The sequence below is a fragment of the Talpa occidentalis genome, unplaced genomic scaffold (assembly GCF_014898055.3).
Source record: "Talpa occidentalis isolate TD23 unplaced genomic scaffold, MPIMG_talOcc4v2.1 talOcc4.6, whole genome shotgun sequence".
Taxonomy (NCBI): Eukaryota; Metazoa; Chordata; class Mammalia; order Eulipotyphla; family Talpidae; genus Talpa; species Talpa occidentalis.
The window spans coordinates 123,787,812-123,920,679 of record NW_023604972.1 but is presented as its reverse complement, the minus strand read 5'-3'; the positions used below and the strand labels follow the sequence as shown (position 1 = coordinate 123,920,679).

The following is a 132,868-nucleotide window of genomic DNA, read 5'->3' as shown; positions in this document are numbered from 1 at the left end:
CATTGGTTAGTAAGAGTGTGTCTGCCGTCCAATGATCCCGCGGTCGCTAAGTGAAGCGCTCTGTGGCTCTGCGCGCGGTGCTCTCTGCGCTTTGGAATAAAAGGTGGGAGTTGTGTGGGGAGTGTAGCCAAGGTGAAGATGCATGCATTGTGCAAAAATGAAAAATGATGTAAAAATATATAAAATAAAATAAAATAAAATATTTTAAAAAATTATACATGCCACGCAAAAAAAAAAATTCAAATGTGTGATGCTTTCTCACATATGCAAATCTCTATCAGGTTTATTATTTTTAATACCAACAACAATGAGGGTTGGGCGGGGGAAACAAAGACAAACCAAAGCTTAACCGCTATCTGGGACTAGGTTTGAAGGTTTAATCATTAAAGACCTTGTCGATTTTATTTTTCCCAACTATGTTTTATTTCCTGTTTCTAATAGACTATCAAAAGCCCTTAATAGGTTTATTTTGTGCACTCTCCCAAGTCATCGATAAGCCCTTCATTTCCATGAAGATCGCAAAGAAGTTTCATTTAAATTCCACATTTGATGCCAAGCATTGTTAGCTGGAGATAAATGAGCCTAGACCCAGTTCTCAAGAAATTCAAGTCTAATGGGAAAAAATGATAATGAATATTTGCAGTTATTTCTTACAATATCAGCCCTCTCAGTGACTAATGCTCTTTCCTTCTTGGCTGTATGAGCTACCCCCTTCCCAAAACCACTACAAATAAACCTAAAAGCTAACTGAAAGTAATAGCCTCATTTTTTACTAGGTTACCATCATTAAGTATCCAGCTCAGGGCCTCCCTGGTGGCACCAGGTTTAAGTCTCAGCACTATCATTGCTGCAACCTGAATTCTATCCTGGGCCAGCGAGGTGACCCACAAGGCGCAGCAGACCTCTCCTGTCTCGCCTGCTGCCCCCCTCAGCAGTGTATTTCAGTAGATCCACTTGTTCTGCTCCCCACTCTGTCTTTGGTGAATCCTTTCATCCCCCGCACCTCTGGCCTACACCCCAGTTCTTGTATGCATAAATAAATAAAAGTGACTCTTTAAAAAAAAAGTTTAAGTTCAGTTCTGTCTTCTAATGCTGCCTTTCTAATGCTTGGGGAAGTGTAAGTAGGAAAAAGTATCATGTCACACAGAAGCTCACACAACTGAGCCGACCACATATTCCACAAAGGGGAGGAACACTTTCGTCTGGTGGACTGCCAGACTAGCGCTTTGCATTTCCTCCTCTTTGCAGTCACTCTACATAGCCTACATTTGTGCTATCCATCTTTAACAGATACCAGCACATCGTGGGAATTCAATAAATAATTGCACCTGAGTAAGTGAAAAAGTGCTAGATGAAAAGCAACCTGGGTAGCTACTGATGTGTGTGTGTGTGTAGGGAAGGATCAAAACTCCAACATCCAGGTTAGAGCCTCCACTTTTAAATTGCTTGGATACAAACTAGGACCTGATTTTTCAATAAATAAGTGACATTTAATGATTAAATAAATATTTATTAAAATAAAAAATAAATATAATTTTCAACTTTTAAGCTCTGTAAATGACCACTTGCCAAATTTCAATGTTAGCAAACATAGTTTGGATGTCAAGACTTCCTCTCCTCTTTCACTGGAAATAGGGAATTTCTTAGCCTCATTTGGCAACTATGGGTCTTTCAACCCTCCTCTGAAGATGGTGAGGAATATACCTGGATTACAAAGCATTAGGATTGTTCTTAATCTTATAGTGTCATACTATGAGGACCTGCAGGAGAACACAGCAACTGTGAACAAGGACTCTCTGGTGATTTGTTTTTCCCAAAACACACTACCTAAACTGGTCATGTGACGGAGGCTTGAGACGTCTACTCTATAATCTGTATTCTGTCTTCTTCAAAATACAAGTTAATGACCTCTGAGCCTGATTCATCAAATAAAGGTTTACCAATGACCCACTATTTCTCATCTCCCAGACTCCTCCATTAAGCCGGGTTGTTCTGGAATAAGGCTGGTCACCTTTGAAACAAACACGCATTAGTCACTACAATATCAAGTAAACCCTCAGTGAGGTCAGGAGCAATAGGAATTCTCATCCACTCAAAGGGAAGGGAGACAAATTGATGGGGCAAGAGGGAGAGCAATTTTGTAACAGCCATCAAAAGTTATCTCTGGAGGGGCCTCCCTGGTGGTGCAGCTGTTGAGCGCTGGGTTGAGAAGCTGACCGCAGCCTCTGCAGCGCCGGTTCGATTCCCGGCTGCTCCCCGGCCACTGGAGGAGGGTCCCACATGGCGCGCAGACCTCTCCTGCCGCCCGCTGCCCCCTCAGCAGTGTACTTCGATCCTTCTGCCTGCTCTGCTCCCTGCTCTGGCTCTGGTGAATTCTCTCACCCTCCCGCGCTTCTGACTGTACCCAGTGCTTGTATAAACAAACAAACAAATAAATAAATAATACATGCCTCTTAAAAAAAAAAATTATCTCTGGAATTTCACTTCATAAGTGTGAATTGTCATATGGCCAGGCTTACTCATGGCAACAGTTTCTATAACCGGAGGAAATTAGAAAAGTCTAAATGTTCATCAATAGGGATGGCTTGAGTAAATTATGGTGCAGACATTTATAAAATGTCTGTTGAAGGCTATAACATGTAGCAGTTTAAAGCAAATGTTCTGTAGTCAGACTATGTGTGACCATTAACTAAGAACTTCTCCTCTTGAACCTCAATTTTCTTACCTATAAAATTGAGGGGTATGAGGATTATAATAGCATCTACTTGGTAAGATTATTGTGAAGACTAATAAGTTAATAAATATATTTCCAGTGGACACATAGTGATTAAAGCGAGGCCCACAACAGTATGCTTAGAAGGCTACCATTTGTGTAAGGAGGATGGAAATAAAGTCTACATAGACCTAGTTCTCTATGTTTGCATAAAACGTTTTTGAATAAATACAAAAGGACCTTTGACATTAGTTGCTTTTAGAAGAGGGAACTGGGAGTTTAGAGGAAATACTAAAAGAAGAATTATTTATATATAGTTTATATATAGATGTAATATATATAATGTAGTTATTAAAATTGACACAAAAGTCATATAATATAAAATTGGTCATTATAAAGCAAACGACTAAAATAAATTGAATTTTCATTTTTTAATACTAATTTATTCCTTTAATTGTGAGCTTCTCCCCATCAGGTATCACCACCATACGGTTCCCACTACCATAAATTTGAATTTTAAAATAAGAACATTTAACAAAACCTTGCCATTTTCTGTTTTTCTTGGCCTAGGTCCCCCAATCCTCCCATCCATCACGACTTACCCCCAGTGCAGCTCCCGTCTTCCCTAGAGACGGTGGACCCCGTCTAGACCTCTTCTGGATCCCTAAATTGTCAGAGCAGTGTGCTGCCTTGGTCGCTGGACTTGAGCATGACTTGCAACCACTGGAAGAGGTCCTGACCTCTGTCTTCTTCCCCAGAACTATTGCCGGGAGCGTCTCAAAATCAGAGGCCTCCGCACCTCCTGTGCTTCTAGATATACCCTACATTACTGTCCTCAGAGCTTTGAAGAGATTATCAAGATGGGCAGAAAATCCTACAGGACTGAATGAAACATTGAACATTCCTGAAGCCTGCAAGCTCCTGGAACAAGGAAACTGCGCCCTCTACAGGACTGTTTAAGAAGTGGTGAGAAAGGCCTCCCCGGTGGCACAGCAGCTGAGCGCTGGGTTGCGAAGCTGCCCGCAGCCTCTGCAGTGCCGGTTCGATCCCCAGCCACCGGGCGAGGGTCCCACATGGCACGCAGACCTCTCCTGCCGCCCGCTGCTCCCCTCAGCAGTGTACTTCGGTCCTTCTGCCTGCTCTGCTCCCCGCTCTGGCTCTGGTGAATTCTCTCACCCTCCCGTGCTTCTGACTGTACCCAGTGCTTAGATAGATAGATAGATAGATAGATAGATAGATAGATAGATAGATAGATAGATAGATAGATAGATAGATAGATAGATAGATAGATAGATAGATAGATAGATAGATCTTTTAAAAAAAAAAGTGGTGAGAAAGATCTCAGCATGGGCTGGGAAGTTGTCCCACTCAGTAGGTTGTACAAACCACTCCCAAAGGGGGAAGAAAACTCTTGTTGAAGAGAGGGCAGGGAGGTTTGGGGGCGTAGGGAATCACAAAACCCAGAGAAATAAAACAACGGCCCAAGATCATAGCGCCCTGGGATTTACTTACCAAGACAATATGATTTCTGAACATGAGTTTGAAGCCACTGTGGTCTCATGCAGGCAACTTAAGCTAATTATTTCTCAGCTTTAGGTCTCTTGATCCTCTAAGCCAGCCACAATCCATTTCAGAACTCCCTTTTGTGCTTTGTCCCTACTCTTTGGGCCAAATTGGAAGACTCTAGGATCTTCAAAGCCCTCACCAGGTCTGCCCTGGACGGGACAAGCTGTCCGTCTCCCTGACCTGGCCCCCCTGCTTGTCTTGTGTGTTCCTTAGCAGGGAAGGTGCCTGGTTTGGAGGATGCCAACTTTGGCCTCTAGTCATTCTAATCTTCCCTGCGCAGTTGCCTGGCATGGTGATTCCTCACAGGTGCAGTTAAATGCTCATCCTTGGGGGAAGAGGTGAGGAGTCCATTCCCCAGGCCCCACAGGCACCTGCAAGCACCTTGGCTCCCTCTCCTAACTACTCTCTCCAGCTGCCATATGTAATGGCATCTGTAGTGATCCTGCCTGATGCGAAGGCGAGGCAACTGAGGAAGAACAGCTTATGATGAAAAAGCAGCCACTTCTATGACAACGTGCGAAACACAAGAACAGATGAAAACCTGGCTGTACTGAGAGACCCAGCCTAAATTAGGGTTAACAGGCGGTCCTGAGAATGCCGGCACTGAATTTAAGGCAACTTGAAATGCTTAAGGACTTCAGGTTCACAGTCCTAAAACCTCCAAGATTTGGCAAGAGCCGCAGGGGACTCTCGCTCTGAGATGTGGTGTTTCTCTCCCTGCAGATGGATGGATTCCAGGAACTCTCTGGAACTGGGTCCCACCTGTATTGCATGCCAGTGTCCCAAGCTTTGCCAAGAGGTTTGCTACCTTCCCCTTTTTGTGGCCAATAGAATTGTCTGCTTATGTATTGCAATGTGAATTCCCCCAATAAATTTGTATTGTGGTTATATGGATTTAGCTCGAGTTGTAAGTGAAACTTTCCTGCTTCATGGAAGTTAGCATGCTAAGAGATCCAGGACCTGATGAAACAAGATCTCGTTTAGGAAATATGGAAAACTGTGAATCATGTCCAGCCCTCTTGTGAGCACAGAAGAATCAAGGGGCTATGGCAAGCGTGGAGGAGAGTTGGGGTGATTCTCTCTACCCCTCTTTGTTCTTCTAAGCTGGTAAATGATCAAATTAACATCAAACATTATATGAGAAAAAGACATGCAAAAAGGTTTAATAATAATGTGTGCCAAGGGGACCCCAAACTCTGAAAGGAATTTAGTCATCTGGGCACACGACAGCAAAGGAAACAGACTCTTGGTGTGAAAGATTTTTTAATAAGATTAGTGTGCAAAGAGAGGGAAAGCAAAAAGAAAGTATTTCAAATAATAGTTTCCTAATAACCCCCACCCCCCAAAGCACGAATTCTCTCATGGGCAAATGCTAACCCAAACGGCGTCAGGCAGAAAGGATTCCATAAGTCTATGGCACGTTCTGGCAGAGAACTACAAGCAAGGAGGTAGGGAGGTCCCAATAGCTGGACAGAGGAGAAAGAAAATGCAAAATATGTCCCATTAAGGTAATGGCTGCCAGTGTCTCTGCCAAGGGCCAAAAGCCTCCCCACATGTCTCTCCCAAGTTTCTCTTTCAAGTCCCTGTGTGTACCTCCTCCATGTGTCTCCTCCAAGGCCCTCTTAACAGTACTAGGGTGCGAGTCAAAGCAGGAAAAGCAGGCAAGTGGACTTACCTGCTTTCCACATGGCCACCCAGACCCACCCTAGTTCCCAGTAGCTCCCCCACTCGGGAAATCTGGTTCATGACATACTGGGACTCATAATGAGACAGCTGAGCGGGTGTTGGAGTGGGGGAAATAGCACCTCTTCTGTTACCCTTTCAGGAGGAGTATCTATAATAAAATCTATCTCCTGCGTTGGTGGAGAGGCCCAGGAAAACTGAGTAACTCAACAAAAATGGTTAAAGTCACCTCCTTAAATAACTTCAGGTAAAAACAAAGGCTGTCATGGGGAGGGGAAGGCCACTTATGGAAGCTATGACTACCATGCAAATTTAAATTGCAGCCCTCTCCATTGGTAAGAATTAAAAAGAGATTTAGTCTTACCAGTAACAGAGAGATTGAGCCTTCCAGGTATTTGGAAGAAGAAATTTTACCAATCTTGGGGCCTCCCTGATGGCACAGGGGTTAAAGGTAGTGCTATCAAGCTATCAGCAGCCACTGCAGCATGAGTTCAATCCCTGGCCAGGGAGCAGCCCACATGGCACAGCAGACCTCTCCTGTCTCGCCTGCTGCTCCCCTCAGCAGTGTATTTCAGTAGATCCACCTGTTCTTCTCCCCACTCTGTCTCTGGTGAATCCTCTCACCCCCCCCACCTCTGGCCTACACCCCAGTTCTTATATGCATAAATAAATAAAAATAAATCTTTAAAACGAAATTTTACCCATCTTACAAATAAAAATTTCCCGTTTACACGTGTAAGTGTATCTGACAAAAGGACAACTTCCACTTATGAAAACTCCCTTATGCCAGACACATGTTTTGGGGTGCTGATGTTGTTCCCTGTATAAGCTCTCCAGGACTTGGAAAGGTCATGTGACCTTTTGATAGCGGGCAAAATCACAGGGAACCAAAACTGACTGGGTGAAATGGAGGGGTTCCCAGGGACCCCAAATTATTATGAGGAAAAGCCCATGTTGCCCATTCTGAGGGTCTTTGCCACCTGCACACCCAAAGGAAAGTCATCAGACTAGTGAACTCAAAGATATTTAATAGAGAGAGAAAAGAAGTAGGGGAGAAAAAGAATTTCACTGTACAGAGTCCCAAGCAAACTCCAAAATCACCCATCCCCAAGGCCAAGCCAAACTGGCATAGCCCAGAGATGGGGGGCAGATCCAGAGTGTTCTGTGGCACTACCTACCTGGCAACGACCCCAACCTGCTTGTTCTAACAATTTCAACTACTCTATGCCTGGCCAGAGGGGAAGGGAGAGCATCAGCAGGGCTGTCACCCTCCAAAAGTCCCAATGTCCATTTGTCAGGGGAAAATGTGCCAGTCAGGTCCCCTCCTTTCTCAGATCCTTTAAATGGTTGAATAACTAAACTATAGGGCAGGGATAATGCAGAGACATGACTGCTTCTCAGTTTTCCTCTCCCCCCAGCTCATGGTCCTGGTGTGGTGTGGGGGTTTGGGGGTGTGTGGGTGAGATTTGGAGGAAGGAAGCAGCAGGCAGAAAAACCTGCTATTTTGGTTGACTCGCCATTCCAAATTTCTTTTTTTTTTTTAATAATTTTTTTTTAAAAGAGGCATGTATTATTTATTTATTTGTTTGTTTGTTTGTACATGCACTGGGTACAGTCAGAAGCGTGGGAGGGTGAGAGAGAATTCACCAGAGCCAGAGCGGGGAGCAGAGCAGGCAGAAGGACCGAAGTACACTGCTGAGGGGAGCAGCGGGCGGCTGGAGAGGTCTGCGCGCCATGTGGGACCCTCCTCCGGTGGCCGCTGGGGAGCAGCCAGGGATCGAACAGGCGCCGCGGAGGCCGCGGGCAGCTTCGCAATCCAGCGCTCAACCACTGTGCCACCGGAGAGGCCCCCCAAATTTCTCTTGACTCACTCCCGGATAATAGAAGTTAAGATCTGGCATCCGATTCAGGAGTCATCTCCAAGGAGAGAGAAATGAAAAGGCTTGTTGATGTTTCAAGAGGATACAACTTAAGGCTTCCTATGTCAACAAGCTCGTGAAGACTGTGTATCACAAAACAAAAATAATGCATTATTCCTTCTTGAATTTTAACTGAGATCAAAGCATCAAGTTTAAAGACTATAGTTTCTGGTTAGGGAGAGAGCGACTGGCACCCAAGCTGTTTAGTCTCTGATTGGAAGAAGCTGGCACTGAATGTTCTCCTCCTTTCAAGTTTTGCTCGGGGCTGCATCTGGGTTGAAAACCCGGCAGAGTGGTGGGAGAACCTCTTTTTCATGGAGGAGGGCCACTGGCATCCCAGCCTAAGGATCTTCCAGGGGAAGAAGGAAGCGGTTGCTGTCCTCAGGGCCAGGGAAACTTCTCAAACAAAAACAGGCCAAGTATGCCTCCGCTGGGGTATTTGATCTTTGCTCGAAGTTCAGTCAGGCCTGTTTTGAGCTTGGCAAACCCGTTCCCATTCACTGAAAACCTGAAAGCCTTATTGTTCAGGTGGCTGTAAAAGAACTGGAGGCTGTGAAAGGCCCACTGTTTTTAGTCTGAAGTAGTTGTCTGCCCCAGGATAAAATGTAATCAAATTGCGTATTAAAAATTCTTTTTTCTTCTCCAAAAGTAAAAAGGGTACATATGGAATAGACATGGCTCAGCTGCAAAGAAACTTGGAACAGTTTTTACAGAGTAGCTTTTCTGCTTGAACACAGTTAACCATCAGCCAGTTCCCTATCTTCCCATTGCCCTGCAGCACACTGGAGTCTATTCACCATTCATGCACCTGGCCTCTGGAGTGATTCTGAGGGCTGCCAAGTAAAGCACCAAGCAAGGCAATCTCAGACTTTGCAAATATCTTACACATAGGCTTAAGAAGTCTGAAAAGAAGTTTTATGGCTCAGCTGAAACGGGGCCCAAGAATGGGGAGGGCTTCATTTTCTCGTATGAGACCCCATCAGCTGAAGAGAAGCTCTTCAGGGAACTTAATCTGGAACCATGTAAGGTCACAGAAGTAATTGGTTCCTTTACAGAAAGAAGTCTTTCTGCTCTACTTTTTTCTTTTTTTTTTTTTTTAAAGATTTATTTATTTATGCATACAAGAACTGAGGTACAGGCCAGAGGTGCGGGGAGGGTAAGAGGATTCACCAGAGACAGAGTGGGGAACAGAACACGCAGACTGAAATACACTGCTGAAGGGAGCAGCGGGCAAGACAGGAGAGGTCTGCTGCGCCATGTGGTTTGCGCCACCGGGGAAGCCCTTGGTAATCAATTTTCCCTCCCTCGTCATGTAATGAAGTGATTTTGAGTGAAATCATGTCACCTGAGTACCTATTTGTAGCTTTCTGATGGTCTAACCCACTTCAACCAAATGACCTTTTATTACAGCAACTTAACCTCAAAACCCTAGTTTGCTGATGTAGAATGACTACCCACTAACATGTTGGAAGGTAGTGTAAGTTGTTTAGCACTGTGACATGGAGTTTGTCTGAAGGTCTTTTTGAGTAGCAGTGATATGATCAAACAGATAGCTTTAGGAGAAACTGGGGGTTGTAGGTTGAATAATATAGACACTAAAAGGACAAAGGACAGACAGACTGGATTTGGCTGAGGGCAGATTTGGGATCTTAACAAAGGGAGTATATAAACTTGGAAGATGGATGAGATCAACAGCATTACATAAAGAGAAGCTGCTGATATCAGACGCATGGAAAGTGCTAGTTGAAGCCCAGAAACAGAGAAGAGAAACAGCCCAGAAACAGAGAAGCCCAGAATGTTCAGAGGTAAGAGTAAAAAAAAAAAAAACCCAGGAATTTCAGTGCCATGGAAAACAAAGCAAAGCTTAAGGTGGAGCAAAACTAGCACTAATTTTCCCAAAATTTATGGTCATATTTTGGCTGCTACAAAACTTTGGGACAACTGACCATTTAAACTCTATTTAATTGATGTTTATTAGGTACGTAGATGGATAAAATATTATCTTAAACTTGGAAAAGATCATTTTATACTTTCATAAGCCAGGAGCTAAAAAAAAGTATCAAATAGGTGGTTTTAATTTTTTTTTTTATAGAGGCATGTTTTCTTTCTTTCTTTGTTTGTTTGTTTATACATGCACTGGGTACAGTCAGAAGCGCGGGAGGGTGAGAGAATTCACCAGAGCCAGAGCGGGAAGCAGAGCAGGCAGAAGGACCAAAGTACACTGCTGAGGGGAGCAGCGGGCGGCAGGAGAGGTCTGCGCGCCATGCGGGACCCTCCTCCAGTGGCCGGGAAGCAGCCGGGGATCGAACCGGCGCCGCAGAGGCCGCGGGCAGCTTCGCAACCCAGCGCTCAACCGCTGCGCCACCGGAGAGGCCCGGTTTTAATTTTAAACACAGCAGCAACATTTTTTTGTAAGTGAACCCCATTCATTTTATTGTTGCAGTTGTTTTAGGCTATTTCTTCAACTTCCCCCCCATAGCTACCCATATTAGAAGATATTTTAAATCTTCTCTCTCACCCACATCATCTCCTGTCCCTCCTATGCTGCGGTTCCAGCTATGCAGCATAGTTTCAAACAATTTGCTATCTTGGCCACTGTCTTTTGAGTAGCACTTTAAAACTAATGTCTAGAACTAAACACCATATTCCAGGTTTGGCGTGACCAATGCCAACTGTAGGGCTTTCTTTCATTTTGGATATAATTTAGATAAAGGTAGCAAAGAAACTCCTCTGCTAAAAGGATTCCAATGCTATTTCACTAAAATTAGGTATGACTGGTAATTTAGGTTTTAACTTCTCTTTAGTCCCCCATTGTGCACTAGCAAAAAACATTGCTTGTTTTTGTCTACAGTATAATGCAGACGAACTGCACTGAAATAGTCCTTCCAAAACTCATGTTATTTCTCCAGCACCATGTCTTGTGCCTATAATAGGATAAATTAAATGTGACAGCCTTGTATTTAACATGAAACCAGTTTAAATATTGTTCAAAATATTACTCAGCCTTTAATAAATTGCATAGTTAAGCAATTATTTCCTGTTTTCAATATAATATTACACTTAGCAAGATAAAGCAGGGTTAAAATTACTTAACTACATTAATCAATAAAATTGCTCAGGGAATGGGCATATTGTGAAATGCTGAACATCCCATTTATTGCTATTTATACACACACACACAAACACAGAGAGAGGGTAAGGGTGAGGGAGGGAGGAGAGGCTCATAATACCTTTAATACTAAAAATGTGATTTTAATCTTAAGACTCTAGAGTGTTATGGTCACTGCCATAAAAGCATGTCTGTTAAATAAAGCAAGATCCATGGACTACTTCCATCAGAACCACCAATGAAAGAAAAAATCTAACTTGGGGTGATCCTACAGTGCTTGTTAAAAATGCAGTTTCCTTATGTGTATTGATAAGGAATGCTCTATCTCCAAGACACATTACATGAAAAAAACCCAGGTGCAGAACAATGTGCAGAGCATTGTTTTGCAGAGTATTATCTGTGAAGAACAACGGGGAGCACACATTCATGCTGACCTGTGCACAGACCATGTGTGGAAGGATAGATAGAAAAGTGTGTCTGGAGAGGGGAACTTTGGAAAACAAAGAGGGGTGGAAGACTTACTCTAAGTCATACATTCTTTTTCATGATTTGTCTTTCATGTGTATGAACCAGGTGTTCAAATAAACACCATAGAGAAAGCCATCTTAGAACAGGATATCCGCAGGCTTAGTTTAGTCCTCCTCAGAATCCTTGAAATTAGGGTTTAGAAACCTTAATTTTTAATAACCCAGAAGATATGCATGAACATTTGAGATTTCTTTATGAACATTACTCTGACACTATAAAATTTTCCTTTTATAGGAAAATTAAAAATAAGCTGTCAAATTTAGTATAAAAATGGAGGATTCATTAAAGGAATGGTTTATAACTAAATTTATAACAGACAATAGCATTACCATGTAAAAGAATCATGCTTTTTAATCAATAAACAAGAAAAACTATTTAAAAGAAACCAAAGATCCTCTGCCATACTGTTCATACTGCCATGCTGTTCATACTGTTCATTGATAGTATAACACTATCAATTCTAGGTTACTCAAAGAAATAGAAGAAAAAATAGTAGTGAAGACAAAGAAAAATCTAATTTGGAATGTTATGTATTGGTGGGTGAGGGGAATCAGTATTTTCTTTGGGTTATCATGATATTTTTGTAACATAAATATGCACTAATAAGAAGGAAATCCAGCCTAAGAGGCAGAGAACAGTAACTAAAAGTAAATTAGCTGCCAAATCAACTTCTCCAAGCATTAGCAGGGTGATAACCAATGCTTCTTTGGACTAGAGTTTATAGTCTTTAAAAATTGTCAAAGTTGGGGCTTCCCTGGTGGCGCAAGGGGTTAAGACGCAGCACTAAGAAGCTATCTGCAGCCACTGCAACCCAAGTTCAAAACCCGCCCAGGTAGGTGACCCCACATGGCACATCAGACCTCTCCTGACTCACCTTCTGCTCCCCCCTTCTGTTCCCCACTCTGTCTCTGGTGAATCCTCTCACCCCCACACCTCTGGCCTGTACCCCAGGTTCTTGCATGCATAAATAAATCTTTAAAAAAAAAACTGTCAAAGTAAAAGATACTAATGAATATTCAAGTTGTTTCACCCAAGATGTTTAATGTGGGCTAAGCCACGCAAAAAAATACTGAAGTAGGGCCTCCCTGGTGGCGCAGCGGTTGAGCGCTGGGTTGCGAAGCTGCCCGCAGCCTCTGCAGCACCGGTTCGATCCCTGGCTGCTCCCTGGCCATCGGAGGAGGGTCCCACATGGTGCGCAGACCTCTCCTGCCGCCCGCTGCTCCCCTCAGCAGTGTACTTCGGTCCTTCTGCCTGCTCTGCTCCCCGCTCTGGCTCTGGTGAATTCTCTCACCCTCCCACACTTCTACTGTACCCAATGCTTGTATAAATAAATAAAAATAAATTAAAAAAAAAACTTAAAAAAAATACTGAAGTAATTCTTCTAGCAAAAATTTCAAATGGTACCAACTGTATACCTGGATGAAGACTCCCAATGGAATGTGAAATTTTGTAACATGGGCTGGAAACATTTAAGAATATAATGAATTGCAAGACAAAGGGAGCAGTCTGGCAAAGTGCTCAGCATGAAGTTATAAATCCAACTCTGGGGGCCTCCCTGGTGGCACAAGGGGTTAAGCAATCCTCCGATTGCTTATGAAGCGATCCTCCGATCCACCGCTGGCCAGGAAGTTACCCACATGGCGCAGCAGACCTCTCCTGACACCCCTGCTGCTCCCCGCAGCGGTGTATTTCAGATCTACCTGTTCTGCTCCCACTGTCTCTGGTGAATCCTCTCACCCCCCGCACCTCTAGCCTGTACCCCAGTTCTTATATGCATAAATGAATCTTAAAAAAAAATCCAACTCTGAAGTCTTGTTGCTTAAATTTATGTGTGATCTTAATTAGCCACTCTGAGCTTCAATTTTCTAATTTGAAAAATAAAAACTATAGCTCCTTCATTTCTTTTTATTGTTATGATTCCCATTTTAAATGGGAAAATGTGTGAAAATATCTGCTGTGGTTCTGTGATTAATGTGTGATAGTAATGTCCAGTTCTTTACCTCTCTTAAGAGAACTATGAGAAACAAGATTCTATTTTACTGGAAAACTACATATTCAAAAAGGTAAAATGAGAATCAGAAAGTTAAAATTATGCGCACAGGCAACAAACAATTGTCAGGTTTAACAAGATATAAGTACCAAATAAACTTGGATATGGTTTTCCTGAAGCATACGTCATTCAAAGCAAAATTAGTTTATGCTATTAATTCTAACATATAATACATTTAAGTCATTATATGAATTTAAGTTTTTATTTTTGTATTTCACTGTAGTGCTGTGACAACAAAATGACATCTGTGTACCAGAGCATATATACATCAACAGTAAGATGTAACTTCTCATTACACCACTGCTAAAATATTTAGCTTTTTGTAGGACACATAAGCATGTAAGATGGCCACACCAAATAATTTTCTGTTTTTTCCTTAGATAATCTTAATTTTTTTAATCAGTAATACTTTATCAACCTCACTGTTAATATAACTGTAAATTATCTGGGTGATGAGGTGTGGGGGTCAGGGAGGAATCATTCAACTGTGTTATACTGTAATAAGCTGCTAGAATAATCTCACACACCAGTAAGGGAACTGTCATCATAATTAAGGGCTGGTTACTGTTGTTAGTTGCACAATGATAAAGTTCTTTTGAAAATATTGGTTAGCCCACTAATATATGAAAAATGCCCTTTCCATTTACGCAGAAGAAAAAAATATTCAGAAAGTTATTTTTGGCCTTGCTATGTCAAAAAGTCAACTGTACAAAGATCTACGTGTCAAACCTAAAATTATAATTTTAAAAGTCTATTAAAAACAAAAATGTCATGCATTTTTATTATCAATTATGCAGAGGCTTTAAAACTGTTGCAAGACCATATAGTATATATTAGCTTTTATACTGCTAATGCACAACTAACAGCAAACTTGATTAGATTAACAGAAATCTGTCTTAATTACACCTTTATATATCACACTAGAGAGACAAATGCCACAAGATCTGCAGAAACATTCAGTTCTGAGCACTTAAATGGCAGGATAACTTTGTGTTGTAATCCATCACATATAGAATAACAAAACGAAAGTAAAATATTCTGCAGTCTCACGTTACAAAAAAACGTACTGCTGTAAAATATAAAGAAGGGGTAAAGGATATCATTTATAACATAAAGTAACAACTAGTCAAAGAGCAAACAAAATGTCTAAATAAAAATATCAAAATACACATAGCAACTGAAGCACAAATACTGCATTAAATACAGTAAAGGTTTAATAAGACTAGTTAATAAAAGACAAAAATAGGGGGCTAGGGCAGCCAGTAAATAAAACCAAAATAATGGAGAAAATTTTGAACCATTGTTTTTCCCCTAGTTGAAGCACAATTTTTTGGGGGGGATGTCTTTCCATTCATATAATACCTAACACTGTACATTAAGATTTTGATATCATAGAAAAACTTGGTTCTTCCATGAAATTCTTTAAATTCTTGATAAATTTTCCAAGTAGACATTATTATGAATGAAAAACAGGCAACAAATGGGCACCTGTTGTTAACACTGCAGATTTACAGAAACTTTTTAAAAGTTATCATAATCTTTTTTATCTTTTTTCCCCTCAGCTTCAAATCCATCAACTCCATCGCTATCCCTTCTTCGTTTCCTATTATTGTGGATGTTAAAACGTTGGCTCATTTGGGGTAGTGGATCCATGCCCAGAACTTTGTGTATCTGGCGGAATGCAAGGAGTCTCAGTGCAAACTGCAATAAAGAGAGTCAGAATTTTAGAGTTAATTAAAAACAAACAAAATCAAAAATATTAATTCTTTACATCCCCATAACAACATAAAAAAGCACGTTGAATGCAAGAAACACCTTAAACAATCTTAATTTCACAACTGAAATAAGCTCCACGTGTTTCAAAGGTTTTTACTTTTAGGAATTTTTTGTATACATGCTATTTTGTTTTTTAAAAAGACAAATTAAAAAATAAATCTTCAAGTAAAACTTAGTGACATGTTAAAAAACATCCTGAAACAATATATACAGCAAAAGAAAGTGTCTCACTCGTTGAGTAAATCCCTCTTTGGTTCATATTCATGTATTTTCCTATTCTTTCCGTGGATGCCTCTCTTTCTCTCTCACTGTCTCTATCCCCTCCCCCCCTCCCCATCCCCCTACAAATCCCCCCTCCCTCTCAGGAACATCTATCAATTTGCTACTATGTGAGCTAAAAGGTTTTCACTACATGGCCATATATATATATACAGGAATATACCAGGTATGACTATAAAAAGATTTCATAAAATCTTGACATTAAAAGGATTTTTGAGATATAATTTAAACTACTACTCAATTTTTCTAGGGATATATAGCCCTTCAAACATGAATATTTGTGTACTGAGTTTTTCAGTAGACATTATATGGCAAGTTTCCTTAGGTATTCAGTAGGAGTCAAGTATTAGTCACATGGTAACAGAGTTTAAGTTACTGAGAAATTGCCAAAGTTTTTTAAAGTATTTGCTGTTGAGACTTTTAAAATTCCTGCTTATTTCTTCAGCAGAGGATTAGTACTTGGTTGTAATCATCTGTGTGACCATTTACTGTTTTGGAGTATTTTTCTTTCCAGATTACAAGATTCCTATGCCTTACAACTGTCTCCTTTGTGGACTTTTCAAAATCTGTAAGTCCCCAAACTGTGTGCATTTAAGACTTGATACAATCCTCTATTTAGCCTGCAATTTTTGATTTGTCAGTGTTGGGTGCTTCACTATCTCATTTAAGTTATAAGGGTATTCACTTTCTGAAGTGAGAACTAGGAGTATTTATTAAGAGTACTAATTCTTAGTGAATTGTAAAAGGTCCTTCTCAAAAAGAATGTTTTCTTCTTTATTACAAAAAATACCCAGAGATATATGTGGTATGATAATGAATATTACTGTGCTTTTACCATAGGGATGTTGCTATTAGTCACTGGCTGATTCTAATACTAGGGTTTCTAAATGGAGAAATACTGCAAAATAAGTAAAAGTAGGATAGCATCTGAAACGGGAGTAAACGCCATAATCTCTTGTTCTATATTGGGTTGTATGTAATTCTTTTTTTTTTTTTTTTAACATTTATTTATATATGCATACAAGAGCTGGGCTGTAGGCCAGAGGTGCAGGGAGTAAGAGGGTTCACCAGAGACAGAGCGGGGAACAAAACAGGCAGACTGAAATACACTGCTGAGGGGAGCAGTGGGTGAGTCAGGAGGGGTCTGCTGCACCATGTGTAGCTCCCTGGCTGGCCGGGAATTGAACTCATGCTGCAGAGGCTGTGGACAACTTCAAAGCACTGTGTTTAAATCCTGCGCCACCAGGGAGGCCTTGTATGTATTTCTAATATCTGATAAGAGAGAATTCTATCATACAATTGGCAATTTATCAGCAAATGAAATTTAAGGATAGTGAAGTTATTCCCAGACAAAGACATCTTTAAACATCCAGGATGGCTTATATAAAGGCTGTATCATGCAGAAGCAACTTTAATAGGACAGCTAGAGAATAAAGACATACAGACATGGAAAAATAAACGTTTTGGAAGGAAAAGAGGAATAGTTTTAGACAAATCCAAAGGAAGAGAATTATAAACATGGATACTATATACTACCAAAAAATGCACTGAAATCAGCATGGGTACAATCCACACAAGCTTATTCAGATTTCACCAGTTAGTCACACTTCTTTATGTGTATGTGTGTATAGTTTTATGCAATTTTAATCACATGGAGCCTTGTATAGCTGCCTTCACAATCACATACTAAACGGTACCATTACCATGAGACTCCCGTTATATCCAAACCAATCCACTTCCCATCCCTAAACTCGTAGGAACTACTATACTGTTTTCCATGTCCACAATTATGCTATTTCATATAATCTGTTATATACTACGAGTGGAATTATGCAGTATGAAACTCCTTCTATTTTAACAAGGGCACTTCTAACATCTCCAAAAACTAGATCACTTTCTTCAGTCACATTTTAAAAAACTGCCTTTCTATTGTAAACTTTATCAGTTTTCATAGGCCTAACCCTGAATTTTCTTTCCCTTAAATATATAAAAAAATTCCTTAAGTAGGGGCTCCTTGGTGGCACAAGGGATTAAGTCTCAACACTATTAAGCTATTGGCAGCCACTAGAGCATGAGTTTGATTCCTGGCTGGGGAGCTAACCCACATGGCGCTGCAGACTTCTCCTATCTTCCCGCTGCTCCCCTCAGCAGTTAATCTCAGTAGATCCACCTGTTCTGCTCCCCACTCTGTCTCTGGTGAATCCTCTCACCCCTTGCACCTCTGACCTACACCCCCATTCCTATATGCATGCATTAAAAAAAAAAATCTTATAAAGAAATTCCTTGAGTATTGAAAAAGAAAGGAGTAACATAAGTTAAGTATCTTCTTCCTCAAAACTTCAAACGTAGGGCCTCCCTGGTGGCACAAGGGATTAAGGAGCAACCTATGAAGATATTCGCAGCCATTGCAGCATGAGTTCGATCGCAGGCCATGGAGCTATCCACAAGACACAGCAGACCTCTCCTGACTCGCCAGGTGCTCCCCTCAGCAGTGTACTTCAGTCGATCTGCCTGTTCTGTTCCCTACTCTGTCTCTGGTGAATCCTCTCATCCCCTACACCTCCGGCCTGTATTCCAGTTCTTGAACGCATAAATAAATAAATCTTTAAGAAAAAATTCAAACCTAAAGATATAAAAACAAAACTTATTTCATACACATGAATCAATAATCTTGAGAGTCTATAAGATATCCATAGTGGCCTATTGCTACCAACTCCCCCCTCAATATAAATTTGGCATAATAATTTAATCTTATTCCAAATTATTCTTGCTAGAACACACAACAATCAAGATAAATTCAACAATTTCATCTGCCACAGAATATTGTTCATAGCTAAGTAAACTTTACTCCCCCCTAGCAAATTTCTACAATCTAAGAGGTAAAGCTATAGTAGTTTTTCATTCATTCTGTAGGTTCAAATGTGTTTTTCTTTTCAACAATTTGTCTTCACAATAGGATTAACAACGGATATTGATAATGGCTAATAATTATTAAGATCCTTCTATATACAGGCACAATTATAACTGCACATATTATCGAATTGAATCCTCCCAATGATCCTGTTTAAGACAGATACTGCTTTTATTTTCATTTTATAGGTAAGATGGCAGTTGGTATTAGACAGCAATTCCAGTAGCTAGGATAGAATAAAATATTATAATAAGTACTACAAACTACATAGCACATTATTACTGCACAAGTAGAGAACACAGTTTTTCTACTGATCTTGATTTATAACTGATATCCAGATTTAATAAGACTGAAAATATGGTTGCATGTTTATATTATATACTTTAGTTAGACACACACAGTTAAAATAATAAATTTATAAGTGAAATCTAGCTTGAATTTATTCCCTAAGGACTTAGACGAGCAGCAGAATGAGTTATTATGTAGTAATTTCTTCTAAAAGAAAATTATAAAAAACAAACCCTTAAGGGCAGTACCCAGCAAAGCCATAGGATTAGGAACACACTGGTACCTGTGCACTGGATGTGATGTCTTCACGCTGCTGGTCTGTCATTGTTGCCAAAGTGTCGAAGGGATCCTTCTCACAAGGATCCAGAAGTCCAGGACTACCTACAGCAATTAGTATAGAGAGAAAACACTTATCAGCATTATCCATTTTTAAAAGAAGAGTTCTTACTCAACTATCAAACACAAAAATTAAAAAATGAATCACCTTTAAGAATAATCCCTGAAGAAATGCACTCAAAAACTCTTCTCAGAGCATCTCCAGGACTCTGAGGACTAGAAGCACTACTGATTGCTTTTTCTACTAATAACTCCATAGCCTAAAAATGAAAACATAAAAAAGCTTTAAACAGAAAACAATGAAAATAAGGCCATATAAAATTTACATTAAAAAGACTGTATACTTAAAGAAAATTGTTAAGTGAGATTGGGTTTTGTCGTTTTTAATTACCGCATTCTTTTTCTATTAAAATATGACAGTACTTACAAATCCTTGCATATTAAGTGCTCTCATATATTTGTTTTTCAACACCTACAGACTGATGATTAACGAGTTACAGCAGGATAATATTCTACTAGACTTGCTTTTTTTCTCTACAAACAACAGTAGCTATCTAAAATGTCATTTAACATACCCCTGAACTATTATTCCTAAGGAAAATACAAACTATGTTTTACTGTAAATTATATTTGAGGGACTCAACATCAAAATAAATAAAGATAAAAATGAAAGTACAGATTTAGAAAGCCACTAAAGAGAGTGTTTTTGAAAGGGGCTCTTATTAGAAAAAATTGCTTTTTCTAAAAATTTATTTAAAAATCGAATTGTTTGTAATTCACATAAGACTAATAACACTCTTTTTAAAGTATACAATTCAGTGGTTTTTTAGTATACTTACAAAGTTGTTGCACCATAACCACTATTTAATTGCAGAATATTTTTATTACCCCGAAAGGAAACCCCACATAAAGGAACAGACATTCCCCATTTTCCCTTTCCTCTAACCAATGGCAACCACTTTCAGTTGCTATACATTTGCTTATTCTGGACTATTCATACAAATGGAAACACATGTAACGTGGCTTTTTGTCTGTCTTTTTTCACTTAGCATAAAGTTTAAGGTCCACCCCACTATAGCTCTTACTTAAACTTTGAATAAGGCCACCAGTAGCAATTCAAAACATGAAGACTGGACTATAATGAAACCCTTAACATGGTACTGAAGCTAAAAATACCTTAGTTACAATTCATTTTTTGGTACAAAAAAGGCTCATAGGTTTAATGTTCACCTATACAATTCAAAGCCTTTACTCAGATCTTTTAAGTAAGAATCACTTTAAATAGCTTAGGCACATGGAGACTGTAGCTGCAATCAATTTATTTAGGAATAAATTGAAAGAGAAATGGAAATTTTGTACATTAATAGTGGTAAAATATAGTGGCTGGCAGCATGTCCATAATGATAAATGCAAATTATAATGAAAAAAAATTAAGTTTGGTTCAGTTTATTAGTTGAAGAATGCAAGAAACTACTCAAGATACATTTAAAGTATTTTCATTTTGAAAATCAGTATTTTGGGGAATTAGCTTCAATAATCTAGACAATTCTATGTATGTATAGTATCTCTCCTTTTCTACACAATCAAGTATTATTTCAAAATGTCCAAAATATTGTAAAATCCTTGAGGATATGCTCAATGTCATTTATTTTTAACCCCATTGTAAGCATTAGTAGCCAGCATAAAGAAAATATAAAAATGAAGAAAACTGATTTATGGAATACAGAAAGTCAATATATTTAAACACACAAGGAAACTAAGTCAATCATATGCCTTCTGAGATCATTTGCTATAAAGCTGCACTTAAAATACTAATTTTCTATAGAACTTGGTTGTTCTAGATGTCAGTTAGGAAAACAACAAAAGTAGAACACATGTGGTTTATAAATTATAAAATGAATTCATTCAAGAGTAAAAGGACAACATCAAAGGTAACAGTTTAGGGAAATATTTTGGCTACAATACTTAGGATCTAGGATGCTGAAGTTATTTTAAAACATCCTATATTAAATGATTTGATATCTAGGATTCTATGTCCAAGGTCATAAAACCAGATTCGGATTTGACCCCAGGAAATGTCTGCACACACCTCCCCCCTCTTTTTTAAACTACAACTATACAAATATCTTTTAATTAAGGGTGATGATCCAGACAGATATTAAGTAGTTTCCTTGGATATAGTTTCTACCGTTGATAGAGGTTAGAAACATCTATGGGATTCTGATAGCACAGGCACTTTCATTTGGAATATAAATAGGTGAAAAACTTTTTCAGTATAAAATCAACGAGTTCGAAGGCACATCTTAAGGAACCCAGGATTGTCAGTACTAAAGATTTATAATGGAGCTATACATCACGAAAGCACAAAAAATACTCAGTGTAGTTATTTACCAGGAATGTACTGTAAACATTTAAGTAGCTCAAGACTAGGAAGTCTTAAACAATAGTAATAGTTATGATCATCATTATAATTTACTGAGTGCTTATTATGTACTAAGCACTGTTCTAAGCCTTTACTATATTATCCAATTTTAATTATTACAACTACCTATGGAGATAGATATGACTAATAATCCCATTTACAAACAGAGATGTTTGTTATTAAAATAGGATTTTATGAATACCATTATAACAATTGTATATACAAGTCATTTCTATATTCTAGTGAAACAGGTTAACATTGATACATGCATCACAGAAATCCATTCATAAACTCACTTTCTGGGTGTTAATAAATTTATGCACAGCACTCTTACTTCATACTCAACAATTTTTTTTTTCATACTCAACAATTCTTAACAAAACCCGTCACATCTTCTGAAAAGAAAAATAAGTTTTCTCACATCTTTTGGTGATGTGGAGTGTGCACACACTTTAAATATTAAAATGGTTTTTGCTAGGGGAGAGACGAAAGCGAAAGAGGTGATACAGTCCAATTAGAACTCAGTGATTCTTTTGCCAACTAGCAGATTGTTAGTTTTTTGCCTTGAGATATCACTATCCTATCATTTAAAAGCTTCATTGGCTCTATGGGCCTCCCTGGTGGTGCAAGGGATTAAGTCTCAGCAGAATGAAGCTATCCGCAGCCACTGCAGCATGAGTTCGACCTCCCACCAGAGAGATGACCCACATGGGCAGCAGACCTCTCCTGTCTCGCCTGCTGCTCCCCTCAGAAAAAGTGAGCGCTTCGAAGCTGCCTGCAGCCTCTGCAGCCGTTCGATCGGTTGCTCCCCACATGGCGCGCAGACCTCTCTGCTGTCAGCAGTGTACTTCGGTCCTTCTCCTGCTCTGCCGCTCTGGCTCTGGTGAATTCTCTCACCCCCCGCGCTTCTGACTGTACCCAGTGCATGTATAAACAAACAAACCTAAATAAATAAAAAAAAAAAAAAAAAAAAAAAAAAAGAAAGTGTACTTCGGTCCTTCTGCCCGTTCTGCTCCCCACTCTGTCTCTGGTGAGTCCTCTCACCCCTTGCACCTCTGGCCTACAAGATATGGACTACTCTACTCTATATTAAAAGTCACCACCACAAAAATATTACAAATATGCTTGGAAAATCAATAAAATATGTGGAAATAAACACTGAATCATATATTTCGACTGTTAATTTGAACATAAAGTATAATTTTTTTAAAAGGCGGACTGACTGAAATACACTACTGAGGGGATCAGTGGGCAAGACAGGAGAGGTCTGCTGCGCCATGTGGGTCATATCTCCAGCCAGGGATCGAACTTGCGCTGCGGTAGTTGTGGATTGCCTCATAGTGCTGATGCTCAACCCTTTGTACCAACAGGGAGGACCCTGAACGGAAAGTGTAATTATGGAAGTTCTCTTGGTCTTTTCTTGGTAAGCTGTTCCTTTACATGATAGTCATTCTTCAAAAAAAAAGTAAAAATAAAATACAACATAAGATTAACTAAAGTGAGTATTTCAGTGGCATTTAGTACTTTTATTAAGTTGTGTATCTACTACCACTAGTTCAAAACATTTCCATTACTCCAATGTAAAATCCCCACATTAAGCAGTTTCTTTCTAGTCCCTTCTCCCTCTAAGTCTCTGGCAACCACCAATCTACATTTGGGATATTTCAAACAAATGCAATCATATAATGTGATCTTTTGTGGCTGGCTCTCTTCACTTAGCATAGTATCTTGGAGGTTCATCTATGTTGTGACAGCTTATTCTTTTTTAAAAATACTCCTCTAACACTCTGACATAAACTATGTAGAAATAAAATACATTATTGAACATTAACTGTATGTCTTATGTAAATTATAACTGGTTTATCATTCTAACTGAGGTTTAGAATCTATAGGAAATCCTGATGTCAGATCATCCTTATTAGAGTAGAATTCTACCTATTTTCTTTACTTCATCACAATGGATTCAGACAAAAGAATGACTGGAAGGTAAGTATTGTTTTCAGTACTCAATGGAGTAGTACTAAAGCCTAAAACAGGTATTATTACTTAAAAGTATTATTCACAGTGTAATCCATCTGAATGCTAAACAAAATTGAAGACAATAAAGTTCATAAAAAATTCAAATTTCTTTTAAAAATTAAGAAGTTAGGCCTCCCTGGTGGTGCAAGGGTCTAAGATACAACCTATGATGCTATCTGCAGCCACTGCAGCACGAGTTCAATCCCGGACCAGGGAGCTACCCACATGGCACAGCAGACCTCTCCTGTCTCACCCGCTGCTTCTGTCAGCAGTGTATTTCAGTCTGTCTGCTTGTTCTGTTCCCCACTCTGTCTCTGGCGAATCCTCTCACCCCCGGCACCTCTGGCCTGTACCTCAGTTCTTGTATGCATAAATAAATAAATCTTTTAAAAAAAAAATTGAGAAGTTACCTCTGCTTAAGGAGATAGTACAAAGACAACTTTCAACATGTTTTGCACCAAAAAATATAATTAGGATTAAGAAATGTTATAATGCAAATTACCACTGCCCAAGCAAAAATATATTATCTTCAAACCGAACAGAAAAAAGGCCAGTGAAAGAGATTGGCAAGAAACTCTGTGGCTGGGACAACCATTCATGTCGTTCCTAATTTGGTGCTTTAGAGAAGATGGGGGTGGGATTGGCAGTTGAATGAAAAAAGTCCAAAAATCTCACCAATAACCACCCAACTCAAGAAGAGTAAGAACAAATCATGTAGGCAGTCCCAAGAGAAGAAATTTTCCTAAATACAAAGATACCTTCTGACATCTTTCAATTTCACCACAGAAAGGATAAGCAATAGAATTTACCATCTTGAAGACTCTTCATGAAAATGAGGAATTACATCTAATAAAACACATCTGGCAGATAAAAGAAATAAGGAACTATCTTCCAAAGACATATGACATGGGGGCCTCTCCGGTGGTGTAATGTGTTAAGTCTCAGCACTATGAAGTTATCAGCAGCCATTGCAGCAGGAGTTCAATCCATGGCCAGGGAGCTAACCCACATGGCACAGCAGACCTCTCCTGTCTTGCCCATTGCTCCCCTCAGCAGTGTATTTCAGTCAATCTGCCTATACTGCTCCCCACTCTGTCTCTGGTGAATCCTCTCACTGAACCCCCTGGGCCTACACCCCAGCTCTTGTTATGTATAAATAATTAAATCTTTAAAAAACAAAACAAAGACGTAAGAGGTGGGGAAAATACCAAAGATGGCTGTGAACTCTCAACAGATAGGTCCCAAAGTAGAGTCACATACTCAAAACTCTTTCTTGGTTCAAGGAAAGAGAAGTACCTGAAAAGAAATGGTGCCTTGGCTCAGGAAACAAATGGAACAGATTCTCAAGGAAAAGTCTCTAAAGCCATCCTGGATTTGAAACCTGAAATCTGAAGTGTACCAATGGAAGGCACATCATAAAGTACAGCATATTTAGGAGAAATCATTTTAATAAAGTGCCATTGTTTTACATCACTGTTAGTATTTTGACAATATAGAACTTCTCATTTCAGGAGTGGTCACTGTAACTCTCACCACCAAAGTACACATAGTCTCTTCCACCACAGTCCACTGTGTTCTTGCTTCCCCCTCCCTGCCTGGACACCTCCGATGGATGGTAAGCTTTCAAGGGGTGGTTTTAAAGTTTGTCTTTGTCTGACCCTTTGTTTGGTTTCTCTGCAGTCCAGATATAAGTGACACTATCCAGTATTTATCTTTCTCTTTCTGGCTTATTTCACTTATCATAATCCCTTCCAGCTCTATCCATGTTGCTGCAAAGATATGAATTTATCCTTTTTTGATTGCTGAGTAATATTCCACTGCACATATATCCACATCTTCTTGATTCACTCATCTGTTTTTGGGTTTTTAAGTTGTTTCCGAACCTTGGCTATTATAAATACTGCTGCAATAAACACAAGCATGCAGGTTTCCTTTAGAATTAGTTTTTGTGTACTTTGGATAGATACATAAGAACAGAATTGCTGGCTTGTATGGCAGCTTAATTTTTAGTCTCCTGAGGAACCTCCACACTGTGGTTGCACCAGCCTACATTCCCACCAATAAGTGGGAATTATTGGTGGGAACCCACCAATAAGTGGATTCCTTTTTCTTCACACCCTTGCCAGCAACTGTTATTTTTGGTCTTTTTTATATGGGCCATTCCTGGTAGTATGTGGTGGTGTCTCATTGTGGTTTTGATTTGCATTTCCCCACTGATCAATGATGAACCAATTTTCATGTGACTGTGGGCCATCTGTGTATGTCTTCCTTGGCGAAATGTCTATTCAGCTATTCTCACCATTTTTTTATTGGGTTGTTTTCTTTTTAGTTATATGAGCTCTTTCACATCTTCAGTATCAGTCTCTTTCAGATGTATGGTGAGCAAATATTTTCTCCCTTTTGGTAGTGTATCTCTTCCATTTTTGTTAGTCTCTTGTGATAAAGAAGCTTTTTAGTGATGTAGTATAATTTGTTTACTCGTTTTCTTTGCTGCTGGGAACAAATCTGCAAAGATATTTCTGAAGCTTAAGTCATAGAATGTTTTGCCTGTATTTTCTTCTATGTATTTTATGGTTTTAGGTCTTACAGTCAAGTCTTTCAACCATTTTGAGTCGATTTTCATGTGTGGGGTGAGACAGTGTCTAATTTCATTCTTTTGCACGTGGTAGCTCAATTTTCCCAACAGCATTTATTGAACGAGTTGATCCTTTGGGGGGATGAATAAAATGGACAAACCACTATGTTCTATAGTACTAGGACTGAATTTTTCAATGTCAAAATACTGACATTTTGTGTGTTTTAAAGTACCCAAATATTGGTGTAGTTTTTGTTATGTATAAGTAATTAAAAATAAAATCAGTCTGTAAAGCTTTGTTTACACCCCTTACCCACTCTCCCATCATTTACTAGCCATAACCTTACCGCCCCCTCGATTACTTAACTACTTTAGACCTCTGCAATCTCTCCTTTCACTCAGTATTTACTGGTCTGCACAACGAAAGGTGAGAGCAACTTTGAAGTTGAGGGCTCTTAGTCATAAAGAGGAAAAATAAGGTGGAGGGACAGGACAGAACCATTTATAATACTGGATCTCCAGACCCAAGACTAACCCAGAAAAAAGTCTGAGAATCTATTCTCATAAGTACTGAAAGCTTAGACATTCTGACAGAAAAAGCCTAAAGGACACTTAAGGTAAAAGGATGGAAGTTAGAATGCAAGAAATAGAAGAAAAGAAACAGAATGATGATGATAAAAAGAAACAGAATGATGATGTATAATGCTTATACATTTTTATATTTAAAATATATTAAGAATTTAATGAATTCCAGCCTCTCTGGTAGAACAAAGGGTTAAGTCTCAGCACTATGAAGCTATGGGCAGTCACTGCAGCACAAGTTCAATCCCCGTCCAGGGAGCTAACACACAGGCACAGCAGACCTCTCCTGTCTCGTCCACCGCTCCCTTCAGCAGTATATTTCACTAGACCCAAAAGTTCTGCTCCCCATTCTGTCTGTGATGAATCCTCTCAACCCCCTCCCTCCACACCTCTAGCCCACACCCCAGCTCTTGTATCCATAAATAAATAAATCTTTTTAAAAAAAGAATTTAGTGAATTCCAATCATATACTTAAACACTCATTATCATTTTGTTTCTATATGGCATTTGCTGTTACTAGCTAGTCTAGTCAAACAAGAAAGAATAAAAAGCAAAAAAAAAAAAAATATGCTATAGGTATTTAAAAAACAAGCAAGCAAGACTAGATTATAAAAACTCTGGCCATTTCTAGGAAATATAAATTGCCAAAATTAACTCCAGGAAAAAGAAAAATTACTACTACTTTACAATAGAAGAAATTGAGAAAGTGCTACCCCTTTAAAAAGGAGTAGAACATGAATTTTATAAAATGCCAAGGAACATTTTTGATGCTACAAACTGTTTTTTAGTTTTAGACAAAGAACAAAAAAGCGCCTACGTTATTTAATAAATAGTGAAAGTCAAAGTTAACAACATTGGTCATTAAGGTTATTCTCTGGGCCTCCCTGGTAGCTCAGGTATTAAGTCTCAGTGCTGAGTTCAACCCACAGCAAGGGAGTTAACCCACATGGCGCAGCAGACCTCTCCTTAGCAGTGTGTATTTCAGTGAATCAGCCTGTTCTGCTCCCCATTATGTCTCTGGTGAATCCTCTCAACCCCGGTACCTCTGGCCTATACCCAACTCTTCTATGCAAAATAAATAAAAGTCTTATAAAAAGGATTACTCTCATATGTGTGGAATGCAAATAGCTCCCTATGATTAAACCTGTGTCTGTAATACATATTAACAGCTTGGGAAAAAAACTATACATGCACGCAATAAACTGAAAAATTATCTTAAAGTTCAATACCATTCTTTTTTTATACAATAGCTGGGGTACAGGCCAGAGGCACGGGAGGGTTAAGAGGATTCACCAGACACAGAGTGGGGAGCAGAACAGGCAGACAGACCGAAAGCACTGCTGAGGGGAGCAGTGGGCTAGGCAGTAGAGGTCTGCCGCACCATGTGGGTTTCTCCTTGGCCAGCCAGGAATCTAACATGAGCTGTAGAGGCTGCATCACAGCACTGCGCTCAACCCACTGCACCACCAGGGAGGCTCTCAATACCATTCTTGATTCAAAAATTTAGTAAAGTAGGAAAAGAGCAATACTTCTAGAACATGACAAATGTCTCGAAGGGGTGATGTATCATCACACTGAATATAGCTTACACACTAAAGGCATTTGTAATAGATTAGGAATATAACACATTGATGAAGTATTATTTTTGTTATTCTACACTTGTTCCAGAATTAGCAACTAAATTAGAAAAAGGAAAGCAGGGGCCTCCGTGATGGTGCAAGGGGTTAAGCACAGCACTATGAAGCTATCTGCAGCCTCTGCAGTATCACATGACTTTGCTCACTGGCTGGGCAGGGAGCTACCCACATGGCACAGCAGACCTCTCCTGTCTTGCCCGCTGCTCCCTTCAGCAGTGTATTTCAGTCAGTCTGCCTGTTCTGTTCCCCACTCTGTCTCTATGAATCCTCTCACCCCCTCGCACCTCTGGCCTGTACCCCAATTCTTGTATGCATAAATTAATAAATCTTTAAAAAAAGGAAAGCAAAATATCATTTGTACAGATAATATAAGAAAAAAACTATCTAAATAAAAAAAATGCAGTGACTCATTACAAAATTTATATTCAAAGTCAATTGATATTCTATACAAAAACAATAACCAGATAAAACAACATAAGGAAAACTCTAAAAGTACTAACAACCAAAACAACTTATAGGCATAGAACCTACTAAAATCTAAATGGATGCATAAATTTAATTCTATAGGTAACACATCTTACGTTCCTGGCTAAGAAGAATTAGTTTATTATAAAAGTGACAATTAGTCTGGTTAATTCAATGCAGTACTACTTAAAGAACAACAAAAAACCTTCAGCAAAACTGAACAAAAGGGTAGTAAACTGAATGTGAAAGAAACCAAACAAACAGGAAAAAAGCAAAAGCATCTTTAGTGCTAGACAGTGTTTATAACTGGGGGTAGAGAATGGAGAGGGTGAACTGTGATTAAGAAAAGACAATCAAAATTTTAAAACAATTTAGTACTAAAGAAGAAAACCAATGAAAGAAAGACAGGTGATGACAGAAATAAGACCACACACAAAAAAGGAACTTTTGTTTATGACAGGACTTTTCAACCTCAGTGCTACTGACACTTTGGCATCAGTAAGACTTTGTGGTAGGGCCTCCCTGGTGGCGCAAAGGGTTAAGTCACAGCACTATGAAGCTATCAGCAGCCACTGCAGCAACATGAGCTCAATTCCTGGCCAGCCAGGGAGCTGACTCACATGGCGTAGCAGACCTCTCCTGTCTCGCCTGCTGCTCCCCTCAGCAAAGTATTGCAGTCAGTCCATTTCTTCTGCTCCCCAATCTATCTCTGGTGAATTCTCTCAACCCATCCCCCCTCCGGCCTTGTATGCATAAATAAATAAATACATCTTAAAAAAAAAAAAAAAAAAGACAGGCCTGCCTGGTGGCGCAGTGGTTGAGTGCTGGGTTGCAAAGCTGCCCGCAGCCTCTGCAGCGCTGGTTCGATCCCCGGCTGCTCCCCTGCCACCGGAGGAGGGTCCCACATGGCGTGCAGACCTCTCTTGCCGCCCGCTGCTCCCCTCAGCAGTGTACTTTGGTCCTTCTGCCTGCTCTGCTCCCTGCTCTGGTGAATTCTTTCACCCTCCCGCGCTTCTGACTGTACCTGGTGCTTATATAAATAAATAAATAAATAAATAAATAAATAAATAAATAAATAAATAAATCTTAAAAAAAAAAAAAGGACAACTTTGTTGCCGGGAGTGATTTCCTATATGTTGTAGGTATTTAGCAGCATGCTGGCTTCTGATAGATGCCCAGTTTTGACAACCAAAAAGGCCTCAAGATACTGCCAAATGCCTGCTGGAACACAAAACCACCCATAGTTGAGAACCACTGGTTTATGATGATGATGAGAAATTCAAACTGGGAGACTGAAAGAACAGATACCCTTAAATATCTTGTGTAATAGTACTGGAATAACTGATGGCAACTGGCCTGAAAAAAAACAGACATTGGATCCATTTTTGGTCCACTTATGATTCCTTAATCAATTTGTAATTATGCAAGTAATATGTGGAGGTTATCCTTATAAAATAAATACTATAGATCTCTACACCATCCTTTTATCCCATTCCTGATAACTGTTATTTTAAGGCAGAGTATCCTTTCAGTTTTTTTTTTTTTAAAGATTTATTCATTGGGCCTCCCCTGGTGGCGCAGCAGTTGTGCGCTGGGCTGCGAGGCTGCCCGCAGCCTCTGCAGCGACGGTTTGTTCCCCGGCTGGTGAGGGTCCCACCAAAAATAAAAAGAAAAAAAATTTATTTTTTTATGCATACAAGAGCTGGGGTACAGCCCAGAGGTGTGGAGGGGGGGGTGAGAGGATTTACCAGAGACAGAGTGGGGAACAGAACAGGCAGATTGAACTAAGTACACAGCTGAGGGGAGCTGCGGGTGAGTCAGGAGAGGTCTGCTGCTCCATGAGGGTTGCTCCCTGGCCAGCCGGGGATCGAACTCGTGACGCAGAGGCTGTGGACAGCTACAAAAGTTGTGTCTTAACCCTTTGTGCCACCTGGGAGGCCCCTTTCAGGAGTTTTTGCTATGTGTTTATAAGATATAAGAAAAAGCTATAAAAAGAAAACATGTATGAACTACTTCTTAACAAATTATGAGAACATTTTATAAGTAGAATACAAAGCTTAAGGTCATGAAAGATTAATGGATTAGAATGTGTGAAAACCAAAATTTTTATCTAGCAAAAATTATTATGAAACACCATTATTTACCTGTCATATTGTTAAGAAGCATGGTGATATCCCAGAGTTAGTGAGTGTTGTGAGTGATCAGTGTAACAGTTTTACACTATCTAGCTTTTTGATTATTTTAATTATCAATTTAGCATGTTTTTGACCTTGAATTCCAGCTCTAGCAATTAATCACACATATATAATACAAAAGCTTGACAATCTTATATATGATGGAAACTGCATATCTAAAGAACATAAATAACCCAAATGTCCATTAAATGGACACCAGTTAATAAATTATGACATGTCCATGCAAAGGGAGTACTATGTAGTCAACACAAAGAATAAGTTAGATTTGATTGTGCTCTTCCTTCTCAAAGAGCTCCAGGATATATTTTGTTAAGATGCAAACAATATAAATAGCAGAACTCCTGTGAGGGGGTAGAGAATAAAGAATCCAGCACTCCGGCTATTCAAGTCTCAACTAATACAATGATGGAATCAATGTTTAACTATATTTTTGAGTGAGTCCCTCTCTATCTGAATTGTTGCTATTCAGAAACTAAAAAGGTCCAAACATCAATGGGATATTTTACAAACACACAAAAATTGCATGAGATATATATGCACACATGCATTTTTTTTTTTTGGGTGGGGGAAGAAATCACAACAAACTGTTAAGATGAGATGACTCTCACTATTCTGTACCTTTATCTTTGTGCATTGTTTTTGAATAATGTATTATTTTTGAATTTGAAGTGATATATGTTATTAAAACATCAACAGAGAATATACTGTATGAAAAGATTAATGGTTCATTTTCATCTATTACCATGGCATATAAAAAATTAATGACTATTATTTGAGAAGTTAATAAACACTAAGAAAAACAGAAAAAGAAAAAATACAAAAGGAAATATCAAGTACAATTCTTTAAATAGGAAATTATCTGAAAATTAAGCCCTCTAAGATCCCTAAGATTTCTCAATAGAAAAGGAAAGAAATTATATTTAGGGAATGGAAAAGTTTTAAATTAAATGTAAACTTAGACTATTAAAAACTGCAAAATGTTTCCTAAATGTTTGTCTTACATGTCTTACAGCTACAAGCTACTCACCCAGCTTGGAAAATCAGACCAAGTCGGCACTCGTTGACAGAGGTCTCGGAGAATACGTATGATAATCACACAGGATTGCAGACCATTAGCTCTAGCCTTGAGAGCAACACAGAAACCAACTGAATTAACCTTAGAAATATTGAAAATATCCCTTGATGAAAAAAAGTTAAAATACCACTGTTCAATGGAAGCTCAGATAAAAATAAAACAAAAATAACCACACTTAAAATTGGATTCAATGAGCTGCCATTTACAGCAATATTTTATGCCAGGGTTAGTATTTTAAAGCTCGTATTTTAGGTCAAAGTAAACAGATTATACAAGAATAATTTTTCTTGATCCCCTGTGAACCTTGACCTGTGTTCATTTAAAACAGTAAACTTAAAAAAAAAAAAATCTGCCTACATTAGAAATAAAAGAAAAAGTAAAGAGCTAAAAAGTTTGTCTAGGGACTGAAAGGTTAAGGAAATCTGTTTGGTTTCCCTTCTGTGCCTTTGCATGACTGCAAAGTCACTAAACCAAACAGCTTCTTCCTCACCTTTCACTCCCTACACTTATTAACTTAGAGAAAGAGGGGGAAAAAAATCTTAAAACTATACACAAAGCTTTAAACACATATTCCATTATTTAAAGCAAAGTTAATCTGCAGCCTTATGGAATATAATATAAACATGTGATGTTTCTAAACAAGTCAACTTTAAATATAGCCACTGGAAAAAAGAAAAAGAAAAACAAAAAATACCCAAACTACAAAACACCCCCCAGACCTAAGTTTATTGTCAAATTAAGAGTAACTGCAATATGCAGATCTTCATATCCAGCTTTCTATGTTAACATATTTTCTGAGATTTAATTTAAAATAGTATTGCTTGGACAAGCTTTTGAAATGTTTAAACACAGTTAAACATGTACTGAACTACTCTCTCATAAGGCTACAAGAAAAAAGTAAAATGATGTTCCGAACCTGGAACCACTTAGCGTGGCGTAGAGCAGCCAGAGCGTCAAGGCATTTTTGCCTGTCCAAGACGTCCGGTGGGTCTTTCACCATACCCGAGGTTACATCTAAAATGGATTGAATTGGCAAAATGCAGTGAGGAATGGGTGTTTGACCAGGTGAGCAAGACACTTCCTTAATGTAGCATCAGTGTCACATGAGCCATTTGAGAGTTTATTAGCACTTTAATGTGCCCGGGAAGTTATTTTCAACAAATTTACATAATCCAATATGAAGATCAAAAGGATTTTATAATAATTAAAAATTTAACTTAGTGATATAATAATTTCTGCTAATATAAATCCTACCCACCAAAATAAAATTAAAAGGAAGGATTACTGGACACAGTGCACTAGCACAAAGACGACAAGACAAAAGGGAACACAAAAATCCACCTTAATAAATGAGAATGTACAATACACTATTGCAATTGTTCAGTATTCTAAATGGTCATAAGTTATTCTGGAGCTAATTTAGCAAAGCATTAATGATAAATATGGAATGACCAATACAGTAATAACGACAGAAAAAAAAAATAGGTATTCTAAGAGTTCAACTGATTTAGTTAAGGGAATATGAAATATGCTTTAAAATTAAAAGTTCCCTTAAAGTATTCCAAATAATTACAGAAACAATGAGTAAAGAAGAAAAGGGCAATAGGAACTAGAATGGTTAAATATAGTAAGTACAGAAATAGAAGAAATGTAGTAAGCAGAATGTTTTAATGAAAAATTATGTAGGGTCTATTAAGGTATAAAATCAGCTATATGAATTGATTTTGATCAGATTATTGTATTAAAACATAAATGAGCTAGGTAAACTTGAGCAGAGAATCTGAAACTACCAGGATAATAAATTAGCTTTACATTCATACAGGTAGTTGATAAGCCAGCTTTATATTCACCGGAACATATTTGTAAATGTGTATGCAAATAACAGCAAATTTGCTAATAAAACTACTCATGAGTAAATATAAATTAAATCAATATAATTCACAACTTTTGCTGATTTTAATAGTGTTTTACGTATTTTGTAAACAGCAGGAAATTATTAGGCAAGTAAGCTTTGAATTTGTCTTCTGATTAAAAAGCACCAAAATTATTATTTAGGGTATTATGTAGTAAATAACAATACCAAATGAATATGACAGACAAAAGAATTATATGATAAAAGAAAAAGTTAAAAATGGTTTTAAGAGTACTACCACAACTCCAGGCAACTTACTAGGAATGTCTATTTTACAAGAGTACTCAGAAATTATAAAGCCTTTGAGTAGATGACATATTAAAAAACATTTTTTAAAAAGTGATAGTCAAAGAAAAAAAAGTGATAGTGTATCGTGTCTGGATTTCAATTCTTTGTTTGTATTCCTAAAATAATTACATGTCTAGATTTTTCAGAGTACATGGTAGAAGCAACTTAGATTATCAAAGATAAATATGGTAATTATTTCAAAGTAATAATCTCAAAATTGGTAAGAACTAAATACTGAATCAGAAATAGACTGAACATTAAGAAATGGGCTATTCTGAAGTAAGGAAAAGGAACAAAGGAAAGCACAGCTAACTAAAGTAGTGAAAAAGGGAAGAAAAAAAAAAGAGAACAACAAAAACACCACTCCCCAAAAGCAGGTTACAGAACATGTGGAAGTAACCTCTTTCCATGTCCTTTACTTACATTATTTGCTAAAACTAGAATGCAAATAGGTGACAATGTGCAATCTCCTTCTAAAAATGTTTCTGAATCTCTAACATAAATTCACTTATAATTTCCTCCAATATTTAAAGTAATTTTTTTTTGCACATGAGCATTCTTAACTTTGGAAATTTTAATTGACACAATTTCAAAGATGCCAAGACACCTATTGCAATTTTAAAACAAATTAGAACAGTAAGTAGGAAATTTCTGGTAAATTTAGAGTGTGGATTTTTGCACCCATTTTATATATCAAGTGGATTAACCCCTTAGATAATACTGTAACTAAAATCACAGCTGTTGCCTAGTACCCAGTTAACAAAAATGTTACTTTATTTAAAACAAAAAACAAACAAACAAAAAAACAAATGCAAATTCTTATCCTACATGAATGTATTTTACAAGTTTTAAGGGGTTAATCACTAGTTAGAAGACATGCTGTGTCCACACTATTTTATGATTAAAAGTTAATGGGAATATATTAATTTAAATTAACATGGTTATGTAAAATATAATCCACCCAACCATTTAAAAATTAGTGTGAACACTGCTCAATTCTAGAAGAGACAAAGACAAAACAAACAAAACAGCTACACAAAAGACAATAAATGCTAGACTCTGCATCCAAAATCCCTCCTTAATCATATGGCAGGTGTGACACTGAGCTTTTGAAAACCTTGGTCAAAAATCCTTCCGATGTCTTGGCAGCAACCCCTGACAGGAATCAATCCCCTCTGCTAGAAGGCTTTGGACCGGGTCTGATAAGCTACAGGTGGAAAAAAAACACACACAATACTTGACTTGCTGCAGAAAAGACTCTGTAGCAAGGGTTAGAGCATTTTGAACACTTCAAGCTTCAGTCAATTAGATGTTTACTGAATGTTTAACTGTCAAACACAGTGCCATAAAATAGATCCATCATGCGTTTAACAGTTATTTAGGTGACTTAATCATTTCCATCAATTTTTTGTATTAAAGAGGCTATTACGCATTAAAGAAGCTACTGTACTATGCGCAAAAGTCTTGTGATTTACAATTGCTCTTCCGGCAAAGCCTTCCTTACCCCTGTACTAACTCCCCAAAGCAAGCTAAAGGCTTAAATGATTTTAAGACACAGAGCATTGGGAGCTGCAGTGAGAGAGAATACATACCGTTATTCTGCAGCAAGAAAGAAGCAATCTTCATAATGAAGCTAAAGACATGGTTTACTGCAGTTAATCTGCAGCAAGGAACATTCTATAATGTTTCTACATTTTTTTGCACATCCAACTTTCCAGCTCAGTGTCTTGAAGTAAAAGCTCTTAATTTTGGATTGATCATTTTATCTCACCATATTTATGAAATTCAGAACAATAATTCTAAACTCAAGTCTGGGTCAGACAAAAATATAGTTTTGTTTCCTTTAGAAGGGATAGGTTACCAAAGACTATCACATATAATACTATTAACTTTAGACTTTTGCAACATAACAAATGGCATATTAGGCCTAAATATAATTTAACAAAATAAGCTCAAAAATAGTTAAATTATAATTTTATACAAAATACAGCAACTTTCATTTATAATACATTATACTATTTTTCAAATCCTAAGAGTCATATGCTATACATAAACTGACCAATTGATTCAGGAACTGCTTATCCCAGCAATGTTCACGGTCAAACCTTGAGTGGAAACATGGTCATATAAAAGATTCTTTACACAAAACCCATTTATTCTTAAGATGCAAAGCTTATACAAATACAGTTCTGATATGGTGCATGTACAAAGTATGTAAGATTAGACATGTCTCTCAGTGACCACATTTTTAGTAAATTCTTTTTCTGGGTTGTGGAATTCCAATTCCTTAAAAAAAAAAAATTGCTTTGCTGTAAGAAAACAAATTTAAAGGGGAAATAATTGAGAGCCTATTGATGTTATTTTAGACAAGTTATTTTTAATATTGAATATGATACTTTTCTCTGTTTGACAAATAAGTGTAAACTATAATTTCATACCTAAGAAGTACAAAACAACATGAAAGGAAACAAAGTAAATTTTATCTGACCCATAAAACAACAGAACCAACATATGCAGACACTGACCATGCTTTTGGCTTAAAAGCTTGTGAAGCTTTGAAAATGTTACAGAACAGTCCCTAAAGCAACATTGCTGGCACCAGCAGGATTTCATATTCTACAGTTGTAAAGTTTAAAAACCCTAAATTGTACCATAACTCACTAACTACACCTACACCATTTACTTTTCAGTATCTCTATTATAATATTGGGGTCAAATGCCCCATCTACATGCATTTGGATCTTCCGCATTTGTAAAAGTGCTCCAAACCAAAGAGCAACCTCAGAAAACTAGAAATATTTACCTCAGGACAAGCCAAATCCATGATTACATATATAACAAAGCTTCTTAAAATATATGTGTTAGGAGTTTTTAACCAATTTTATTCCTGGAACCTCTCTTGTCTTTTTTGCAAAGAGAAGGCAAGAGAAAAAACATCTTAATAGAAGTTAAATTTGTAGCTCCTTACCAGAAACATTAAAAAAAATTTTTTTCAACTATACCGATAAAAATAATTTTGAACTTTTTTTTTCCAGAAATCTGAGGTTAGCAAGAAAAGAAAAAAAAATGAAGAAAATTAATAATACCATTAATGTTTTATATGAAAGTACACTATTAAAAAGAGCAATATTTTCTGGGAAAAATTGGTTGCCATATAAGTCAAAACCTGTTAAATTCATATGAAATGCCAGCATGTTGCCTTCTAGGGCTTAATGCCATCTTAAGAGTAGGTAAATGAAAAAAAAAAAAGTTAATAGAAAAGTAGAATGTTTAAGGGCTTTCCAACCTCCTTCCCTCATGTTCTCTTCTCGAATAATTGGAGATGTCAGGGTGATAGTGACTTGCATTTTGGGTTCCACACACGAATTCAAAATTATTGCCGCTTCAGACACAGCACATTTTATATCATACTTCTCAGGACTTATAACCTATGTAATGGAGAGTATAAGAAAATAGTAAACATACAAAGCAGTTTTCACCTTCTCACTATTTTAAGCATTTTATAAGTATTAGATCATGTACTATTCCAAGAAATCTTGCAATATATGCAAATATCATTAATCTTTTATTCCTCTTTCCTTTCACACCTTTTTTTTAAAGATTTATTTATTTATGCATATAGGAGCTGGGGTACAGTCCAGAGATGCAGGGGGTTGAGGGGGGTGTAGACGATTCACCAGAGACAGAGAGCGGGGAACAGAACAGGCAAACTGAAATACACTGCTGAGGGGAGCAGCAGGGGAGACAGTAGAGGTCTGCCTCGCCATGTGGGTTTCTCTCTGGCCAGGCGGAGATTGAACTTGTGCTGCAGAGGCTGTGGACTGCTTCACAGTGCGCTGCTTAACCCCCTGCACCACCAAGGAGGCCCCTCCTTTCACAACTTTGACTGAAATAATATTTACCATTATTTGTATCATGAATTATATGTGTATGTCCCTCTCAGATAATAAACTTTTAGACAAAGAAACACTGACATTATTACTGTACTTTCCAAAATAGTATCTGGGTAGTTAAATACTCCTGTAATTGCAGAACTTAAATGAGATTAAAAGATACCTGAAGCTAACAGGCATCACAATTCAACTATTCCTACTGTACACTGTGAAATCAACAGATCTAAATTTCATCAGGGTACAGAAATCCTAGTCAACATGAAAAACCAGGCTTCACTGTGACTTGGTAGACATGTAATAAAGCTCCAGTTTATATAAACCAATGAAGACTCTAGAAATTACATAGTGTTGGTACCAGTACAGTATCTACTGAAATCCTAGCTCTCCTACTTTACTAATGATACAAAGATGAGCTAATTAATTAACTTTTCTTATGCTTGTTTCTCTAAAGCAAAGATAATAATTGTACTTAACCTACAGTAATGTTGGAAGAGTGGCTTAATTAAATATATAAAGTACTTAACACAGTGCAAATACATAGAAAGGACTGTATAATGGATGGTGGTGAACGCCATTCATGTTGTTTATCTACTTGGACTATGAGAACAAACTGATTTGGAAAGCGTATTCTGCTTTAAGCTTAATTGTGTAGCTACTAATAATTTTGTTAGGATTAGTATTTCCTGCCTTGTAGTTTACTAAGCATCGTAACTAGCATCAAGATGTTTCCTGTAGATTACATAATTCTTTAAAGATCTCCAAACCTTTTCTTCTAGTCCTTCATTGCCTCAGCAGCCTCAAGAAGGGTAAATAGACACAATGCCAGTTACTGGCCCCAATAAATAAAAAGATTCATCCACAATAAAACTTGACTCTAGAACAATGGTAAAGCAAACAAAAGTAGTGCCACAGTTGTCAGTGCTTGAGTTCAACAGTGAGATTCACTAGGCCTTTTATTATCTGCTATCGTCAAGCACTATTTATTCTGACTTATACTGCACAACATATGTCATCAGTAAAATGTCAATTCTGGGATTTAGAATGCCTAGTTAAATTGAAAGGTTTTGATATAAGTTTCATACATTAAATTTGTCAAGGGATTTTCATTTTAAAACCCAGTCTGAGATTCTGACAAGCTAATGTATAAAATATTTAAAAATTCAAATTAAAAAAAAAATTTCTGTAGAACCAAAAGGCAATAGTCTATTAACTGTACATTGCCATGATTTGCTGGATAGAGATAGAATATATCCTAACATCACAAGATGTAGAAAACTAAAATTACAGTAAGTTCGGAGAAATTCATATCAGAAAGACTCATTTAATTACATTTCGTTAAAAACATGCATTAAACTAAATAGGCAAGAGGCTGATGAATTAAAATTTAAGCTTGCTATACACCAGCTGTGTTAAAAATACAAGAACCAACAAAACACTCTGTCCTGAACAACTACCTTCTTTCTTAGGATTCAAATTTCAGAATAAAGAACAGGAAAAGGACATGTGCTGTAATTTTATACTTTTAAATAAATTGGCAAGATGGCTTCATGCCAAAGTATATGCACTTCTAAAACCTAACAAGACACAGTAGAAAGTAGTTCTACCAATTTGCACAAACAAAAATACTCAACATGGAAAGTCAAGCCAAAATGTTAAAGGCTGACTTAAGGTTTAAGCTGAAGCACAGTTAGTCCTGCCAAAAACCTTCCAATCTGACAAGTGGTAAAAATGAACATTTCCATAATACTTACAGCAAGCTGTTTGGGTAGGTTTTCTGCAATTCGGCTTAATAATGTCTTTGAAGGTTTCTCTGAGCACAGCAGAACAAGGTTGACATTTCTATCTCCTCGGAGAAGTAATCCTTTTGCCAATACTCCCACTCGCAGTACTCCTTTTAAAGCTCTGCAGTGAAATCAAATTACAACATTCTCAACCAAAACCATGATAACCTCTAACTACAAAATGGTAAGTAACTTTTGTACCACTAAAATTTTCATCAACTTGTATCAATATTTTTAGAACTATCCTTTTCATTTAGATAAGAAATATGGACAACTTTTAAAAATATTTATTTATGAATGAATAGGTTCCTGTTCTCAAAGTAAACAATCCAGTCAAAAAATGGTCAGAAGAGCTAAAGACACTTCTCCAAAGAGGAAATGCAAACGGCCAACAGGTATGTGAAAAAATGTTCAATGTCCCTTATAATCAGGGAAATGCAAATCAAAACCACAATGTGATACCACCTTACACCAGTGAGAATGAAACATTAAAAAAGCAGGCAACAACAAATGTTGACTGCGCTGCTGGTGGGAGGGCAAACTGGTTCAACCACTATGGAGAGCTGTGTGGAGGTTCCTCAAACTACCACATGACCCTGCAATTCCACTCCTAGGAATCTACCCAAAGGACACAAAAATATTAATTCAAAAAGATACCCACATCCCGATGTTTTCTGCAGCATTATTCACAATAGGTAAGACATGGAAACAACCCAAATGCCCAAAAACAGATGACTGGATCAAGAAGACGTAGTATATATAGACAATGAAATATTACTCAGCAATCAAAAAAGATAAACTCATGCCTTTAGCAGCAACATGGATGGAGCTTGAAGGGATCATGCTCAGTGAAATAAACCAGAAGGAAAAAGAAAAAATACTGATTGGTTTCACTTACAGGAGGAATATAGGGGAGCCAAATGAGGGGGTAAGGAAAACAACAGCAATAATATAACTAGCAGGCAACCATAAATAAGAGACAATCTGTGAGGGAGGGGGAGGAAAAGGGGTCAAAACTGGAGAGAAGAGCACAAGGGACTATGGTGATAGTTTACAGGTGAACTGGTGGTGGGAATTTTATTGGGAATACACAATGATTTAAAAGATATAAGTAAAAAATTATTTAAAAATAAAAAACAGAAATTGAAAAAAAAAGTCCTTGTTCTCACAGTGACAACCACAAAGCAAAGAACATTAATGCTTCTGTGTCTCATTTTACAAATTAAAATAGTAAGAATCATGTTTAATACAAAAATATTTCCAATGGTAAGGGAAAATGAAAAGTTCCAGATCATAATGCAAAACCTGATATGAAAAATGTTGCTAAAGACTGATTTATTCATGTCATATGGTGAGTGCATTAAGAGAAAAGAGTGAATGTAGGACAGATGAAACAAATGAAAACTGAATAGCTGCGGAATGAAATTGGAAAACTACAAAGGCTGCCTTTAAATCAGACTCAGAATAGTTTTATATAAATGTAAATAAAATGGGTGAAATTTTAAAGTTGGAGCGTATTATGTGTTGGTAAACTGTGCATTTCTCGTTTTGGCAAAAACCTGTTGAATACATTAAAAATCTAACACAACCATAAGAAGTCATGTAGACTCAAACTAGAGTTTTGAAGCTTTGTAACTTCTATTCAAGTGTAAGAAGGCAACATAAGGAAAACCAAGCATGCACAAAGTAAAAACTTTGAAAACACACCTGTCTTTACCTCCCTCTTTCTTATCATCTCCCTCTTTGTTCTTACTCTTCTCATGCTCAGACAAACTGTCTGAAACAAGTTTTAAAGCACGTTCAGTGATAGAAACAATTTTCTGAACTGCCTGTAGCTCTTCTTCAGTTGGGTAAATGGTAGCATGTTTTGTCATTACATAACGGTCGTCAGATGAGTCAGGGCGACGTAAAGGCTAGAAAGAAAAAAGTTATTTAAGAAAAAATGCTGCTTGAACAAAAGCTATCATTTTTTAACTGTGTATTTCTATCATATCTTTCCAATGAGAAAGTAAAATGTGCATAGCATTCATTTAAAATATTCTCCTTTACTCCATTACAGTAAAAACAAAAATAAAAACCACGAAAAAGTTTAAATAGGCAGAAACGACTAATTTTGAAGGCAACTGACGTTCCTGTAGAATTATTCTTTGCATTACCAGTAATTTAACATTTTTTCCTACTTCAAATTTTGACCTTCTAAAGCCTGTGCTTCTAAAATGAGTGCACAATAAAGAATATGGGTGTATGGGTCAAGCATATGTAACATACACATGCTTAGCCTCAAAACAAGTAAATCTGTAATACACATCATCAAAGGTTATAAAAACACTTTTTACTTTAAAGACCAGTGATTCTAGGGCCTCCCCAATGGCGCAGCGGTTGAGCACTAGGTTGCGAAGCTGCCCGCAGCCTCTGCAGTGCCAGTTCAATCCCCGGCTGCTCCCTGGCCACCGGAGGAGGGTCCCACATGGCGCGCAGACCTCTCCTGCCGCCCGCTGCTCCCCTCAGCAGTGTACTTCGGTCCTTCTGCCTGCTCTGCTCCCTGCTCTGACTCTGGTGAATTCTCTTACCCTCCCGCGCTTCTGACTGTACCCAGTGCTTGTATAAACAAAAAATTAAATAAATAAATCTTAAAAAACCAAAAAACAAAACAAACAAACAAAAAAAACAGTGATTCTAAGTATTTTTTGTTTTGGGGGCCTCCCTGGTGGTGCAAGGGGTTAATAAGCACAGCACTGAGAAGCTATCGGCAGCCTCTGCAGCACGAGTTGGATTCCCTGGCCTGCCTTGGAGGTGACCCACATGGTGCAGCAGACCTCTTCTGTCTCGCCCGCAGCTCCCCTCAGCAGTGTATTTCAGTGGATCCGCCTGTTCTGCTCTCCACTCTGTCTCTGGTGAATCCTCTCACTGCCCCCCAGCACCTTTGGCCTAACACCCCAGCTCTTGCATAAATAAATACATCTTTAAAAAAAAAAAAAGTGTAAAGTTAGCACTTCAAGCAGTTATCTTCTATTTCTTAACCGGTGGTATACTTTTACCCCTATATAAACAAAACAGATACTCACTGCAGGCCCCTGTGGCTGAGGAGGCATGCCTGGTCGGACTCCCAGAAGCCCTAATGGGCCTGGGGGACCATGAGGATAACCTCCATCAGGCATTCGGCGGCGATCATCCCAATGATGCTGTTCTTCCTCCATTCTTCTCCAGTACATGTCCTCTTCATATCGTCTGAAACATAGAGACTATTATAAACCTATGAGGAAGGGCCTCCCGAGTGGCGCCAGCAGGTTGAGCGCAGCGCTGTGAAGCTGTCCGCAGCCTCTGCAGTGCGGGTTTGATCCCAGCCAGCTGCAGATACACCCACATGGCACAGCAGACCTCTCCTGTCTTGCCTGCTGCTCCCCTCAGCAGTGTATTTCAGTCAGCTGCCTGTTCTGCTCCCCGCTCTGTCTCTGGTGAATCCTCTCACCCTCCCACATATCTGGCCTGTATCCCGTTCTTGTATAAATAAACACATCTTTAAAAAAAAAAAATCTATGAGAAAATACAACCAAGAGCTGTGTATCAATGACATAAAAGCAATTAAATCAGGGCCTCCCCCGGTGGCACAGTGGTTCAGTGCTGGACTGCTAAGCTGCCCACAGCCTCTGCAGCGCAGGTTCGATCCCCAGCTGCCGGCAAGGGTCCCACATGGCACGAGAGACCTCTTCTGCTGCGCCCGCTGCTCCCCTCAGCAGTGTATTTCATCGGTCTGCCTATTCTGTTCCCCGCTCTGGCTCTGGCGAATTCTATCACCCTCCAGCGCTTCTGACTGTACCCAGTGCTTATATAAATAAATAAATAAATCTTTAAAAAAACAAAGGCAATTAAATCAAAACACCTCAAATCAATCTAGCTAACACCTTTTTATCCACTACTAGGTCTGATTTTATTTGCTTTCATTTAAGTGACTCTAACTGAAAAGACAAAGTGAGAAAACAAAGAAAAGCAGAGCTAAACTTGATAGCCTAAGGACAAAGTAAAAAATGCTACCATCAGAAATCTCAGGGTTGGGGCCTCCCTAGTGGTAGAAGGGGTTAAGCACAGCACTGTGATGCTGTCCCAGGCCTCTGCAGCACAAGTTGGATCCCCAGTCGAGCCGGGAGCTGACCCACATGGCACAGCAGACCTCTCCTGCTGCTCCCCTCAGCAGTGTATTTCAGTCAATTCATCTGTTCTGTTCTCCATTCTGTCTCTGGTGAATCCTCTCACCCCCCACACCTCTGGCCTAGACCCCAGCTCTTATATGTATAAATAAATAAATCTTTAAAAAGAAACTCAGGATTTCTTCCAAACATTTTTTTTTTAAAAAAAGATTTTTTATTTATGCATACAAGAACTGGGGTACAGGCCAGAGGTGGGTGTGTGTGTGTGAGAGGATTCACCAGAGACAGAGTGAGGAGCAGAACAGGTGGATCCACTGAAATACACTGCTGAGGGGAGCAGCAGGCGAGACAGGAGAGGTCTGGTGCACTATGTGGGTAGCTCCCTGGCCGGGATCAAACTTGTGCTGCAGTGGCTGCGGATAGCTTCAGAATGCTGCGACTTAACCCCTTGTACCACCAGTGAGGCCCCCAAACTCTCCCTCTTTCAAGAGAAATTGTAAACTGAAATGCATAGTAACAGTGGCCAGACCAATGATCTAAGGGGAAGATCCAAAACATACAATTAGGAATTTTCCACACAACTTCAATAAAATGTGTTCTCTAGCACGTTCATCAGTACAACCTTTTAAGACTGCTTTTATTTCCCCATTTATGATAGGAAGAGGCAAAGACATTTCTCTACTAAAAGGAAAAACAACAGCGCAAGGCAATGATTGTCAACTCCCATTCAGTTCAGTCTCAAACTGATGAGTGCTATGTTGAAGCAGAAAGTACAAGTTCTAGAGACAACAGCACCGTGTCAGTTCTTGTTAATTACTACAAGGGAATACAGAATGTGTTGCTGAGGTCATCAGAATGTTTGTGAAACCTCATGGTCTTTGAATGTTGGTTCCGATTTTATATTTTTTTAAATAAATTTTATTTTTATTTTTAAAATGCCATTTACACTAAAAATGTTAACACCTGCAGCTGACCTTGGACCATGGGGACTATGGAGAGCCAGTACGTAGCCTCAGCTTTAAAGGTCAACATTTTGTTCAATATTTTTCACTATCTCATTCTTTCAGTTCTATCCTGAATTACAGTTTCAAACTAGAATACCATTAACTCCCAAGAGAAATCACGTCTCTAAAGTAAATTTTAGCGGCAAAAGGGTTTATAAGATACATTTGTTTATTACAAAACCTAAGAAAAAAGCACGTTTCTCAAGTAGCACTGCAGAAATTATCTATTTCCTCAGGCTGGGAATGAGAAAATTTTTACTAGGTTGTCCAAATAAGAACACACTTCTTTCCTGTTATTAAGGCCTTAGGAGATAAATAAAAACAGTCTGAATCTATGTTTATGACAGTTTCTAATAGCTAACTCTTACTACTAAACTTAAATTGTTAAGTGAAGGCAGAGACCTTTATTCATTGCTTACCAATTCATACTTAGTGCCTAATACAATCCCTGACACACAGAAGTGCTTTGAATAAATCAAGTATCAGTGAAAGAGGAAATAATTATATAATCTAGATATAGACAAGCATTTTCTATATATTACAGAGGTAGAAACTTCAAAAATGAGACCGATAAGATTTAAATAATTATCAAAAAACACTGATACTTAAAAACAGCAAAAACTACCTAAAATTATTATGTTAATGGGTTAATTGCTAAAATAAGGAGTGTCTAAGAATCAATAAGAGGTAAATAAAAAAAAATGAATAGGCCATTTATTATAGAAATTTAAGTGGTCAAACACGAAATAAAAATTCAATCTGCCATCAAATCAAAGAATTCAAACTGAAACAAAAATGGCTCTTGGGCCATCTTGATGGCATAGAGGTTAAAATTTCAGTGCTATCAAACTACAACCAGCAACTGTAGCCTGAATTTGATCCCCAGCCAGGGAGCTAAGCCACATGGCACAGCAGACCTCTCCTGTCTTGCCTGCTGCTCCCCTCAGCAGTGTATTTCAGAAGATCTGCCTGTTCTGTTCCCCGCTCTGTCTCTGGTGAATTCTCTCACCCCTCACACCTCTGGCTTGGACCCCAGTTGTTGTACGCATAAATAAATAAATAAACAAACAAACAAATAAAATAAATATATATTTTTAAAGGCTCTCACATTTCACTCTCATTGACAGAGATTTTAGTAATTTACAACAGCAGTTCTCTCTTTAAGTGTGATCTATGAGCCCCAGAGATGCCTTCAAGGGATTCATGATGTGTAAATTATTTTCATAGTCATACTAAGACATTATTATTTTCTCTCCTACTAATTCTTTTATTAGTGTACAGTGGAGTGCAGTGGCAATGTGTGCTTTCACAACATACTAAACAAAGAAGCAGATAATGAGTACGCTACCTTCTCCTTAGCCAGGCATTAATATTTGCTAATACAGAATGTCATTCTTTCTCCTTTTTAGAGGAGAAAAAAATTATTTAGTGAATAATTCTGTATCTCAATAAAACATTAATAAGTTATACTAACTGTAACAAAAATAATCAACATTATACTTAAACATTAATAACTTAAAAAATTCATAAATACTTAAACACCTCAGTCTTAATTTCTATAGTAAATCTTGAAAACTATAATCCACACAAGCAAAAGTTCTTTGGAGGGGCCTCCCTGGTGGCGCAAGGGGTCAAAACGCAATCTATAAGCTATCTGCAGCCTCTGCAGCACAAGTTCGATACCTGGCAGGCCAGGGAAACCCACATGGCTCACCAGATCTCTCCTGACTCGCCCGCCGCTCCCCTCAGCAGTGTACTTTGGTCAATCTGCCTGTTCTGTTCCTCACTCTGTCTCTGGTGAATCCTCTAAGCCCCCACACCTCTGGCCTGTACACCAGCTCTTGTATGCATAAATCAATCTTTGAAAAAAAAAAAGTTCTTTGGAAACTTCAATACTTATTTCCATTGCTGGGGTTTTACTATTAGCAACTAATCATGATTTATGCAATAACATTATCTTGAAGATAATCAATGTATTTGTTACAACAGGAAAAGGCTGGAAGCAACTTAAGTATCTAAGAATGAGATTGGATAGAAAGAAAATTTTTTTATCTGCAATAAGAGAATATTACACTATCATGGAAAAAAAATAACCCCTACTCTATTAAAACATTGATATGTAAATATAAAAAGTGGGGTATAAAGTATGTGTACATTATGCTTCTGTTCGTATTTTTGAAATTATAATTCAAAAACTTGTACACAAACACAGAAGTATTCATGATAACCTAAGTAGAAGCAATACAAATGTCTGTTAGTTGATGAATGGATAAACAAAAGGCGTTACATGCATATAATGGACTATTACTAAGTCACAAAAAGGAACAAAGAATTTTTTAAAAAAGATTTCATGTATTTATCCTTGCTCAGAAGAACTGGGATGCAGGCCAGAGGTGCCGGGTGGAGGAGGGGTGTGTAGGCAGGAGAACGGGGGTGCAGACCAGGGGGACCTACTGAAATACACTGCGAAGAGGAACAGCAAGGGAAACAGGAGAGGGGTTCTTGTGCCGTACGGTCTAGCTCCATGGCTGGGGGATCAAACTCAGGCCATGGAGGTAGGCCTTTCAGGTGGTAGCACTGAGACTTAACCCCTAGGCTACCAGGGAGGTCCAAAAGGAACAAAGAATTTACACATGCTACAACATTCATGAGTCTTGAAAACATTATGCCAGGTGAATAACCAGATACAAAAGACCACATACTGTATGAAATCTCCAGAAGAAGCAAATCTCTAGAGATAAAAAGTATGTTACAGGTTGCCTAGGGATAGAGGAGGGAGGAGGAAGAAAATAAGAGTTAATGCTAACGGATTCTTTCAGGGTGGTGAAAATGTTCCAGAATTGTGGTGATGGTTGTATTATGCTGTGAATATATTAAAATCCACTGCAGTGCACCATTTAAAGATTAGTCAGTGTTACAATAAAACTAAACATTAATATAGCTCTGGAAGATATGTTATTTCTTCTTCCCTAGTCTTGTTTCTATAGATGTTCTTTAAAATAAAAAAATAGTATTAGTGTTTTAATCTTATATTTGGGGACTTTTATTATGAAATATAGTATTTTATTTTGCTTGTTTTAAATGGAGCCATTTGTGGTATTTACCTGTTTCTTTGCATATTAAACATATATAAGACACCATCTACCACAAAATACACAAATACTGTTGTTAACAGCCAATAATTTGAATGCATCTTAGGCAATTTAATGCATTCAGGAAGACCTAGCATCTTCCCTAAAAAATGACAAAAAGTATATCAACTAAATTTGGGTTGCTGTGAAAGGGAGTCACATACTCACAATAACCAAGTTTTTGTACAAAGGCTGAACTTTTCATTATCATGCTAAGAATGAAAAGTATTACCTCATTTCCATTCTCCAGCGTTCCTCTTCTTCCCGTCTTCGCCAATACTCCTCTTTCTGCATTTGCTTCCTCATTTTCTCTTCTTGAATTTTTCTTGCTCGAATACTGGGCTTTACCTCTACTTGCAAATCTGGGTTCACCTTTTTCTGTTAATATGGACCAAACATTACAAAAACTAGCAGACCCTCCAACAATCTACATGTTTTTTTAAATTTTTTGGCCCATAATCAAAACAGTGAAAAACTGACAACGAGGAAGGAAATTTCTGTTGCATACCTTACAAAATTAAACACAATCACATTATCTTGACAGCTTAACTAGAATTAGTGAACTGATAAGGCTTTCTGTGATAGAACACTAACTCAGGAAGTTGCCTGAAGCATCAATGTAGCTCTGTTATAAATGAACATTCTGTAAGTCTGGCCTTTCCTCCTGTCAGGTGGAACAACACTGATGAATAATCTACACAAAGAATCACTATCTAAGTATGGCTGAAAATAGTGGCAATCTTCTAGTACCCTATTCATTTTACACTCAGAAAACCAAGAGTCTGGACTTTGAACTAGCCATCTCTTTTTGTGTTTTTTTTTTTTTCTTTTCTTCTAGCAAGTCTCTAGCCAAAGGCAAGTTCAATTCTTTTGCAAGCCCAGCACATACAGAACTCTAAGGACATATACACTTGCATATTTTATTTAAAGTTTTTAGACTGATTAATGTATATACTTTAAACATTTATTTTAAAATCAACCCCACATTATTATTTCATTGTGAGGTTTATAGTTGCAAATTTTCTGTTAGAGCAAAGTCAGCAAATAAGGTGAATCTGAGGAAGGATTTGGAATATTAAACTAAAAATTCTTCCCCTTCCCAAAATTCTTATTAGTCCAACTTTAAAATTATACATTTAGTATGTAAAAAGTGGATAAGTGTTGTGCAACAGAAGAAATCCTTAGGGAAACTGAGGGATATTTAATTTTCCTTTATCTGATTATAAAAAATTGGTACTAAATGTCTGCAGGAAGTTTCTTTTCATACAAAAATATTATTTTTTAACAAATTCAAACTTTTTATTACTAGACCTCCCTGGGGGTTCAGGTGTTAAAGTCAGCGCTATCAAGCGATCACTAGCCACTGCAGTTCGATCCCTGGTCAGGGAGCTAACCCACATGGTGCAGGAGATGTCTCCTGTATCGCCCGCTGCTCCCCTCAGCAGTATATTTCAGTTAATCTGCCTGTTCTGCTCCCTGCTGTCTTTGGTGAATCCTCTCACCCCCCCCAAAACTTCTGCCTAGACCCTAATTCCTGCAAGCATAACTGAATCTTCTTTAAAAATAAATTTTTATAACTTTTGTGTTCAGAAAGCATGAATCTAGTGCATTAGTCCAATCTAATTAAAAATTTTTAATAACAATACTTAGATTTAACTTGACACTTGAAATATTTGCAAAGAATTCCTCATCTCAAAACTCATTTATCTACAAAGGTAGAGACATGACACTTCTTTCAAATACTTTGTGAACAAATTATCTTTACATAATTACTTGAGCCAAGCAATTTTAATTTTATTTTGCCCAAGTCACTAAAAATGATGAAATACTGGTTTATTGTTCCTAGAAAACCTAACTAGGGCTTCCCTGGTGGTGCAAGGGATTAAGCACTGCACTATGAAGCGATCCAAAGCCTCTGCATCATAAGTTCGCTGCCCAGTGCGCCAGGGAGGAACCCACATGGCGAAGTAGAAGCAGACCTCTCGTCTCACCCGCTGCTCCCCTCAGCAGTGTATTTTGGTTAGTCTGCCTGTTCTGTTCTCCACTCTCTCTGGTGAATCCTCTCAGCCCCCGTACCTCTGGGCTGTGCCCTAGCTCTTGTATGCATAAATAAATAAATCTTTAAAAAAAAAAAAAAACCCTGATTCAATAAAAAACATCTGAATCTAAGACATGACAAACTAATCTTAGAATGGGAGTTAATTTTAAATGCTTTGTGTTGTATTCTGAATGATTCCAGTTGTAATTTAAAATGGGGATATGTGTGTGTAAATTTTTACTCACTTTATATTGAAGTCTGTGTCTTCGCCCTTTTAAATGCATCTCCTTAGCATTGGGATCATTAAAGCTGCACTCACATAATTTACAATGGAACCGAATTACTTTTCCTTCATCGTTTCGTACCTTATAACGGGGGAAAAAACAAGAATTGTAAATGCAAATATTATAGTTGAAGATTTCATTCATCATCTCTCACCATTTCTCTAATAAAGCAAATTATGAACAACTAGAATTTGCTTTCCCACCCAGGCTGTGAGTACTCTGATACCCATATACATTCTTTCTTGCCCAGGACACTCAGGCAGAATCTTGGAAAAGCTGCCTTCCTCGGTCTGTCTTCTAGAAGGGACAAGGTCCCAAAGATAGCTGGCCCTAAAGCTTAGGAAGTAATCAAGCTTAGTAATCAAGAAAAAAATAAAAACTAAACACTAACAAGGATATAAGCCAGTGATACCTCAATTTAAAAAAAGTAATCTAAAGAATCACTGAAAGAGGCCACCCCTCTTGGCACAGGCGGTTGGAGCACAGAGCTGTGAAGCTGTCTGCAGCCTCTGCAGTGTGTGTTCGATCCCGGCCACCTGGCGAGAATCCCACATGGTGTGGCAGACCTCTCCTGTCTCATTCGCTGCTCCCCTCAGCAGTGTATTTCAGTCAGTCTGCCTGTTGTGTTCCCCACTCTGTCTCTGGTGAATCCTCTCACCCTCCCCCGCATCTGGCCTGTACCCCGGTTCTTGTATGCATGAATAAATCTTTTTTTTAATTTTTATTTTTTTAAACAGTATTTGCTTCCCCCCACCCCCTCAGGTTGAGTCCCCATATAATTTCTTTCCCCAAGGCACCCGTGCACCATCACCACAGTCTCCTGTTCTCCTCTTTCCCTCCTCTTGATCCCTCTCCCTCCTCCTCCCTGCAGTATGTCTCTGATTTAAAATTGTCTGTTTTTGCTTTGTTGTGTTTCATGCTGTTTTTTTTTTTTTTAAAAAAAAACATGCTTTGTATTGTTAAAAAAAAAGAATGACTGAAAGGCATTATATTTTGGTATACAAATTTTACAAAGTTCAAAGTTTTTTTACATGTAACTTTATGGAAAATCAGTATCAATTTTTTCTAACTGCACAACCTTTAGTAAGTAAGACAAGCAGAGTAGAACGCTGCTTGTCTATAACAGATATTAAATTAAAACTGGGGCCTCCCTGGTGGTGCAATCCTCAGTTACTACAGCACAAGTTAGATTCCCAGCCAGGGAGGTGACCCCCCTAAATCGCCTGCTGCTGCCCTCAGCAGTGTATTTCCATCAGTCTGCCCTGTTCTGCTCCCCACTCTATCTCTGGAGAATCCTCTCACCCCCACCAACCTCTAGCCTATACCCCAGTTCTTGTATGCATAAATAAATAAATCTAAAAAAACAAACAAAAAGCCATCCGTGTTAACTTTAAATACTGGCACTGAACACAATTCTCTGAAATTTAAGATTAACCAGTATCACTAGAGATTAAGAGGCTCTGGTTGTACCATCTTTTTAGATAACCAAATCTTACCAAGAATTGTAATTTTAAAATTAAAATTATTTGTGAACTACTCATACACCTCACAGCCCAGTTATCCACGTTGTAAATAAAGAACATAATATGTAATTTTTCTTGATGGAGTAAAAAGGAAAAAAATATATACCAAAAACCTACTATATGCTAGGCACTACTCTATGTAGCATTTACTTCATCTAATCTTTACAACTTTGTTGGGGAATATCTCAATTTTAGTGGACACTGAAGTTCAGAGAATTTAGATATACTAATCCTACTTATCACTAGTTTCACTTTTCAGTTACACATGGTCAAAAAGGGTCTGAGAGGGCCTCCCTGGTGGTGCAAGGGGTTAAGACACAACCTATGAAGCTATCCGCAGCCACTGCAGCAGGAGCTGGATCCCCAGCCAGGGAGCTAATCACATGGCACAGCAGACTCCTCCTGACTCCCCGGCTGCTCCTTCTCAGCAGTGTATTTCAGTCAGTCTGCCTGTTGTGTTACCCCCTCTGTCGAATCCTCTCACCCTTCAACACCTTTGGCTTGTACCCCAGATCTTGCATGCATAAAAAAAGACCCTTAAAAAAGGGGGTCTAAAAAAAGGGGGGGTCTGAAAATATTATATACAGTAAGCTATTTTGCTACATTTGTGTAACTTTTACAATAGTACATTGTTATAATTGTTGTATACATTAATGTTACTGTGCTAATTTATAAATTAATCTTCACCATAGGTACTTATGTACAGTAAAAAAAGATACTATATATAGAGTTTGGCACTGTCTTCAGTTTTAGGTATCCACTGAGGGTCTTGGGAAGTATCCCCCCACAGATAAGGGGGAAGTACTATAAATACTACAATACACTGAAAGTAAAGAATAGTGCTCTTCCACTGTATGGCAGTCTTTCTGTCAAAGGCAAATACTTATCAACTTCCTTGATGTTCCCTCACTCCTCCCTTTAGAGAGTGTACTTTACCTGTAAAATAGGAATAGTTTTCTAATCAGCTTGAGAAACCAAAGAAACAGGATCTGTTAATTCAGCAACCTTAATTTCATATAACTAAATGGTTGTTCAGAAAAAATACTGGGGCCTCCCTGGTGGTGCAAGGGGTTAAGATGCACCCTATGAAGCTATCCGTAGCCACTGCAGCCATGAGTTCGATGCCCGGCCAGGCAGCTACCCACATGGCGCAGCAGACCTCTGCCTGCTGCTCCCCTCAGCAGTGTATTTCAGTCAATCGACCTGTTCTGCTCCCCACTCTGTCTCTGGTGAGTTTTCTCATCCCCCACACCTCTGGCCTGTACCCCAGTTCTTGTATGTATAAATAAATCTTAAAAAAAAAAAGAAAGAAAAAATACTGGCTCTATGTTAACATTTTTGCTGTTCACAATATTTTACATTCAGAAGAGTTGAAGGATACATTAACATGAATGTCTGCCAAATAAATGGAAAATTACTTTATACCACAGTGATGGTATTACCATGGAAAGAGGTTAAGTTCACAAAAAATCTTTGGTTTTACTGAGGCAACTTTATACGGCATTCTTCACACACAAAAAAACTTTCATCCTAAATGTAAAGCATAATAGATAAAAGAAAATTGAATATAATTTTAATTTTACATGTAAAGTATGCCTGCAATAAAATGACACACTTTCCCCCTTAATCCAATCTCAGAGCAAAGGTACTCTTGAACCAATACCTCCTCCACATAATCATGGCCCACTGGTTGCACATCACTCTGTAAAGCAGCAAGAGATGCAGGTGTGACTGGCTCTGACACTGTGTCTGGTTTTACTTCCGTAATCTGTACAGAAGTAACAGGAGTGTTTTTAACACATTCGGTTCCTTTTAAGTCTTCTGTTTTATTCCCTGTTGATTGCAGCTTATTACCACCTAGAAGTGAATAAAAAGATTATTAATCATTTTAATGTTTTTTTTTGTGTAAATGTATACCATGAAAAATCTAAATCAAGTTTCTATCTTTCTTATCAATAGTAAAACAACTGCTTTGACATACAACAGAATTTTGAAGAGGCACATAAATTGCTTGGTTTATTTTTAATCTGATTCATGAAATACATCTGACTTTTTTCCATTTAAACCTGCTAATATCCTATGATCCTCTCCCTTCCCACTACAGGCTCTCATAACACCAAGTACCTAAAAAGGTAGGATGGTGTAAGCCTATATCATGTTTACGTCCTAAGTTCTAGCAATCTAATAAGATCGTGTGGTTGCCGTTGAAGTGCTAACAATTTAAGTGAAGATACAAATAAATAAGTGTATTACAATGCAATGAAGTGGTGCAACAAGGGTGGACAGATTATTGTGGGAAAGAAAAGGAAAAGGAATCACTAACTTTAATCTGATTCAGTAAGAATGGTTTCCCCAAGTATGTGACATTTGAAGGAATAATGAACTAGTGAGGCAAAAAGAATGTCTCAATAGAAAGAGAAACACAACACCACTGGAGTTAAAAGGCTGCTAAATTTTAGGAAGACTCAGTAATTCAATATAAAATCACTACCCAAGTAGAGGTGACAGACATGAGGCAGGCATCAGGTTGTGTAAGGCCTTACATGATATTAAGATGACAATTCAGTTGCAAGGAATGTCAACTGCAAAGTTTTAAGCAGAAAACCAACCAGATTTGATACTAGATGCAATAAAAGACAGTTAATGAGGAAGAGACTCTGAAGGTCTAAAAATAAGGCAGTGGCTATGATGAAAAGACCTTTTGGTAGATTCACTGCAGCAACGTAAGCAAAAGGATTAGGTAAATTACTGGAAGGGGCAATAAATAAGCCATAATGTCACTGAACTTTTCCATGTAAAAAGTCAGCTATTTTTTAAAATTTCTTTTAATTTTAACATTTATCATTTTAAAAACTTTTTTAAACAATATTTGCTTCCCCCCACCCAAAAGTCAGCTATTTTATGAGACTTTCATGATACCATGGGTTAAGGGGACGGTTTAGATGGTAGGCATCTCTACAGTGATATAAGTGACAACCAGGGAATACATAAAATATGGCACTAGACTTGAGGGAGACATTTTGAGTTTGCCTCTTGAAATGAGTGAATAGAGACAAGTGTGAGAATGTGAATCTTAGGAAACATCATTTAATGAACATGAAAAGGGGAGATTAATTAAGACCCCTGGAAATGGGGTGGCTGGATATACAATAAAGATCCACCTAAACTTTTAGGTGTAGTAGTCAACTGTGTCAGAAGTCAACAGGATGAAACTGAAAACTGGTCCTGGATTTGGCAATGAAGTGTTTGGTAATTCTTGAAAGTAGTTTCAGAAAAGGGTAGAGTAGAAACGCTATACACTATAGCGAACTGAGGACTAGAGAGGAAATACAGAAGTAGAAAAAGAATTATGTGGGAAAATGTCTGTTTTGTTTCCCCCCAAAGTCAATATGGAAAACACAGGTATGCTTTTATGAATAAAAGGGAGAAGAAAGAAATCATTAAAGAAATAAGCTTTCAAGAAAAAAAGACGTATGATTGAACAAAGTCCTGAAGAGAGATGGGTACAACAGCAGAAACAGAAAGATTAGTCCTGAAGTGGAAGAGAAACAAGAGTTAGGAGGAACACAATATCTTCAGTACTTGCCAACAAAGTTTATTTTGGGTGTGGATGTTTTCTTGGCAGCCATATTTGTAGGCACTGTTGATACTTTAGTGTTGGATGTGCTATTAAGAGACGAGCTTCCTGTAGTTGTAAGACCTTTCACTGAAGAAGTTGCAATTGATGAAGTATTCACAGTACAATTGCTTGCTGCAATGCTTGAAGGAGAGGCAGTGGGTTTTGAAGCAGACACAGCTGTTGAAGAAGTGGCTTGGCTAACAACATTTGGTTCTGTTGAAGGAATGGGTTTACCAAGTTTTGTGTGTAATTTAACCACCTACAAAATAAAAACAAATTATTTGTCAGGAAACTCAAGAGCACAGATTTTTGAAAGTCTGCCCTAACGACATTATAACATGAAAATCTTAACTGTATTTTTCTTTGTTATATTTTTCTGTTATATGATTTTATATAGAGTATTCATTACTTTTTAAATAATCTCTACGAAGCAGGTAAGACTAAATATTTCCTCTGCCATCAGGTGAGAAGACTAAGGTAGAGAAAATGACTTCGCCACATGCATACCAATGTAGACTTAAGGGTGACAAAAATAATCCTACACCAAATTAGCACATAAGCAAGCACTCAAATTCAAATTTTGAAGTCACCCATCCTTAGACCCCCATTGAAAAAATAAGAGAGTAAGACAGAAGGGTGTGTGGGAAAAAAACACCTACCTTCTGATGCTTAGCACCACGAATGTGGGCAGCATATGCATCTGCTCCTGTACAAGACACATCACAGAGCTCACAACGTAGCTGATTTTGAGTTCCACGAGTAGAACTGTTGCTGCTGCTGGTATTCTGTGAAGCTTTCAATGCAGCTTCTTTTTTTTTATGTTTCTGCCCTTCTAAATGTTCTTTGTAAGTCTGTTTCAAACAAAAAGGACATATTTGCTTCACTAATTTTCTATCTACATCATTTGAAATTATGTAATTCTCAAATCTTACACCCATTTTAAAATGAGCACTAACCAATTTTAAGTGGCTGAATAAGAGCATATAGAATTCCCTACACTCATGTGATATATCTGTGGTTCTCTGTACCATGTTTATCAAGAATACATTTATCAATAATTTTATTTATAAAGCATTTTCAAACCATAGTATCAATATAAGATAACTGCGGTCCAGTTTCAAGAATGTGCATCTTTTATTGCTTACATATAACTGAATTGAGAACAGAGAGTGATCATTTCACAAAGTATTTGGTTACAGGATTAAGCAAGGAAATAATGTACCTTAAAAAAAAAGTTGCTGTGTGCTAGTAAGTTTGTACAACAAGTACTTTTACTTATAAAACTGACTTTAACTCAACGCATTCTTCCACATACATTCTGAACAAAAGTATTTAAAATATGAGTCAAAATTATCTGCATAGGTAAATATTACAATATTAGCTAATGAAACTGTAATATTAAAGACTGTCTTGAATGCAGATGACTGAAGAAAGCAATCTGTTAAAATGAGAAGAGCTTAATAAGGATGGGTGGGTGATGGGGAGTAAAAGGGGACTCTGGACTATACTGTAGGATTATGAGTAATCTGGTAATGGGTATGGTGTGGTAATAAACATCTGAAAAAATGTGGAACTATACCTCTCATACAGTTTTGTAAACCAGTATCACACCTCAACAAAAACACAATATGAATAAATAATAAATAAATAAGGATAACTGGGGGGATTAGGTTTTTTTTTTTGGAGTGGTATCAAATTGGTCTTCCTTTGGGCCTCCCCGGTGGCGCAGCAGTTGAGTGCTGGGTTGGGAAGCTGCCCGCAGCCTCTGCAGCGCCGGTTTGATCCCCGGCTGCTCCCCGGCCACCAGAGGAGGGTCCCACATGGCGCGCAGACCTCTCCTGCCGCCTGCTGCTCCCCTCAGCAGTGTACTTCTGTCCTTCTGCCTGTTCTGCTCCCCGCTCTGGTGAATTCTCTCACCCTCCCACGCTTCTGACTGTACCCAGTGCTTGCATAAATAAATAAAAATCTTTAAAAAAAAAAAATTTTTTTTTTTAAAAATTGGTCTTCTTTCATATTTTAAAAATTATTTTAAAGACTGTTTAAGATATGATTAGCATAAAATCACATCATCAATCTTATACACAAATAAGGAAAGCTACTTTGTTTTTTTAAAGAAAGGGGAGATCTGAGACCTAGCCATTTGATTCTTCTCGCATTATCTGCAATGAGCTGAAGTGGTTCTACAATGCAGTTTGCGCCTCAATTATTTAGGACAAGTCCTTATTATAGAAGTGAGGAAACATAAGCTCAAGAAGTTAATGTCTCCAACTTGCTCAAGGCTGCACAGTAAATGGTCGAATCAGAACTGGTTCGTGAACCCTTTAAATCTGAACTGATTCACTTTCTTATGCACACACCTAGACTCAAACTCACCATCTCTTATTTTTATTTTAAAGGATTCTACTGTCCCTAAGACAATGTCTCCTCTCATATCCTCCATTTAGGAAGGAGTTAATAGTTGCACACATTTTTTCCTCTTCCCCTTACCCCCCCCATCATTCTTTTTACCCCCTTGTCCTTTCCCCTTCTCCCACCCTCATAACCTCAAATCCCTCATGGTATTTACAGATGTCGACTGGTCCATCTCACAATCTCAGTGGTATTTTTCCTTCAGGTTCACTAACCCCATAAGGCACTGCCTCGATTTGTTGATGTACCCTCAGCCTGTTTGTAACATCTACACTCTTCCATCAATGACTGGCCTCACATACACTTATTCTAAATGTAGCTGGTAACCTATCATCCTAGTGCCATGTTCAATTCTTTTACATGACTATCACATGATCAATAAATCTTAGTTCCACATTTGCCACCCATGACACCAACCCTCTAAAGAATCATTGAGGGCGGGGAAAGGAGGGATTGGGGCCAAAATAAGGGGGTGCAATTGTATGGGAAATATAAAAAAAAATAGTACCCTCAAAAAAAAAGAATCATCAGGGCCTCCCCGGTGGCTCAGCGGTTGAGCAGTGGGTTGCGAAGCTGCCCGCAGCCTCTGCAGCACTGGTTCAATCCCTGGCTGCTCCCCAGACACCAGAGGAGGGTCCCACATGGTGCACAGACCTCTCCTGCCGCCCGCTGCTCCCCTCAGAAGTGTACTTCGGTCCGTCTGCCTGCTCTGCTCCCCGCTCTGGCTCTGGTGAATTCTCTCACCCTCCCGCGCTTCTGACTGTACCCAGTGTTTGTATGAATGAATAAATAAATAAATCTTAAAAAAAAAATCATCATATTGAGTAGTATACACCCCTCAAGTATTAACAGTCTGTTCCCCTTCTGTTTAATCTGGGGTTGTTACAAACATTACCCAATTTGTCCTCTTCTTAACAAGCCATGTATCACAATGAAACCATTTCCTATTCTAAACAGGGAGAAAGATTTTATGTAACTAGTCACATATATTATGATGGTCTCAATAGTAACTCAGGGAAAGCTGGTAATTGAAAAATTTAGCATAAAAAAGCTAGAACTAATCTAGCAAATGAAAAAGAAATGTACACAAGTAGGGCAGGATATAACTGGAAGAAAGTACTAGAAAGTTTTAAAAAACTATCCTCAGATGGTTTCACTTACAAGATGTGGAATATACAGAAACCAAACAAAGGGTTGGGAAAAAGACAAAACTTGCAAGCTGACCATAGACTTGAGGTATACAGGGGTCAAAAGGGGGTCCTAAAACGAGGATATGAGAGGGGAACTGAGAAGAGGGGTCAAAACAGGGGAGGCAAGAGCACAAGGGAGGGCCTCCCCAGTGGCGCAGCGGTTGAGCGCTGGGTTGCGAAGCTGCCTGGAGCCTCTGCAGCGCTGGTTCGATCCCCAGGTTGCTCCCCGGCCACCAGAGGAGGGTCCCACAGGGCGTGCAGACCTCTCCTGCCGCCCACTGCTCCCTTCCTCAGTGTACTTTGGTCCTTCTGCCCGTTCTGCTGCCTGCTCCCAGTGCTTGTATAAATAAATAAATCTTTAAAAAAAAAACTTTAAAAAAAAAAAAAAAAAAAAAAGAGCACAAGGGAGTGTGGTGAGAATCATGGACGCTGTGGTAGTGGAAGAACTACAGGGACTTCACCTGAGGGGAGAAAATCAAATATTGTCCAAAAGTAACAATGATGTAAGAAAATAACTGAAAAACCAATTTTATCTTTTCAAATAATAAGCCATTTATCTGCCAAACTTAAATTTTTATATAAAAACTAGACACTCTCCAAGAATGTATTAACAAAGTTGGTGAGTTGAACGTATGTAAAATTTTGTAAACAGATTCTATGCCTAAATCACCTATTTCAAGGTATTCCAGCAGGGATAAAAACAAAACTTTAAAAAGGGGGTGGAAGGATAGGTTTTGCATGCTTCTTTAGTTGTTATTTTTGAAAAAGACACTTGCCTACAGCTTTCTTAGTCTCAAAGTCCCTATTTCTTCATGGAGATTACAGAAATAATTAACATTCTGTAAATTATACAAAAGTTGGACTCATCAGAAATATAATCTAAAAATTATCAAAAGAACTTATTTTAAGGATTTTTATCATTCCAGAAAGAAAATTTCCTTCTCTTTACATGAGCTAAAAAGCAGTTCATCTGAAAAATTCCCCTGATCTTTAACAAAAGTTTATAAAAATGAATGATCTCCATAGTTATCATTTTTTTGGATGTAAAATTTTATTTATTCATGCTTAATTAATATATTCAAAATGGACCGCTAAAAAGAGCTAAGGAAATCTTAAGTTGAATTTTGTATAAAAGCCCTACAAAGCAAGTTATGGTATTAAAAAGAAATAAATTTAATCTTACTTTCAAATTCCAATTTGAATTTTGAACTTTTAAAATTCATTTTAAAGGGCAAGGTATTCCTACTGGGAAAAAATCCTCAATTTGCCAAATTTTCATTTATATTCATAATCACTTGCACAGCTTTTATCTTAATGAAATTGTCATGTCACAAAACAAATACCTTTTAAAAGACCAGTTAGCAAAAAGGCATTAGCTAAAAGCAACTAGGAGAGAAAATGTAAAACCTTCTTTATAGACATAAGAGTTAGGTTATCAATTATAGACTTAATTATCAAGAGTAACCACTGAAGACTCATGGTAAAACATACAACAAGTACCTGTGGTCCAGCACAGCTGATCTTACAAACATCACAATAGTGAATCTGGGGTGGCTTGGGAGGCTGTTTTGGTTTCAGTTGTTTATTTTGGAATGGTGCTTTTTTAGTAAAGGTGGTCCCTGTCCAGGCAGCTGTTGCGGCGGCGGCGGCAGCTGCTGCAGCAGCCTGCTTCTGTTGCTGCTGCTGCTGTTGGTAGTAGGAAGATGCAGCTGAATATACTGCTGCTTCATAACCTGAATAAGATGTACCTTACAGATAGAATCAAACAAAGATTATGTTATATAATTACAAAGAGCTAAGTTAAATAGTATTAATTAAATTCTATAGTAAACGTAGGTTTACATGTACATATTTACAAATAGTATGCATCTCAAAAAATCTAGGTTAAAAGTCTTACTTACCTTCCTTTTATATAAGTCAGTCAAGTTTACTCACACATGCCAGATGTTACAGAGGTATAAATAATGTTTAAGAATTGATCCTTGCCTTCAAAAACTTGTAGTTATTTCAGCTGGGAGGATGTAATAGTGTTTGATAAACTCAGATGGTTATAGGACCTATTAAGCATTTCCCTAAACAGAACTCCTCTGAAATACAATTTGGGAAGTACTGAATTTGAGGGAAAAATGAACTAGGATACTAGACAGGAAAAAAAGAAATTTGTGAATTTGTAAGAATTGTAAGATCTGACACGCTTGAAAACTACAAGAATAAAAGATATGAAAGAGGAAAACACACAAAGAATTCCAAGACTTTGAATTCCAATGATCCTAACTGAAGGGCTGCATAACAGATAAAAGCAAGGAGTTGATAGAAGTCTGTTTGGAGAGGCAAGGTGAATAAAGCTTAGTAGAAATTCATGATTTGCAATTGGAATTCAAATGAAAATATAGGTCAAAAAATAAAAGATTTTGGAATTAAGGATCAAATACATTGGTTTATATCTTTTAATCTGAAAGAGGACTGATTTCTGGTAAAACATACTCAGTTCTATTGTTGAAAGTCTATAATGAATGAGTACATTTAAGCTAGTATTGACATAATATATACACAAGATATTTATGTTCAGTGATTTACAGATCCAAAAATTTGGAAGTTTTAAATTTTACAAAATACTTTATTTTATTATAAGCGTACCTCAAAACTAGAAAAATTTGCCCCTTCTAAACTAAGATCTCAAGAAATTTGGTAGAGTCCCTATTTATCACATTCTAGTAAGACTTCTTTTTTCCACTGAAGTAGAAATGGGTGAACGAAGAACCATGTAAACTTCAGGAGATTCCTAGTTGTCAGGATGGTAGAGAAGAACTACTTAAAACTTAATTTTCTCTCTCAAATGTAGACTGCTATAAAGAAAAGTAAGGACTTTAATATATAGATATGCATTTATCTATGCATAAAGGAAGAAAACATGTATTGGAAAGGTGAGTTAAGATGCATGGAAAATCAGAACCATAGGAATCTGAAACTGGACACATCCAGAAGAGAAAGTACACTAGTCCATGAAAAGCCTTCCTTGACTTTTATATCAGGTTATTAAATTATATAAATGTGTATAAAGATACAAGGTGTGGTAAGAGAAGCATATAAAAGTGAAAGTAGGAAGAGGTGGGCAAACATATCAATAAACATACCAGATTTTAAAAATAACAATTGATAAAGTTGTTGAAAGAAAAACTCTACAGATGAATCAACAACTGTTCAGTCCTACCAATGTCCTACATTACTAAAAGGACATAATTAAACTCAGTCATCAAATGCTTTTCAAATTTACATGTAAACACATAAACATTTTAAATTTCATTGCTAAAATAACACCATAAAATTATCCAATTAAAAAATAGCAAGACTATTTTTAAATTTTACCTGGCTAGGACCATGACAATTATATGAAATCTTTATAACAGACAATTCCAAATGACTGATTGTATACAGAAACTATAAAAACATATCTTAAATATAACTTCATGAATTATATATCAAGAAAATAAAAAGTAGAGTAAGGGCAACAGCATTCTAAAATGCTGGATGACCAAGACCTGAGTTTTTCTGAACTGAGAATCCACAATATGGGAGTGTTCAAGACACAGTGAAATGTCAGAACAGATTTATAAGGCTAGCATTACTATCCTTACTTTATAGAAAACCGAAGCCACAAGATAAGTTCTTTTAAACACGGAGTTATTTTAATCACAAAATTCACCATCTAAACTTAATATTTACAAAATAATCTCATTCATTTTACATACAGCTCTAAAATTAATACAGCTAATTATGGCTTACTACTTAGCTAAAAAAATTAAAATGAACACACACACTAATAGGAGGGCTGAAGATTCTGGTACTCAGTTAAAGAATGCCTTTAAATCTCTGACTACTAGCAAACAAATTAAGGGCAAAAATTAAGTAAAAGTACAATTTCTGAACATTAAAACAGTTTCACTTAAAAAGCACTTTTATAAAAATGTGTATTTAAATACTTGAAATAAAAATTTTAAATACAGAATATCAAAAATAAAAACAAAGCAGCATTGTAGGAATAAATCCATCAGTTACCATTTAGTAAGTATAATACTTAGAATTCATTTTAATGAGATAAAAATAGCTGAGTATGCTGTAGCTAAGAGAAAACTGCAAATATAAAAACTCAGATAATACTCTTTCTGGATAGCAATTTCAAACTGTACTTTCACATATTCTTTAATAAGTACATACTCTTTAATATAACAGTTCCAAATCTAGCTACTTATCTTAGGGAAACAATGGACAAAAACAAACACAAATATACCAAACACATATAAGCCATAAAAGACATTTATGGACAACGGGAGAAATTTATTAGATATCCTTTACATACAAGGATTATTTTAGTCACTATTTCTTATTTTCTCCTAATATGAAAGATGTTCCAAATAGAAACTTTAAAACAGTACGTTGTATAATGAAATACTATGTAGCCCTTTTAAAACAATGATTCTCTAAGTGTCAATCTTGCTTTAAATACCACTGTTATGTAAGAAAACATGGCTCCTCCATGAAATGGTAAGGTATGGGGAGGTAGAAAAGTTTATCTAGGCAATGTTGAACGACATCCAGGAATAATAATGTCTCCTAATTTCAATTCATTTCTACCAGTTAACTTACAAATCTCCCAATGTTCCCTTTCTTAAGATCTCTTTTTGGGCACACTTTCTGCCAAGATAACAAGACACGATAGTAGAGCTTACAATACAAGGCTTTCCACATTTCCAACACATTTCATCTTCTAATAACTATTAAGCTTACATTTCAGACTCAACAAACTATTGTTCCCAAATGCTCTACATCTGCCAAATTCATCATTATAGTTCTAGCACACAACATGGCATCAGGTAAGATCAAAAAGTCTCAGAGGAATAAAAAAGGTTTAAAAAAAAATTCAGTAGCTATGTTTCTAACATCCATGCTACAACCAAATATCACTAAGTAAGAACTGAAATTGTCAATGTCACACCTTAAGTCCTCCATGGAACAAGATAAAGGTATTAGGAATAAATAAAAGCAAAACAATACACCATACAGGACAGTATCAACACAGTACAATACAGTAAAAGACTAACTGTCTACAAAAAAGTAATGTGTGATTTTAATCACCCACAATACAGCAAAGAACCTCAGTTGGAAATTATTAAGAATGGTGGACTAATAAGGTTTTGGTGATTCTACTACTCCAGGGAAACTGTGATTATTTATTTAGGACTACAAATCTACTCCATCACTTCTAGGCCTTTTGGCTAAGATCAAGTGTAGTACAAATCTACTCCATTCTGCCAGGAGATTTGTGTTACACAACCATTATCTTCTGGATGTTTACAAAGGCTACCCAATTATTTTTAAGATTTCTTATCCTTGATATTAAATACTAAAGAATAGCTCTTTAGGGCCTCCCCTGGTGGTGCAGCAGTTGAGCGCTAGTTCGTTCCCTGGCCGCCAGCGAGGGTCCCACAAAAAAACAAAACAAAACAAAAAAAGAATAGCTCCTTAATAGCTGAAATGAGTTATTTTCCAATGAGAGATAAACTAATTTATTCCCTGCATTTTAACCTTGAGTTTTCAACTTCATTTGGAAAAGCTGGAAAGGAAAAGACTCTGTATAATACTAGGTGTTACTGTCTCTAATTGCAATGGTATGTCCAAGACTCATAAGAAGCTTTCAATCTCAAAAGTATTCTATAGTCTGTTAAAATCTCCAGGCTAAAAAACAAAACAAAACACTGTAACTTAAGAGTATGGTCCATTAGTTCTATTACGCACATGTTTGTATTAATGTCTATCAATTAAATTCTTGCTATTGTACTGAGATCATTCCACAGAAAAATCAACAGAGTTCCAGCATATCTCTTTCTAATTTACTCATCTAAACACAATTTATCACTCTTACCAGAATAAGTAACTGCTGTGGTACTATATGTAGCACTCTGCGTATAGGATGGCACCACAGTAGCTGCAGCTGCTACTGGCTGTACGGTGGAGGATACAGGATAAATGGAGAAAGTAGTAGTAGCTGGACTTGGTGTGGCTGGTTTTATGGCTGTAACTTGTCGAGTTTGCTGGGCTTGTGTATACTGAGTTGCACCTTGGCTATAACCTGCTTTGGGAGCTAAATTGGAAAGAGACATCAGAAAATTAGAAGGGTGAACCACTACAATTACTATACAAATATCCTTAAAAGCCAGAAAAAACTGGTATAGACATTATGAACTATACAGTTTATGAACTATACATTTATACATAAACTATACATTTATGAACTATACATCTTATTACCAATTGAACAAAATATAACATCTATATAATTTACTATCATTTTACAGATTTTACATATTTCCAAAATGACCTTTTAGCAAATTTTACAACTGAAATACCAGTATTATTAAAATAAGTATAAACAAACAAAACATTTTCCAAAAAGTATGTGTTTAGGATAGGTCAACCTATTTTAGTGTTGTGCTTACCACTGGGAACAGAATAGAGAGAACCTCAAATTATGTATTTCAATTCACAGTAGAAATGTTTATGTCTAAGTACATAAAACTTGCTCATATTCTAGTCATCACATTTTACCGATTTACCAGTGAATTTCAATCTAACTCACAAGGTTCTACTGACTTAATTTTTCAAAAGTTTGAGCACAGTTCTTAAACAGCTACCATTAACATCTCTGCTAAACTTTTTGCTGCCTTTGATTATATTTAAAACAAATGTACACTATAACAATCTTATTAACCTTATCTATCACTAAATTAATAATTAATAACTTATTAATGATCACTAAAGGATACAAAGGTAATTTCTGAGAAAGGACCAAATATTAGAAGACAAAATTTTGTTCTCAGTTAAGTTATGGTACCTTGAATAAACAGCACATCAGAGTTTTCAAAAACATACATACAGATACAAAAAATTTGAACCACAGAGATGAGAATAACATTTACAAAAGGAAACTGATGTGAAAGAGCTAAATGACTTACAAAGGTCACATAGTCAATGTCAGAACTTTGACTAAATTAGTCTCTCTGATTTTTTGCTAAGTCAGTACTCTTAAGCACAATCTAATCCTGCTTGATAATTAACCAGGAAGTGCACTGTAAATCACTATACCTACATAACCCACATATCATTAGAAGAATGGTTGTAAGTGTGGATCATTTTAATTTAAAGCATTTTAAAACATTTTCAAAGGGACTCATAAAATCTTAGAATGAAAGGTATTCTAAAGAGACCTGGGCAAACTACCTCATTTACAAGTAAGAGAACAGAGCTGAAAAGAGACTGGTCCTTTAAAAATAATAAAGGAGTTTTCCTACTTTTCAGAACTCAAAAAGCTATTTTTATTTTCAATTAAATTTCTACAAAAAAATCCATCTTTTAAAAACTATGTAAGGGCCTCCCCGGTGGCACAGTGGTTGAGCGCTGGGTTGCGAAGCTGCCCGCAGCCTCAGCAGCGCTGGTTCGATCCCCGGCTGCTCCCCGGCCACAGGAGGAGGGTCCCGCATGGCGCGCAGACCTCTCCTGCGGACCGCTGCTTCCCTTAGCAGTGTACTTCGGTCCCTCTGCCTGCTCTGCTCCCCGCTCTGACTCTGGTGAATTCTCTCACCCTCCCGCGCTTCTGACTGTACCCAGTGCTTGTATAAATAAAATAAATAAATCTTTAAAAAAAAAAAAAGAAAGAAAAAGATTTAAAAAAAATAAATAAAAATTAAAAAAAAAAAAAAAAAACTACGTAAGCTTCTTGAACACAAAACGGTTCCTATATTTAAACCAGCATATATACTGTCCTATCAGTGGCTGGTAACAAAATCAACTGTCACTACAAATCAGAGAAAGACGAATTAAAAATATGGGCCCATATGGCTCTCCGCTTGTTAAAAAGGCAGTCAGCAGTCTGTCCCAGGCATTTCCGGCAAAGACAAGGTATCCAGAAGTTATCACCAGAACTTCTTTTGTACACCTTGTTTTAGCAGGAAGAAAACTGTAAGGTGATGACCAGAAATGAAATAAATTTCCAGAAGGGAAGGGTATGATTATTGTTTTCACAGCCTTCTCGGTCTTTGGAATTCAAAGGCATGCTGACAAAGGAAGAGAGGAAGAACCTGCCTCTCAAGGTGACCTATTAACAACAAGTTTAGAAGGAATCAAAAGCAATTTTCATTAAAAACACTGTGAATCATATTTCAATAACTTACAATGAAATCATGTATATAAATAAACCTACCTGTCTGATAGTAGGTTTCAGCAACAGAAGGCTGAGGCTGGGCAGCGGCAGCTACAGCAGCAGCAGTAGCTGTTGGCTGTTGATAGTACTGCTTACTATCATAAGCTACTGCGGGAGCTGTGGATCGCACATATGAGTACGAATCCTAAAGAAAGGAAATTAAAAAAATCTTGTGAGTTAAGTGGCAGGAGGAAAGAAAAAAAACCTCATCTTGGGGGCCTCCCTGGTGGCCCAAGGGGTTAAACTGCAGCAAGTTATTGTCAGCTACTGCAACGTGAGTTTGATCTCCTACCAGGGAGCTAACCTACATGGCTATCTATCTCCTATCTCACCTGCTGCTCCCCTCAGCAGTGAATTTCAGTAGATCTGCCTGTTTTGCTCCCCACTCGGTCTCTGGTGAGTCCCCTTGACCCCTGCACCTCTGGCCTACACTCCAGTTCTTGTATGCATAAATAAAAATTAAGTCTTTAAAAAAAACAAACAAAACCTCATCTTATTATATAAAGTGAAATAAAGGAAAATAAGAAACTGAGTAGGTACCCAGACTTAAAAGTAAGAGTTCAGTACAAAAAGGGATTCATTTTGGACTTCAAGATCAGAATCCGATTTTAAGATTATAATCAGAAAAATTGCTGGTAACATTTAAAAATAAGTATGAATTAAAAATTAATGTTATTTTAAAAATCATGGCAGTTTTGCTTTTAATTACGAATCCCATAGTAAAGAACACCTTTGTTTTCTACCTCTGTGATTACTCCAGTTTTCATTTCATAATGATAGGAATTTCTATAAAGAAGAAACACTGTATGTCATACAGAGCATTGAAAATCAAGGTGAGGTGGGTGAATTTTAGCACTGTATAAAAACAAAGAGAGATGGGGGGTATGTAGGTGGAAAGGCTGAAGAACGAGGCAGGGGCCAAAAAAAAGAGAGACCTCACACTCTATTAAAAACAATGGAATTGGGCCTTCCTGGTGGCACAAGGGGTTAAGTCTCAGCACTATGAAGCTATTGGCAGCCACCGCAGCACAAGTTCAATCCCCAGCCAGGAGCTGACCCACATGGCACAGTAAACCTCTCCTGTTTCACCCACTGCTCCCCTCAGCAGTGTAATTCAGTCAGTCCACTCTGGCGAATCCTCTCACCACACCTGTACCTCTGGCCTACACCCCAGCTCTTGTATGCATAAATAAATCAATCTTTAAAAACAATGGAATTTATTATATTCTGTGTTTAGTCTTAACAAAACAATCACATAAGTCAAAAGGAATTCCAAGTTTAATAACTTGCCAAATACTAATAGCAGTTACGAACACAGTTGGTTCATGTCGATTTAACAAAATTCCTAGAAAATAGAAAAACTAGGCAAAGTCTAGAGGAACAAAAACCTAAAATTCAGATCCCCAAAACAAACAAAAAATGGGTTAATGGAATTCAGTCCAAGTATGATTCACTAAACAAATATTAATTTAGTACCATATATAATATCCTTGTGCAACTAGATGAGTAAGACCACAATTTCTGTTACATACTAACACCACCAGGACAAAAGGCTACAGAATTTCTATTCTTGATAAATTTCAAGACACTATAATGTTTGTCCTCTATAGTTAGGGTCATGATTTTCAAGGTAGGAGACATAACTGTGTTTCAGGTGGGTAAATAATGCCACAGTATGAACAATGCACATTTCTCCCCTTTTTTTCTTAATTTTCCTCTAAAATATGGGGTAAAATTAAAATATGTAACCAATAATCAATATAAATTTCTAAAATTAAAGCCAACATATAAAATGGAGAAAGGATTGGTGGGGGTATTAGTATAAAACTGCAAGGAAAATGAGCATTAGAACTATGCTCCTAAATTACCTAGGAATGAATACACATTTACTTTTGGAAGGTTTGTTTTAGAAGAAGTGTTGTTTTGGAAGACCTAAGTTTGAGAAGCACTAGTTTGGACATTTTATCATATACTAAAGCAACTAAAACCTGTATGCTAAGGATACTGAAGTCAGCAGTATTCTTACCTGGTAGTTTTGTGTAGTAGCTGGCGGCGGCGGTGGTGGTGCTTCTTGCTGCCTCTGGGTATAACCATAGTCAGTTGCTGTATGTGCGGTGGGGTAGCCTCCATAAGCAGCAGCTGTTGCAGCAGCTGCAACAGCTACTGGAGCAGGCCTGGCAACTGCAACTGTGGCGGCTGCTGGTGCATAAGCAGCAGTAACTGTGTGAGCAGCTACTGGAGCCTGATGGACTGTGTAGCTAGCAACTGTGGTTGGATGAGAATAGGCTACACCCGAAGCTGGCTGCTGGCTATATTGAGGAGTAGAGAATAAACATAATACAATTTAATTTTAAAAGCTAGGAGTTAACCAGCTTAATAAAGAGCACATTTTTAAGCAATTTAATCATGAATTACATAAGACCAAGTATTTAAATTTAATAAACATCCTGATCAATTCCACATTTGTTATTGTTTAATTTCCATTTCTTAATTTCAATATATTAGATAGTCACACATATTATGCTTCAGATCACAGATCGTATCACAAGGCAGGGATGACAAAATGAGATAAGAAGCAGTATTAGGAAGAAAAACAGATCAAACTAGAAATCTTAAAAAGTAATTGCTTATGTAAAGTTTTATCCTATAGTTATAGAAAACCTCTACAAAAAAAATGAAGAATATTACATTCTAACCACAATATAAGGTAAAACTAATACTCAGCTGACTTAAAGAATACTTCTGATATGCTAGGGTAGTAGTTCTCAAATGGAGGAGATTCTATTGCCCAGGGGACATCTGATCATGAATGGAAATATTTTTGATGGTCAAACTGCAGAGGAGGTAGTGGTAATGTGTGCTACTGGCATCTAATAAGTAGAGGCTAGTAATGGTGTTACAGATCCTACAATGCCCAGGATAGCTACCCACAACAACAAATTATTGAAAGAATGTTAACAGTGCTAAGATTGAGAAATTCTGCTCTAGGGTACAAAACATACAATAGAATATCTATATATTACTTTTAGAGAAACTTTCCAGGTTATAGGCAGCATTCATTATAAACTTTTTTCTTAAAAATGTAATATGTTACAGAAGGAGACTTAAGTCAAATGCTTTGCAATCATAGCCATTTAAACCTCAAAGAGGTAAAAATGTTTTCCAAAACCATGTATCAAATGAATTTGCAGCTGAAGTTCTCAGAGTAATGTTCATTTTAATTTTTAAAATGAGAGGATCTGTCACATAAAACCAAAGGCCTAGAGATGTTAGCATCTGAAAAGTGTATTTGTTGTTCTAGCTTCTCTGAGTAATACACTCACAATTCCATTTGCTATCCTACATCAAGGCAGAAATGCCTTCTAAAAAAAGGAGCGTCCCAAGAGTTATTTAACTGACAGGTTTTAATTGACCATAAGTTTTAATATGAACCAACAGTTAAGAATAGCTGAAGGAGAGGGGAAAAAACCTGACATATGTTGAAAGCTGTACTAATAAACTAGAATGCATGACTCAGATTACAGGGCATTCTTCAGTGGTGCACAATACCACAGAAATACCACACAGAATTAAAATTTGGGGCCATCCTATCTTAGCTACAGTAAGCCCTTGTTTTAACATATTTGATACGTTCTTGGAAACTGACTTTAAGCAAAATGATGTATAAGGAAGCCAGGTTCTTGAATAATGTTGCTGTGTTCAATGCTGGTCAGGTTTTTTTCCTCAACAATATAATAAAATGATGCTAAAAACATTATTCAAGGATCTGCTACATTATAGAAAACACAAATGATTAGGTGTGCCCAAGGGAATCAATGGAGCTTCTAAGTATGGGTATTTCATGTAAAAGTAGAGGACCTGGGGCAAAATCTAGAGAAGTGACTGGGGAAGATATGATAGCTGCCTTCTAATAGAAGAGACTTACTCCATGCTGCTCCAGAGAACAGAACTAGAACCAATGGATGGAAGGGTGGCAGATTTCAGCCCAATATGAAAAAGAAAAAAAAACAAAAACTTAGAACAGAGTCCAAAGAAACTCTTATAATTCCTATTTGGACGAGGGTTTCCATATTTTGAAATTAAAATCAGCTAAATTTTCTACATATATGCCAATTACAACATAAGAAAAGGAGAATTTAAATTGCAATGGTGGAAGACTGGTTTAGGATTGACATTTTCTATGGATAATTCCACATCCCTAAGAAAAAATACTACTACTAATAACATCATTCTTGAAAGTTCCTAGAAATGAGAAAAAGAGTTATATTTAAAATATACCAGTTCTGTGTACTTTTATTTAACATTTACTAACACAGTAAGATTTTACACATTCAATACTACACTGCATAGAAGGGGTTTTGCTTAAATAAAAGTTCAGACAGTCTTGGATTCCTATGCAGTTGCCACTGCTCTTCATTAAATAGCTGTTCACATATTTTTGTTCTAAAACTTATATTGGAAAAAAGGTCGGAACAGAATAGGAATGCCAAGTAACTAGGGAGGTAATTTGATTTGCACTGCCTCTGAACTTAATCTTAAAAGGTCATGTGATGCAGGAAGGGGTGACCATATGCTCTGGTTTATGCCCACTGTCCCAGCACTCTTTCACTTTCCTATGTGTCACAGTTTAAGCAGTAAATTATAACAACCCTTCACAGAAACCATGTAAAAAAGATGCCAATGCATTTTGAAGTTATAGCCCTAGAGATGCCTAACTTACCTCTGTTCTGTATGGCCAGCTACCCAATCTAGACTGGAAGAATATTCACTACCAATTGCTAGAACCATACTCAGGTAGCTTAAGAAGACTGATGATCCAATTCCAACTCCTAGTGGGTAAAGGACTAGCGCAGCGGACTGCTCTTCAGAACGAAGATTCTCTAGTTATCTTAAACCCAGCTGGGAAATTCATATTCAATTTTAAATATCCTCTAAAAAAAACTGCATTTTACATAACATATTTAACCAGACAGCAGGAGTTCGATCCCTGGCCAGGGAGCTAACCCACACGGTGCAGCAGACCTCTCCTGTCTTGCCCGCTGCTCTCCTTAGCAGTGTATTTCAGTAGATTCACCTGTTCTGCTCCCCACTCCGTCTCTGGTGAATCCTCTCATACACACCCACACCCCCGCAGCTTTGGCCTACACCTCAGCTCTTGTAGGCATAAATAACATAAATCTTTAAAAAAAATCAAAATAAGTCAAAATAGTTAATATCAAGGTTTTTGAGTCACTGTACTTAAATTATTAAATAAAATGGGACATAAAATACAAAATAATTAGTGAAAGAGGAGAAGATTCTCACTAAACATTCAGTGTAACAGAAGTTTCTATTTAATGTCCTTTGTTAATAAATTAAATCTAGGGGCCTCCCCGGTGGCACAGCGGGTTGAGCGCAGCGCAGAACTGTGAAGCTGTCCGCAGCCTCTGCAGCGTGGGTTCGATCCCCACGCCAGGGAGGGAGCCAGGGAGAGACCCACATGGCACGGCAGACCTCTCCTGTCTCGCCCACTGCTCCCCTCAGCAGTGCTTTCGGTCTGCCTGCCTGTTCTGTTCCCCGCTCTGTCTCTGGTAAATCCTCTCACCCACCCACGCCTCTGGCCTGTACCCCAGCTATTGTATAAATAAAAAATAAATCGTTTTAAAAAAATTAAATCTAATCAGCTTCAGTAAGTTTTTTTTTAATAATTTTTTTAAAAGATTTATTTATTTATACAAGAACTGGGATACAGGCCAGAGGCGCAGGAGGGTGAGAGAATTCACCAGAGACAGAGCAGGGGACAGAACAGACAGACTGACCGAAAGCACTGCTGAGGGGAGCAGCAGGCGGGACAGGAGAGGTCTGCCGCCCCCTGTGGGTCTCTCCCTGGCCGCCGAGAAATCGAACTTGCATGCAGAGGCTGCAGATAGCTTCAGAGTGCAGCGCTCAAGCCCCTGCGTCATGGGGGAGGCCCAGCTTCAGTAAGTTTTAAACTGGGAAAACTAGTATCAATAAATCATGAAATAAAGATAAAGATAACATGGGTAAGAAATACTTGAAAAGTCAGACATAATAAAGTGGAAAAGTATTTCTCCTGAGGGGAAGAAAAGAGAAGTAAAAGAGTAAAAACAATCTTCATACTCTTGTACTTAACCTGGAGGTTAACAGCTCCCTACCTGCTTACCAAAAAGTAAAGAGAGCCAGGGGTCTTACCAAAATAGAGAGCCAACTAAAATCACCAGATATTTAAAGAAAGTCAATCATAAATGCAAAACAAGTAAGAATGACCCTGTGGGAAACAGGTATCTCAAAGGCATCAGATAAGAATTTTAAAAAACTGTAATTTGTATCCATAAAACAAGAACTTTACACCACTTAGAAAATAAGTTGAGGAGTAAATATAAAATAAAGATGACACTGAATGTATGAGGTCCAATATCCATCCAGAAGGACTTTTAGAGGGAAAAGAAAAAGATGAAAGAAATTAAGAAATAAAATAGCCCACCCTTGAAGTGAGGTGTAACTTTTCAAAATCAAAGGGCCTACAGAGTGTAAAACAGAATGAAAGAACCAGGGCCTCCCTGGTGGCGCAAGGGTTAAGATGTAACCTATGAGGCTATCAGCAGCCACTGCAGCACCGAGTTCGATCCCCGCCCAGTGAGCTACCCATATGGCACAGCAGACCTCTCCTGACTCACCCTCTGCTCCCCTCAGCAGTGTATTTCAGTACATCTGCCCACTCTTGTCTCTGGTGAATCATCTCACTCTCCACACATCTGGCCTGTACCCCAGTTCTTGTATGCATAAATAAATAAATAAATCTTGGGGCTTCCCTGGTGGCGCAGGGGTTAAATCGCAGCACCATGAAGCTATCGCCAGCCACTGCAGCACAAGTTCGATCCCGGCCAGGGAGCGGACCCACATGGCCCACCAGACCTCTCCTGTCTCCCTGCTGCTCCCCTCAACAGTCTATTTCAGTAGATCCACCAGTTCTGCTCCCCACTCTGTCTCTGGTGCATCCTCTCACCCCCCCACACCTGTGGTCTGCACCCCATTTCTTACATGCATAAACAAACAAAAATAAATCTTTAGGACCTCCCCTGGTGGTGCAGGCAGTTGAGCGCAGCAGTGTGAAGCTGTCCGCAGCCTCTGCAGCGCCAGTTTGATCCTGGCTGGTGAGGGTCCCACATGGCACAGCAGTCTGTCTCGCCCGCTGCTCCCCTCAGCAGCGTATTTCGTCAGTCTGCCTGTTCTGTTCCCCACTCTGTCTCTGGTGAATCCTCTTACCCTCCCACGCATCTGGCCTGTACCCCAGTTCTTGTATAAATAATCTTTATAAATAAATCTTTAAAAATAATCTTTAAAAAAAGAACCATGCCTAGAGATATATAGCATTTTTGCAACACATCAAGACCAAAAAATAAGAAATACAAAAATTCAAGTCTCCAGAGAGAAGAAAAATAAAGTCAGCTAACATACAACCAAAAGAAAAGCAGACTTCATATTGATAACATTAATGACTAGAAGACAATAGGGCACTATCTTCAAAATTCCAGGGAAGCAGAGAATTGGACAATAGGCAGAAGACCAGAAGCTTGAAACTTATCAAGAAATATATGATCCAGGGCCTCTCAGGTGGCGCAGCAGGTTGAGCGCCGTTTTGTGAAGCTGTCCGCAGCCTCTGCAGCGTGGGTTCGATCCCAGCAGGCCGGCAAGAATCCCACATGGCGCAGCAGACCTCTCCTGACTCGCCCACTGCTCCCCTCTGCAGTGTATTTCAGTCAGTCAGCCTGTTCTGTTCCCCACTGTGTCTCTCTGGTGAAATCCTTTCACCCCCCTACCCCCGCATCGCTGGCCTGTACCCCAGTTCTTGTATGCATAAATATTTAAAAAAATAGGAAATATGAATAAAGCATTAAAAAAAAAAAGAAATACGTGATCCAGGTAAAAGACATCAAACACAGTTGAGCAATTACAGAATGTAAAAAAGGAATTATAATCATAGAATAGTACTTACTGTACAATAAACACTACTTATACAACCAGAATGAAACAGATTTTCCTTTGAAGCTTTAGAATCAAATTATAGAAGCAAAACTCAATTTTAGAATCAAAATTATAGAAGATAAACTATGACTTAAGAACCTAAAAGAAATGTTACCACAAATGAAATTGTATTTTAAATTGTGGGATGAGGTAGGGAAAGAAGAAAGTAAAGCACAAGAGTTTCAAGATTCTTTTCCTAGCTTACGCAGCTACTGCGTACCTGTGATGGAACCAGAAATGGAATGAACTGTTTGAAGTAACAGAAATAGTCATCTGACTGAATATAGGAAGAGAAATAAGAAGCATCGAAGGGCAAGTTCTAACTATGACTGTAGGAAATCAAACTATAACAGAGTTGATAAATTAAGACAGAAAACAGCACAGTAGTTAGTTAGTGATATGGAGGTTAGAAATAAAACCAGAATGCATTAAAGGGGAAATGGAACTGGGAGTTAAAAAAAGGAAAGGAAATGCTATTTTCATTATTAGCCCCTCTACACCATTTTTTATTAGATAAGTTATTAGAGATAACTGGATAGAATTCTCTAACTGGCAACAGGAATGGCTAACAAACCAACTTAAATGTATCCTTTGCAGTTATTCTATCTCCAGTGTAATTTCTACATTTCTGGCCTCAACCTGAACCTACATGTGCTTTCAAATCCTACTAACATGACTTCGCTTTACATTATACTAAAATTAAAGTCATTACTTAAATTGAAATAACTTACATGTGCAAATCATTGGTCCACAAGTGGCCTAAAGCATTTCCCTACTTCCTTTAATTGCTATGGAACAGTGGTTCTCAAAATGTGAACCAAGGACTGCTATTCAAAGGGCCTTAGAGATTCTCCCCTTGTCAATCAGGAATTGCCCATTCCCCACTTAAGGAAACTTCCCTCTTCCAGCCTTGACTGTGGAAAAATGGGAGGAAAAGTCTTCCCTGACCAATCGTAACTACAAGCCAGCCTTCCCCAAGGTTTGGGCTCTGGAATTCACATTATGTGACCTGAAAAACTCCAAGCCAAGAATTTAGTTTAATGTATCTCTGGGCTGACAGAGATATGGTACAAAAATACATCTTTATGCTCTCTAGTATTCTAAGAAATGGGATCCGAATCAAAAAATCATAAAATTCGTAAGGAAACAAGTTACTACAAGCAAAAATTTGCAGTATAAAAATATCTGAAAGAGACTACAAGTACTAAGAATTATTGAAAATAATGTAAAAAGATGTATACTTAAAAAATGAAATATAGGGCCTCCCTGGTGGCGCTCCCTGGTTGAGCGCCACGCTGCGAAGCTGTCCGCAGCCTCTGCAGTGCCGGTTCGATTCCCCACCACCCAGGGAGAACCCCACATGGCGCAGCAGACCTCTCCTGCCTGTCCCGCTGCTCCCCTCAGCAGTGTACTTCGTCAGTCTGCCTGTTCTGCTCCCCACTCTGGCTCTGGTGAATTCTCTCACCCTCCCATGCTTCTGACCTGTACCCCAGTTCTTGTGTAAAAATAAGTAAATCTTTTTAAAAAAATGAAATATAGGATTTAAAAATTCTAATCAGAAACTCAGAAAAACATTACCTGATTAAACATGGCTAGTAAAAAATTAGTAAACTAGAAAATATCTATAAAAATCATAAAGGACAAAGAGATGAAAAATATTACAGAGCAAAAATCTGGAGAACATAATACAAAGGGTAACTTGTATCTAACTGAATTGCAAACAAAGAAAAAGAAAAGGAGAGAAAGAAAAGTATGAGATTTCCCAGCATTAATGCAAGACAACAATTCTCAGATTTAGGAGACCCAACAAACCCCTAAATCAGATTAAAGGAAAAGGAATTCTCGCCACAATCAACTAAGTGAAAATACCAAAGACAAGGAGTAACACAAGCAGTCTAAGAAAAAAAATTGCTTAGAGACGAAGTGACATGAGGAAGGTAAATTAAAAATATTTTGAAGGGAGAAAAAAAAATCCAAACTGACTTATTTTTTTAAAGATTTATTTATTTATTTACTTTATTTATACAATAGCTGGGGTACAGGTCAGAGGCGCGGGAGGGTGAAAGAATTCACCAGAGACAGAGCAGGGAGCAGAACAGGCAGACAGATCGAAAGCACCGCTGAGGGGAACAGCAGGCAAGACAGGAGAGGTCTGCCTCGGCATGTGGGAATCTCCCTGACCGGCTGGGAATCTAACCCGAGCTGCAGAGGTTGTGGACAGCCTCACAGCTCTGCGCTCAACTCACCACAGGAGAGGCCCAGACTGACTTATTTAAAGGACATTCTTAAGGACTTACCTTAGGAGGAATAATTTCAGGAAGAATGAATGTTAACTCAAAATAAGTGGTAAAGATGAGATAAATGTGAACCATCACTGAATATATAAAACTGTGGTCAACAGTGACTGGTTGTGAGGTTAAAAATATATAAAATATGATACAGCGAAAGTACAAAAATTGGGGGAACTGTGGTTTGTTCATCAAGGTGAAGGCATTTTAAAATCCCTATACTGTTTAATAGGAAAAATAATGATTAACATTACAGAAGGTGAAACAGTCATGATAAATTTCTAGGTAAACTACTAGAACAGAAGCAGACCCTTTAATTTTTGACCTTGTAAAAGGAAAAAGGTGTAAGGCTCAAGCAAGAAAATGTGGACAACTTACATTACTTACATTATTAAATGAGCTTTTTCTACCCTGGAAAATACACTGTGTGTGTGTTTCAATTTTGAATAAAACGGCAAACGAATTTATAGATAAATTTTTTTTTTCTTTTTTCATGGTGCACAAAACACAGTATGACCTTATGCTCAACACTGTTGGGTTTTTTCAGGTCAAATTTAATGCTCAATATTATTGACCTTTTTCAGGCCAGGCTTTACAAAAATACTGACTGATTTCACCTCTTTAAATTAGATTTCATATTTTGTAGTGTTGAAGTATATCAAAGTTAAACTTCGCAGAATCAGCCAAAAGACAAACTATCTGTAATTATTACTTACATTTGCTATTTATGGTAGTCATTGCTTTCAATTCCTTCACATTGCTGTTCAAACAGTAACTTTATCATCACAGAAATTTAATTTCAGGCTCCATTTCTTCATAAAAACTAGAATAACCAATTCTACAATTTCTAACAACTCATTAGAAAGAGAGACTACAGGGGAAGTGGCATTTAAAAGTCATGAGAAGGGCCTCCCTGGTGGTGCAAGGAGTTAAGATGCAACCTATGAAGCTGTCCGCAGCCACTGCATCATGAGTTCGCTCCCACACAGGCCAGGGAGCAACCCACATGGCACAGCAGACCTCCCCTGATTCGCCCGCTGCTCCCCTCAGCAGCGTATTTCAGTCAATCTGACTATTCTGTTCCCCACTCTGTCTCCGGTGAATACTCTCACCTCCCACACCTCTGACCTGTACCCCAGTTCTTGTAAGCATAAGTAAATAAATCTTAAAAAAAAAAAAAAAAATTGGGGCCTCCCCGGTGGTGCAGCGGTTGAGCGCTGGGTTGCGAAGCTGCCCGCGGCCTCTGCAGCACAGGTTCGATCCCCGGCTGCTCCCCGGCCACGAGAGGAGGGTCCCACATGGCGCGCAGACCTCTCCTGCCGCCCGCTGCTCCCCTCAGCAGTGTACTTCGGTCCTTATGCCTGCTCTGCTCCCCGCTCTGGCTCTGGTGAATTCTCTCACCCTCCCACGCTTCTGACTGTACCCAATGCATGTATAAACAAACAAACAAACAAACAAACAAATAAAACATGCCTCTATTAAAAAAAAAAAAAAACACGAAAGACATAAGAATTCTGCCTCTATAAACTTTTAGCAAAATGGGCTATTCTGAATCTTCCTACTAATTAGATGAGAATACTATATTCACTTCTTTTATACAGAGGGCTCATTCACTGATTCCTGAGTTTGAAAAAAAATTCATCCATGACATTGTATCTGAAGACTCAGTCTGAGATTTTGGTTATGCAATCAATTTCACCAGCATCATTAGAGTAGTGCTGTTTACTTCTTTCATCTTATTTATCTAATACTTGTTAAGTATCTTCCTCTATTTCTTTTCTTCCCTTTGCCAATATGGACAGAGAATGAACAATTCTGAATCCTAAACTGTGCTGAAGGAAATCAAAAGCCAACTATAAAAGTAGTGTCTCTACTTTCTTAAAAGGTGATGTAATACTCGGGCAATGCAATATATCCTCTAGTTATCTCCTGTCACATTACTCTTTTTGGGCGATTCCAACTTTCTGTTTTCCTATTGCGTTAGTCTTTTTTAGCACAGCTGGGAATAAGTGATGAGCAAAGAGGAAATTCTCACTAGGATAGTAAAATAGTAAAATGTGCTGATATATTAAAATACTGTACTGTCAATCTTAGTTATAAAAAAGATCCAATGGATCTATATGGCAATTGAAAGGTAAAATTATTTTATTTTAAAAACTAAACCTCCCTGGTAACCTAAGGGTTGTCAGCCCTATCACCTTTATCACCTGAATTCAATCCCTGGCCAGGGAGCTAACTCATTTATGATGCAGCCACCATTCCCCTTAAATCTGCCTGTACTGCTCCCTACTCTGTCTCTGGTGAATCCTCTCACTCTGCAAACCCGTGCCTCTGGCCAACGCCCCAGTTCTTTTTTGCTAAATAAATCTTAAAAAACAAAAGGCCCAGAACCTCCCTGGTGGCACAGGCGGTTGAGCGCTGCACCGTGAAGTTGTCCACAGTCTCTGCAGTGCCGGTTTGATCCTCGCCGGCCTCAGAGCAACCCACATGGCAAATAGACCTCTCCTGTCTCGCCTGCTGCTCCCCTCAGCAGTGTACTTCATCAGCCTGCCTGTTCTGTTCCCCACTCTGTCTCTGGTGAGTCCTCTCACGCTCCCGCGCATCTGGCCTGTACCAGGGTTCTTGTATAAACAAATAAATCTTTAAAAAAAGTCAATCCCTTTATTTATAAATAGAACTGCTCAGAAAAGACTCACAAATTAAAGGATACAATAAAAGCTAGGGCCCTAAGTTAGCAAAAGAAAAGTGTTCTATACCTTTTTATATTCAAGAAAAACATATTCTTCATCATTTCTCAAACAGTATTTCTTCAGGGAAAAGTATGAATATTCACACTGAGTGAAATGAAAAGAACTAAAAATAATCTGTCACTTCAGGGCAGTTTTTACTGTTGATTTTTAGTTTCCTTTTTAAACTTACTCTAAGTATTTTCAGTAATTCTGGGATTTTATAAAGGTGACTAAGCCTGCACAATAAGATCCTGGAGTCCTTTAAATACAGTCAGGACAACCAGATATTCTGAAAGCGATGGACAGCCAATGAAGGATTTTAACCATAAGTGCCGTGATTAAATTTACATTTTATAACAACCATTCTGCTTAGAGTAAAAATTGGTTTGGGACAGGCAGGACTGGGGGAGTGAGGAAGCTACAAAGCTCTTCATAAATCAACATTCTCTGCTGTTGACATGGTTATTTAAAATGCTTTCTTGCTGCTTTTCAAAAAAAGTGTCAATTTCTTCTAGTATCTTTCAAGGACTTTTTTGCTGACTAGTATACAAGATATAACACATTTTGTACAATGTATCTTTTCTAAGAAATAAGAAATGGATTTAAAAATTTACTTTCACTAATTAATCTTCAAACAATGCTTACCAATATTTCAAACCCATTTGGCCTGTAGGACCCTCAAGTATTACCTGAATACTAAATCAGACTAAATAACTTAAGATTTGTTTATTTATACAAGAACTGGGGTACAGGCCAGATGCTCGGGAGGGTGAGAGGATTCACCAGAGATAGAATGGGTAACAGAACAGGCAGACTGACAAAAATACACTACTGAGGGGAGCAGCAGGTGAGACAGGAGAGGTCTGCCAAGCCATGTGGGACCCTTGCAGGCCGGCCGGGATCAAACCAGAGCCACAGAGGCGGACAGCTTTACAGTGTGGCGCTCAACTACCTGCGCCACCAGGGAGGCCCTAAATAACTTATTTTAAGGACTATTTTATACTAGTCCTTATGTAGCTCGAAATGATTAGATTCTGGTTTTCCTAACATGGCTACCCATTAAAATTACACAAAAGATGTGTTAACTTACCACATGTTAACTTATCAAACTTAACCCAGCCTCTCTAAAGTCCTAACACTGTTTTTTTGATTTATGACGCTACATTCTCCCAGTTCTCTGCCCAACCAGTATTTGTTTCCTTTTACTTTTAAACACAGATATACTCCAAGTTGGTAACCACAACTTAATTCTATTTTTCTTCAAGTCATTCAAAACTACTAAATGTTTGATGTGTGCCAGGAATGGTACCTCCTCTGGTTTCATCCATACAGCTGCAATGGTGGATTTTCATCATATAAATGATATCTGTAGGGCCTCACCTGGTGGCACAGCGGTTGAACGCTGGGCTGCAAAGCTGCCCGCAGCCTCTGCAGCGCCGGTTCAATCCCCAGCCGCTGGCAAGGGTCCCACATGGTGCAACAGACCTCTCCTGTCTCACCCGCTGCTCCCCTCAGTAGTGCATTTTTGTCAGTCTGCCTGTTCTATTCCCCGCTCTGGCTCTGGTGAATTCTCTCACCCTCTCGGGCTTCTGACTATACCCAGTGCTTGTATAAATAAATCTTTAAAAAAAAGTTTAAAAAAAAATGATTATCTGTAGATTATACTTCAAACCATTAGCCCTTTTTGAGAGCCATATCCCGATGCCTACTGGATAAAACAGCTAACATTGATGGCAATACAATGTGTGTTAAGTACTGGTATGAGCTTTACAAACATTCTCTTATCAAATTCCCAAAATACCATGAAGAGTGTAAAGGCCTTCCAATATGCTGATAACATTCTAATTTTAATCTGGGTTAAGGTTATAAAGGTGTTTATAACATTTCATCAGCTTATACTCTTTTTATATTTTTTAAGATTTATTTATTTATGCATACAAATGCTGGGGTGTAGGCCAGAGGTGAGTGCATTCACCAGACAGAGTAGGGAGCAGAACAGGCAGATCTACTGAAATACACTGCTGAGGGGAGCAGCGGGCGAGACAGGAGAGGACTGCTGTGCCATGTGGGTAGCTCCCTGGCCAAGGATTGAACTCATGCTGCAGTGGCTGTAGACATCTTCATAGTGCTGATGCTTAACCCCTGCACCACCAGGGAGGCCTTATACTCTTTTTATATGTTCAGTTCTTCATATGTAGCTTTAATAAAAAAATTTAAAAAACCTCCATCCAATAATGGATTAATATTTATCTCTAGTTTATAGATGAAGAACTTGAAATACTAAGAGATTGTTTGGCAAAGGTCACATGGCAGATAGTAAAGGGAATCTTTAGATTCAGCTCAGGTAGCCTGATGTCATAAGTCATTCACTCTTGGTTGTATCAATTCATCCACTTTCAAGCATATAAAGAATTCACATCTGGGGGCCACCCTGGTGGTGCAGGGGTTAAAGATGCAGAACTATGAAGCTATCACCAGCCACTGAAGTACATGTTGGATCCCCACCTGCCAGTGAGCTGACCCACATGGTGCAGCAGACTTCTCTTGCCTCACCCACTGCTCCCCTCAGCAATGTATTTCAGTAGTTCTGCCTGTTCTACTCCCCCCTGTCTCTAGTGAATCCTCTCACCACCCCCTCACCCTGGCCTACACCCCAGTTCTTATATGTATAAGTAAATAAATCTTTAAAAAAAAAAATCATATTTGCACTGGCTTAACAAATTTCCTTTGCTTAAAATGACCTTGCCTCAGTTTTAGAAGACAATAAAGTCTACCTCGAACTCAAAATCCTCCAGTTCCCTATTTTAGTTTGTATTTAAAACTCATCTGTGATTGTTATCATGTATAATTATTTGTAGGTATACCCATCCCTACTCTTATTCCCCAGAAATAAGAACAAGGACTATGTGTACTATAGATGTTCATTGAATATTTTAAGTTATTCCCTACAAATGCATATTTTAATATACATGAGGAAACTAATATTAATCCCCACGCAAAAAGCACCCCAATGTAATTTGTCCTCTGTAAACATAAATTAGAGCTGCACTGCACAAAGCTTTCACAAAATATTAAGAAATCTCACTTTGAACAAGCACTCAAATTTTGATTATTGTGGAGCCAAGATAGCTTACGGACAAGCACAGCAGATGTACTTACCTATAATCATGAGTTCTAACATACTTTGTCAATTATTACATATATAAACTCAAAATTGTCTTCTGATTCACCTGATGACACATCTCTGAAAGATAATTTGGCTGTTTTGCCTTTTGTGACAAATACCTGTACATTACAAACCAGCTGTGAATAAGTAAAGTCTATCTCTGAGCCTTCTATTTTAATTCAGTGATCTATTTGTATATTCTGTACCAATACATTTTCCTGTTTAATAAAGCTTTAGTATCTGATAATAATAAGATCTTCCTTATCTTAAATTGATGATCATGACTACCTATAAAGACTCTCTTATTATCAACATCAAATCTCTTTATCAAATTACCCCAAAAATCCTAAAGAACTTTTTCTTGGAATTACAATGAAGATCTAGATTACTCAGAAAAAAACTGATCACTTGATGTTATTGTTTTCACTCCATGAACACAGTCCATTTTCATTTATTTATGTCTTTTCTATTCCATTGTACTTTTTCCTTAAAGTATTTTAAATATATCATTAGTTTTATTTCTACCTACTTAATAGGTTTTGTGGTTATAAATAAACAAGCCTTAATGTGAAATTTAATAATCTTATTTGGTATTATCAAAAGAGGAATGTTACTGCTTTCTGCTAGCTCTTAGACCCAGAAAATAGCTGAATACCATTTCTCACAGTTTACATGCAAATAATAAAAACTTTCTTTCATATTAAATTGACATTTTCCAACAGATGTGCTCATTTCAGATGTCACATTTTCGTAATTGAAATTTTTTCATCATTATGTATATTATGGTTATCTGTAATCAGTGAGTGATGTTTGATGATACTATTTTGACTGTTTTGGTGTGCTACAAACTGTTTGGCATTTTTCAGCGTGGCTGAAAAATGTATGTGTTCTGGGGTCTCCCTGCTGGCATAGGGTTAAAGTCTCAGTGCTATCAACAGCCACTGAGACCAGAGTTTGATCCTCAGACAGGGAGCTAACCCACATGGTGCAGCAGGCCTCTTTTGTCTCACCCAGTGCTCCCTCCATGTATTTCAGTAGATCCATCTGTTCTGCTTCCCACTCTATCTCTGGTGAATGCTCTCATCCCCCCCTCTGGCCTACACCCCAGTTCTCGTATGCATACATAAACAAAAACAAATTTTTTTTTAAAAAGTGTATGTTCTGACTATTCTACCTACAAGCTAGTTCCCTTGTATCCCTTCTCCTTGCACCACCAGATTTCCCAAAACTTTATTGAATTTAGGCCACTAAAAAACTAGAAATTATTAACCCTAGTGAGGGAAGGCAGAAATGTAGTCCTCTTGTACCAATAGCTAGCCAAGTTTTGAGTGCAAAAGGAAGCTCTTGAAGAAAGTTAAAAGTACTACTCCAGGGCCTCCCCTGGTGGTGCAAGCGGTTGAGCGCTGCACTGTGAAGCTGTCGCAGCCTCTGCAGCGCCAGTTTGATGGCGGCCGGCCCATGAGGGTCCCACCTGACGAGGCAGACCTCTCCTGTCTCACCCGCTGCTCCCCTCAGCAGTGTATTTCAGTCTCTCTGCCTGTTCTGCCCCCTGTTCTGTCTCTGGTGAATCCTCTCACCCTCCCGCGCATCTGGCCTGTACCCCAGCTCTTGTGTAAATAAATAAAAATCTTTGGGAAAAAAAAAATACTACTCCAATGAATACATGAGTAAGAAAGTGAAAACAGTTTATTGTTGATATGGAGACAATTGTGAGTGGTTTGGATACAAGACCCAACCAGTTACAACCTTCCTTAAGCCAATGCCTAATCCAGAGCAAGGCTCTAACTCTTCAATTCTAGGAAGGTGAACAGAGGTGAGGAAGCTACAGAAAAGTGTGAAGCTAACAGAAGCTGGTTCATGAGTTGTAGAAACCATCTCCATAAAAGTGCACAGTGAAACAAAAAGTGCTGATGTAGAAGGTGCAGCAAATGATTCCAGAAGATCCAGTTAATGTAACTGATGAAGGGTCTCCCTGGTGGCCTAGGGGTTAAGTCTCAGTGCTATCACCGAAAATGCCCTCCTGTGGCAAAGTGGCCTGAGTTCAGCCTGAGTTATATCCCCAGACAGGGAGCTGACACACATGGCACGGCAAACCTCTCCCGTCTTGCCCACTATTCCCCTCAGCAGTACCCTTCAGGAGATCCACCTACTCTGCCCCACCCCCCGCTGTCTCTGGTGAATCCTCTCATCCCGCACCTCTGTCCTACGCCCCAGTTCTTCTACGCAAAAATGAAATTGAAATCTTACAATAAAGGAATAATTCTTGAAAAATAGATAACTGATAAGGTGACTACAATAAAGGAAAGATTTTCAATCTTAGAGGCCATCTACGACTTTCCTATCTAGGGAGAAGACCATACCTGACTTCAAAGGACAGGCTGCCTCTTATCAGGGGTTAACGCAGCTGGGGACAAAGTTTAAGTCAGTGCTCACTTACCATTCTCAAAATCCTAAAGTGCTTAAGAATTCTGCTAAATCTACATTGCCCCTTCGCTATCAATGGAAAAATAAAGCCTGGATGACAGCACAGGATTACAACATAGTTTACTGAGTATTTTAAATCCACTGTTGAGATTTACTGCTCAGAAAAAGATTCCTTCCAAAACAATTACTACTCACTGACAACGCACATGTCGTCACCCAAGAGTTCTGATGGAGATGGACCAGGATCAATGTTGTCTCCATAACTGCTAATACAACATCCATTCTGCAGTCCATAGATCAAGGGATGTTATCTTGATTTTCAAGTCTCAAGAAATACATCTCATATGGTTAATACTACCATCGACAGCGACTTCCCCGATGGATCTGGACAAGATAAACTGAAGACCTTTGGGGAAGGATTCACCACTCTTGCTGGCATTAAGAACATTCATGATGTGTGGGAGAAGGTAAAATTACCAACATTAATGGGAGCCTGGAAGCTGACTCCAATCCCTAGGGATGGCTTTGAGGGGTTCAAGACTTCAGTGGAGAAAGTAACTGCCAACATAATATAAAAAACAAGAGAACTAGAAGTAGAGACTAAAAGATGTTACTGAATTGTTACAACCACACAATAAAACTTAAATAGATGAGTTGTTACTTATGGATAAGCAGAGAAAGTGGTTTCTTGAGATGGAATCTATTCCTGAGGAAGAAGCTGTGAACACTGTTGAAATAACAACAAAGTATTAGAATATTACAGAAGCTTAGTTTAAACTAAGCAGCATCTGAGAGGACTGTTAAAAAGAAATCTCTTGTGAAAGGAAGAGTTGGTAGATATGAGAAACTTCACTGTTTAATTTTAAGAAAATGCCTCTCTCTTCACCTTTAGCAACCATCTCTTGATCAGTCATCAAGAGGCAAGACCCCTCCACAGCAAAAAAGGTATGTATCAGAAGACTCAGATGATGGTTAGCCTTCTTTAGCAATAAAGTATTTTTAAATTACATTATTTGTATAAACATAAAGTGACGACAAATTTAACAGACCACAAGGTAATGTAAACACAACTTTTTCATGCACTGAGAAACAAAAAAAATGTGATTCACTTTACTGCAGTGGTCTGGAAATAAACCTGCAGTTATCTCCAAGGTGTGCCTATATAGTAAATACAAGTATCGACAAAGGAGTTCTTTTAAAACCCTAATAGTAGCAGTGTTCAAGTCACTAAGAAATTTAGTATTGGTAAAATGCTTTCTGAAAATCAGGCCTAGAAAGTTTTATACTTACTCTTCACCTCAAGGCATGTTAGGTGAAGAAAGTGCATCTCAAAAAGGAACAAGCGACTGAAGTGGCTAGAGATGGGATTTAAATCCCAAAACAGACTAGCTTCAGATTCATGTTCTTTACATTAAAGTACATTGTAAGGTAATATACGGAAGGCAAGCACACACCTTAAACATTCTATACAGGTACATTTTGTCTCTGAAAGCTCTTAATTTCATATACAGGAGTATCAACGAAACAGCATTTCTTCAATAAAAAGCATTTCCCCCTTTTGGGTAGAAATTTTTCATTATTCCAAACTCATTCATGCAATTTAAATCCTAAGATTTCTGATTCAACAATGGAAGAGCTGATATAATTAGCAGTTGCAGTAATTTTTTTAAAAATAGATCCAGTAAATTTCCACCACCAGGATTGGTTTCAAAAACCTGTTCACCTGGTTTTTTCACCTTCTCAGTTAGTGATTATATCTTTTTTTTTTTTTTTTTTTAACCATGCTAGGGGTTACTTTTAGTCTTTCCTTCAAGACACAATATTCTTCACACTGCACTCAAATAAAAAATAAAAATAAGAGGATAAAAAAGGAAAATTCACTAGCTAAGCAGTCCACCCAAGTTATCTTAATGATATAAAGAAATACTTATCCTTTAGGAACAGATGTCCTGCAGTAGATCAAGAATCACTAGATGAGATGCTTGGTTAGATGAGATGCTTAATTTAACATGCTACCCAGATAACAGTCAAAATCCACTTAAACACTAACCATTTAACATCATTTGTAAGACTGAGAATATGGGGGCTAAATAATTATTTTGAATCTTCACACAATCTTTACTTGTCTTTTAATCCAAAAATTACTAGATATAAAAAGGGCTTTGAAAAGGTTATGAAATTATTATTTCAGGTAGCTAATTTTATTGCTGGCACAACATTTAAATGATACACTAAGAATTATATACAAGACAAAAATAATTTAAGCACAAGCTAAAGATTAGATTATCCAGGTGACAAACATCTTGACTAAATAGAACTGATTTATGTCCACAGCTTTCCTAAACTAATGGGAAACTGGCTATTTAAAACTCTCAAAGAAGGGCCTCCCTGGTGGCACCAGTGGCTAAGACGCAACCTATGCCTATCCACAGCCACTGCAGCACGAGTTCGATACTCGGCCAGGGAGCAACCCACCTGGTGCAGCAGACCTCTCCTGCCTCACCCGCTGCTCCCATCAGCAGTCTATTTCAGTCAATCAACCTGTTCTGTTCCCCACTCTGTCTCTGGTGAACCCTCTCACCTCTGGCCTATACTCCAGCTCTTATATGCATAAATAAATAAATCTTTAAAAAAAAAACTCTCAAAGAAAAGGTCATGACCCACTAATAGTAAAATATAAAGAAACTACATATTATATTACACATGTATGCCACAAATCCCCTTCAAAAACTGAAAAATTGGGCCTCCCCGGTGGCGCAGCAGTTGGGCGCTGGGCTGCGAAGCTGCCTGCAGCCTCTGCAACACTGGTTAGATCCTCAGCCAAAGGCGAGGGTCCCACATGACATGCAGACCTCTCCTGTCTCGCCCGCTGCTCCCCTCAGCAGTGTATTTCATCAGTCTGTCTGTTCTGCTCCCTGCTCTGGCTCTGGCGAATTCTCTCACCCTCCCGCGCTTCTGACTGTACCCAGTGCTTGTATAAATAAATAAATCTTTTAAAAAAAAAAAAAAACTGAAAAATTTCTGAAGACTTGTGTCACTGTTATGGAGTAAAAAAAAGATTTTGATCCTACAAAATACTAGAACTACTAGTTTTTCTATTGAGAATTCTCTCACATTCTTTGCTATCCTAAGCTCCTTATAAACTATTAATTTTTTCCCAAGATTATAAAATTAGACATGTCTATCTAAAATGTCTATTTTCAAACAAAAAATTATACTCATTTATCTAGTCACATTCTCTTGTCATATAACCATCCCCATTTTTCCAACATGTTTGAGATCTGCCTTGTCCTACACATTCCAAACAAACGTTCTACCAGAAACATATATAAATTTAAATGTAACAAGGAAATAACATTTCCCACCCCCCATGGGGGTGTGGGGGAAACACACAAAGATCAGAAAACAGAAAAATTACATTTGCAAGAATGGAAAATGGCGTAATAGCCTGCCGTACAAAAATACACAAAGCAGAAAGAAAAACATTTAGTAGCTGATGGAGTATGAAGCACAAAAAACAAGTAAGTGCTTATCACAAAAATGTTTAGTATGCATTATACAAATGAAATATTTGGTTAATCAGTAGCAAAACTAAGAGATCTTTATGTCTTAAGGAATCTTGCTCTCTAGTGTGTCATTATGCCAAAAATTAAGAAGCAAAAAAGGTCCAAATTTAAAACAAGTGTCATCAAATACCATACAAAGCTATAACCAAGGAAACTAAGAACCAGAATTAAATCTCAAGTAGGATAGCTGCTTGGCAGGTGGCATGTGCAACTATTCACATTATCTACATGGAAATGTTCAAGATCTCCCTCAGTTTGCATCCTTCAAAATTTTTGCAAAGTATGCCTCGATCTTCTGTCTAAAAGGAAACTATTAGACACTGTAAACGATTTCTAAACAGGAAGAAAAATGAACATCACTGCTTTTCTTGCCTATGCTTTTACTGATAACCAAAGTTTAGCATTAGTGAGTTTGATTTCTATTAAAAACAAAGAATTTTCAAGCACTATATATAGCGTATATAATAGAACACCTTAGTTTTGTTGATACAAGCAAAAGTCATGTCCAAAGACTAGTCCACACACAATCTAATTTAATTTAAATCGTAGCTACAGTTTACTGAAACTTCCTAAGATTCAAAGCCAAAGAAAAATTCAGTACAGAAATTCTGTAATGGTTTCCTATACTGGGATAAAATACAGTCATAAAAATATTTATCCAGGGCCTCCGCTAGTAGCGCAGTGGTTGAGCACTGGGCTGCGAAGCTGCCGGTGGCCTCTGCAGCGCCAGTTCAATCCCTGACCACGGGCGAGGGTCCCACATGGCCCACAGACCTCTGCTGCCGCCCGCTGCTCCCCTCAGCAGTGTATTTCGTTGCTCTGCCTGTTCTGCTCCCCGCTCTGGCTCTGGTGAATTCTCTCACCCTCCCGCGCTTCTGACTGTACCCAGTGCTTGTATAAATAAATAAATAAATAAATAAATCTTAAAAAAAAAATTTTTATCCAAAAATGATTAACTTTGAAATTGCGTTGCCTCCTCTCATTTCTATCTGTAGGTTTGCATTAGTCTTTCAAAACTTCCATAAAGAACCCGCTACACTTTCAATAAACAGTTAATAATCCAACAAATCTATCACTCTTCCCACAGTAACAGAAGAAATTTTTATTGGTTAAAAACAGTCTTGTCTGGAACACATAGTACTTGGGTAGCAGTAGATTTATGGACAGATGTTGACTATCTCGTTTCCCAGAAAAAAAAAAAAACTTGATTTTTTTCCCCTCTCTCCCTGAAAACTATTTGCCCTAAAGGTTCTATATCCAAGTAGCTGAGGCTTTGTTACAAGCCATTTAATTATCACAAATTATAAGCAAAGAATATCTGAAAAGTTTCTAGATTTTGCCCCCATAATTTGTCATCTCAGATCTTGAGATGAGCCCTAAGATAATCCTAAAAGTGTCACATTTCAGTAGCATCCAGTAATTAGCAAAATACCAATTTCATCAATAGTCACACATTTTAACATCGCCTAAAATCAACAGGGCCTTAAACACTGTCCTATTTTGATTGGCAGCAATTTTTAGTGATACATAAAATGATACCCCTTTACAATAAAAGGTTTCTCAGAATTCCATAAAACCTACGAACTTTATTTCTCAGAATCATCCATTTTAATCCAAAGAAATAGCACAATCTCATTTTACAGATGTGCAAATGAAAGCCCAAATAAGTGATGTCCTCAAAGTCATTAAAAGCAAGAGCAAGAGAGACCTGGGTTCCAAGCCGGGTCTTCTGGTTCCTAATGAAAAGCTCCCCGTTACATTACCAGGCCCGCCGCCTGAAGTGAAAGAAATTAAAAACAAAACCAAACCCAAGCCAACCCTGCGTTTAACAAACAGCTAATACACCTAATCCACAGACATTTCCTCTGTGGAAAGATGATCGCTCAGCAGGCCTGTATGCTCGAGGCCTCACTCCAGAGACTGTCAACATTGTCACAGACTCAAAAATTTAACCACCAAAAACAAAAAATAAACACCCGCTAGGTTTTCTTTTGATAAGGCGTGTAATTAGCCAGACACTTCAAAAATGCACTTCTCTCAAGGCTCAGCTTCCACCTGGCACCGCACCTCAGTTCAGAGCAGCTCCCCGTCGCCCCATCCCCGTGCCGGGGGGCAGGATCCCCATCCCGTCCCCCGGGGCCCGACTCCACAGCCGCCCGGGCGGAGGCCGCCCGCGCACCCGCCCCGCAACTTCGCGCGTCCTTCGCCGTCTCCCCCCAGACAATTCACAGGTGGTTGGTGTTTACACGTCTCCTCGCAGGGAGAACTAAAGGAACTCAACGAACGCGGCGACATCCGCCGCCGGCGCGCAGGCCCGGGCGGAGGACCCCACGGAGCGGGTCCCCGAGAAAACGACACGTCGTCGAGACTCGGGGGGCCGCGCCCGGGGCGAGGGCGGGCCCGGGAGGCGCCGCGGGAGAGGACGGGGCCGCGCCACGCGGCCCCCCCCGGAGCCGGCACCCCCGCCCCACCCGGGGGGGAGGGCGGAGGAAGGGCCGGGCCGTCGGGGGCGGGGGAGATCCGGCGCCGCGGCCGCGCTCCCTCCCTCGGCCGGCCGGGCGGGGCGGCGAGTCGCCTCCCAGGCCGCGGGAGGCCATTTTAGCTGCTGGGCCGCGAAGGCCCCCGCGGCCCCGACCCTCGGCGGCCCCGAGCTGCCGCCCTGCGGGGCCGCTCCCGGCCGGGCCGGGCCGGGCGGGGCGGGCGAGGCCGGGGCGCGGGGCCGCCGGGCGGGGCCGGCGCGGGGGCGTCGGGCGCGGGGGTCGCGGCGCAGGGGGAGGCGGGAGGGGACGGGCGGGAGCCGTTACCTATACTGGGCCGCAGCCGCCGCCGCCGCCGCCCCGCTGTGGGTGAATCCAAAGTAGTTGCCGGTCGCCATTTTGGCATCTTCCCCCAGCCGGCTGGGCACTGCGGCGGGCGCGCAGAGTCGGGTCCCATGGCGGGAGGAGAGGCGCGCAGGGGCCGAGGCGCCGAGGGAGGGCGGGGGAGGGAGAGAGAGAAGCGCCGTGAGAAGCCGCCCTCGCCGGGCCCGGCCGCCCGCCCCCCGCCCGCCTCGCGCTCCCGCACTCACTCGCACGCCCCGGCGGCGGCCGCCGCCTCCTCCCCGGCGCCAGCCCCAGCCCCCGCGCCTCCCCGCCGCCCGGGCCGGGGCCGGGGCCGGGCCGGGGCCGCGGCGGGGCACATTATACTCACCATAGGTGAAGGAAACTACAGGGCATATGGGAATCATGGGCTCGGGCTGCTGCTGCTGAACTCTGAACTCTCACCCGCTGCCTCCCTCCTCAGCCCCGCTCCTCCTCAGCGGAGAACAGACCGCCGCCTCCCGCCGCACTGCGCAGGCGCCCCCGCGCGCGGCACCCTGGGAGCTGTAGTTCCCCCGCCTTCGCGGCTCGGCGGCGCGGGCTGGGGCCTCCGCCCGGGTGTGGCGCGAGGCCGCCGGCTGGGCGGGCGGCCCGGGCCGACGCCCACGTGGGGGACACGGCGAGCGGCCGCCCCGACGGCGGAGGAGCGGGAGGGGGGCGCCTCGGCTGGGCCTGGCGGAATCCGAGACTGACCGGGGCCGGTGACGTCTGTCAGCCTGGTCTTGTTACTTTTCACTCTTTTCTTTCACTTTCACAGGTGCGCCTGTTCCCTCGCGCTCAGGCTGCGCCCCATCACTTTTCATCAGAATTTGGCTGGATTCATTCGCGTTCGCCCTCATTCCTCGCGTTCCGCCTTCCGATCCCTAGCCTCTTGAGGGGTTCGGGGGAGAAGGGGAGAAGAAAAAGAATGGCAAGGGTGCTAATCTGTCGGACGCACCCCCAAATACCACCGCCTAACTCACCCCGTCCCGTCCTGCTCCCCCAGCCGCACCCACTCCCTGAGTCAGTCAGTGTGTCTGTGCCCACCCTCCTTAAGGTGTCAGGCACTGTTCTAGAGCCTGGGCACCCTGGAGGGAACAAAACGACTTTATATTGGGGGGCGGGGAGGGGACAGGGACCATAGCCAACTAAAGGGTATGTCGATGGTGTTGCCTGCCTGTTCTGCTCCCTGCTCTGTCTCTGGTGAATCCTCTCACCCCCCACACCTCTGACCTGTACCCCAGCTCTTGTATGCATAAATAAATAAATCTTTAAAAAAAAAAAAAAAGAAGAAAGCAGAGCAAGGGAGACAGAATAGAGCGAGGAGATGTTTTGTGTAAGATCCAAATAGGGTGTCCCTGGAGTAGAACCAGGGAGGAGTAGAAGGGGTAGCTGGTGGATACCTGGGGAGGAGGCCAGCGAAGAGACGAAGAGACGGAGGCTGGAGGCTGTCTCTAGAGCCACGCTTAAGTAACAGATGGGTCCTTGATAAAGGTGTCAGATCTTTCCTGGTAAAAAGAGCGGTGATACTCTCCACCCATGCAAGCATTTCTTTCTTTCCTCTGCCATTTCTCATTACTTCCCTGGATTCATTCGCGTTCGCCCTCATTCCTCGCGTTCCGCCTTCCGATCCCTAGCCTCTTGAGGGGTTCGGGGGAGAAGGGGAGAAGAAAAAGAATGGCAAGGGTGCTAATCTGTCGGTAAATGGTGTTCACCATTTACCTTCCTCTTGCTGCAGTCCTACTTTTCACTGACACTCTTCCCATCAATTCATAAACGCTCCGTTTCACCTCCTCCTCACCTTCTCTGCCATCCCCTGACCCTCTGTGACTGCCTCTCCTTAATGTTGAAAATGAGCATTAAGAAGAAATACAAAGGATGAATCAGAACTCACTCATGAAGTTTAGGCCTTTACCCTACCTTCCTTTGCTAGAGCGGAGACAATACCTCAATTCTTATTTATGCCAACCCTGCTCCCCCACACCTCCTACAAAGACACAGGTTCTAAGAACCTCTCTGATTTATCCTCTATTCCTTTCAAAAAGAAAAAAAGAGAGAGAGCGCAAATGTAGAGCATTTGAGAAAAATTGTTCTTGAGAATTTTTTAAAGTTTTTTTTTTTGAAGATTTTATTTATTTGTGCATATAAGAACTGGGGTATAAGCCAGAGTTGCAGGGAGTAAGAGGATTCACTAGAGACTGAGTGGGGAACAGAACAGGCAGACTGACTGAAATACACTGCTGAGGGGAGCAGCGGGCAAGTCAGGTGAGGTCTGGTGCACCATGTGGGTCACCTCCCTGACTGGGGATCTAACTCGTGCTGCAGTGGCTGTTGATTGCTTCATAGCTCTGTGTCTTTAACTCCTAGTGCCACCAGGGAGGCCCTGTTTTTGAGAATATTGATGTTTTCCCAGGCAAAAGTTATTTGTGCTGCACATTTTTTTTTTTTTTTTTTTGCTAAGAAAAATATCTCCTACACATAGGATATTAGAACTACATTTTAAAAGGTAAGTTGCTTTGAACTTCCTGGAGATAGCAAGGCTTCAAGGCACTGACTATAACTGCTTTGATAAACTTGCACTATTAGTTACTAGGCTGTTTAAATAAAGACAGGTGTTAATCACCTGACTAAGAAGATTCTTTTTAGGCCAATTTTATGTGTACTTGGTTGCTTTGCAGGCTGTTAAAGAATGTAAACAGGCTCTGGTCCACCCCAATGAGGAAGCAGGTAACAGAGGGAGGTAGGCATATCTCTTCTCTTTGGTACCTGTTCTTACAGATGGGCATAAGTGTGGCAGTAGTGAAAATCGTTTGCAACAGCACTCTTCTCAGAGGAAATCTATAGGAAGTGTGTCAACTTACCCCTCACTTGGTCTTGTTTAAGGAAGGAGTTCTGGAAGGGACTTGGAATAAAGAAGACGTGGGTCCTTTTCCTGGGCATTTAATAGTGGAATGATCCAGCCACATTCTTTAACCTTTATGACAGGAATAATAATATCTCCCCCCAAGACTGTGGCAGGTGTTAAATGAGATGGCACTTCTGTGAACAGCAAGCACAGCATATTCATGCAAAAAAGAACTAGACTAGGTGGGCCTCCCCAGTGGCTCAGTGGTTGAATGCTGGGTTGCGAAGCTGCCCACAGCCTCTGCAGCGCTGGTTCGAACCCCAGCTGCTCCCCGGCCACCGGAGGAGGGTCCCGCATGGCGCACAGACCTCTCCTGCCGCCCGCTGCTCCCCTCAGCAGTGTACTTCGGTCCTTCTGCCTGCTCTGCTCCCCGCTCTGGCTCTGGTGAATTCTCTTGCCCTCCCGCGCTTCTGACTGTACCCAGTGCTTGTATAAATAAATAAATCTTTAATAAAAAAAAAAAAGAAAAGTAATCTCCACATTTAAAAAAAAGAAAATGCCTCTTCAAGAACTAGACTGGGGCCTCCCTAATGGCAGAAGGGGTTAAGTCTAAACAAGCTATCGCCACCACTGCAACATGAGTTCGATCCCAGGCCAGGAAGGTGACCCACATGGCACAGCAGACCTCTCCTGTCTGTCCCACTGCTCCCCTAAGCAGTGTATCTCAATCAATCCACCTGTTCTGCTTCCCACTCTGTCTCTGGTGAATCCTCTCATCATCCCCTGCACCTCTGGCCCGCACCCCAGCTCTTGTGTGCCTAAATAAATAAGATAAATCTTTCAAAAAAAAAAAAAAGAACTAGACTGGTGATGAAGAATCTATTAACAATAATACAGAGAAATCTCTATAAAAAGAGGAGTTTCCATGTTCCTTGCTCCACCTAAGGAGGGTGGAGCTGAGTGCTGAAGGAGGAGACTTGGGGCAGGGGGCGGACACAAGGAGCAGAGCCTTGTGAAGGGAGGTGCACTTGTTTCTTGACTTTGCACTTGCACCAGGGACTTGGGAGCACGTGGAAGAGAAGCATGGGTGAGAGACCCTCAGGACGGCTGACCGTGGGAGACTTCATCTTGATTTGTACTTTCATTTTGTTCTTTTTGCATCAGACTTGCTTGGCCCCTTTTGACACTCTCCTATGCTTTCCCACCAGAAGGTTGCCTTAGACTTGTGGCAACCTTTAAGGCCTCAGCAGGCCTGCTTTGGGCCAACCAGTTTGGCTGGGCATTTCCCCACAGGAGTTGGTAACTTGGGATGTTTCATTGAAAAACTATATCCTTGGGCCTCCCCGGTGGCGCAGCGGTAGAGCGCTGGGTTGCGAAGCTGCCCGCAGCCTCTGCGGCGCCGGTTCGATTCCCGGCTGCTCCCCGGCCACCGGAGGAGGGTCCCACATGGTGCGCAGACCTCTCCTGCCACCCGCTGCTCCCCTCAGCAGTGTACTTCGGTCCTTCTGCCTGTTCTGCTCCCCGCTCTGGCTCTGGTGAATTCTCTCACCCTCCCGCGCTTCTGACTGTACCCAGTGCATGTATAAACAAAACAAATGAACAAACAAATAAATAAATAAATAAAACATGCCTCTATAAAAAAAAAAAGAAAAACTATATCCTTTCTCTTCTTCCCTCTCTCTGCACAATCTTTCCATTAAAGATCTTTCACACCAAGTGTACTTTGTCTTAATGAGGCAGGGGGCAGAACTCCTTCAGAGCACGCAATCTCGGGGCTCCTGGGGTACTCTTCAGTCTGCACCCTAACAAATCACCATCTAGTATGTAAATATACTTTGTAGGTCATATTCCCAAAACCATAAAGGTTACTCTGCCCTTGAAGAGTTCAGGCTGGGAGCACCCAGTGTGGGCAATGCAACAATTTGTAGTCCTCTGTATTCTGTCCAGAATGGTTGGCATCAGAAACAAAATATTTCACTTAAAATATTTCATTCTCCATACTTCAGCCAGAATGATGGGTTCAAAATGCAAATCTGGTCACATCCTTCTTTACCTTTTCTCCTCAGAATAAAGCAAACTCAAGTGCGGCTTCCCAAACCCTGTGATCTGATCTGTCTGCCTCTTCAGCTTTTCCTCCTTGTTCTCTCCAATCCAGCTCCCTTGGCCTCCTCTTTCCCTATTTACAGGACTTTGCTTGTTCACCCTGCCAAGAACGATCTTCCTCTCTTCACCTAGTTAACCCTCATGCTTCTATTTCCACTTCATCACTCCATCCTTAAGCTTTCCCGGATCTCCCCAAGTTGGCCAGAGACTTATGACGCCCTAGACTGCCAGTTAGCTCTTCTTAGTTGCCCTTCTCACATTGCAATCTTATACTAATTGTGTGATTATTTGGTTAAATTGTATTTCCCCTATCAAACTGCAGCTCCTGACAGCAGGGTGCCAATATTGGGTGGCGGGTGATAAACAATAAGTACTTGAATGAATGAACCAGCCTGTCACTAATCTTCCTTTGATGATTCAGAAGGCAGTTCAGGAAACTGTAGTGCCTCCGGGTCATCCTTTGGAGCCTCAATTTGCATATGAAGGCAATTGAAAAAATGTTAATTAGCAGATCTGTTAACCACAAGGTGGAGCTAGCCCGAGAAGGCCTGCCCCTAAGCTCACGAAAATATAGTCACCTTCAGTCAGTTTTGAGTCAAGGCCTGGTATCCTAAAAGATTGCAACATATCCAAGATTGCAGTCGCTAAGAAAATGCAGGATCACAAAGAAGCTACTCTATACCCAGAGGAGTGTGGTATGGTGAATGAGAGCCTGCACTTTGAAACTGCACTTTGGACCTGCCTGGCTTCAAATCTCAGCTCTGCATTCAATGTGTGACCTTAGCCACAACCTCTGTGTGCCTCATTTTGTTCCTCTGTAATCAAGTGAAGAAAATAGCATCCATATCAGTAGGCTGTTCGTAGGATGAAGCAACATCCTAGTTGTAAAACTCCCGATGAGCGTTGGTTTCACTGCAAGCACTGTGTGAGTGTGGGCTGTTACCCTAACCACCGAGAAGCCTTTTTTTAAAACATGCTTTCTTTATATATGCAGTACAGATTAAACATGCTCCATATATGTGATACAGAATTTTCCATATGAAACTATCTAGACCTCGCTTCTAGGAATTCCGAGGATATTTGGGCATGAAGCCGGGTAACACTTTGACCAAAGTCTATTCAAAAGAGGCAGCATTTTATCAATCTGACTGTTGACTATTGTCCTGGCTTTCTTTTGTTAAAAAAAGAAAAAACAGGCCTAAAAAGGAGTTCATACTAGGCCTCCACCCTGATTTAATACCTAATCTCTTTGCAGTTTCAACCTCTTCCCAAAAGAGAAAATCCTAAAACAATCAATCTGGAGTTTGGAGATCAGCACCCAGTGAGGTAATCCCAAATAACCTGCAATCACCTTTTTCTTTTGGTAGTGACCTTGCCCCACCTCTTTCTGTCAATATCTACCCCCGCCCCATTTTACTTGAGACCTTGTATGGATGGATGCTGCCCAATGCAATCATTTAATAAAACCAATTAGAACTCTAAGTGTTATAGGGCAGCCCCGGTACAAAACGGGGTGCCTGACTGTGGGTCCTCACCCGCGCGCTTAAAAGGACTTACCAATGCTCTACTGCAGGCACACACGAAAGGTTAATAAAAGGTTTATTTACAAGGGAAGGGCAAATGAGGAAATGTACAACTCAGGGAGAAAAGTGGGAGACAAAGTTTTAAATGAGTCCTACCCGATCCGCCAATCTGGAATCCCAAATGGCGCTCTGAGAGCTGGCTGCAAGCCAGGAGCCGTGAAGCCAGGAGGCGAGCGAGAGAGCGAGACCCCCAAGGCCCACGTGTTTGGTTTTTATACCCAACCCTGGCTGCTTAACTCCACCCTCAGGTCCCAGCCACCTTCCCTTTGGTGGTGACGGGATTTGTCTTTCCCAATGTCTTGATGGCTTTGGTCTGGAGTAGGGGTGGGGTCCACAAAGCCTGCATGGAATTAGCTCAGGACATCCTCTCCCCCTAACATAAGCTTGTACCTTTTGTCTTTTTAACACTTTAAATATGGGTTTTTCGGGTCTCCCTGGTGGTGCAAAGGGTAAGATGCAGCCTATGAAGCTATCTGCAGCCACTGCAGCACGAGTTCAGTCCCCAGGCAGGAAGCTACCCACGTAGCACAGCAGACCTCTCCTGTCTCGCTTGCTGCTCCCCTCAGCAGTGTATTTCAGTCAGTCTGCCTGTTCTGTTCCCCACTCTGTCTCTAATGAATCCTCTCACCTCCGCACCACTGGCCTGTACCCCAGTTTTTGTATGCATAAATAAATAAATCTTTAAAAATATATAAATATGGGTTCTTCATCAACTCCTTTTTGCTCCTTAACTCTGAGGTTGATCCCTTCAACTTGTAAATCTTTGGCCATACTGCTGGTGACCAATGTTCATGAAATTCTCCACGTCGCTGGTACTTGGTTCAAGTCCTCCTCCTCAGAGGCATACATGGCTCCATGTTCCCCAAAAAAAGTGACAAGTTCTTCAAGTGCCAGGCAAGGGAAATTAGACACAATGCCAAGAACTCCTAACTTGGCAAATACAAACACCACGAGATCACCTCCTGGGTCGCATAAAGGATCCCTGCTAAATCATATATTATCAAACAGACATTTCCAGGAAGTGCCAGACATGTATTAGAGTTCTTTTGCAAAAATCAGATGACAACATAGCCAAAGATGAGGCAGCTTTCAGTAGGTCATGATGTTATAGGACAGGGAGAGGGGCAGCCCAAACCCCGCAAACCTGCCTATTCTAAATGGGTTCTGCCATCTGCCGCATCAACACAAAACATATGAGACTTTAATGGGAAGGAACTTTAATAAAACTAGGAAACAATACAGGTAAGGCAAAGAGTCTAGTTTCTAAATGAAGCACCCAAAGTTACCCGTCCCCTCGTGGGTAAAAGTCCATCCAAATGGGATTGGCCCAGAGCAAAGCCCCAAAGCCTGCCACAAGTCTAAAGCATCTTCCAGTGGGGACCCACAGCAAAGGATCAGAAATAACCAGACAAGCCCGGAAGGAAAAGAGCAAAATCAACATCAAGATAAAAACTGCCATTGTCACCTCCCCACGGGTCTCACCCACATCTGTGTCACCCAGTCTACGACCAAAAGACAAGCGCAGTTTCTTCACGTGTCTCTAGGCTCCATGCGCCTCCTCCAGGTCTCCTGGCTCCATCCTGCTTCCTTCCTCAGTCTCTTCTGCAGCTTCTCCTCTTCCTGCTCAGCTCCACCCTCCCTTGGGTGGTGATGGGATTTGTCTTTCCCAGAGTCTTGATGGCTTTAGTCTGGAGTGGGGGTGGAGTCCACAAAGCCTGTATGGGATTAACTCAGGACATCACTTCCCCCTAACAATGATGCTTTGCTGGGACTGCCCTGCTCACTGGTCAGGATTAAAAAAATCAGCCACTACTTATTGTTAGCATGATCAAACCAGGCCCAAAGGAGGAGAATGGTTTTTGTAGAAGGGGACCATCAAGTCCAGGAAGGCATAGTATGGGGTACTAGATGGGGAGGGCGTAATGACAGATCATAGGGATGCTTATAAGAGGAGGCTCAGGACCCACCTCAGCCACTTCACTGTCTGTGGCTGGAAGCCCAGAGCAGAAGGAGGCCAGGCAACTTGTGTGGAGCCTGTGATCCTCTTCTAGGATCTCTACAGTTATTGCATTTCAGGCTCATAAAAAAAAGAAAATGACACTCCAGCTCTGGTGACAGAGATTCTGGGCTGAGACTTCTGGCATTCTGGGACCTTACCAGCACAGGCAGATGGTAGTGGGAGGGAACTGCATGGAAGACAAGAGAAGCAGGCTAGGGAGTTGACCCAATGTTCAAAGGGAAAGCTTTTGATGGGGGGTAGGGAGGAAGGGAAGGTATAGGAATCTGCACATAGTCCTAGCATAGGCTGCACGAACACGCTATATGACTAGTGATGTGTTTCCTTTAAAACTGAGATTCCCGGGCCTCCCCGGTGGCGCAGCGGTTGAGCGCTGGGTTGCGAAGCTGCCCGCAGCCTCTGCAGTGCCGGTTTGATCCCCGGCTGCTCCCCGGCCACCAGAGGAGGGTCCCACATGGCACGCAGACCTGTCCTGCCGCCCGCTGCTCCCCTCAGCAGTGTACTTCATCACGCTGCCTGTTCTACTCTCTGCTCTGGCTCTGGTGAATTCTCTCACCCTCCCAGACCTCTGACTGTACCCAGTGCATGTATAAATGAATAAATAAATCTTTTAAAAAAAAAAAAAGAGAGAGAAATAAAACTGAGATTCCCACCCTGATGATGCCAGAAGACATGCCAGACATTGACACCATTGGCTGTACCAGGGCTAAAGTTACGGAGAAGCTAATAACAAAATGTGGGGGCTGAATGTGACAAATACCAAGAAAAACTATGATGGGCTGGTCTGATAACTGATTCAACAGTGACAGCTGTTCTGATGGGCTGTTTGCTTATGACTGTTTTTGTTTACCTCATTATAACAGGCCCCCCTGGAGATGAGACGGCAGAATGGTCTCTCGGTTTTCTCAGATCAATGGCCCTCGATCTGAAAAATAAAAGCGCTTACAAATTCCATTCCTGTCTCTGCTTATTGGCTTTTTGGTAGTTACAGGCAACCGAACACAGGCCTATTCCCAGTAACAGAAGTCCTTGGGCCGTGTCCAATCCTCTGATAAACACTGGGGCTCTCCTAGGGTCACCCTTGCAGCAGAGGCACAGATCTGTATGTGGATTTTTGCTGATATGTAAAAGCTGGTCGTGTGATAAAGCGGCTCCATTCTCTACCATGCTTAATGCTCAGGATTGTTAGAAACAAGTTCACAATGGGATTCTTCATGCTGGGCCAACACCCAGACTTAATACCTGGAGCAGATTTAATGCCTGACCTCTCCCAAAAGTGTCATCCTAAACAATCACTCTGGAGTTTCCTAATCAGCACCAGGAAGTCATCTACCTAAGACCCCCTGTGTTCCCCCCAAAAGGAAGGTGATTTTACCTGGAACAATTTTTTCTTTTGCCCCACCCTTTTTCTGTCTATAAATAACCTCCATCTTGTGAAAGCTCTTCTAGTGTCTAACTGGAAGGCTGTCTGATTCATGAATTGTTTCATAAAGCCAGTTAGGTATCTAAAATTGTGAATTTTATTTTTTAACAGAAGCAACTGCTATAAGCTTTACTGTTAAATGCAATTGTCAAAAATAAATAAATAAATAAATAAATGCAATTGTCTATGATTGCTCACATGCAATCCTTTGGGTTGCCACCAAAAGAAAATAGATAATGGCAAAGTCCTAGGGAGTAAAGGATCTGTTGGCACACGTAGTCTCTAATCTCTGTCATCTTGTGGTATCTAACTTCAGAATATTTTCATCACCCAGAAAATAAATCCTGTGTCCATTAGTAGACAAACCTCCTTCCCCTTCCTCAACCTCTAATCTACTTTTGGACTTTATCTGGACTACACACAGATAACCAGCTTTCTAGATACTGATGGATTTGGCTATACCAGACATTTCACATAAATGGGATCACACAATATGTGACTTTTCATCTTGCCTCTTTCACTATCGCAATTTTTAAAATTTCATTTTTATTGTGGTGTATATCAGTAGTACATCACTCTTTTTATGACTAAATACTATTCCTTTGTTTGACTAGACCACATTTTGTTTATTCATAAATTGATAGACACTATTTTGCACTATTTACACTATTTGCCTTTAAGAGTACTGCTGCTATGACCATTCGTGGTGGTTAATTTTATGTGCCAATTGGACTAAGCTAAGGGTTACTTAACTGTAAACAGTTATTTCTGGGTGTCTGCAAGAGTGTCTCTGGAAGAAATTAGCATTTGAATCAGTAACTGAATAACATGTCCTCTCCCGAAGCAGCTGGGCACCATCCAATCTTTTGAGCCCCGGATTAGAAGAAAGAGGTGGAGGAAGGGCAAGTTTCTTTCTCTGCTTGAGCTGAGACATTCATTTTTCTTGCCCTCCAACTTGGCACTCTTGGTCCTTGGCCTTTCACCTCTAATGGGGATTCACGCAGTTGGTGTAGATTCTCAGCCTTTCAGACTCACGCAGAATTGTATCCCCAGTTTCCCTGGTTCTCCAGCTTGCTGGCTGCAGATGGAGGGACTCCTCTGTCTCCACTAACAGCAAGAGCCAATTCCTGTTATAAATCAAATATATTGTATTGGTTCTACTGCTTTGGAGAACCTTGACTAATACAAGTTTTTGTGCAGATGTATGTTTTCAAGTCTCCTGAGTGAAACTGCACTGTACTCCACCCCCCAACTTGCTAAACATCCCAAGTTCTCTTCTCCTCCATATTCTCCCCACCCATCTCTTGCCCAAGGCTACTGTAACAGCTTACTAATTGGTCTCTTTTCCTAAGGATCTAATCCTCTCAATGCCTTTAAATCCCCATCCTCTACACAATTATTAAAGCGTAGAAGGAAAAAACAACAACAGTATAACAGTGTACGTTACAATCATTTACTCTGTAGAAAAAAATTTGTGAGGTAGGTGCTGTACTCATCTCCTGTAGAGATTCTAAAGCTGAGTTCACAGAGCTAGTAAGTGGCAGAGGCAAGATTTAAATCTAGGCCAACCTGAGCCTAGAATGCTCTTTCTCACCTCCCCGAAAGATACCTGACCAGCATGACCTGCCCTGCTGAAACCTTACAGAGATTCCTACTTGCTAAAGTCTTGCTGAAGTCAGAACATGTCCTATTAGCACACACGGCCATTTCTCCTTGATAAATTCATGGAATACTTGTATTATCAGCCCTCTTATTAGTTCAATATGAAGCATTTTCTGCTTTCCATTTCTTTTCTTTTCTTTTTTATTAGAAAAGGGACAGAGAAGTAAAGGACACTTGTACAGACACAAGCGGGCAGGAAGAGTTGCCCCAAGAGAGGCCTGCATAGTTGCAGGTGGGCGGCCTTGAGGAGCGCTGCCTCCACTGAGGGAGGTCAGTGAAGAGGAGTCCTGGCATAGCACAGGTCACAGGCAGGCAGGAAGGCTGCTGCCCTGCAGACGCAGAGAGTTGTTAAAAAGAAGCAACTGCATAGTCACAGGTGGGCAGGAGGAATGCTGCCTCCATTTCCTAACGACAGACTTGTCATTTCTTAGTTTTTGTCTCTCTCTTCCTCAGGGAAGATAATAAGCTCAGGAACCATGTCTGTTTTATCTGCCACTAAATTTCCTATGTTTAGGATTATCATGGAGTAATCACCTAGTAACTGTTTGTGGAATGCATGAGATTAGCCTCAAGTCCTTTATTTCTTGAGGGCAATGGTTTTATGACATATTTCTTTGTTTTCTTCCCACACCTTCTTCCAACTGGGCACTTAGGCAAATGAACCTGAGTTAGTCCTCCCAGCTCCCTTGGCACTCTAGCATATGTTACCTGCTGCCAAATCTCAACATCTAACACCAGTGTTGTCAGGGTTTCTTTGGGTCAATAACAGATCCTTAGGCATCTGGAAAACCTGTGTAAATCCAAGGTAGCCACAAGAAATGATTATTTAGGGTCTTGAAGGAGAATCCGAGCCGTCTGTGACTTGATTTAGGGCTTGTATGACCATTAACGAGAGATGTCAAAGAGCATATTGACTTAGAGCCCACACTTCAGAGCAACACCATCAGAAGATTTTGCTTCAAAGATGGAATTGTTCTTTATTTGCACTCTCCAATATGGCAGCCAGTAGTCACATAAGGCTATTGAGTACTTGAAATGTGACTAGTGTGACAGAAATTAAATTTTTGATTTCATATAATATAATGCCAATATATTAATATCCATATATTGATTACAATACTATAGCCAGATGAGCTAGGTTCAAATTTACTTAACTTCTTTGTGCCCTAGTCTCATCCATAAATTAGGAAAAATAGTACTTTTTTTTTAAAGATTTATTTTATTTATTTATGCTTATAAGAACTGGGGTGTAGGCCAGAGGTGGGGTGGGTGGGTGAGAGGATTCACCAGAGACAGAGTGGGGAACAGAACAGGCAGATCTACTGAAATACACTGCTGAGGGGAGCAGTGGGTAAGACAGGAGAGGTCTGCTGCGCCAGGTGGGTCAGCTCTTTGGCCTAGAGATCAAACTCATGCCGCTGAGGCTGGTGATAGCTTGATAGCGCTGAGACTTTAACCCCTGTGCCACCAGGGAGGCCCATGTTCTAGAATTTTTTAAACCTTCACCCAGGAAAAAAATTGACACTGAGATTGGCCAGTTCATGTAACAGCAGATCATCAAGTGTTCCTGCATAGGGATTTTAGTAAGTTGCATTTGTTCTTGAAATAGAAAAACTGAGATCCAAAGGAGCTCGTTCAGGGCCTCCCCGGTGGCGCAGCGGTTGAGCGCTGGGTTGTGAAGTTGCCCACAGCCTCTGCAGCGCCGGTTCGATCCCCGCGGACCTCTCCTGGCGCCCGCTGCTCCCCTCAGCAGTGTACTTCTGTCCGTCTGCCTGCTCTGCTCCCCGCTCTGGCTCTGGTGAATTCTCTCGCCCTCCTGTGCTTCTGACTGTGCCCAGTGCTTGTATAAATAAATAAAAATAAATCTTCAAAGGAGCTCGTTCAGCTCTAGAAAATGGTATGATTTAATCTAGGCTGTATTGTTTTCAAATTTAGAAGTTTAAAAACAAAATATTTGGCTTGGGGCCTCCCTGGTGGCGCAAGGGGTTGAGCACCACACTATGAAGCAATCTGCAGCCTCTGCAGCACCATTTCGATACCCAGCTGGCCAGGGAGCAACACACATGGCACAGCAGACCTCTCCTGTCTTGCCCGCTGCTCCCCTCAGCAGTGTATCTCAGTCAGTCTGCTTGCTTTTCCCTACTTTGTCTCTGGTGGATCCTCTCACTGCACCCCCCCCACCTCTGGCCTGTACCCCAGCTCTTGGATGCATAAGTAAATGAATCTTAAAAAAAATTTGGCTTTGTAAGTTGCCAATAAAGTAGAACTTCAAATTATTTTAATGCTCTTCCCCCAATAACACCTGCAATTTCAGCATTCAGAGACTCTGCCTTCTCTGTAGGTTCCCAGAACCTGCTGATTATTTTTTTAGGTTTTCTGCTCTACTAGAGAAATTCCTGCAAGAGGATTTTGAAACATAAATAATCAAGCATAACCCCTCCCCCAATAGTTGGCAAAAAATCGGGAAAAGGAGGCATATGAGAGAACCCAGCACTGCTGCTTAAGGTCCCCTTCCTGTCAGTACGCCCACGCCAAGTTAGGATGCTTTTATAGGGCGCATCCTCTAAGCAGCCTCACACTGCTCAGTCAGGGACCTTGAATAATTGATCATTTTGTTCTGGTTTCTTAAAAGGGAAGAGAGTGACATTTCTCCTATTTAGGGTATTCTCTATGTGTGGCAGCTCCTGCCTCCATGGTTGGCAATGCCACTGTTGCCACCATTGCTCGCCAGTAATTGGATGAAATAAAGAGTGGCTGTACTGTGGATGCTCACAAATAGAGTAGTAAGACCCTCTTCCCCTGTGCGCTGGACTGGACAGTCAATGACGGGTAAGATCGGGGGCAGATTAAAGAAGGCACTGGCCAGCCTCATGTCTGTGACTCCTGACGACTTAAGACAGACGCAGTCCCCGAGGGGCTTCATCGTAATAAACTTTGGCGTTCAGATCAAACAAGGCCTACAAGCCTATAAGCCCAATCTAGGCAATAAGCCTGCAGTAAAAAACCCCTTCTTTGCTTGAAAACAAGGCTGCTGAGAGCGTTGCCTACAAACAAGCCTGATGGAATTACCTACAAAGCAGTTTAACCATTAACCAGTTAATCATTGTTTCTGAATAAGTAGTAACTTAGCAACTTGTCCATAATTAATTTTCTTACCTGACTTTTTCTATATATGTAAAAATCAGTTTCAGGAAATGTAACCACATATGCTTAGCAACTTGTAAACTATTAGCTAGAAAATTGTGTTCTATGCCTAGGTAACAAGAAACATTGTTATGCTGGGAAAATAGATTTTGTGTGACCTAATGCCTTTTGAAAATGTATAAATATGCGTAATGATTTGAGCAAATTACACTCAGATTTTCACTCTCCCTTGAGTGTGTCTGTGTGTCATTCTTTCTTGTCCCCCGCCCTAATTCCTTCGACCACCTTTTGCTCGTTCTCACTCAACCCTGAGACTGTCTCGATCTCCCGCCACCGCTGAGCTGGTCTGTGGCATCTATGAGTTCAAACCCATAACTACTTAAGTAAATAAAAGAGGAGTGTATCAGTTTCAATCTTTAGGACAGTGGTAGAAATTATAGCATACTGAGACTAATTAAACATTCAGATACACTTCCTCTACCTCTTGGCTTATAACTGTGGTTGATCCATGTTTTATGTTCTGTGTGTGACTAAAATATGTTAAAAAAGTTAATCACTTTGTTGCGAATATTTCAGTTATCCCTGTTAGATCAACCATTAAAATCTCTATCAGTTGTGAAAAAGACATAACAAAAGGAGACATATCTGTAAAAACACAGGTATTAATGTGGAAAGTTAAACACCTCCCATGTCCAACTAGAATGAACAAGCAGTGCTTCTTCCTACCTGAACCAGGTCGGCGTGTGTGTTATTTCCATGGGAGCATCTCAGAAACCACAGACCACTTGAGACTATGCATGTAGCACATCATGACTTATCCTTACACATTTAGATGTTTGTGAAATACTTGTATCTGCTTGTGGAAGTATTTACTGTAATGGAGGGTGGTCCAGGGTGCCAGGGGTCCCAAGGCCCTTGACTTTGGCAAAGGAAAGAATTTCTGCAGGAGTCAGAGTGGGGGAGATGAAATGAGACTTTTATTGCAGGCAACAGTATACACTCAAGAAAGAGAGTAGAGGGCCTCCCTGGCGGCGCAAGGGCTTAAGTGGCAGCACTTTGAAGTTATCCACAGCCACTGCAGCACAGCGTGAGTTTGATCCCAGACCAGGGAGCTACCCACATGGCACAGCAGACCTTTCCTGTCTTGCCCGCTGCTCTCCTCAGCAGTGTATTTCAGTAGATCTGCCTGTTCTGCTCCCCACTCTGTCTCTGGTTAAACCTCTCACCCCCCGGACCTCTGGCCTGTACCCCAGTTCTTGTATGCATAAATAAATTAATCTTTAAAAAAAAAAAGAATGCCGGCAGATTCAAGAGAGAATAGCATCCTGGGTCTAGAAGCTGCTGAGTTTCAACAGCTATAAACATAAACATAAACAGCTATAAACATATATATATATATATATATATATATATATATATGTTTAGTAGGGGACTCAAAGATAGAATTTTGAACTGGTTCTAACAAGTTTTTGTTTAGCAAGACTGTTGAGTCACAACAGGACCTTGAGGTTAAACCCAGATAGAGTTTAAACAAGCTGAGTTTGGGTCATCTTGTCCTGGTAGTTACTCTTTTTTTTTTTTTTTTCTGGTAGTTACTCTTAACTAGCACAGACTTCTTTCCATTTACTAGATGGGGGTTGAGAGTCGGGGGCTGCTGTTTACCTGATTTCCTCCCTCAGAGATTTCAGTTCCTTTTATATATATTTAACTTCTTATTTACCAGCCTGATGGGAACAGCAAAGTTCTGTACTTGGTCTCTTTTTCTGTCCTCGGACCCTTCCCGTTTCATCCCTCGCAGAGATCTTTCCTCCTCTTCTTATTTAAAGGGGTAAAGGGACTAGAGGATCTCAATCTTCTGTAGAAACTTACTCACATCTACTGGTGTTGTCCACAAAGGGCCCAGATTATGCTTTTTGAAAATTTTATTTTATTTTCATTTTATTTTATTTTTAAAGATTTATTTATTTATTTATAGAAGCACTGGGTACAGTCAGAAACACGGGAGGGTGAGAGAATTCACCAGAGACAGAACGAGGAACAGAACAGGCAGACAGACAGAGTACACTGCTGAGGGGAGCAGTGGGCGCGGCAGGAGAGGTCTGTAGCGCCATGTGGGACCCTCGCCTGCGGCCGGGGATCGAAATGGAGCTGCAGAGGCTGTGGGCAGCTTCACAGCCCAGTGCTCAACCATTGCGCCACCAGGGGAGGCCCTCATTTTTTATTTTTTAAAGATTCATTTATTTACGCACACAATACCTGGGGTACAGGCCAGAGGCATGGGGAAGAGAATTCACCAGAGACAGAGTGGGGAGCAGAACAGGCAGATTGACCAAAGTACCCTGTTGAGGGGAGCAGCGGGTAAGACAGGAGAGGTCTGCTGCACCATGTGGGTCACTCCCTGGCTGGCCGGGAATCGAACTCGTGCTGCAGTGACTGTGGACAGCTTCATAGGTTGCGTACTATCCCTTGCACCAAAGGGAGGCCCTTTGAAATTTTTAATGTGTTGCCATCAAAGCCTTTTCTTCACTCTTTAATACTTAGGAACCCCTTCTTATTTCTATAATGTAACTTCACTTTAAGATTTCTAAAGAACAGAATATTCTAGATACTTGAAGACATTTAAATGTTAGAGACCTTGTAAACCCAGGGTTTCCCTCAACTCTCTGACAGGAATCACCGAGGGGTTCTCCCATTATATAAATTTTGGGGTCATGCACATTTCTGGATCCCACTGTAGCCCCAATAAATCAGAATCCCAGGGCTGATGTCCAGGGAAAGCAATGCTGAACAAGTGCCCCGAAGCGATCCTTGTCAGCAGCAAAGTTTGTCATGGTGCCCACCCCATCATTAAAGGATGAGGGCGCAAAGCCCAGAGAAGTTGAATAACTCATCATAGATATTCAGAGGCTGTGCTTGCATAAAACAGGCTGCTTCTGGAGAGACTGTGGCTTTCTTTGGGGAAGGGGCGCTGGGCACCAGAATCTGAGGGGAAATCTGATTGGCTCAAGAGACTTAACTTTTTTCATTGTACGTCCTTGGGTGGTGGTTCAAGAGTTTGCCCTGTATAGCAAATTAATTTTTCTATTAAAACCCTAGTTCTAAGTACATCTGATTTGCACGCATCTTGGAAATACAGTCATTTGTACCCTGGCTGCCTCCACTCCCACCTACCCCGAGTCTGCTCTCTGGCTGTCAGACAGCCCCCTCATTTCCTTATCTCCGCCTCTGCACCTCCTCCACCTGTGCAGGCAGCGCCACCTGACTCCGCAGCCCCAGCGGGGCTGGAGACGGGGAGCTTTTGCACTACCCGTTCTCTGCCTGGATGACCTTGGAGTTGAGTCATCCTCCCCGAGATGTGGTGGGAGCCTCAGAGTCTCAGCGATGCGGCGCTTGCCTGTGACTCAGCCAAGGCCTTCCTCTGTACCCCTTGCCAGCAGCGCCCAACCTTGGGAACATTCAAAGGGGACTGGACGCTGAGGTGGCTAGCCTCCCACCTCCGCAGCGTCGCGCAGCCAGATCTCAAAGCCACGCAGGCAAGATTCTGTGTAAGGAGGGGAGAGAGGAACAATTCAAAGATGTAAACTTGAGAGGGTGGAGCATGTGGAGCTGCGTCAGCCCTGGTGCAGCGCGGTTGCCAATGGTTTCAGCCACTCCGGGAAACTGTTTGGAAGTACCTATTAAAACTCAACAAATGCATATTCATGATCCTACAATACTACCCCTAGGAGTACCTACAGAAATAGGTATATTTGTTTATGACAAGATGTCTACAGGAATGTCCATAGGAGACGCTCTTCAGATCATTCAAAATTAGAAACTACCCAAAAGTTCATCAATAGTCATATGGGTAAAATAACTTCATTTACATCAGGCAATATTATCAGCAATGAGAATATTATCAGCAAAGAGAATAATTGAACTATGGATGTATTTGCTGAATTGCTAAATGCAGCAGCACAGATGGTTCTCATGTCCACATAAAAAAGCCAGACATAAATAAGTGCAGATGATGTCATTTACATGATTTTTTTTCTTTCTCCTCCCCTCCCAGGCTTTATTGCGGTATAATGGACATACAACACTGTGTAAGTTTCAAATGTACAATGTGATGATTTGCTACATGTGATATCATTAGGACAAATGATGTCAGTTAACATATCCTCCCCCTGACATAATTCTAATTTTTTTACGTTAAGTTTAGATTAAAAACAGTTCAAGTTAATTCCTAGTGTCAGGATAGTGGGTGGGGAGTGACCAGAAGGGGACCCAAGGGAACATTCTGTGGCGCTGGTAATATTAGGGTCCCTCATAGGAGACAGGTAATTTATAAAACTTTAATTTATAGATGTATAAATTGGTAATATGTGAGTAATTTATAACAATTCATTGAATGGTCCACTCATGATTCATGCATCTTTTTCTATATATACATTTACTTCAGTTCAATAGAAACTTTACTTAAGGGGTCTCCCTGGTGGAGAAAGGAATTAAGCACAGCACTGTGAAGTTATTTGCAGCCTCTGCAATGCGAGTTTGAACCCCAGCCAGGGAGCTACCCTCATGGTGCAGCAGACCTCTCCTGTCTTGCCTGCTGCTCCCGTCAGCTGTGTATTTCAGTGAGTCTGCCTGTTCTCTTCCCCACTCTGTCTCTGGTGAATCCTCTCACCTGGCCCCCCCTGCCCACCGCATTGCTGGTCTGTACCCCAGTTCTTGTATGCATAAAAAAAAATTTTTTTTAAAAAGAAACTTTACTTAAAAAATTAGCCCCTAAAACACAGTGGTTCTCCAGTCTATCAAATTCAAATATCCCCTGTTTATAAAAAATGTTTTTGTAACATACTCTGTACTCTCCTGAAATGAAAGTTGTAGATAATTATTGAACATACGACATGTGTAATTAATATTTTTTAAATAAAAATTTAATTTTATAATTAAAAAAATCAATTAGTTGAAGTATAAAGAAAAATAAGCGGGAAAAACTTCAGAACAGAATCATGTCTGTTGCAGCAGATTAATGTTTGGTGACACCACTCTGGAAGACATTGAGTATATCAGGTGCTTGTATTAGTGTCAAAATCTGCATGAATGTGACAGGTGCTAGTACAGATGGCATCAGGTAATGTACAAGCTAATTACTAGGGTGCTCATGATGTGTTTTTCTGAGATGGTAAACAATCTGGGCTCTAGACTTAAACAGAACATGGTACAACCATCCTTCCATTTACATAATAATAACATTCCCTTCAAATCTAGGACATGTTAAAACTGCAAAAATACTGTGTTTTTCTATCAAAGCTACAGTCTACAGTCTAGGACATGCTCACAAATGTCCAACTTAATATTATAAAGTCATGTAGGATCTGTTGTCGTAGGGCCGTCCTACGCATTGAGGATATCTCATATTTGTCATTTTGATCCTTAAATGTTAGCAGTGATAACCACAGATTTCCAATATTCCCCCAGAGGGTAGTGTCACATTGGTTGAGCCATCAGTCTAGAGGATGACTTCTAGGCTTAAAGCATTAATGTCCTCATTTGTGAAACCTTTAAATATCTATGTGCGGGAACTTGATGGGTGTGACATTTTGAATAAACTCTCAGGTCTTCATGGCTTCTCTGCTTATTGCACTCCAGATCTGTCCATCTGGAGTGCAATTAAAATTTTTTTAATAAAAAATTTAATTTTATAATTTAAATAATCAATTAGCTGATTTTACTTTACTCTCACGAGTTCCAGCTAATTGAAGACTTGGTCATCCAGAGGTTGATATCTGTGCTTAAGGGCCCATCAGAGGAGATAGGTAATGATTTTAGACAGAGGAAAATTATACCTATGATTTCAAGCTATTTTCCTACCTCTTCCCTGAGAGTCCCAGTCCCTTTATAAATAAAACTTCTCAGATGTTCCAGGGCAGAGGTTCCTATTGATTTCTTATCCTGCATAGTTAAGAGGTACATGAATTCATGCTGGATATATTTGTTCACTAAATACAAATGATCTTGTACCTCATCTTCTTGAATAGCAGTTATATGCCAAGTTATATATCAAACCTATGTTAAGTCCTGGACCCTCCCTGGTGGCGCAGGGCTTAGAGACACAGCACTATTGGCTATCTCCAGCCTCTGCGCACGAGTTCGATTCCCCATCAGCCAGAGAGCTGATCTACATGGCTCAGCAGACCTCTCCTGTCTTGCCCTGCTGTACCCCTCAGTAGTGTATTTCAGTGCCTGTTCTGCTCCCCACTCTGTCTCTGGTGAATCCTCTCCGGTGAATCCTCTGGCCCTCTGGTCTACACCCCAGTTCCTGTATGCATAAATGAATAAATCTTTAAAAAAAAAAAAACCTATATTAAGCCCTTCACAAGTGCCATCTTGTTTAATTTTCATAATAACCCTACAAGGTAGATGCTATTATTATTCCTAGATTTCAATGGGGAAGGAAACTAAGGCATAGAAAATCTAAGTAACATTTCAGGGTCACGTAGTTAATAAGCTTAAGAGGCAGGCTTCGAACCCAGCTGGCTTAAGAGAACAGGCTTTGAATCTATCTGATTCCATGGCTAGAGTTCTTAACTATTATGACATTATGCCTCCGATGGGGGAAAGTGCCTTTTTGCCAAGCATCTGTACCCTAGGCATAGAGGAATGGTACAGCTTTCCCTTGGCGATATGCCTTTTGGAATTCAGCCTGCCAGGGGAGAAATCCAGTGGCCTCCTTATCAGTGAGATTACACTCAGTTTCAAATAACAGAAAGCTGACTAGTTAGTCTGGACAATAAGGACATTTATTGCTTACTCAAAGCAAAATCCCCGGGCTGGTAAAATGGTACAGTAATATCATTAAGGATCCCTTGCCTCATCAGGGGATACCTTTTTATCCTTTTGTGTGATATTTCCTGGCTACAAGATGGCTGCTGTGGCTCCAGTTGCACAAAAGAAAGGCAGGAGGGCCTCCCCGGTGGCGCAGTGGTTGAGCGCTGGGTTGCGAGGCTGCCCGCAGCCTCTGCAGCGCTGGTTCTATCCCCGGCTGCTCCCCGGCCACTGGAGGAGGGTCCCACATGGCGCGGAGACCTCTCCTGCCGCCCACTGCTCCCCTCAGCAGTGTCCTTTGGTCCTTCTGCCTGCTCTGCTCCCCGCTCTGGCTCTGGTGAATTCTCTCACCCTCCCGCACTTCTGACTGTACCCAGTGCTTGTATAAATAAATAAAAATAAATCTTAAAAAAAAAAAAAAAACATAAGAAAAAAAAATTTCTAAAAAAAAAAAAGAAAGGCAGGAGTGGAGGAAAGGAGATATTTTTTATGGTTTGTTTTTTTTTTTTTGCATCACATTGGCCATAGCTGATTGACATGCTCACCCCTAAGCCTGCTATTGGAAAAGGGCAGTGGCATTACAATGATTGTAGATATATCATGATTCATCCCCTTGAGTTTTGTCAATGAGGATTTTTAACCATCGCAACAAGGGGTCTCTTAGAAAAAGAAGGTAATAAATGCTATTTTAATTTTCTATGGTTAGGTAGAATAAGGGGCACCCTGAGATCCCCAAATCTGCATGCTCTAAGTTGATTCTGCTATATGCCGCATGAAGACAAAGCATACTCTCAATAGAAAAGAACTTTAATAGAATTAGTGTGCAATAGAGAGAAGAATGTAGTTTCCAAATGAAGCACTGAAAGTTACCCATGCCCTCATGGGTAATTGTTCAGCCAAAGCAGGGCTACTTAGTCCAGAAAGCTTGCCGCAAGTCTAAGGTACCTTCTGGGGGGGAGCATAGGAAAGAGGCAGAAAGGACCAGATATGTCTGGAAGGAAAAGTGCAAAATCAAAACACAAGTTGAGATAAATGCTACCATTGTCAGCTTCCCCTTGGCCTCTCACCAACAACTCTTCCAAGTGTCTCCTTCCATGTCCCCCAAGTCCCTGGTGCAAGTCTAAGGCCAAGAAACACGTTCAGTGTCTTCTTCATGTGTCTCTGCTCCACAGGCCTTCTTCCTCCAGCTTTCTTTCCCAAATCCTTTTTAGCTTCCCCTTTGCCACTTAGTTCCACCCCTCACTAGGTGGGGCAGGGATCATGGAACCTCCCCTTCCTATGGAGATTATACTATTACACTAGAACAACTATCATAGCAAAATCCCAGACTGGGTGACTTTTTTTTTTTTTTTTAAGATTTATTTATTTATATAAGCACCAGGTAGAGTCAGAAGAGCGGGAGGGTGAGAGAATTCACCAGAGACAGAGCGGGGAACAGAACAGGCAGGCTGATGAAATACACTGCTAAGGGGAGCAGTGGGCATGACAGAAGAGGTCTGCTTCGCCATGTGGAACCCTCTCTGGCAGCCGGGGATCAAAACCAGCGCTACAGAGGATGCCAGCAGCTTCGCAGCCCAGCGCTCAACCGCTGTGCCACCAGGGGAGGCCCCCAGACTGGGTGACTTAAACAACAGAAACTGCTTCTCATAGTTTTCTAGAGGCTGGAAAGTCTGAGATCAAGCTGGCAGGGTTCAGTTTCTGGGGAGAGTGCGCTGCCCGGTTGGTGACACACCACCTTGCTGTGCGCACACAGGGCCTTACCATGGTATCTGTGCTCAGAGAGGTAGCAGGTGAGGGAAGAGGAAAGGGAAGAGCTCCCTCTCTGGCGTTTCTCTTATGAGGGCACTCATCCCTTCCTGAGGGCTCCACCCTCATGATGACCTCACCCAATTACCTGGGGAAGCCACTGTCTATCTCCAAGTACCATCATCTCGGAGGTTGGGCTTCAACAAATATATTTTGGGAGAACATAAATATTTAGTTCATAACAACTGCCTGGTAGTCAATAAACGATAGCTGCCATTCCTTCCCTGTGGGGTGATTAGGGCCCAGCTTGGATAGCAGCTTGATAATTATATTAGTTGTAGGGGTCACCAAAGATGAGATGACGGTGCTCTCAATAATGGTGAAATCATGTGTGTAGTTACTCATACCTGACACAGTCTTCTTTCTCCCTCCAGAGTTTGAAACTCCTAGCTAAGGGGCTCTGTCCACTAAGGGTATCCTAAATCTTCTCCCCCACATGGGGCCACAAGCTGAGTGTGGGTGGTGTGTTGCTTCTTCACAACAAGACCTGGTTTACTCCGAAGAGTCTGGAGTCCATGAGTATGTACAATAGCCTAATGGAAGTTTCCTGAACGCCCCATAAAGCAAACTTTGCCTATGCCCACTGCCTCCACCATGAACAGTTTCATATCTATCCATGTGACCTAATTTCTAGGCAAGGCCTAAGATATGGGTGTTTCTAATCTGAGTCCTTTAAGATCTAACCCCTGGTGGCACAAGGGGCTAAGCTTCAGCACTATGAAGCTTATCTGCAACCATCATAGCACAAGTTTAATCTCCGGTCAGGGAGCTAACCCACATATACCCCAACAGATCTTTTCTGTCTTGCCTGCTGCTCCCCTCAGCAGTGTATTTCAATAAATCCTCCTGTTCTGCTCCCTACTCTGTCTCTAGTGAATCCTTTCACACCCCTGCACCTCTGGCCTGTACCCCAGCTTTTGTATGCATAAATAAATAAATCTTTAAAAAAAATCTAGTCCTCTAAGCTCTCTAGTCACTTTATTTATTTTATAGAGGCATGTTTTATTTATTTATTTGTTTGTTTGTTTGTTTATACATGCACTGGGTACAGTCAGAAGTGTGGGAGGGTGAGAGAATTCACCAGAGCCAGAGCGGGGAGCAGAGCAGGCAGAAGGACCGAAGTACACTGCTGAGGGGAGCAGCGGGTGGCAGGAGAGGTCTGAGCGCCATGTGGGACCCTCCTCCGGTGGCCGGGGAGCAGCTGGGGATGGAACCGGCGCCACAGAGGCCACGGGCAGCTTTGCAACCCAGCGCTCAACCGCTGCACCACCGGGGAGGCTCCTCTAGTCACTTTAAAACGTAGGGATCTTTGATTGCAAGCAAAAGAAGCCAACATTCGTTTGATATAATTAATAGCACTACTTCTGCAGAGGTTATCGAAAGCTCACATAGCAGAATGACTGGAGAATCAGGCTTGAAAATGGGCAGGAACAAAGTTAGTTCTGGAAGGTAAGGAAGCAGGAGCTACAGGAACAGTCTGGACAGAAACCAGTGCCTAAAGAATGAAAGTCAACCGTTTTCAATTCTCTTCTCCATAAAATATATTAATTCAAGTCAGGATCAATTTCAGATAGCTTGAAAATTTAAATGTAAGAGAGAAATCAATAAAGCCTGTAGAGGGAACAGAGGAGAGCCCCTTTAGGTCAGAGAAGACAAGGAGGGGGTGTCAATCACAAGCTAGACTACTGCTAGATTCAAACTACCAGTATCTTTCATCCAGGTTCCTGTAGTAACCTTTTAACTGAACTTGCTGCTTCCACTTTGTCCACTGAGAGAAGGTTAGGTTCACTTGCCCAAGTGTGGAGCTCTGGGTGCCTGACCTCATTTAAATAAGATTCTGAATATTAATGAGGACATCAGAGCATTTCTCAGGTCATGTGGCTTTTTGGTGGTTCTTGAGGTTTTCCGCTTCAGGCTGTGGGTTTATTCATGTCAGCTTCATATGTCTCTCAAGCTGAGACCCCTAGCTTCTCATGGCAGATGCCAGAGGTTCAAAAGCTAAAACAAGCTGGACTGGTAAATCCCCGGGCATGGGTGATAAAGAGCGTGAGGTGGTGACCACTAAGGTGGTACCTCTGGTGTGTCTTGCATTTAATGGGGAGTTCTCTAGACTAGTACATCTCCTAGGGATGAATCCCACCATATGGTGTGGGTTAGAGATTGTAAGATTTTTTTTTTAAGATTTATTTATTTATGCATATGAGAGCTGGGATACAGGCCAGAGATGCGGGGTGGTGAGAAGATTCACCAGAGACAGAGTGGGGAACAGAACAGGCAGACTGACTGAAATACACTGCTGAGGGGAGCAGCGGGCAAGACAGGAGAGGACTGCTGCGCCATGTGGGTTGTTTCCTGGCTGGCTGGGGATGGAACAGAGGCTGCGGATTACTTCATAGTGTGGTATTTAACCCCTTGCGCCACCAGGGAAGCCGGAGATTGTGAGATTTTTAAAGAGGTCAAGTCCATGTGCGAAAGACACAGGGAGCAAAAACAAAAACAAAAGCTAAAAGTCATTGTGCAAGTACATTTAAAACTTCTGTTCAGATGACATTCATTAATATTCCATTGACAAATTATTCAATCAGGCCTAACATCACTCGGGCATGAAAGCCCTTCCAGGGATGAGAGGATAAAGAAGTGCTGTACATACCGAGGGAATACTGCTCAGCTATCAGAAAAGTGGAAATCTTGCCATTTTCAACAACACGGGTGGACCTTGAGAGAATTATACTAAGTGAATTAAGTATATGGAGAAAGACAAGCACCTTATGATTTCACTCATTTGTGGAAGGCAAATAAACAAATTCAATGAAAAAACAAAACAATGAGAACAAACCCTTCTATTCTGATACCAGGATGGCAGGTGTCAGAAGGGAATGCTGGAGAGGGATGGTTAAAAAGGGTACAGGGGAGGCCTCCCCGGTGGCGCAGTGGTTGAGCGCTGGGTTGTGAAGCTGCCCGCGGCCTCTTTAGCACCAGTTCGATCACCAGCTGCTCCCTGGCCACTGGGTGAGGGTCCCACATGGCGCGCAGACCTCTCCTGCCACCCACTGCTCCCCTCAGCAGTGTGCTTCGGTCCTTCGGCCTGTTCTGCTCCCCGCTCTGGCTCTGGTGAATTCTCTCACCCTCCCACGCTTCTGACTATACCCAGTGCTTGTATAAATAAATAAATAAATAAATAAATAAATAAATAAAATTGAAAAAAATAAAGAGTACAGGGGAATCAATGATTGGTGGTGGATGGAAATTAGACTTTCCGTAATGATCATAATATAATATAAACAGATACAGAAATGTCAAACTCTAGGCCCGAAACTAAAAAAAAAAAATATATATATATATCTATATATCAAATAAAATGATTTCTTAAAATGGGACATGAAAACGTAGTGGGAGTGCCTACAACATCATACAGCAGAGACTGGATGTTTCATTCTCTTGCAGGGAAGGAAGGAGCAGTAACCCAATCTCCCGCAGGGCCCATCAAGGCTGTTTGGAGGCACAAGCCAGTTACCATGGAGACATCTTGAGTAAGAAGAATGAAAGCTCAATTGTAAGGGCATACAGCTGAAGGTTGTTCCTTTTTTATTGTTGCTTTGATACAGATTCCTTGATTTTTACCCTCCAGGCTAAATATGAGCCTGTAAAGCTCAGATTACAGGGCCATGAACTCTGTCTCTGGCAAGACACAAGGCTGAGAATTTGAGCACACAGAGCTTGCGATTTGTACTTAATAGGCTGTGCACCCTGCAGTGAAATGCAGCAACTAGGCCTGGAGAGGAAAAGAAAGCATCTGGGTCTTTAGTTTTGTTTATAATTACAGATAAGATCTTCCTGGCTCTGGGTTTATGAGCTTGTTTCTGCAGGGACTGCTTTTCCTAATCATTGAAGCACCCCTCAAAGTGCCTAGCATTGTGTAAAAATGAAGCTTCCACATAAGAGATATTTCTGTGTAGTGGAAACTTGCCCCTTCAAAACTGTGTTTAATTTAACCACTTTTTAAAAATAGAAATTGTCCTGAAATAGAGTTTATTATGTCTTAAAAACCAAAGTGGGGGGGTCTCCCTGGTGGCACAGGGGTTAAAGTCTCACACTATTAAGCTATGGGCAGCCACTGCAGCATGAGTTCCATTCCTGGCCAGGGAGGTGACCCGCATGGCGCAGCAGACCTCTCCTGTCTCTCCCGCTGCTCCCCTCAGCAGTGTTTTTCAGTAGATCTGCCTGTTCTGCTCCCCACTCTGGTTAATCCTCTCACCCCTGGCACCTCTGACCTACACCCCGCCCTCCATTCTTGTATACATAAATAAATAAAAATAAATCTTTAAAAAAAAAAGAGTCCTAAACATAAACTTTCCTTAAGCCCTCAGAATATTTAATCTATGCCTAGTATTGTGAAACACTTCTTCTGTTTATCTGTGTTCTTTGTATTTGGCTTTCACTTCTTTTGCAGTCAAAAAAGGCCTCAGTTTATTTTCTTGCTTCCAATCTAAGATAGATGAGGAAACTGGTTGTGCAGCTTTATTAGACTTCTATGCTAAGACCCATGCATGCAAAGGAAGTCAGCATTCGATAAGGATGACATCTTAAGTCAGTAGGGAACATGTGGAAAATTAGCCATCCATTTGGGGAAAAAAAAAAAGACTGCCTTAACTTCTTTTATATGTTCCAGATGGATTTATACATTTTTTTCAAGAGCAAAACAACAAAGATATTTGAATAAATGTGGAAGACTAAAATATGGAAGAATCTTGAATTAGTGAGCGTCTCCTTAAGAAACAAAGTACAGAAACAAGATATCAAAATAATTGTAAATTTGACAACTTCATAATTTACTGCCAATGATACATACTCAATTTAAAAAGCAAGGCTAGAATGTGTCATTGTCACAAGTATAAAGGGCAAAATAATATATCCAAATATATAAAGAATGTCTACAAATTCATAAGGAAAAGATAATTTAATAGAAATATGAGCAAAGGGAATAAACAGTTCTCTGAAGAAGAAATGCAAATAACTGGCTGAGAAACATAAAAACAGAAACTCATCCTTCCTGTAACAGAATCAAGTACAGGAACACAAAATAGAGATACCTTTTCACCTACCATATTGGAAAGAGTTGAAGAGACCGATTATAATAAATATTAATGAGGATGTGAGGAAGCAGGTATTTCCTGACTCAAGTGCAAATCATGTGCAGACTTTCTGGAAAGGGGATTGTCAGTATTTATTAAAATTTTAAATGTTTATACATTTTACATAGGTGTTCACTTCCAGCCAGCAAGCCAAGGGGAGAACTTGTACATGCTTGCTATAAAACATGTATAGGACGGGGCCTCCCCAGTGGTGCAGTGGGTTGAGCACAGTGCTGTGCAGCTGTCCACAGTCTCCACAGCATGGGTTCAATTCTCAGCTGGCCAGGAGATACCCACATGGCATGGTAGACCTCTCCTGGCTCGCTTCCTGGTCCCCTCAGCAGTGTATTTCAGTCAGTCTGCCTGTTCTGCTCCCCGCTAAGTCTCTGGTGAATTCTTTCATCCTCCTGCACCTCTGGCCTGTACTCCAGTTCTTATATAAATAAATAAGTCTTTAAAAAAAAAAACAAACATGTACAACCCAAATGCCCAAAAATACATGACTGGATCAAGAAGATGTGGTCCATATACACAATGGAATATTACTCAGCAATCAAAAAAGATAAACACATGCAATTTGCAGCAACATGGATGGAGCTGGAAGAGATCATACTCAGCGAAATAAGCCAGAAAGAAAAAGAAAAATACTGGATGGTCTCACTCATAGCAGGAATCTAGAAAACCTAAATAAGGGACCAGGAAAAAGAATAACTATAAGAAAGAAAAAATCAAAATCAACAAACAACTATGAACCAGAGACACATTATTGGGGGGGAGGGGCAGGGAGAGGAGGAATTGGGGTCAAAATAAGAGGGTTGCAATTGTATGGGGAATATAAAAATAAAATTAAAAAAACACAAAAACAAAACATGTGTAGGATCTTCCCTGATGTGTGTTCAATGTGTGAAAGATTAGAAACAACTTAAATGTCTACCAACAAGGGAATACATAGATAAACTGTAATAAACACATACAATAGGTTGGGAGGACCTCCATTTTTTTTCTGGTCTCATATTTCTAGTGAGAGGAAATTAAGTTAGAGTAACACATTTACTCCTTACTTGCCCCACTTTATATGAAGAGGGAACACCTAGGATTAGTGAATTTTGGGGGAAAAACTGGGTTTGCCTAGCTAAATCTTTCCTTTTTTGGCAGTTCTCACCCCCCGCCCCAGGATGTGATGTGATGTTATTGAGAGAGGAAGCCTGTCTAATTCGATCCTGCTTATCTGATTGTAGTTTGAAGAGCTTTTGCCAAAGATTTGAATTCATATTTAATCCAATGATTATCAGTAAAAAAGCAGACACTGTAACCTGCTGGCTATTTTTCATTGGTTCTGTTTTGGGTGGGGAATAAAGAATGGCTTCCTGAATACCCAACAACTTGGGACCTTCAGCGGTAGGCCAGGACAGGACATGGGCAGAGATTAGGCTGCCGGCACAGCCAGGGCAGCTGACCTTAGGCTATGTTGCTGCTATAGGAAGGGTAAGGTCAAGGTTTTTTATTTGCCCTTGGCTGTTTGAAAATGGTTGAAATGTGGCCCCTTTACACAACTGCCTTTAGGGCTAAGCAGGAACTAACGTTGGATTAGTTTGGCTTATCTTCAGGTTCAGAGTCTCAACTCACCCAGGTGACCGTTAAATAACCTCTGACCATGATTTGCATTTTAAAGACTCAAAAACTGGGGCCTCCCTGGTAGCTCAAGGGGTTAAGAAGCAGCACTATGAAGCTTTCTCAGCTACTGCAGTTCAAGTTCCATCCCAGTCAAGGAGGTGACCCACATGGCACAGCAAACCTCTCCTATTTCGCCCACTGCTCCCCTCAGCTGTGTATTTCAATAGATCTGCCTGTTCTACTCTCCACTCTGTCTCTGGCAAATCCTCTCCCCCTCACCCCCCACAATCTCTGGCCTGTACCCCAGCTCTTGTATGCATAAATAAATAAATCTTTTTAAAAAAATAAAGACTCAGGGCCTCCCCGGTGGCGCAGCGGTTGAGCGCTGGGTTGCGAAGCTGCCCGCAGCCTCTGCAGTGCCGGTTCGATCTCCGGCTGCTCCCCGGCCACTGGAGGAGGGTCCCACATGGCGCGCAGACCTCTCCTGCCGCCCGCTGCTCCCCTCAGCAGTGTACTTCAGTCCTTCTGCCTGCTCTGCTCCCCGCTCTGGCTCTGGTGAATTCTCTCACCCTCCCGTGCTTCTGACTGTACCCAGTGCTTGTATAAATAAATAAAAAAAAAATAAATCTTTAAAAAAAAAAAATAAATAAAGACTCAAAAACTATGGTTTCTTCCTGAAGGATGTGTGTGTATGAGTGTATTTAATAACCCCCCTTTACAAACTAAAGAAAAGCATGCATGTAAGGAGGTGCTCAAAATCATAAGCAGTGATAACACACCCACCACCCAGATCAGAAACATAAATGTTTTATTAATAAATAATGATGGGCCTCCCTGGTGGCTCAAGGGGTTAAAGCACCGCACTGTGAAGCAATCCGCAGCCTCGGCAGCACGAGTTCAATCCCCTGGCTGGCCAGGGAGCAACCCACATGGCGCAGCAGACCTCTCCTGTCTCTCCCGCTGCTCCCCTCAGCAGTGTACTTCGGTCAATCTGCCTGTTCTGCTCCCCACTCTGTCTCTGGTGAATCCTCTCACCACCATCCCCCACCCCCGCATCTCTGGCCTGCACCCCAGCTCTTGTATGCATAAATAAATCTTTTTAAAAAATTAAAAAAAAATAATGATGCCAGCATCCTGGGTTGAGATAGAGAAACAACTAAATAAAGGTACTGTCATGCCAAAGGCTAAGAAAGCCATTAAAAGGCCTATATCTAGGAGTCAGAAAGTCAATGAGGAACGAATATAGATTTGGAAAACAGGCTTTAGGATGGAGCACTAGAAAAATAAAAGCAAAATAGAGATTCTCTTAAGCAAACATTAAGATCTAGAGGCAAGGCCTCAAGGTCCGGTCCCCAGACCAGCAGCATCCCTGGGATCTTGTTAGAAGTGCAAGTTACTCCAGGCCCATCCCACCCCTACTTCATTAAAAACTCCAAGTGGAGGTGTTACAGGGCAACACCAATGTGAAATGGGTTGGCCTGAGTGGGAGTCCTCACCCACACACTTAAAAAAACATAATGAGACCCAACTGCGGGCACACACAAAAAGGTTAATAAAGGGTTTATTTACAAAAGAGGAAGTGAAGAGAGGACTCGGCCAGGGAGAAAGAGAGAGAGCTAAATTGGTGAATGTGTCCTACCAGTTCTGCTGAGCTGGGACCCCAAAAGGATGCTGAAGGCCAGGGAAAAACCAACCACCCAAGGCCCGCAAGTCTCTGGTTATATAGCAAGCCCGGCTGCTTCACTCCACCCTCAGTTCCCAGCAATTCTTCCGTGGCGATTGGATCCCTTTGGCCTGGGGTAGGGGTGGGGTCCGTAAAATCAGAGTTAGTGGAGTTTCCTCAGGGCATCCTCTCCCTGCAACAGAGGGACCTAGCTATCGTTGCGCTAACAAGCCCTGCAGGTGATTTTGGATGCCTGCTAAAAGTTCAAGAACTATAGCAGTGCACAGGTTGGGTGGATTTGAAAGAGAAATTGAAAACAAACTTTGCCAGAACTCTCATACTCACCGTCTATTCTAAGGATTCATTCATTCATCTTTCCCCTAAATAACTTACTCTCTCATAGGAGGACTCTATCTCCATCTTTCCTCTCCCTATTAAGTGCTTAATCTTGAATTCTTTTTTATTTATTTATTTATTTATTTTAAAGAGGCACGTATTTTATTTATTTGTTTGTTTGTTTGTTTATACATGCACTGGGTACAGTCAGAAGCGCGGGAGGGCGAGAGAATTCACCAGAGCCAGAGCGGGGAGCAGAGCAGGCAGAAGGACCGAAGTACACTGCTGAGGGGAGCAGCGGGCGGCAGGAGAGGTCTGCGCGCCATGTGGGACCCTCCTCCGGTGGCCGGGAAGCAGCCGGGGATCGAACTGGCGCCGCAGAGGCCGCAGGCATCTTCGCAACCCAGCGCTCAACCACTGCGCCACCGGGGAGGCCCACTTAATCTTGAATTCTAAAGACACCTGGGGGCCTCCCTGGTGGTGCAAGAGGCTAAGATGCAAACTATGAAGCTAGCCACAGCCACTGCAGCACAAGTTCGATCCCTGGCCAGGGAGCTACCCACATGGCGCAGCAGACCTCTCCTGACTCGCCCGCTGCTCCCCTTAGCTGTGAGTTTTGGTCAGTCTGCCTGTTCTATGTCCCACTCTGTTTCTGGTGAATCTTCTCACCCCTCCCACACCTGTGGTCTGTACCCCAGTTCTTGTATGCATAAATAAATAAATTTTTTAGTGTGATTTTTTCATTTTTTAATATTTTATTTTATGTAATTCTTACATCATTTTTCATTTTTGCACAATGTATGCATTTTCATTTTGGTTATAGTCCCCACACAATTGCACCCTCCCTTATTTTGACCCTAATCCTTCCTCTCCCCGCCCCACCCCCCCGCCGCCCCACCAGAGTGTGTCTCTAGTTTATAGTTGCTTGTTGATTTTGATTTTTACTTTGTATTAATTAGTCTTTTTCCTGGTCCCTTATTTAGGTTTTCTAAATTCCTGCTATGAGTGAGACCATCCGGTTAAATAAATAAATCTTTAAAAAAAATAAAGACACCTGGGAATTTTTCATTTTTCCCTGGGCATCTCCCAGGAAAGTATATGTGTTTGTAAACTTCTGCCTGTCTTTCTTTGTTAATCTGACTTTTTTTTTTTTTAATATTTTAAGGACAGGTTTATTAGGAAAGGGATAAAACAGTAAAAGACACTTGCATAGACACAAGTGGGCAGGAAGAGCTGTCCCAGAAGGAACAGGTTTGCTAAGAGAGACCTGCATGGTTGAAGGCGGGCAGCCTTGACAGGTCACGGGCAGGCAGGAAGTTTGCTGTCCTGCAGAGGGAGAGAGTTGGTGAAAAGAGGCACCTGCATAGTCACAGGTGGGCAGGCGAACTGCTGCTAATCAGACTTTTTATTTGAGGGATTTCAGTTCAGAACTCAGAAGAACAGAGGAGAAATATTTTCCTCCCCATCTAGTGTCTACACCTAAGATTGAAGTATTGGATCAGGAAGATATTAGAATTTGTTTGTTGTTATTGTTTGCAAATGAATGCTTTCAGAAAATCCAGAACTCACTGATTTTATGCCCCCCTCTCTCTTCCCACAAAGTGAATTGCAAAGGATTATGGTAGAAAAAAAACATCTGGGTCAGAAAACAAGAGACTGTGAGGAAGACTTTACCGGAACTTATGCCCGTGAACAACACCAGCCTGAGGGAGTTAGGAGTTAGAGAAGAGCTCGCTGGCTGAATCACTTAAAACCTTCCAGAAGCTCACAGAATTGCAGGGGAATATGGAGGCCCAGAGGTATATCCCACCACTGCAGAAAAAGACATGGCAGAGGAAAGTAACTCAAAACTGAAATTCAAATACAGACCTTAAAAATATGAAAAGCTAAGGAAGGCCTAGGATTTGAGGAAGAACCCATGGCAGAGATGCAGACACTTCCTAGCCTCTGGGGACATCAAGGGATGGTTCCATGCAGAAGCTCTTGACTCCAGTTGCAACAAAGGTGGGAGGAGGGAAACAGGCCCCTGAATTTTAGCAAATACTCTGTAACAAATAATTGGAATGACTTTCCTGGGGCAACTCCACAGCTGCTCAGCCCTAAGAATCAGTTCTGATGTCTGAAGAAGGTAGAGGTCTCAAGAAGAGACAGAGAATCCATCCTTACTCTATCTTTTTCTTCTATTCTGGGCCTCAAAGAATTGGATGATCCTTCCTTAAATTGATAATGGCAATCTTTTTTTTTTTTTTTTCCTATTGGGCAAACCCACATGTTCACATTTCCTATGATAAATATTTCCAACTCTCAACTTCTCAATCAAGGTGCAACTCAAATTGTATCCTGTGCAAACTAAACATTTGTATGAAATCTAGGAATGGATGGTGGATATTCTTTCAGTGAGAAGTTTTGAGCACTTGGATAATGGCAATCTTTTTGATTCAAAGGCCAATTTCTTCCAGAGACTCTCTCACAGACACTCCCAGGAATGTTTTGCCAGGTATCTGGTCATCCTTTGGTCCTGTCAAGTTGACATAAATTTAACCATCACAAAATCCTTTGCTCATTTTTTAAAAAACATTTATTTATTTTTATATAAGAACTGGGGTACAGGCCAGAGGCACAGGAGGGTGAGAGGGTTCACCAGAGACGGAGTGGGGAACAGAACAGGCAGAAGGTCGGAAGTATACTTTCTGAGGGGAGCAGAGGGTGAGACAGGTCTGCCTCGCCATGTGGGAATCTACCTGGCTGCCTGGGAATCGAACCGGCGATACAGAGGCTGCAGACAGCTTCACAGCACTGTGCTCAACCCGCTGTGCCGCCAGGGAGACCCAATCCTTTGCTCATTTTTAATTGGTTTTGTTGAGTTGTAGGTATTTTTTGTATATTCTGAATATTAATCCCTTAACAGAACTTGCAATTTTTTTTCCTCCTACCCTATGGGTTGCTTTTTCACTCAGTTGATAGATATTATCGTTTTGACGCGTAGAAGTTTTAAATTTTGGTGAAATCTAATTTATTTTTTGTTGTTGTTATCTGTGCTCTAGGTATCCTGTCCAAGAGATTATTGCCAAATGCAGTGTCATAGAGCTTTCCCCTGTTTTCTAATAAGAGTTTTATAGTTTTAGCTTTTATATTTATCTCATTTAGCTCTTATATTTAGATCTTCAATCCAATTTGGGTTAATTTTTCATATATGGTGTTGGGTTAGGGTATAATTTCTTTCCTTGCATGCGATTATTTAATTTTCCCAGCACCATTTTTGGAAAAGATGTTATTTCCCTATTGAATGGTCTTGGCACACATGTTAAAGTCATGACCATATATTTGAGGGTTTATTTCTGGGTTGTGTATTCTATTAGTCTATATGTCTGTTTTTATGCCAACATCACACTGTTTTGATTACTATAACTATAAATAAAATTTCATCTTTATTGAGGTATAATTGACATATAAGTTGATAAGATAGTTGAAATCTGTGTCATAGTGAAAGAATTCCTATCATCTAGTTAATTAACACATCCATCATCTAACATACTTTTTTCCTTTTACCAGTGAGGACATTTAAATTCTCTCTTAGCAAATTTCAATTATATAGCACTGGGTTATCAATTGTAGTTACCCATTTTGCATTAGATCCTTGGAACTTATGCATCTTACAACTGAAAGTTTGTACCCTTTTACCAACATTTCCCTATTTTCCTCATCCCCCAGCTCCTGGAAATCACATATTTACTGTTTCTATGCATTTGGTTCTTTTAAAAAAGATTCTACAGATAAGTGATACCATGCAGTATCTGTCTATAGCTGATTTATTTCTCTTAGCATAATACTTTCAAGGTCCACCAATGTTATCACAATGGCAGGCTTTCATTTTAATGGCTGAGTAACATTCCACTGTGTATATGAATATTATGTATATGTATGCATATACATATATATTTTATTAACTATTTTTTATTTTATTTATTTTTGCATAGAAGAGCTGGGGTATAGGCCAGAGGTGTGGGGGGCAGTTGAGAGGATTCACCGGAGACAGTGGGGAGCAAAACAGGCAGATATACTGAAATACACTGCTGAGGGGCGCAGCAGGAAGACAGAAGATGTCTCCTTGCACCGCGTGGGTTAGCTGCCTGGCTGGGGATGGAATTCATGCTTCAGTGCCTGGGGATAGCTTCATAGTGCTGAGACTATGTACCACTAGGGAGGCCCCATATACATACATACATACATACATATGTGTGTGTGTGTATATATATATAGCTATGTAGATAGTTAAGTAGATATAGATATATCACATCTTTATTTATCCATTGATGAATACTTAGGTTATTTCCATATGCTGATTATAATAAAGAATGCTCCATTGAACAAAGGAGTGCAGCTTTGATATTCTGTTTTCATTTCCTTTGGCTAGATACACAGACGTGGAATTGCTAGATCATATTTTAATTTTTAGGAAACTCCATACTGTTTTCTGCAGTGGCCGTACCAACTTGCATTCCCACCAACAGTGCACAAAGGTCTCCCTTTCTCCCATCCTTGCTAACACTTGTTATGGCTTATCTTTTTGATCCCATACCAGTCCCATGGTATGAAGTCATATTTCTTTTTTTTTTTTTAAGATTTATTTATTTATTTATACAAGCACTGGGTACAGTCAGAAGCGCGGGAGGGTGAGAGAATTCACCAGAGCCAGAGCGGGGAACAGAACAGGCAGACTGATGAAATACACTGCTGAGGGGAGCAGCGGGTGGCAGGAGAGGTCTGCGCGCCATGTGGGACCCTCGCCTGGTGTCTGGGAAACGAACCAGCGCTGCAGAGGCTGCGGGAAGACTTGCAGCCCAGCGCTCAACCGCTGCACCACCGGGGGAGGCCCTGTTGGGAACCTTTTATGTGTTGTCTGTTGGCATTTGTATGTCTTCTTTGGAAAAATGTCTATTCATTTCCTCTGTGTAGACTAAGTGTGAGAATGTTTCTGGAGCCATGATGTCCCTTCCTTTCAAACAGTCTAGAGGCACCTTTGAAGAGGACTCCAGGCCTGCAAAAGCTCCAGCCCTGTAAAAGCTCTGCGTAGGTGTTGAGAGTTGAAAGGCAAGAGTATAAAAAACCGGATTTTCTTCTTTCTGCAATGGTAATTGTAGTTCATCTTTAGGCCACCAGGGGGCGCACGGATTTCAGTCGGAGACCTGGTTAGGCACTTGGAGGCGTCAGGCAGGGGGGATAATTAGTTCCAGGTGTGGAGGGCCCTTCTGCCTTTCCTGGAGGCCATAGAAATTAACCCTTCAGTTGGTCAAGTGGATTACATATTTCGGACTATTGATTCTGCCCTAAGGTTACTGGTTCTAAACCAGATTTATAAAGGCATTGCATTAAATGCAAGTTGCGTTTAATTCTATTATCCCACCTTTCATTTGAGAACTCTTGGGGCTGGTTGCTTCTTTTCCCTTCTGTGTTTACTTTTAGGCCTTGTCATTAATCTTCTGCAAATAAGACAAAATTGAGCGGGAGAGAGGAGAGGACCATTTGTCCTCATTTTTGTCATCAAAGACTACACCCTCACAAAAATCACCCATCCTCTTGTAAACTGAAAGAAGAGTAGAAAGCACAGAAATTCCTAGAAGCAACATTCAGTCTTTTGTTTCTCTGTTTTGTTTGAAGGTTGTAACAGATGGCTAGGCTTCATCAACCACAAAGGGAGGGAGTCAGAACTTAAGGAAAAAAGTTTGCTGGGAATTCAGCAGGGCAGGCTGTGCTAACAGTGCACCCCATCTCCCTGGGGCACTAGTTCTTCAACAATAATCTGCCTCCCACACGTACTGGAACCACCTGGGGGAAAAGGCTTGTAAAAATGCAGTTTTCTGGGCTCCATCCCAGTCTACTAAATCAGAATCTAGATTTCAGAGTCTTCATTTTTAATGAGTTCCCCAGCCCCCTCCTATGAATATGTATTGCATTTGAGATTAGTAGGAAGCGTTGGGGGTAAAACAAGGAGGTCTATGCGGCATCCAGGGTTAGCAGCCTTCAAGGTTAGCAGTCTTGGAGACAAAGCTCACATATCCCAGGATGCTGCCCTATATAAACAAAATGGCCAGCAACTGTTCATGAGGATGGACAGGAAAGTCTTTGAGACTGCAGGTGCGGGAATTGGGGTGTCATGGGGAGCCACTTGGAATGAGAAACGGGGATTATTGTATGGCACTGAAAGCTGCTCTCAAGCTTCTCTGAGGACTGCCTGTTCTTTGCCATTTCTGAAGCATCCAGAAATCCCAAGTACAATATTCAACAATATTTGGACCATCTGCAGAGCACCTGTGAAAAATTCCTCTTACCCCCAAATATCTCCTTGCTGCAAGAAATCTTCTCATTTAATTGAACTTCCTGCAAGTATAAGAGCAGTGTGGGGGGTTTTGTTTTGTTTTCAGTTCTTTTCAGATACAAATCCCCTGCGGTGAAATTTGCTTATAGCCCCCAGCCCCATAGTTGTGATCTTTCACTAAAAAGGAAAGGAAGCATTTTTGCTGAATTGAGAGGAAGAAGTAATTTTAGAATCTAGGGAGCTTGAGTGAAGTGTGGAAGGATGGGAACAGAACATTGATTCCAAGGACAATGTAAGCAGGGAAAACTCCCCAGAACAGCTTTGGTTTTAGAGGACTTTAAACCCTGGGATAATCCTGTCCAGAAGAAGCAAGAAATAGTGATTATTTGTAGTGGGAATAAATCTTAGTTTGCAAGCTCCAGAATAGAAGACATAGAACTTTCCTTATGTTTCTATATCACCCTAATTTCTATTTTTGCCTCCCTGTACTATCTGTAGACTAGATTCTACTGTAACAAAAACATTTCCCACATCTCTGTAGCCTGCTTCTGCCACCTGCCCAGTGTGGGTCAGCAGAGGGAATCTATTTACTCTTGTCAGGGATCCAGGCTGGAATCCTCATCCCAGCTTGTGCTTCTAAGGTCACCAAGGCATGGGAAAGAGGAAACATCACAAATTGCACATCGATTCTGTATTTATCAGGGTTATCCAGAGAAAGAAAACCAACAGGGTTTTTATGTGTAAGGGAAGAGAAGGACATTGATTTCAAGAATTGGCTCACAGAATTGTGGGGGCTGGCAAGTCCTCAATCCGAAGTGATGGAATCTTAGAGCAGAAAATATAGGAATAAGCAGAATTGAACTCTGACCACTGAAATGTATTCCCCTTTTAGAATTAACTGTTCAATTCACTGAATTTCATTCCCTATACCCTCTTGTCATGATCAACCATTAACTGTGTCCAAATGCATTCCCAGAAACTGAAAAAATCGACTGTGTTATATATCTCTAGTAGAACATCCTGCTGGGAAAGACAAAACCCTCTACTCCTGCCCCTAGGCTGCCTGCTTCCTGGATGAGGCAGTGTTAGGGCTGATTAGTCATTAAACCAGCTAAGGACGTTCTACAGGCAAAGCCAGGAGCTGGAGGTGGGGTAAGAAAAGTTAACAGTATTTTCTGCAAACCAACTTAATACCAAAGGGAGAAATTCTACCAAGAATAATGAGAAATTCCACTTGAGAACACAATGTAAAGATACCCCTTGCTCTGGCAAGACACAGATCTTGTCCTAAGACTGTCCACCCTTATCTGTGTGGGCATCTCTTTTTTCCACTCCCCCCCCTTTTTAAAAAAAGATTTTATTTATTTATTTTGCGTAGAAGAACTGCGTTGTAAGCCAGAGGTGCCAGGGGTGAGAGGATACATCAGAGACAGAGTGGGGAGCAGAACAGGCAGATCTACTGAAATACACTGCTGAGGGGAGCAGCGGGTGAGGCAGGAGAGGTCTGCTGTGCCGTGTGGGTAGCTCCCTGGCCAGGATTGAACTCCTGCTGCATTGGCTGTGGATAGCTTGATAATGCTGAGACTTGAACCCCTGTGCCACAAGGGAGGCCTGATGAAAGATTTTATCACAAGGAAAATGCCTTTTAGTCTGAGGTCTGTGGGTCTCCGGGGGAGAAACTGCAGAGTCAGGTATGCTTCATGCTGGGACTGATGGGGGACTTCTGCTCTTCAGGTTCCATGCAGTAAGTGGCTCTCACCAGCACAAGTTATATAACATG

The 132,868-nt window shown here is 40.3% G+C and overlaps 1 protein-coding gene across 3 annotated transcripts; it reads right to left on the bottom strand.

Annotated features, from left to right (window-relative positions):
* Nucleotides 1–13,661: 13,661 nt before the first annotated feature.
* Nucleotides 13,662–93,113, bottom strand: ZFR (zinc finger RNA binding protein). Of its 3 annotated transcripts, XM_037530412.2 has the most exons (20): nucleotides 92,987–93,113; nucleotides 92,602–92,701; nucleotides 69,626–69,908; nucleotides 67,600–67,744; nucleotides 65,266–65,484; nucleotides 60,846–61,093; nucleotides 56,406–56,597; nucleotides 55,714–56,005; nucleotides 53,791–53,984; nucleotides 50,566–50,685; nucleotides 48,515–48,660; nucleotides 43,068–43,230; nucleotides 41,710–41,915; nucleotides 39,973–40,123; nucleotides 37,615–37,756; nucleotides 33,045–33,142; nucleotides 32,081–32,176; nucleotides 19,307–19,418; nucleotides 19,106–19,203; nucleotides 13,662–15,269 (listed from the first exon to the last, which is right to left on the bottom strand). In XM_037530412.2, exons 1-20 carry the CDS (start codon nucleotides 93,021–93,023, stop codon nucleotides 15,090–15,092), a joined length of 3,222 nt encoding a protein of 1,073 aa, XP_037386309.1. In that variant the 5' UTR covers nucleotides 93,024–93,113; the 3' UTR covers nucleotides 13,662–15,089. The 3 variants fall into 3 exon arrangements, with proteins under 3 accessions (XP_037386309.1, XP_037386307.1, XP_054544272.1); XM_037530410.1 differs by lacking the exons at nucleotides 92,602–92,701; nucleotides 92,987–93,113 and adding an exon at nucleotides 71,525–71,567; XM_054688297.1 differs by lacking the exons at nucleotides 13,662–15,269; nucleotides 19,106–19,203; nucleotides 19,307–19,418; nucleotides 33,045–33,142 and having other exon boundaries at nucleotides 32,140–32,176.
* Between the last annotated feature and the right edge of the window lie 39,755 nt (nucleotides 93,114–132,868).

Bases quoted from the DNA above. Each gene is read 5' to 3' on its own strand.
- ZFR (XM_037530412.2), bottom strand. From the start codon at position 93,023: ATGATTCCCATATGCCCTGTAGTTTCCTTCACCTATG. The intron at 69,909-92,601 runs GTAACGGCTCCC...TCCTCAATATAG, and splicing joins GCGGCTGCGGCCCAGTATAG to CCAGCAGCCAGCTTCGGGTG. The intron at 50,686-53,790 runs GTATTGGTTCAA...CCCCGTTATAAG, and splicing joins GCCATGATTATGTGGAGGAG to GTACGAAACGATGAAGGAAA.